The sequence below is a fragment of the Ambystoma mexicanum genome, chromosome 7q (genome assembly GCF_040938575.1).
Source record: "Ambystoma mexicanum isolate Mex_15411 chromosome 7q, UKY_AmexF1_1, whole genome shotgun sequence".
Taxonomy (NCBI): Eukaryota; Metazoa; Chordata; class Amphibia; order Caudata; family Ambystomatidae; genus Ambystoma; species Ambystoma mexicanum.
In genome coordinates, this window is record NC_090941.1 from 235,348,181 (window position 1) to 235,492,359 (window position 144,179).

Below are 144,179 nucleotides of genomic sequence, written 5' to 3' on the forward strand. Positions count from 1 at the left end.
AGGCAGGTGGTTGAATTAACTTCGGGTAGAGCTTACCTGCCGCCTCTGTAATTCATCTGTTGAGATGGCACATCATCTGCTTACCATTTGTACCAAACTACAGTTTTACTATGTGAAGAGCTACTCCAGTTACCTAACTAATATTGCTTTTATTATAACCAATCATTTCTGGAGCAGCAGTCTAGGAGGAGCATCAATCATGAGTTCAGCCTCAGCCCACCATGTCCAGAAAGTTCTAAAATGAGTGTTTTATCTTGATGGTTTATTAATGTGAACGTTTTATAATAAGAGTTCATACAATCTAATGCATTTAACATTTTGTTTAGATGTTAGGATGATATAAATGACAACATTGTTATTTTGAGATGACTGTGAAATGTATTTAATGTATCTCTTTTATATTTTGATCTGAACTTGTATTATACATATATGTACTTATTTTGTAGTGCTAAAGGTTCTTGTGATGGAACCAATGCATAATAAGAAATACACACAAACCCCTCTCAAAAAAAAAAAAACTTCTGTTTTTTGGGTGAGTTGGAATTAAACATTTGAAGTGCCACAAACTCAACAACTAACACAACTTCTCTCATTTTCTCATTTGTCCTATCCTTGGGGCTGCCAACCAATTTGATTTGATTTACTCTCACTGCTATATCTATGTGTCCAAACATGTCACTTTAACTAAACTATACATTTTCAAATGTTTAATTCCAATTCACCCAACATAACTGATGTACACCATGTCACTTACAACTGTCACACCACTGCAATGTAATAGTCATTTATGCCATGCGAATCTAAATTAACTGTTACCACATCACATTGGTGTACCAATATGTCACAATACCAACAAACCTCACACCTTGAACTCTGGTCTGCTCACAAATAATTCACCTTGATTCTCACTACTAGGGTGTGTGTGCTTACAACCAAAAATGCACACTATTGCACATCATGTATACTCACCACAGTTATGAAAAAGGCCCATGTCGGGTTGAAACGTGTCGTCTTGAAGTGTGTAATTAAATCACTCAAAAAACAAGTGGCAAGACTTCTTATTTATTGTTTGAGAATTCAAGTAAACTATACAGTCAATATTATCAGTGACCCAGCACCTGGGTGATCCTGGTTGTTACCCAACCCCACTCTAACCTCACCGAGATGGAAGAGCACCATCTCTTAAGAAACCCTCACCAGCAGCAGGATCCACTATCAACAGCCATGAACCGGGCAGTGGTCTGTATATTCTAGTGCTCGACCCATTTCATTCCTATCAATATACGTTCTCTATTTTCTGAGTTCTCTCCACAGCGCTGTATTTTTGTAACATGTTTTTCTATTTAGTTAATTGCATATTGATTTGTTTGATTACACTACATGCATTTTTATAGAACCTTGAATCAGCATACTTTTATTTTGTTTTCTTTGTACTATTGCTGTTTGAGTTGCTGCTGTTATCACATGCACACTCCTCTTAAGAGCATAGCCTGCCTCAGACCATGTTACAAAAAATGCTAAGGAGGCATATCCCTTGACTGAGCCTGTCTCACTTTTATGAATGGGTTCCCTGTTAGCCACTCCTCATCCCTGTGCTCCTGTACTTGTCTAAGTTTTCCCAACATTTACATGTTAGATGCCATATAACATCTAAAAGGCACACATTAAAAAAAGGTGACACAAACTCAATTTCTTTGTGCCTAGTGTGCAATTCCATTAACTTCAAAATGAAAACATAAAGCACTCAAAGAACAACTACACCATCTATTTGGTTTCTTAAATGATGCAGAAAACAGTCAAATTCTGAATGACCTTGATGAAACTGAATTGTCACAAATCACTAAAGCACTTCCTCTTGAAAAACACTTGTAAATGATAGGATAGGTTATACGATAAGTAGAAGATAGGATATACAATATATTATTTAATGTATGTATCCAAACTACTTATTGGGTTGTGCGCAAGTGTTAGGGTGGTCAGCTATAGAAAATGGATTTGCAGAACACTTTGACATGAAGGTTCATCAGAGACCATGTACATTGTCATTAGGCACCCTGTTTCACCCTATATCCACTTTTGCACTAACAGTATTCGCAAATGGCATTTCAACATAGCACAAAAAGGATAATAAATCTTCACAGCCATTTTGAATTAAGGGCACTTTCCTCCTTTAGGTATTTTCACGTACTGTGTGGCTAATGACATGCAAACCTTCTAATATTATATGTATTTACATCATCAAAAATAATGTCACAGACAATGGGCCTCATTACGACTGTGCCAGTGCAGAAACACTGGTGCCAGTAAGCATACCGGCACTGGTGTTTCCAGACCGGCACAGTACGACTGTGCAGGCGGGTGCCATACTCCCCGCCAGGGTCAGACCCGGCGGGCTGAAGGGCACCTGTCCACTGAGTTTCATGGAATCACTGGCACGCTTATAAACGGTGCTCTGTGTTCCCCATTCCCATTGAGTCCTATTGGACTCAATGGGAATGGGGAATTACGAAATGACTGCACCTGACTTCCCGGCCGCCGGACTCGCATAGCCCGGTAGCACCGGGAAGTCAGGCACCGCTAATTCATTGCAGGTCCGGCGGCAACCTGTCGGTTTTACCAGCACGTTTACCGCCAGACCCGTAATGAGGCCCAATGACTTTACAAGGGGTGTCATCAGTCTTTGATACTTGATAGACCTTGGAAATTGCATTACAAGATGTTACCATGAACAAGCCAAGAGACAAATAACCGTGTTAAGAAATAACATATTGGTAAGTGAACCTTTAATTAGTTTTCACTGTGTTTTAAAAATAAAATAACAATATACATGATGGTTCCAGGTTCACGGTCAGTTTATATGGTTAGATCATATTTGGAAGGTATTTGGGACCAGAAACCAGATGTCCCTATGGATGGTGCAGACTGTCTTAAATGTAAGTATTTGCTTCAGCATGTGGCATTTGAATTGTTTTAGTGTAAGGTTGATGTGAACTCATTTCTTTAAACCCAGAACCATTGTGGCTGCCTCGTTCTCTAGAAGCAAGCCTTTCACACAACTTTGAAACATGTAAGATGTGAAATTTAGGAAGATGTATGGTTTAGCATCACATGCAATATTTAGAAGACATGAAATAATATAAAATGTCTGCATACCATAAGTAATAATAATAATAATAATAATAATAATAATACAACTCTCTATGTGCACTTGATTTGCACCAGCAGACTTTACAAATGTAAGTCCTTTCAGTGTGTATGTAGAAACTTTTACCATTTCCTTTTTGATCAGCCGTACAAGATCCAGATGCATACATCTTATGATGAAAAAACACTTTTAAGTAATGTTAATTTTCACACCTTACAAGCAAAATGTTTGCTTTCCTGGTACAATCACAGCCTGTGTTTCATCTACTAATAATGCCTGCTCCCTGTCCACTACGAGAACGCTACTTGTCTGTGCCCTGCACCTCAGAACCTAGATCCACCATGATGCTGCAACCTCATTCTCCATTGAAATCTGAACTACCATGACATTCCCGCCTCATCTACTATGGGTTAGTTCTCTCCCTCTGACTACCCCTACCATCTTCTGACTTTCACTCTCCTTGTCTGCTTGTTCTCCGTGTTTTTGCTCTCAGATGCATCACGTTTCAGCACCCTCCACTAACATTTGATTTCAACTGTAATTCTAAACGTAGCTGTGCCTTGCATCTTATTTTAAAAGTCAAATTTAGTTGTCCCTTGCATCTTATTTTGAAAGTCACATTTTAGCTGTGCCTTGCATTTTTTTTTTGAAAGTCAAATTTAGCTGTGCCTTGTATCTTATTTTGAAAGTCAAATTTAGCCTTGCCTTGCATTTCTATTTTGAAAGTCAAATTTAGCTGTGCCTTGCATTTTGTTTTAGGTTTAAACTAGCTGTGCTCTTGTGCAGACTTGCTGTGCCCTCTGCTTATATTGAATACTTCTATGTAACTTGCTGGCCCAGTGACTGCTTCATAGCGCTGTGCCTGTTCTTCCCATCCCTCTGCTCCTCTCTCTACTCACCGATGGCACTTTCTGTTTCTCCTTTCTACTCCAACTCCATCAACTATCCCTCTCTTCCCACTAAGTCTGGTAGGAAGAAATTTAAAAAGGACATCCCAGGCCTCCCCATCGCTGACATTTATTCCAGTGCTTCCTCCAGATAGACCCTCACTGACATCCTCTTTGTCGTTCCCTCGCAAGATCTATGGACTCTTCATATGATCTCTGTGCTCTGCCCTGTCTCCTCCTCTCCCATTAATGGTTGCACCCATTAGGAAGCCCTCATGGCCCCCTTCGACTCCTCTAAGGTCACCATTAATGTCTAGTTAAATGGCACCGTCATAGTCCAAGGCCCTCAGGCCAATCTCCTCCTCTATGATAGGTGCGTCCCTCGCATCATCAATTTCCTTTTATCTCCTGCTGCCCACCCCACCCTTGGCCACCTTGCCCTCTCCTCCCTCCTATTTTGCCCCACCTTGGGCTCCTTCCTCAACTCTGCAGGGTGTATCTCTGATCTGTACCCTTCCCGGAAGGCCTTTAAGGCTGGCAACCTTCTTCATCTTACTGAAAATGGAGAAAGGGAGAGGGTACACAGCTATGTTTTCTATAATTTTGAAAGGATTAATATGCTTGATGTCTTTTTGATTTATTGTTACTTAGTAGGGTGCAGCCCACTAAAAAGTGCCTCCGTGCTGGGCTCTCGTAATAGACTGAAGAAAAAAGGACCTAGGCTAATTAGCCATCGGCGTGGGCTGCACACCTGTAATTCCCACAAATTGTTAGATATTGTTGTCTTTTGCTTTGAAAAAATGAAAAACAATTCAAGTGATGTTTATGTTATATTCTTTAATTCACTAAGTTTTAAACTGCTAAGTGCTTGCAATTGGTTGAAAAACACCAATTCATGACTTGCTGTTTTGTAGGCAAACGAAAAACCCTATGGCTAATGCATTTTGGAAATTTTAAATTCCTTCAACCTGGCTCTGAAGAATATCTAACCATTCGTGGGAATTACAGGTGTGCGGCCCACACCGATGGCTAATTAGCCTAGGTCCTTTTTTCCTCTACCTTCTTCATCTTGCCACTCTCAATTCTCACTCTGCTGTCAAACACTCCTCGGATATTTGCCACATCCTGGAAGAACTTGACCTTGATTTCCTCTGTCTTACCGAGACATGGCTCACTGCCAGCTCTATCACAAGCTTTGACACTCTCCTCCATGATGGCTACAAGATTCTTTCCGCACCCATATCCACCCGGCCCGGAGGGGGTGTAGCCCAGATCTTTCCTGAATGGAATCCTGCCTCTATCATTCCCACACAGACATACTCCTCTTTCGAATGCCTTGTCTGCAGGCTCTCTCTCTCTCTCCTAGCAACTCTCTTACTCTGGATACTCTCTACCGGACCCCTGGTCAGATCACCTAATTTCTCTCTGAGTGAGCAGACATTTCCTACTCTCTCCTGGCCTCAACCACTAAACTCCTCCTTCTTGGTGACCTCAATATCCATTTATACTCTCCTGGTTCCTCCTCTTTACTCTTCCATGACCTCTGTGATTCCCTCTCCCTTTCTATCCTCCCCTCTGGCCCGACTCACTCTGCAGGCCACACACTCAATGTCTTGAACTCCTTTGACCTCCCTCTCTCCATCCCTCTGACCACTCCTCCCTCCTGAGTGATCACTCCCTATTCTCTTCCCAGCTCTCCCTCTCTACCCCCAGGAAAAGCCAACCCCAACACGGTCTCCTTCCTTCTCGGACATCTGGCCCATGGAGCATGTGTCAGTTGAGGCTTCACCACCACCTTCTATCCCCCGCCTCCACATCTGGCTTACTCACATCCTAACTCAGCCCTTTCTGTGCTCTACTCTTCCATTTCTGACACCTTTGATGCTCTTGTCCCTGTCATGAGGATCCATTTGAAGCCAAAGCCAAGTGCAATTTTTGGTATGACTCTGACCTAGCTACACTTAAAAGTAAGTGTAGGGTGGCTGTGAGGAAATGGAGGGCTCATCCTCTGACAAACTTGTCTGTCACCTACTCCAAAGGCAATACTGACTCTCTGTACACGTTAAGAAGAGATCCCACATCCAAGCCCATGTCTCTGTGGCATCTAACAACTCGAGCAAACTCTTTAAAATCTGCAAGGAGCTGGCCAACCCTGCTGCAGTCTCTACCTCTCTGGTCACCTCCAAGGCCCTTTGCACAGCCTTTGCCTCTCATTTCATCTCAAAAACCCAGGACATCGTGTACACCCTCCTCTCGTCACCTCCCCCTCTTCTCCCCTCACCTTCTGTAAATATTAGCCTTCCTACAGCCAGCCCCCCCACTCTCTTTCTTGTCCTTTCCTTTTTTCTCCTCTGACGAGGTCTATAGACAAGTCTGATCTATGAAAGTCTCATCAAAACAGGTCCCTCCCTGTTCTTCCAAAACCATCAGGGACCACATTGTCTCCATCTTTCCTGCCCTTACTGATTTCTACAACCACTCCTTTGCTTCAGGAGCTTTCCCCTCTGCTCTGAAGCACTCTCTTGTGCACCCTCTTCTCATGAAACCCACTGCTGACCCTTCTTGCTCAGCTAACTATCGTCCAATCTCCATCACTCCTTTTCTTGGAAAACTCCTGGAAAAGCTGGCCATCTCTCAGCTTAATCTTTACTCTGATTCTATTGGTTATGACCATAATTCTGGCTTTAGATCTGCCAGAAGCATGGAAACTGCTCTCATGAACATCCGTGAATATCTGCTCTCCAACCTTGACATTAATATCCCCTTTGTCCTCATCCTACTCGATCTCTCCCCTTTCTTTGACACAGTCAATCATAGCATCCTTCTCAACTGTCTCCATGACAACTTGGGTATCACCGATCAGGCCCTGGCCTGGCTGACCTCTTTCCTCTCTGATCGACCCTCCCAGGTCCAACTTGGGTCCTTCCTTTCATCTATCTCCCTTTCTCATTGTAGTGTTCCCCAGGCGTCTAACCTCTCACCCTGGCTTTTCAACCAATACCTTTCAACTCTCGCCCACTGCATTGTCATTTTCTGCTCCAACTTTCAGTGTCACGCTGATGACACTCAACTCATTTTCGGCCACCTCTTCTCCTTCTCTCATCTCTGATTGCCTATCTGACATTCAGGATTGATGTGCCACCAATGGTCTTTGCCTGAATGCCAGCAACAAGTAGATCTTCCTCATCAGCACACCTTCTCCCTACTTTCCTGTCACTCTCTGTCTAGCCTCCCTTGGCCCTCCTTCTACCATCACCTGCAAGGCTACGAACCTCGGGCTGATCTTTGATTCCACGCTTTCCTTCTCTGCCACATTGCTGATGTCTCTAAAAAGTCAAACTTCCTATTGCACCTCCTCAGAGTTACTCTTCCTTTCCTCTCTTTCCCCCAGAAGCTCACTGTCTCCCGATCCATGGTTCTCTCTAGGTTGGACTTTTGTAACAGCCTCTTTCTACTCTCCGCCCTTTGCAACTCACCCAGAACAGGACTGTGGGACTTGTCCTTGGTCTCAAGCCCTGGGATTGTATCTCTCCAGCCCTGAAATCTCTCCATTGGCTCCCAGTGGATGCAAGGATTACATTCAAAACCCTTTGCATTGTCCACAAGGTTTTTCGGGGCCTGGGTCCAAAATACCTTCAGCTGTCCGTCTGTAAATACCTCCCCTCTCAAGCTCTTCACTCCACTACATCTAACTCCCTCAGTGTCACTCGTTATTCAAATAAATGAGCTGGGGGCAGATCTCTGTCTTCGGCTGGGGCCTCCCTCCTCTCTGGAACAGCCTCACTGCCACTATGAAACTTGAGGAGAACCATCTCTGGTTCGCGAAGCACCCCAAGACATTCCTCTTTGCTTCTGCATTCGCCCCTCCTCTCCCCTGCTGATCTGATCTCTCTCGGCATTGTGCACCTGGCCTACCCTCTGAATTCCAGGCCCAGGTACCTGCTCACCCTGCCACCCACCGCACTGCCTCCTGGCAATATCCTGCACTGGTTTTTGTATATGTAACCATACAGTCCACCCCCCTGCACTTACCAGACTCACCCTGTCTGGTGCCTTAAAACCAGCACTTGCCACTTGCTGGTTGCACTACCACTGTTTGTTGCTTTTATCATTTATTTATTTATTATGTATTTGTTTTTCCCCTGCACAGCACTTTCCACTTCTTCCTCCATCCTTGCACTTTTCCCCTTTCCCTCTCCCATGCACTTGCACATTTTCAATGTCACTGAGCCAAGTAAGATCGTTGTTTTGTTCTCCCTTGTTCCCATCCCTTGCTGTGTCGCACTCTGAAACACTTGTAAAACATCAATATCAATAATTTCAAGGGAAGGACACACATATTTTAGTCGCTTCCCTTCTCGAATCCCAGTTGCTTCCTCCCAGCAAAACCAGGTGAATGTGTCTCTTGCACAACCTGCCCTCAGGAATTGATGGCTCCTCCTTTACCTCCTGCAACGTGACATTGGCACATGTTTTTTCACTCACTTCAAGAGATGGACACAGACTGGTATGTTACTCACCTCCCAATTTATCCAATTTATCTGCTGCTCCATCCCAGCAAAATCAAGTGAGCGTGCCTCTCCCACAGTCTGCCAGGTGTCATCCCATGATATGTTATTCACCACTCATTTCAAGAGACGGACACTGGCTAGTGTTAGCTGCAGTCCCTGTGGTGTGGTGGTTCCCAGAATCATTTCTAGAGGCGGAATTACATATTAAGGATTGGAAAATTGAGCCTGTTGAGAGGTATTTAGTCAGATGTTTTATGATGTATTCAATGCACTTGATTACATTTTTTAAATGTATTTTTGATATGATATGTGCACTTTGTGCATGTTTTATTTGTTTAATGGACTTTTGGAAATACACATGAAATGACTGACTATAACTACCCTAAAAGCACTGCAAATTATGAACACTAAATATTGTGAGCCTGAATCCATCAACAATGTCTTGCCTCTCTTGTAGGTCTCTAAGACCTATATAATGAGCTCCAACCATTCATGATATTATATGATATGATATGATATGGCCTTTATAACGCGCCTATACACAAGTGTTTCAAGGCGCGATGAGGCAAGGGAGGGGAAGGCAGTGGAAGACAGACAACGATCCTACTAGGCCATGTGTCATTCAGATCGCGCAAGTGCGTGGGTAGGGAGAAAGGGAAGAAGTGCCAGGAGAAGGGAAAGGGGAAAAGTGAGTACATGGGAAAGAAGAATAAATACGATAAATAACGGCCTGAAGGTGGCAAGTGCAAGCTAAGAGCAGACATAAGTGCGGGTAAGGGACTGATGGGATACAGAACCAGTCCCCAAGGGCAGGGGGTTGCCAAGGAGGCAGGGCAGGAGAGCAAACAGCGGGGCCTGGCCCCAAGATCAGAAAGGGTGGCCAGGTAACCAGTGCCGAATCGGCAGGGAATATCACCAGGGGAGAGAGGCAGAGAAAGCAGAAGCAAAGAGGAAGGTTTGGAGGTTCTTCCGGAACCGGAGATGGTTCTCCTCAAGTTTCATGGAGGCAGGAAGGCTGTTCCAGAGGGAGGCCCCAGCCGAGGAGAGAGATCGACCACCAACTCGTTGCTTAGAGAAGCGGCTGACCCTGAGGGAGTTGGGGGCAGATGAGCGAAGAGCCCGAGAAGGAAGGTGTTTAGGAAGAGAGAGTTGAAGGTAATGCGGTCCCAGGCCCCAGAAGGCCTTGTGGATAATGCAGAGGGTTTTTAAGTCATGTTCTTGCAATTCAGAGGAACCTTTCAATAAGTTCATCCAATGTTCGTTAAGTGTGAACCACCTAATATTTGGGTGATTTGTGTATATTGCAGGAAAGTTTCACCAGGCCTAGTCCACACCTAGAATGGATTTAATTAATATTTGCTCAGCTTGTTCATTTCATTTTTGAGGGTTTTTTCTGAATGGTGCAGGCTGCTGCCATGTTCTTCAACCTATCTAAGCCTTCAGTGAAATGAACCGATCAACAGGTATTTCCAGTAAGTTGCTAACGATTAATTGAGTTGTGTGTGCTACTGTGCCCAGCCTTGAATATTTCATGTGCATCTATCTGTATGATAACAACCAGAATAAACATTAGAAATTACTTTGGGGAAAAATTAATGCTGACATTTGTTATTGTTTTATTTTAACACAGCAAACTCTTTTAATTTGGTTACAATTGTTATCTGTGTAGTAGTAGTTTGTTATTTATATAGCAACTTTATCTCATTACGGTCACAAAAAATATAAGTTTCCAAACGTAGCACAGGTCCGTCTATTTGCCAACATTGAAACAGATGCTGGAAAGCAGACATTTATAGTACCACAATACATTCAAGCTAATAATATAATTACCTCATCATCACTCTTTCTCCTCCCAGGACCTGATTATGAAGGCAGTCGGTCTTCCCCAAAATCCCATCCCAAAAATGTTCTCTTTTGTATAGCCCTTACTTGGCATCATCTATGGTTTAAAACCCCCTACCTCTGGTTAACGTTTGCAGGTCTGTACAGCGAAATGATGAAAGCAATCAGTATGACTGTTTTTAACAGGAACATGTGGTGGCTTGTACCCACTTTTCTATAATCTGAGGCATGCCAACAATCAGCAATGTTCAGAGTCATTGAGCACTATGAGCATCTGGGACCTCATGTAAGATGATTTTGTTTACCAGGATGCTGGGCATCGTTTGGAGAGCTCTACCTTTGCCTGCGTTGAGCAGAGGTATATATATCAGGAATCTTCAGAAGCCTGGTGGTATAGATCAAAGCCTTTGCTTCTCACAGAGAGTCAATCTGTACTTCCCAAATATGTTCCTCAAAGCAATGCTGACTCACCCTTTTGTGCTTCGGAGGCAGATACATGTGTGCATTTTCACTAGTATAATGAACAAGTGCTCTAGTTGCAGCCATTGGAAGGGAGGGAATATGGTGGAAAGAGCCAAATGAGAGCACATGCAATTATTATGAGAGATCTCAGCACTGGCAGTATTTCCAGTGTGGCCCTTACTGAATCATAGTGCATTCTGTGTACGGTGCAAAAGCTCCACTCTTTCCTTGTCATGCTTGGCAGGCATATTGGTATGCAACCAGCACCCGTAATTTTCTGGTCATCGATAGGAAGGAGACCCTATGCACCTATTCCATTTTAGGTATGGGATCATGCTCTGTTTCTTGAAGGAGCCTTATGTGGAAAGTTGATCCATCCCTGGGGGTGGGCTAAGTGCGCAATTATGAATGCTTTGACTGATTCCTTCTCCCTTCCAAAGCAGAGGCCAAACAAAGCAAGGGCCAGGGTTGTAGCAGGTGTCCCCATAAGATAGGCACCACCGCACATGATGTGCATGTGTCAACAAGGTTGTCATTTAGTCCTTCCTCCCTGACTCAAGCTTTCACTCGAGGACAACTGGCTCCCCCATGGAGGTCTACCTGCTCCTCCCCAAACGTTGTCCAGAAACTTGAAGGTGATGTGCCCATAATACCAGGGGGGCTACCACTCAGCCTTTCCAACACCGACCATCCTAATCCACTTGAGTAAGGCAAGAACCATATTCCACCAGACTAGCCACGTATTAGCCTGTTCCCCATTGTACTGAGGCACTTGAAGTAAGCAGCCCAGGGCTACCAACTCAACCTGTCTAACAGTATCTACCTACCCACTCAACACTATCCGACAACTTGAGTTAGGCAAGAAGGCCATGCACCCAGGGTTACCACCTCAACCTGTCCTAAAATCTTGGAGAAAGGAAGGCACCACAGGGCTACTTACTTGGACCATCTAACACCATTGAGTGTGGTAAGAGCCCCATGTCGCTCATGGTACCATATGAGCCAGTCCAAGATGACCAGAGGGCTACCCACTTAATCTGCCCCACACTACCGTCATGCAAGTGAGGTGTTGCAACTGATTTTTTATCTTTATGTTTAGTAATTGTGACGCTTACACATTTAAAAAAATGTGTTTCAAAGTGCCCACAGGGCAAATGGGAGGGAAAAGGGAACAAAAGTAAATGACATAACAATGATGAAAAAAGACAGAGGCGGTGCTCATAGGCCTTCTGGACACTCGGAATGTGCAAGTGGAGAGAGAGAGAAGGGACAGGGGAAGGGGGGAAGTGCTAGAGGTTCCAAAGAGGAGAAAGTGCCAGAGAGTCAGTTGCAGGGCAACAGGTAAGTGCCTGGCAGAGACCAATTGGTAGGGAGTGGCCACCTGCCAGTCTAATATGTGCAGACCTGTGAGACAGCACAGGCCAGTGGGTGCCCAAAGGCAAGTGCAGGGGGAGGGTGGAGGCTCAAGTGATTGGACGGAAGGTCAGGACCCAGAAGGTCACATAAGGGACAAGCCCACCAATCTCAGAGACTGTGGGGATTAGCACGTGAGGGAGACGGGGAAGGAGGAGGAGAAGAGGAAAGTCTTGAGGAGCTTGCAGAATTGGAGGAGATCCAGCTCAGAGGAAGGGGGAGGCTGTTCCAGAGGAGGAAGCCAGCAGAGGAAATAGATTGGCCACCTGCTTGCTGCTTAGGGAAGTGTTTGACATGCAGAGAGTTGGAGCTGTGAGATCGAGAGATCTGGAGGGAGAGTATTTGGTGCAATGATGTTGTAAATAGCATGGTCGCCGGCCCAAGAAAGCCTTATGGATGATGCAGAGGGATTTGAATTGATCCTTGCAGCAGCTGGGTGCGAGCAGAGTGATTTTAGGGCTGAGAGTTACGGTCCCAAGGCTTGATACCAAGGAAAAGTCTTGCAGCCCTATTCTGGATTAGCAGGAGGGGGTGGAGAGAGGGAGAGGGTAGCTTAAGGAAGAGGCTATTGCAGAGTTCCAGTCAGGGAGTACCAGAGCTCTAGAGACATTGAGCTTCTGGAGAAAAGGGAGGAAAGGGAGGATACCTCTGAGGGCCTACCTGGCAAGATCCAAAATGTGAGGAAGGAAAGAGAGAGAGGAATTAGAAGATGACTCCAAGGTTTCTGGCTTTGGAGGAAGGAGAGGAGGGAGAGCCCATAGAGGGTGGACAGAGTAAAGGGAGGAAAGAAGGAGCAGAAGTACCAATAAGAAGAATCCCAGTCTTGCTGGCACTGAGCCAGAGATCATTAGAGGCACACCAGAACTGGATAGCAGATAGGCAGTCCAGAATAGTAGAGGAAGTAGAAAGAGGTTCAGAGGGAAGTTTGAAGAAGAGTTGGGTGTCATCTGCATAACACTGGAAGTGCAGGGTGAATGTGGAGATAAGGTGAGCAATCAGGGCGAGATAGATGTTACAGATCCAGGGTGAGAGGTTAGAGCCCTGGGGAATGCCACAAGTGGAGATAGGGGTGGGAGTGGAAAAAGAACCCAAGATAACCTGGGAGGAATGGTCAATGAGGAAGGAGGTCAGCCAGTCCAGTGCCCGCTCCAAGATACCAAGGGTATCATGGAACCTTTTTATGAGGATGGTGTGGTTGACCGTATCAAAAGCCTTGGAGAGATCGAGTAGAATGGGAACAGTGGGTGAGTTAGTCAAGAGATGCAAGCAGTTCTTCATAGGTGTTCAGGAGAGCAGTTTCCATGCCTCTGGATGCTCAGAACATTTGTGACTGTTCAGGTCTGTACATAGAAAGGTACTGGCGGGCTGCACAGCCTCATGTTTTGCGGCCCTGTTAATCTGGGTTTTGTAACTGCCCTGAAACGATGCAGCACCAACCAAGAATGCCGCCTTGCCATTCCAACTTGATGCAAGACACTACATACAAACTTGGAGGAAGCTTGAGGTGGGAGAGCACTCTGTGTGCATGCCTGAAAATTGAGATGGGGCTAGATTACACCTGTTGCAGTCTGCAGAACTGTTTTATTCAATACTTGTGACTCCTTGTTTTTGTAACTCAATTTTTTTTTACTTCCACCCAGTCTTCCTACATTATGGACACCTTTGCTTTGCACCATTGCTTACTGTTTCACTGTTTCACTGTAAAGCAAAACTCCCAACTGTAGGTATCCCCCTTGAACTATGTCATTGAAAGAAAAAACAAAAACAAAAAAGACGTAACAAGACAATACACAATAGGACATGTTCTCACCACAAGCAATCATTTGTTACTGTAGCTATCGTGAACCCCCACAAATGTTGCTTCCCCGGGTGGGGCATCCCCAGCAGAGAAACAGGTAAACCTTTTAACTCTACTGCCGTGTATCTCACGGTTGTATACGAATCGTTTGTTTTACAACTGCTCGAATAACAATTGACCTTTTCACAATTGACTGAATTGTGAAGGTCAATTGTACCATATATGTGGGGGGAACCCCCCACAACCCCCCACCCAATGCCAAACCCCCCAAAACCCATATATATATATATATATATAACCAAACCGAGATAGATAGATAGATAGATATATATATATATATATATATATATATATATATATATATATATATATATATATATATATATTCATATACATATATATATATATATATTCGATCAATTGTGAAAAGGTCAATTGTGACCCTTTAAATTCGGTCAATTGTTCAAACAAACAATTTGGGTAATACCTATCTCACGACCCCAGACTACAACAATTCCATAACCCTGAGCCCTCAACCTAGCGTCTGAATGGGCTGTTGCCTCCATCTCACACCATTGGTATTATTGGTTCCGTATTTTATGTCAAGGTGCATTTTCCCACTACTGTGAGTTTTGAATCTAGGTTGCTTTTCTCACTATTGTTTTTTTTAAACATAGGTGCATTTTCTCGCTACTGTGCTTTTTTATCTAGGTGCTTTTTCGACTACAATATATTTTAAATCTAGGTGCATTTTCCCACTACTGTGAGTCTGAATCCAGGTGCATTTTCCCAGTGCTGTGCATTCTAAAACCACTCAGAATGTTTGATTAGATGGATTGCCGGGGGTAGGAAAAGTTTTGAATCTAGTTAGATTTTTGGTGTAGGAAATGTTCTCTATTCAGATGGATTTTGGGGGTAGGAGATGTCAGAGGAATGTGTCATACCTATATTGTTTGTGAGGGATTGGAATTGTGTTACACTTAGATATGTCCGTGAGGTAGGAAATGTGTTATAGTTTTCTATGAAAGACAAGCATTGAGTTACACTAAGATGGATTTTTAGAGGAAATGTGTTACTCTTGAAGAATTGTTAAGTTTATGCCATGCTGGCATTAGAAGAAAGAAACAGTGTAGTTTTAGTAGGCTCATTTCTCTTGAAGAGCTTAAGCTGGCACCTGTTTGTCCAGTGTGCACATTAAAGTGATCTGGGAATTGCAATGTGTGCTGTACCCATGAGGTTAGCTTCCTTGTACAACTTAGATCTGTGCTGGTAATCCATCCATAACCCTTGAAGATCCTGCCTCAGCCTTGGTAACCTGATATCACAGTTATTAGACGACTGTTAGGAGCGTACATAGAACCAGGAAGATATCAAGTAAGACTATAAAGGACGCCTGCCCATGGTGCCTAGAGAACCCTACTATCCTAAATCCTATGGTTGTTGCATACTAGATATATACTAGGTCAGTCAGTCTATTGCACTTTTCCACAGACTTTCAGAGGACACAGTGGCCTCAAAGATAAGCTCCATCGGTGCTCTTGGTACGTATAAATGCACCAGTTTGGTGGACATTCTGTTGCAGGCACAGCCATCCATCGACTCATAGTAGAATGCAGCTACGACCTATGACAAAATTCTGCCTAGCTGGACACACAATTTTAAAGCCTACTTACACCAGACTATGCCTTAACACCCTGGCATCAGTATGAAGCAAAGACCTATGGCAAATCCGGGCACGCTGAATACATACCGAGTCTCTAGCAATCTCCTGCCCTCTTTCTGCCCCCATACACCTGCCTGATCTTCGTGGGTTGTTTCAATCAGAGCCTGGTCAGTCCGCTAAGTCTTATCCTGGCCAAATGCACACACGTATTTTAATCCTACTCAGTGATCTTCAACACTCTGGACTTTGGTCCAGCGAGGGCATACCCACATACCAGATCTTTGAGACTATAATAATGGTAAAAGGTGTTATATAAATGACAATTACAATACAATACAATGGAGGGAGTACTATAGGCCACTCCATTATATTTTTAGAGCCTGCCAGTCTGCATACAAACTCCTTGGTAGAAGAAATAGATGGAGTTCCTTTTTACCTTCTGTGAAGGAATGTTATCTGTGCTGCTGTGTCAGCCCAGCTTTTTAATTTGTTCTGTGTAAAATGATGCTGGTTTCTCTTGCTCAGAAAATGAGCCATGGTAATTAGACATCACTTTCTAAGTTCTCCATGCTGAAAACGTACAGTACACATCTATTCTCTTTGCTGGACCCTGTCTACTGATACCCCAGGAACTGCCATGTGTTTTGGCAACATGACAGCCCAAGAGTAGCATGAGCATTCCTGAAAACATCCTACTGTAATCCAAATTCTTCCAATAGCCCCGGGCTGCCCTTAATAGTGAGCACCCACAACTGAAATCATATACAGCATTGTAACTCGGGGGGGGGGGGACTGTTGGTGGTGTGTTTGCTCAATACAAAAACAAATATTTGGCGTGATATAGTAGTTGATAAGGAAAGGAAATACTATGCATTTCCAATACCATATAATGTAATATTATTATCATTGTTACTATGAGTCCTACCGTTGTTAGAGCTTTTGTGTATCACCATTTGGGATGAGGTTCATCCACACAAGGGTGCTAGACCAAAGACTTGAGGGATCCCTTTGTTCTCTGCCTGGGAAGACTTGACACCTCCCCAAAGGAACATAACATACCCCCAGAATATAGGGTGGGAGTTAGTGAATGAAAGGACGCTGTACCAGCACAATCGGGTAGTCTCACCAGGCAGATATTGAGTAGATTTGCTTTATAAGGCAGTAATGGGAGGGGTGGAGTATAGAGGAGCTTAGTAAGGCCTGGTCCAAGCCCTGACTAGGTCGAAACACGTGTCTGGGGTTGCTGTTGGTACTCTTGTTCAAAGGAGAATTGCCTAGCATTTTTTTGCTGGACTGCCCCTAGTCAGGACAATGACTGATATGCAGGGATATTTCTCCTCTGTAAAAGGGACAGTGAGCTAAAGACTTGGTTGAGACTCTCCCGGGGGCCATTCACCCAAGAACAGGTCAATGGGCCGTGTTCGTGCAGGTAGAGGTACTTGACATTATCCACCTGTCCTTCTTAATCCCCCTGGATACTTAATCTCACACTGAACTCTGCAACTCACCTGAATTGTGTCCCTTTGTCCACATATTGTTGTCCTTCAACTGCTTCCTGTGGTCTGCCCCAGAACTGTTTGGTGCTATATTTCCAATATACATACTGGGACTTGTACAGCTGTCCCAGGGGTCATTCTCTGCCGATTGCATAAGTAGCTTTTTTTTTTCATTGGGAAGAAAGATTCAGTGGTGATGTGTTCCTCCAATGTCAGTTGGTGACTGGATATGAGATTCTTGTAACCAAGGATTCATGATCTCAGCAGTCATGCTCCATGGGGGGCTTCCAAGCTTGGATCCCGTAGGTTTAGTCAACTTTTGACAAAACGCAATACTCTGCCTCTCCTGACATTTGACCATGTTGTGACGCAGACCTCCCACTGTCCCTTGCATGTCAATCTAGACCCCCGTTTTCCAGCTGAACGTGTCACCATCTCGTACAGTTTCCTGTCAGGGTTCACTAATTTATGTATCATGTTTTTGAATTGAGCCTAAAAGAGTTTTGCAGGACATGATGTGTATGTCATTCCAGGTTTGGCCGTTATCTGTTTTATTTGGTGTACTTCACAATTGAGGATAGTGCAGAGGGATGCGGGAGTAATGCTTTGAATGCGTACCCATACTCTTCATTATTACTAGTCCTACTCCATCGTGGAGCTTTCTTTTCTAATGGCTGTCAATATTACAATGCATCTGCATAGCCCATATAGATCGATGAGGACAAATAGAAAGGTAGGGCACCAGGGGCCAGATTGCAGAAACGTTGCACCGTATTCACACTCTGGCAAAGTGTGCCCTAGTGCAAAAAGTCATAGAGGCAAATTAGACAATATATGCACAGTGATAAGTGCACTTTTTTATAGTGTAAGCACTAGAGCAACAATGTCCTTAGTGCAACAGAAACATGCAGATTCAATGCATTTTGAAACTAGGGTAACTTTTTCCTAATGCTAATACGGTGCAATTGTACACTTGCACCAGTGCAATATTTCGGTATCCTGGTTCCGTATATGAAACTGGGTTTGCAGGGGTTAATACATATCTGAACGATACCGTTGTTTCTCTAAGGATCGGGAAAACGATATCAGCAGATATATTTCTTTGACACCGGGACACCAACTTGGCTATAATTAATTAAACATAGGTACTTATTACATTCACGAGAAGCCATGGGCACTGGCATAGAATTACAATGCAGAGAAATATCAAATTCCTGGCAATTATGTAGTTCAATTGGTATTAACTGCAGCAGCAATTACAGCATGGCAAATTATCTTGCTATTCACGGAAAGCCAGTATGTGACTATGAGGCAATGTGTTACACTAAAACGTCAATTGAATAAACATAAATACCGAACAATAGCTCTGCATACATTATTTCGTGGAGTGTTGTTTAATTTGCATACATTACTGCGCAGAAATGACCTTTTCAAGAAGCGATTTCCTACTCGCTGGTTAACTTGAAGTTATTTTTGAACGAAGTACTCTTGGAGTTGGAAAACAAATGCATACTAAGCAGACCTGACTCCTCTCTGGAAGCTTTATTAAATCTGCATGGATTCGCCCTCTGATCCTGCCACCCAGCTATAATACTCCACTAGTGAGAATAATGAGTAAACACCTCCCAGAGCAAAGCAGGCTCTTTTGGAGAGGGTGTGAGAATAATGCAGATTCTCGCGCTGGCCCTTCTGCAGTCACTGTGAAGGCTAGCTACCACCCAATCGTTCCAAGCGAGCTGGCACTGGGTTTACATAGATTTCACTTGTGTTTGATATTCCAATCATCTTCTCAGATGCTGGCTGATGTACACAACTTCATGCATTAATTAGTGGAGACGCTACACGGGTCACGGCTACACATTAGTTGTCATCAATATTTGTGTTGTAAAAAAGTATGGCCTTATTTCAACCAGTTGAGTGGGGGCCTGGTGGAGGGTGCCCCTGGTGGCTGGGGGGTGAGGGTGAAGGGAGACATGAGTTGGACATGAGTGGGGGCCTGGTGGAGGCTGCCCCTGCACTGCTGGGGGGTGGGGGTGATGGTAGACATGAATGGGGGACTGGTGGAGGGTGATCCTGGTGGCTGGGGGGTGGGGGTGGTGGGAGACATGAGTGGGGGCCTGGTGGAGGGTGCCCCTGGTGGCTGGGGGGTGGGGGTGCAGGGAGACATGAGTTGGACATGAGTGGGGGCCTGGTGGAGGGTGCCCCTGCACTGCTGGGGGTGGGGTGATAGGGGACATGAGTGGGGGCCTGGTGGAGGCTTCCCCTGGATGCTGGGGGTGGGGGTGATAGGGGACATGAGTGGGGGCCTGGTGGAGGGTGCCCCTGGTGGCTGGGGGGTGGGGATGGTGGGAGACATGAGTGGGGGCCTGCTGGAGGCTGCCCCTGTGGGCTGGGGGATGGTGGTAGACGTGAGTGGGGGTCTGGTGGAGGCTGCCCCTGCACTGCTGGGGGGTGGGGGTGAAGGGAGACATGAGTGGGGGCCTGATGGAGGCTGCCCCTGCACTGCTGGGGGATGGTGGTGGTGGGAGACATGAGTGGGGGCCTGGTGGAGGCTGCCCCTGGATGATGGGGGGTGGGGGTGATAGGGGACATGAGTGTGGGCCTGGTGGAGGCTGCCCCTGAATGCTGGGGGGTGGGTGTAATAGGGGACATGAGTGGGGGCCTGATGGAGGCTGCCCCTGCACTGCTGGGGGGTGGGAGTGGTGGGAGACATGAGTGGAGGCCTGGTGGAGGCTGCCCCTGCACTGCTGGGGGGTGGGGGTGATGGTAGACATGAGTGGGGGCCTGGTGGAGGGTGCCCCTGGTGGCTGGGGGGTGGGGGTGGTGGGAGACATGAGTGGGGGCCTGGTGGAGGCTGCCCCTGCACTGCTGGGGGGTGGGGGTGCAGGGAGACATGAGTTGGACATGAGTGGGGGCCTGGTGGAGGCTGCCCCTGCACTGCTGGGGGGTGGGGGTGATGGTAGACATGAGTGGGGGCCTGGTGGAAGGTGCCCCTGGTGGCTGGGGGGTGGGGGTGGTGGGAGACATGAGTGGGGGCCTGGTGGAGGCTGCCCCTGCACTGCTGGGGGTGGGGGTGATAGGGGGCATGAGTGGGGGCCTGGTGGAGGCTGCCCCTGGATGCTGGGGGGTGGGGGTGATATGGGACATGAGTGGGGGCCTGGTGGAGGGTGCCCCTGGTGGCTGGGGGGTGGGGGTGGTGGGAGACATGAGTGGGGGCCTGGTGGAGGCTGCCCCTGGTGGCTGGGGGGTGGGGGTGCAGGGAGACATGAGTTGGACATGAGTGGGGGCCTGGTGGAGGGTGCCCCTGCACTGCTGGGGGGTGGGGGTGGTGGGAGGCATGAGTGGGTGCCTGGTGGAGGGTGCCCCTGGGGGGGTGGGGGGTGGGGTGCAGGGAGACATGAGTTGGACATGAGTGGGGGCCTGGTGGAGGGTGCCCCTGCACTGCTGGGGGGTGGGGGTGGTAGGAGACATGAGTGGGGGCCTGGTGGAGGCTGCCCCTGCACTGCTGGGGGGTGGGGGTGATGGTAGACATGAGTGGGGGCCTGGTGGAGGGTGCCCCTGGTGGCTGGGGGGTGGTGGTGGTGGGAGACATGAGTGGGGGCCTAGTGGAGGCTGCCCCTGGGGCCTGGGGGGTGGGGGTGGTGGTAGACATGAGTGGGGGCCTGGTGGAGGCTGCCCCTGCACTGCTGGGGGGTGGGGGTGATGGGAGACATGAGTGGGGCCTGGTGGAGGCTGCCCCTGCACTGCTGGGGGCTGGGGGTGGTGGGAGACATGAGTGGGGGCCTGGTGGAGGCTGCCCCTGGATGCTGGGGGGTGGGGGTGATAGGGGACATGAGTGGGGGCCTGGTGGAGGCTGCCCCTGGATGCTGGGGGGTGGGGGTGATAGGGGACATGAGTGGGGCCTGCAGGAGAGTGCCCCTGGTGGGTGGGGGGAGGGGGTGGTGGGAGACATGAGTGGGGGCCTGGTGGAGGCTGCCCCTGCACTGCTGGGGTGTGGGGGTGATAGGGGACATGAGTGGGGGCCTGGTGGAGGCTGCCCCTGGATGCTGGGGGGGTGGGGGCGATAGGGGACATGAGTGGGGGCCTGGTGGAGGGTGCCCCTGGTGGCTCGGGGTGGGGGTGGTGGGAGACATGAGTGGGGGCCTGGTGGAGGCTGCCCCTGGTGGCTGGGGGGTGGGGGTGCAGGGAGACATGAGTTGGACATGAGTAGGGGCCTGGTGGAGGGTGCCCCTGCACTGCTGGGGGGTGGGGGTGATGGTAGACATGAGTGGGGGCCTGGTGGAGGGTGCCCCTGGTGGCTGGGGGGTGGGGGTGGTGGGAGACATGAGTGGGGGTCTGGTGGAGGCTGCCCCTGCACTGCTGGGGGGTGGGGGTGATAGGGGACATGAGTGGGGGTCTGGTGGAGGCTGCCCCTGGATGCTTGGGGGTGCGGGTGATAGGGGACATGAGTGGGGGCCTGGTGGAGGGTGCCCCTGGTGGCTGGGGAGTGGGGGTGGTGGGAGACATGAGTGGGGGCCTGCTGGAGGCTGCCCCTGGTGGCTGGGGGGTAGGGGTGCAGGGAGACATGAGTTGGACATGAGTGGGGGCCTGGTGGAGGGTGCCCCTGCACTGCTGGGGGGTGGGGGTGGTGGGAGACATGAGTGGGTGCCTGGTGGAGGGTGCCCCTGGTGGCTGGGGGTGGGGGTGATGGTAGACATGAGTGGGGGCCTGGTGGAGGGTGCCCCTGGTGGCTGGGGGTGGGGGTGGTGGGAGACATGAGTGGGGGCCTGGTGGAGGGTGCCCCTGGTGGCTGGGGGTGGTGGGAGACATGAGTGGGGGCCTGGTGGAGGCTGCCCCTAGTGGCTGGGGGGTGGAGGTGGTGGTAGACATGAGTGGGGGCCTGGTGGAGGCTGTCCCTGCACTGCTGGGTGGTGGGGGTGGTGGGAGACATGAGTGGGGGCCTGGTGGAGGCTGCCCCTGCACTGCTGGGGGGGTGGGGTGGTGGGAGACATGAGTGGGGGCCTGGTGGAGGCTGCCCCTGCACTGCTGGGGGGTGGGGGTGGTGGGAGACATGAGTGGGGGCCTGTTGGAGGCTGCCCCTGCACTGCTGGGGGGTGGGGGTGCAGGGAGACATGAGTTGGACATGAGTGGGGGCCTGGTGGAGGCTGCCCCTGCACTGCTGGGGGGTGGGAGACATGAGTGGGTGCCTGGTGGAGGGTGCACCTGGTGGCTGGGGGGTGGGGGTGCAGGGAGACATGAGTTGGACATGAGTGGGGGCCTGGTGGAGGATGCCCCTGCACTGCTGGGGGTGGGGGTGGTGGGAGACATACGTGGGGGCCTGGTGGAGGCTGCCCCTGCACTGCTGGGGGGTGGGGATGATGGTAGACATGGGTGGAGGCCTGGTGGAGGGTGCCCCTGGTGGCTTGGGGGTGGGGGTGATAGGGGACATGAGTGGGGGCCTGGTGGAGGGTGCCCCTGGTGGGTAGGGGGTGGGGGTGGTGGGAGACATGAGTGGGGGCCTGGTGAAGGCTGCCCCTGGATGCTGGGGGGTGGGGGCAATAGGGGACATGAATGGGGGCCTGGTGGAAGGTGCCACTGGTGGCTGGGGGTTGGGGGGGTGGGAGACATGAGTGGGGGCCTGGTGGAGGCTGCCCCTGGTGGCTGGGGGGTGGGGGTGCAGGGAGACATGAGTTGGACATGAGTGGGGGCCTGGTGGAGGGTGCCCCTGCACTGCTGGGGGGTGGGGGTGATGGTAGACATGAGTGGGGGCCTGGGGGAGGGTGCCCCTGGTGGCTGGGGGGTGGGGATGGTGGGAGACATGAGCGGGGGCCTGGTGGAGGCTGCCCCTGCACTGCTCGGGGGTGGGGGTGATAGGGGACATGAGTGGGGGCCTGGTGGAGGCTGCCCCTGGGTGCTGGGGGGTGGGGGTGATAGGGGACATGAGTGGGGGCCTGGTGGAGGCTGCCCCTGGTGGCTGGGGGGTGGGGGTGGTGGGAGACATGAGTGGGGGCCTGGTAGAGGCTGCCCCTGGTGGCTGGGGGGTGGGGGTGCAGGGAGACATGAGTTGGACATGAGTGGGGGCCTGGTGGAGGGTGCCTCTGCACTGCTCGGGTGTGGGGGTGGTGGGAGACATGAGTGGGTGCCTGGTGGAGGGTGCCCCTGGTGGCAGGGGGGTGGGGGTGCAGGGAGACATGAGTTGGACATGAGTGGGGGCCTGGTGGAGGGTGCCCCTGCACTGCTGGGGGTGGGGGTGGTGGGAGACATGAGTGGGGCCTGGTGGAGGCTGCCCCTGCACTGCTGGGGGGTGGGGGTGATGGTAGACATGAGTGGGGGCCTGGTGGAGGGTGCCCCTGGTGGCTGGGGGGTGGTGGTGGTGGGAGACATGAGTGGGGCCTGGTGGAGGCTGCCCCTGCACGGCTGGGGGGTGAGGGTGGTGGGAGACATGAGTGGGGGCCTGGTGGAGGGTGCCCCTGGTGGCTGGGGGTGGTGGTGGTGGGAGACATGAGTGGGGGCCTGGTGGAGGCTGCCCCTGGTGGCTGGGGGGTGGGGGGGTGGTAGACATGAGTGGGGGCCTGGTGGAGGCTGCCCCTGCACTGCTGGGGGGTGGGGGTGATGGGAGACATGAGTGGGGGCCTGGAGGAGGCTGTCCCTGCACTGCTAGGGGGTGGGGGTGATGGTAGACATGAGTGGGGGCCTGGTGGAGGGTGCCCCTGGTGGCTGTGGGGTGGGGGTGATGGGAGACATGAGTGGGGGCCTGGTGGAGGCTGCCCCTGCACTGCTGGGGGGTGGGGGTGCAGGGAGACATGAGTTGGACATGACTGGGGGCCTGGTGGAGGCTGCCCCTGCACTGCTGGGGGGTGGGGGTGATGGTAGACATGAGTGGGGGCCTGGTGGAGGGTGCCCCTGGTGGCTGGGGGGTGGGGGTGGTGGGAGACATGAGTGGGGGCCTGGTGGAGGCTGCCCCTGCACTGGTGGGGGGTGGGGTCATAGGGGACATGAGTGGGTGCCTGGTGGATGCTACCCCTGGATACTGGTGGGTGGGGGTGATAGGGGCCATGAGTAGGGGCCTGGTGGAGGGTGCCCCTGGTGGCTGGGGGGTGGGGGTGGTGGGAGACATGAGTGGGGGCCTGGTGGAGGCTGCCCCTGGTGGCTGGGGGGTGGGGGTGCAGGGTGACATGAGTTGGACATGAGTGGGGGCCTGGTGGAGGATGCCCCTGCACTGCTGGGGGGTGGGGGTGGTGGGAGACATGAGTGGGTGCCTGGTGGAGGGTGCCCCTGGTGGCTGGGGGGTGGGGGTGCACGGAGACATGAGTTGGACATGAATGGGGGCCTCGTGGAGGGTGCCCCTGCACTGCTGGGGGGTGGGGGTGGTGGGAGACATGAGTGGGGGCCTGGTGGAGGCTGCCCCTGCACTGCTGTGGGGTGGGGGTGATGGTAGACATGAGCGGGGGCCTGGTGGAGGGTGCCCCTGGTGGCTGGGGGGTGTGGGTGTTGGGAGACATGAGTGGGGGCCTGGTGGAGGCTGCCCCGGCACTGTTGGGGGTTGGGGGTGATGGGAGACATGAGTGGGGGCCTGGTGGAAGCTGCCCCTGCACTGCTGGGGGGTGGGGGTGGTGGGAGACATGAGTGGGGACCTGGTGGAGGCTGCCCCTGCACTGCTGGGGGGTGGGGGTGGTGGGAGACATGAGTGGGGGCCTGGTGGAGGCTTTCCATGCACTGCTGGGGGGTGGGGGTGATGGGAGACATGAGTGGGGCCGGGTGGAGGCTGCCCCTGCACTGCTGGGGGGTGGGGGTGGTGGGAGACATGAGTGGGGGCCTGGTGGAGGCTGCCCCTGCACTGCTGGGGGGTGGGGGTGCAGGGAGACATGAGTTGGACATGAGTGGGGGCCTGGTGGAGGGTGCCCCTGGTGGCTGGGGGGTGGTGGTGGTGGGAGACATGAGTGGGGGCCTGGTGGAGGCTGCCCCTGGTGGCTGGGGGGTGGGGGGGTGGTAGACATGAGTGGGGGCCTGGTGGAGGCTGCCCCTGCACTGCTGGGGGGTGGGGGTGATGGGAGACATGAGTGGGGGCCTGGAGGAGGCTGTCCCTGCACTGCTAGGGGGTGGGGGTGATGGTAGACATGAGTGGGGGCCTGGTGGAGGGTGCCCCTGGTGGCTGTGGGGTGGGGGTGATGGGAGACATGACTGGGGGCCTGGTGGAGGCTGCCCCTGCACTGCTGGGGGGTGGGGGTGCAGGGAGACATGAGTTGGACATGACTGGGGGCCTGGTGGAGGCTGCCCCTGCACTGCTGGGGGGTGGGGGTGATGGTAGACATGAGTGGGGGCCTGGTGGAGGCTGCCCCTGCACTGCTGGGGGGTGGGGTGATAGGGGACATGAGTGGGGGCCTGGTGGATGCTGCCCCTGGATACTGGTGGGTGGGGGTGATAGGGGCCATGAGTGGGGGCCTGGTGGAGGGTGCCCCTGGTGGCTGGGGGGTGGGGGTGGTGGGAGACATGAGTGGGGGCCTGGTGGAGGCTGCCCCTGGTGGCTGGGGGGTGGGGGTGCAGGGTGACATGAGTTGGACATGAGTGGGGGCCTGGTGGAGGATGCCCCTGCACTGCTGGGTGGTGGGGGTGGTGGGAGACATGAGTGGGTGCCTGGTGGAGGGTGCCCCTGGTGGCTGGGGGGTGGGGGTGCACGGAGACATGAGTTGGACATGAATGGGGGCCTCGTGGAGGGTGCCCCTGCACTGCTGGGGGGTGGGGGTGGTGGGAGACATGAGTGGGGGCCTGGTGGAGGCTGCCCCTGCACTGCTGTGGGGTGGGGGTGATGGTAGACATGAGCGGGGGCCTGGTGGAGGGTGCCCCTGGTGGCTGGGGGGTGTGGGTGGTGGGAGACATGAGTGGGGTCCTGGTGGAGGCTGCCCCTGGTGACTGGGGGGTGGGGGTGTTGGGAGACATGAGTGGGGGCCTGGTGGAGGCTGCCCCTGCACTGTTGGGGGTTGGGGGTGATGGGAGACATGAGTGGGGGCCTGGTGGAAGCTGCCCCTGCACTGCTGGGGGGTGGGGGTGGTGGGAGACATGAGTGGGGACCTGGTGGAGGCTGCCCCTGCACTGCTGGGGGGTGGGGGTGGTGGGAGACATGAGTGGGGGCCTGGTGGAGGCTTTCCATGCACTGCTGGGGGGTGGGGGTGATGGGAGACATGAGTGGGGCTGGGTGGAGGCTGCCCCTGCACTGCTGGGGGGTGGGGGTGGTGGGAGACATGAGTGGGGGCCTGGTGGAGGCTGCCCCTGCACTGCTGGGGGGTGGGGGTGCAGGGAGACATGAGTTGGACATGAGTGGGGGCCTGGTGGAGGCTGCCCCTGGTGGCTGGGGGGTGGGGGTGGTGCGAGACATGAGTGGGGTCCTGGTGGAGGCTGCCCCTGGTGGCTGGGGGTGCAGGGGACATGCGTTGGTGGGCAGTAGTGCAAGGTGACATGTGGGTTGGCTGGGGGGCATGTCCATGGTGGATGAGGTGCCTGTGGGACATGTGCAGGGTAGGCCCCTGTGGTGTGGGCCACCAGCAGGGGCCGTGGAGGGTGTAGAGGGAACAACTGGGAGGACCCACACGTGCATTTCACGCGTGGTGCTCCCCGCGCACCCCTGGAATACACGTACCCTGATGGAATTGTGTGTGATACTTCCTGTGCACCCCTGAAATACACGTACCCTGCTGCTTTTGCGTGTGATACTTCCCGCGCACCCCTGGAATACACGTACCCTGATGGAATCACGTGTGATACTTCCCGCGCACCCCTGAAATACACGTACCCTACTGCTTTTGCGTGTGATACTTCCCGCGCACCCCTGAAATACACATACCCTGCTGCTTTTGCGTGTGATACTTCCCACGCACCCCTGGAATACACGTACCCTGCTGTTTTTGCATGTGATACTTCCCACGCACCCCTGGAATACACGTACCCTGCTGTTTTTGCGTGTGATACTTCCCGCGCATCCCTGGAATACACGTGCCCTTATGGAATCGCGTGTGTTACTTCCCACGCACCCCTGATGTACACGTACCCAGGACAATCGCGTGTGGGACTTCCCGCGAACCACTGAAATACACGTTCCCCGCTTGGCGTTTGCTGTTTGCCAGCCCTGTGAACTGGTCCAGGGTTAGCACAGCCCTTTGCGATGATTTGGGGATTTTGAAGGCTTTTCCTTGCGCGAGGGCGTTCTTGGGGGCGTAACTGGCGCTGCTGCAGGGTCGCTGCGCCACTCTGCGCCACGGCTGGTTTCGGAGGCTAAAATCCATGAATACGCTGTGCGATGAAAAGGATTTTTTCGCACGCGGCTGGCGCAGTGTATCGCACGGGGACACTGTGCGCCAGCCGCGTGCGCCATTTTTGTGCGAATTTCTATGAATTACCCTGTAAGTGAAAATGCCAATTTACATGGTGTGATATGGTGATTCACGTCTCATTATATTGGTTTCACCCGTGTCTAAAGTATACGTACTGCAAATAAAGAAATATTGGAGCAGGGTCTATGGTAAACAAGGCATGTGTAATGATTGTAATATGAGGGGCAACATTTGGGTACTTCTAAGTGGCCAGCATGGCGGGAAATAGCATTACTGCATCTCTTATTATTGCAACGCTACATCATTTCTAGATACATTGCCTGCAGCGTGACTGACCAGACCCAGTTGGACTGCACTTGGCAGCAACCTTATATCAGTATCCTGCTAAAATATCACGTCCAATTACAAATGTGATGGCAAATATACAGGTAGAATGAATGTGTTTGCTTAGTGTGTTGAATGCATTGTGGTAACAAACAAGGCCCTATGCACACTATAATATTGCGGCAATGAACCAAAAATACTCGGAATCTGAAGCTGAACACATCACTTGCCTGAAGGCTGTATTTGTGTATTCATTATGTCTAGACTGCGTCACTTAGAGTTGTATAATTCCGCATAAAACCTTTGCATTAGCACAGTCTCTATAACCCATTCATGGATGAATTGAGTTCTGGTAAGAATGGGGGAAAAGCACAGACCTGATCGACATTTATGTTGTAGCTTTATAACTTGAGTAGAAATGTTGGATAATGGCCCACCTCTAAATTGTAGGCAAAGGCCAAGGTAAAGCCCATTTACCATTTTCAAAAGTGACAATTACACATTCCAAGGTCTACAAAGCAATTAACACATAAGAGCTGATTTTACAGAATATCGTAATTTGACAGCAGGCAACTGATACGTTTGCAGTCAGGCGTAGTCAGGTCCCACCAACACATTTTCATCATTTGCATGGCGAGTGTACTCCGCCTTTTGAGTAGCACATCGGCACTCTGACGTGCAAATGAGTAAACACTGCCTACCATGCGTGCACGGTAGGTAGCATTTACATGTAATTGTAAATCCTGCCTGCATTTAATTCTACACGCTGGCAGGTAGCATGTACAAATGCATCCCTATTGAGTCTGCCTGCTTTATGCTAGCGTCCATAGTGATCTGCAGCGTTTGCGCTGGCATCAGAATGGATGAAAAGAGCAGGAGGCCCCGGATCAGCAGGTTAGTGGGGGCATGGGATGTGATGGGGGTTGGGAGGAGTATGAGCTACAAGGGCATTGGGAATAAGGATCAGAAAAATTGCTAACCCAGGGAAAGGGTACAGGTGGCTGTGTGAATGTGGGCCGACACTGACAGTTTTTGATTGCATTTCCATCCACCTGATTGGCTGAGCATGAGCACCCCTCTGCAGGTGCAAATATTACATATTAACCATATTCAGAGACCTGTGATTGACTGTAAGGAAGTCAATAAGGAGTTGAATATTTTAATATATACCAGAAAACCTTAAGAAAAGGTAACCGGTTTCTTAAGATCTGCTGCTGGTTGAATTAATGTATTTATTGTGTTGCTTGCAAAGCGCTTTTGTCCAAAGTGCACTCCATAATAAAAATAACACGCCAAAGACATGAATAAATTATCAAAACACCATATAATCTTAAATCACAGTGGAATATAACACTTTTGATTCGGGGCGCTTTTGATTTGGTGCTTAGAGAAAGACTGTGGAGAAAATTGCTGTTTTGGAACATCCCACTTGACCTCCTCAAAATGCTGATGCTTCTTTACACCGATACTGCTGTAAGGATAAGTTTGGATGCAGAAGGAAACCTATCAGCCTCAGTAGCGATTTGTCGCAGAGTCAAGCAGGGATGCATATTCACTGTTACCCTTTTTAATCTCTACCTTTTTGAGGTGGGACTTCAGTTTGTTAGCCCGGCGGCAATATGCCCTATAAGGGTGGGTCAGCATTTCACGAGTTTGCTTGCTGATGCCCATGACTTTGTCTTGCTAGATAACACCCTCGTGGGCTCCCTAGCTTGATAGTCGCCCTAGAAAAATATGCTGAGGAGAATGGAATGTCATAAACATTGACAGAAGCAAAACCATGACATGTGTTCTGCCCGCTAAGAAGACATGCAGCCTGGGTTGTTCTTTGAACGGTTTGAGCCTGGAAAATGGTACTAGCTACAAGTATTTAGGTATCCATTTTCAAAACAACCTAAAGTGGGATATGCATTGGTTGGAGACCAAAGCGAGGTGTGATAAAGCCGTCAATATGAGTAAACCGTTTGTCGGTAAACAAAGCGCAATGTCACTTGAAACAATATTATTGCTGTCCCACACCAAACTACGCTCGATTATGTTTTATAGAGTAGAAATGTGGGCGAGGCAAGCTCTGGAGCCTCCTCAAGCGATATGAAGTGGTTACCCTGCAGCGACTCTTGTGCTTGCCACCATCACTCCCTGTGGAGTGCATATATCTGGAGTTTCACATTACTGGAATAGTTTTAGACACAACGGCGAAGACAATTATGTTTTCTGACAAACTGTTCAAATCTGAGCCTGAAACAATGATAGGTACCTTTGTATATGCGTTTTGTGCAATTGCCAATTATCAGAAAATGGGCAGTTTGGGGAATATGCTAGCCACATGTATAAATTGGCAAGAACGTAGCTGTGGGTGGTCGCCTAATGGTGCAGTGCATGCGATAAAGCCCAAACTCAAAGCAAAACTATCAGAATTTAATAAGGAACAGAACTTGGTCAATCTCTTATCTGGTAATCACAGCACTGAATCATGCGGGTATATTTCTCGCTGTGAACTTAAAGCATCCTATATAGTGGCATATCCCAAAAGTGCGATCATAAAGCAATATTTACAATGGAAAATTAACATAGTGTGGCATTAATGACCCAAAGTGCCCAGCTTGGTATAGTATGTCAGGATCGATATTGTAGGCTCCGTGGCTCAGATGAATTAGAAAGTCTTGAACACGTATTATTAGGTTGTGAAAGCCTAGTGACTTTGAGACTTAGCTATCTAAAAGCATACAACAATAATGCCAATTTGGAAGATCTAAAACCTCTCTGGGCTAAGTTTCTAAATGGCTGCAATGATAATTTGATATTGTATCTAGTTCTATTGTATTGGAAGTGTGTGGAAATTATTGTTATTATTATGATAATGTATGAATCCCTGTATATTTTTGAGGTACTGATTTAAGATGGTTTTATCTTTTTTAGTGTGTGTGGTTTACATTGATTTTATGGTATTATTGTGACTATGTTGCACTTTTTAATTGTGACAGATTGAATGCTCAGGAACTAATGTACTCACAACCTACCTAATATCCAAAAAGCATGCAATGTTGATGTAATTGTAATGTATTGTGTACATGTATGATTTTATATGTTGTATATACAAATCCATGCAGCTGATGGTATATTAAATAAATAAATAAATACATATAACTCATTACTTGTTGTTTGAATAATTAACTCTTCTGTGGGAATAGCTGTGCATAAACCATTCCATGCAACAGAGATAGAAACTCACACATTGTGAAGGCACCTAAAGAAATAGAAATGGTTCTGTGAAATCCATGACAATAATTTACAGGATATGTACCAGGATGTAAGAGGACTACTTTAGACAAGCAGACATTCTGAAGGAGAGATTTTAGCAATTATGAGTACCGGGTACACACGTCGTGGTTGTCTGTTTTTTTTTAATCTTCAAAGGGACAGTGATAAACAAATTTATGCGCAGACATTTTTCAAAATATCTGCTGCAATTAAAGTTGGTTAATAATTATTGGCCTCTAATTGCATCTTTAGAATTATCCAGACCGAAAAACATGTTTGTCTTAAAAAGAAGCCACTATTCAAGTAAAATTGTTGAAGTATTTGGAAGTTCACAAAGTAGATGGTCACAGTAGTATAACATCAATTTAAATGGCACATAGGACATTATTGTAAGAATATAATCTACATGATTTTGTGTCCATGAGTTGGCATGCATTGACATGACCAGATTCATTCGAAAACAGCCTTAGCATCCTTGGTCAATCACTTTACGATCGAGAGAAATACCTTCGTATTTGGGTTGTTCAGGAAAACTATCCATCCTGAAGAAATAGGAAATCTCAAAGATATATGTTCGAAAAAAAACCCAAAAAAAACCAAGAAATAGATCAGTTCCATATCTTGCGTTACAGGACACACAAAGATTGGCTGAATGAATAATTAGATTGACCTTTATTATTGATCACACGAATAATATGATATTCCATGTAATATATTCCAATACCTGCATAGGTATGCAATACATCAAAGAAATTGGTGCCCTTGGTATCACTGTTTAAAAATCTAGGCAAATTATTAGAAGCTTAATTTTCATTAAAGTGTACCGCTTTTAATGGGTATATAAACTTTTATTTTTTTAATGAAGTCTTTATGCAAATGAGGAACATTTCAATTGAATATTATATAATCAGCACCTGGGATATGTCTCTACAGGGTAGTTCTGCTTATGTACAAAGATTGAGATTGGAACACAGTGATTATGAGTGAAAATCCTAAAATGGTGTGACACATGAAGGCATGCACTGAGGTGATCACGCTATTACTTATGCATCTGAGGGCACACCTATAATTAGGATTTAAGATGGTTCTGAAGAGCTGACTGTGTTGAGGTGAAAGGGAGAACTGCAAGGTTAGTACATTTTACTCCATGTATATGAACATATTGCTTTCAAATAAAGATGGGGAATAAAATCACTCTACAAGAAAGTTTATGACACGTTTTCTTCATACGAGTTAGCGGGAGCTATTTTTTTAATACCTTCGTCATGTTTTTAAAGGTGGATGGTTGACCCATATGGCACCGAGTGCAATAGAACATTTGAATGTAATCCCTAAAGTGGATTATTTGGCATAAAGGAATGAGTAACTACAAGTAAAATATCAAGAATATCCTGCTTGTTAAAATGAGAGCACCTTTATAGTTGGCCCAAAATGTGAGGCCATTTGGATGAGATCTAATTGTAAAGTTATTGTCCTTATACTTTATTTTTGAAGAACACAATATCAATATCTTCTAGAGTAGGTAACATGTTTGGAGTATTTCTTCCAGTAACTTAAATTATTTTCTGTGATACCAGTGGTGATGTTATGGCTTCCTTTGATGAGACTACACTAACCATGTGTTATATTATCCTTAAACCTAATATTTAATAACTGGAGGGATATCCCCTTTTGAAGTGAATGTTGGACCATTGATATAGAGAACATATGCTGTCATACCTGTTAGAGAATGAGACTTGTGCTGCAACACTTATTATGTTTATTTAAGAAATAATTGTATAGGGTGTATGTAAAAGTGGTAAAAATGTCTAATAAATATTTTGGTTGGACATAGTTACGTGTGTAATACTTGTTGAAAAAAGGATAGCCTATTGTATAGGTTCTTGTGTTTGAATTGTATCTTTCTTTGTATTTGTATAACATTGATTTGATGCTCATAGAAATGACTTATATAAAAAGAAAATCCACCACTGAAAATCCCGAAGAAGGCTTGGTCATGACATTAGAGGCACTGCAGTAGCAGCTATAGGAGTTGATGGGTTAAAGGGTGCTTTGAATTACAGGGGCCTATTAGTTTGTCATGCACATGTAGTTTTACATGTAGTTTTAGTGTGAGATTGGGCTTTATACAGAAATCCAGAAAGACAGAAATGCAGACATATGCAAGGCATTTGTTGCCAATGCAACCGGCGCACATATGATGGAAATTGCACAGAGTTCAGAAATGCAAAGCACATTATTAAAATTGTTTTATTTCAGGATGGTATTTCAAATGAATGATTTGCACTAAACCTCATAAGTAACATACAGTGACATAATTAATCAAACCCTAGTAACATGCCCCATTTCCATAACATTTAGTGCAAATTAGTCCTTATGGAAATAACCTGAATGGAACTTTGAAATGCATGAGGCTCTGTTTCAATGGAAAAATAAACGTGCAAGCTAGATTCATGCCGGGTGATGAAAATATGAAATTTCGCTCTGCTGAAAAGAACTATTGTAGAGTCAGGAAGCGAAGGAAGCGAAAGGAAGAGGTTTAACATGTGTTGTTCAGCAATGAAAACACTGAGCAGATTGGATGATGTCGGTGGATCTAGATAGGAGGTATTCTCTTTGAGTGGCAGGAAGGAGTAATAAAAGGATATGAGTGGGTGTAGCTGTGTCAGACATCCTCGAATGCTGGGCTGAGACGAGCTGGCAAGCAGGCATCCTGGGACACTGTGCTGAGAGGAACAGTGACTTGCAGGACAGAGTCCAGTGCTGGCAGGTTTGCTGGTGCCATGGCGTCCTTATCTGTAGGTGAGCAGACTGAGGCAGATATCCCACGTGCAGTTGAGACAGAAATATTGCCACTTCTGGGTAAATATAGGTCAAAAGTGAGAGGGTTTGAGTGCATGTCGATCAGTTAGTCAGAGAAATAAGTCATGTCATTGTAGGTGCTGCCAATGTTAAAACTGCATGCAATTTCGAATTTACATGAATGTCTTTGTAGTTTTGTTCACTTGTTTCACAATGCCTAATTCTTGCAAATGTCTTCACTTCCAAGGTCGGATCGGTAAGACTGGTCACAGCTCATTCTATTCTTTAAATGTGCCATTGCTCATTGTAATACATTTGCGCTGAGAAATCTGTCCAAGTGCACGATAATAAATGTTTCCAAGAGAGATAACTGCTGTGAACTATCTAGTTAGAGAGTGAATGAATGTGTAATGTTTCAATGTGTTGTTTATGATTTTGCAAGTCAGCCACAAGGGGATACTGCAGCATTGTGAATAAAATGCTGTGAGGGGAGAAAACATTAGTTACCCTCTGGAGTGTACCAAGTCCAGTATTTTGTAGAGGAAGTACCCTGGTAATACACAGTTATTAGGCTGTATTCTGAAGTTAGACTCACAAATGTAAAAAGAAACACCCCAACAAATTACCACAAGAGATACTACCCTTATAAAATACCACAAAATGATGTCTAAACCCATAATATATCCCACATATTTGGTTCATTGGCCATTGGGAACTTTCAAACAATTACTGGGCGTGGCATTGAATTATAAGCATAGCAATACTGTGCACCTTTTATTGAATTACTGCTGTGAAGTGGTGAAATACTGTGTGGTCAATTGTCTCAAACAATAGTGTCACCATGTCCCAAATTGAGGCTGATTTTTCAGAACTGCCCATGCAGTTTGGATTTCAGAAAATTTGACAATATGGAAGGACAGGATTTGCACAGAAGTAGAGAAAGAGGCAGTTGAAGACATATTTGAGGGAGGGAGCATTGTGCAAGTTTGCCTCATGAGGCTGTTCAGAACACCAGACCGCAAGGAGGAGAAAAATTGGATTATCAGATTATGTGCAAAGTTATGGTTTTTGTTACACAGATCTTTAAAATTGCAGGGAAATGACACAGAAGTAATTAGCAAGTTACAGTGAAGCTTGGATAATGAGTGTGATTAGCTCAAAGCAGAACTAGAACAGAAAGGGCCAGACACAGAATTGCAATCTAAATGCAGAAATATGGCTACGCAATTGGCCCAGAAAGAAAAACAATGTACTGAGAGTGAGCAAGAATTACTACACTTAAAACGGATGTTAGATTCAATAAGACAAGACAAGGATGTTGTCATTTAAGAAGTGCAAACTCTTAGAGAACCTAATATGGAAAAAGACAAAGAATTCCATGCTGTGGAACAGAAGATAGTTAAATTGATGGAAGAGAATGACAATAGGGACAGTGCATTTAATCAATGTCAAGCACAGATAAGTGAGTTGCAAGCAATAATTTCTAGGATCAGGGATGATAATTCTGATCTATGTCAAGAGGCAGAATGACTTCATGGACAGTGCAAGAATTTAGAACAGCAAATATTCAGTCTAAAACCTCAGGAAACACGACAAGGCACTACATTCAATGAAATTAAAATCAATCACAGCTCTGTCCTAGGGAACAATGCAACAACAGCTGTTCCTGTGCCCAGACCTGGTTTTAGCCCATTGGTTGGGTATGAATCACCAACAAATAATTACAATCATTCTTGCCCACAAGAGAATAGAAATGAGTGACAAAATGACACACACCAGAATGCAACATGTATTCCTATCAAGATCATGAAGTCTATCAAAACTTTGATTAATCCATTCAAAAAGGGAGGTGATTGTTGCATTGAAGACCATTTAGAAACAGTTCACAATATATTTCAAGACCTCCAAATACCTAGGGAACAATATTGACAGTAATTTCACCTAACGCTTGATTCAGCAGCTGTTATTGTCATTTGGGGTCTCAATAATCAACAGGACCTTATCAGTCCATACAAGAACCAAAAAAGCAGCATATACTACGACTGCAAAGCCAGATATGTCCCCTCGCCAGTTCCTCCAAGATTTAAAAAAGAGTTGTATCCCAGTTAATTTGTGAATTTGACAGGGAAAAATCACTAGAATGGATAATAGAACAGGGGACCAAACTGTATGAACTGAAACATGGTCAGAGAGGGTGAGGGCCTAAGAGTACGAGACAAAATCAACATTTAAAGGACCCACACGAGCCATTATGGAGGTCAAATCTGTAAAAATGCTGCTTGAATCAGCCCAAACTCAGGCAAGAAACGGGGTATGCCTCCACAGAGGACATCACCCCAAACTCCTATGTTCCAATCAGGTTTATCCTAGCAATAGGGAGTCTTACATTAACCCGAGATAATTGGGTAAATCCCCCAGGGTGGGATTGCGCCCTTATATGTCAGGTCTAAATAATAATCAAAATCAAATGTACAATGGCCCATACCAGACTCTGGAGGCTTAGAGTAGATTTGACCCTAATACGATGGTGTATATTCACCAAGAAAGACCAAGATTTGTGGATAGATTCATTGAAAATGGAAACCAGTATAGGGGAAAATTCCCACCAAATGAAAGACAAAATAGGAATGATGTCCCTCTTCAATATAACCTATCGCCACACACAGTCGTCCATGATAAAAGGATGGTCACTCCGTTTTCTCCACCTCCTATGTCACATGAATTCAGAAGTAACACAAATAGAAATCAATCTCCTGAGAGGTACCAGATATGTCTAATCAGGGTGAATTCAATCAGTACCGGCCCAGGTCACAAAGAGAGGAATGCAGAGACATGGACAGGTTTCAATGTTTGGAGGCCCAGGTCAAAATGTTGTCTGAACAAATAGGAAAGTTCTGTACAGTTCAAAAACAACAGTCAAGTGAAGCTGAAGAATGTCATAGGAGTGATCTGACAATAAGTGACTATTTAATGGCCTTTCCCCTGTTGAAAACACAGAGGCCCATGAATTACCTTTGAATACCAGCTCTGAATGTGTCCACTGACTCAAAAACAAGAACACAAACAAATGAAAGTAGGACATGGAATTTCAACACACACAAAAAAGCAGCGTGGTTCAATCTTGAGTTGAACAAGACTATTGAGTTGTGTGAAAATGAAGAACAAAAAGGGTAAAATGAACAAGAAGAACCCAAAATACAGAGAAACAGATTTAAAAAGAGCATCCAATGTGAAAATAAAACACAAGACGAAGAGTTACGATCAATAGTTAGAATATCCTGCCTTGATAATCAGAATACTGTTGAGCTCCATACAGAGAAAACAGTAGCTCAAAAGGAGGGTGCAAGTCAATCACCTGAGGAGTATTTTGAACTACAAATATTCCAAGAGACAGAAAGGACAGGCACCATGCAAAACACGGATATGTATCATGTGTCAGAGGTTGACAGGCTGCTATATGACACTTGTGAAAATATTCAGTCAAAAGGTTGCTGTGTGAACACTAGTAGTCCCAAGTTAGAGTGACAGTCATTGACTACTCTCCAAATGGGGTCTGAGCCCAGGAGGATAAACAAAGAAATTCAAAATAAAGTCAGCAACAAGGAGGGAACCTGTCATTTCATATGCTCATTTGCCTAGCAACGAGTTAAAAAGAGCTAAGGAAAGTAAATCCTGAAATCAGCAAAAAATCACACTTTTTGTGTGTGTTATAAGAGGTTGAAGACAGGTACTATGCTCCTATTACTATTGAAGAAAAATGTAATGTGTTTGCAATGATTGAGATGGGTGCTGAAGCCACAATAATGTCAAAAGAATTAGTGAAAAGTATCAATGAAGGGAGATCCCCAGAAAACCACAGACAGGTGAGACACAATTAAGGCCCTGTGCACAATTTCAATGGTGAAGAGATACCCATCGAAGGTGTCTACTGAAGTTGACATAAAGATAGGGAAGCATCGGATGAGACAGGAAGTGTTGATCACATCCATCAATGAAATACCCTTTCTCATAGGGAAGAATTGCCTGAAGAAGTTGTCGCCCCTCATTGATGGGGTAAATGGGATATTGCGGTCCATAGCCAAAAAGAAATTGAGGCCTAAGAAAATAATGACACAAAACAACAGTGTAAAACAATGCCATACTGTTGCTAAATCAGAAAGTGCAGTGGAAGTGTATCTTCAGAATGGCTGTGTGCCTAGCATCACTGTCATTCTCATGTGTCACAGTGAAATGCGAGGAGAAAAATAGAAGCAGCGTTTGGAGATTTATTTGGACCCCAAGAAAAAATGGCAAACAGAAATAGATGAAAACACATTGCGTGTTTATCTAAATGAAGAAAAATGCAAGCCAAATGTCACTCCAGAGATAAATACAGAAAAGAAAATGTAAACCCTTTCAGAAATACTCATGGGAGATGGCCAGCCATGGATTCCTAGCCAGGTGAATGGGCATCCTGATATAATAGAAGTCACGTTAGCACTTGAAAATGAAAGAGGTTTCATTAATGAAAAGGTACTGCAGCAAATAATTGACAATGAAGAGATCCTACCGTTCATAATAAAGGTTCAGCACATTTTTTGGCCTAGATGATCCAGAATCAGGGCAAAGAATTGTAGAAAGATGCATGGTAAAAATTACAATTGGTCCTAAGAATATTCATCACAATGTGTGGATTGTGAGTGGGACACAAAACACATTTTATTTGGGAAATTATATCATGCACAGCAAGTGTATGGTATTGGACTTTCTAAATCAAAAGGTTTGGCCTATGTTGGGAGGGGCCGCACCTGAATTTGAAGACAAAAGACAAGCTTATCATTGCACTCAGATGGCACTGTATGCAGTTGAACTGCAGGTGAAAAAGGACGTCCCCATTTCCGCATTCACCAGACAAGATACAATAGCATTAGAGTACAGAAAGGGACAACAGATAAAGGATTCTGATGCATTTGTATGCCTAAATAATCCATGAGGCAGCAAGGACTAGAATGTGAATATACACCACTGATAAGGATTGTGGATGGACCCTTTCAAATCATGGTGGACAATAAAGGGTGCCAAGACATTCAATTGGAAGATAATTCAGCGATGGGCATGGCAATACAGTAGTTTTACAACAGTTCAGATTTCAGTAATGCACTGATTGGGAACATCCTTGAAAGCTATGTAACTGCACAGGTTGAGTTGCCAGAATTCTTGGATTCTAAGCCTAAAGTAATATTTACATTTCAGTCTCTGTATTCTTATGAGTCAAGTGAAATGGTAGAAGAGCCAATTCAGGGTGCAGATGATTGCACAAATGATGAATAAAAGGACCAATTAAGAAAAATATTCATGGAATTCAAACAGGTTTTTGGTAATGATGCATATGATTGTGGGTTAACAGATGTACATGTTGCCACATTACCAGAAGGACATGGTAGGGAGCCAGTATTTGTACAACAATATAGGTTACCCCAGGCATGTTTGGAATCACTAGCTGAAATAATCAAAAATTTAGAATCTAGAGGAATTATTAGGCCTATTCATAGCACATCAAATACCCCTATATTAGGTGTGTTTAAGCCGAATGGCCAATGGTGCATGTGTGCAGATCTATGAGAACTAAACAAAAAGGTACCTGTTTCAAGGTGACCCCTTCCATTTATTGATCCGGGTCTCGCCTGGGTTCATGAGTCAAAGGTTTTCAGCACATTAAACTTCACAGCTGGATACTGGTGTGTACCACTGGCTGAAGATATTCAAAATGTTTTGTATTTTCTTTTGACAAGTCACCATCTGCTTGGTCTAGGACACCTTTTGGGTATGTCAATAGTGGGAGTGAGTTTGGGATATTCCTGAGCAAGCCACTCCCGGATGCAGCTGAAAGGGGGACAATAGTTTATGTGGATGTTGTACTAATCAAAAATGAAAATCTGAAAAGCCACTTCAATGAGATTAGACATGTGCTTAGCCAGCTACAGAAGGCTGGGGCAAAAGTATCTTTGTAGAAAGCACAATGGTGAAAAAAGAAGCTGAACTTCCTAGGTCATGAAGTGACCTAGAATGGGTTAAACCCGCAAAAGAAGAAAGTGGAGGCAATACACAAACTAATAGATCCCACTAATCTGAAAGGAGTAAAGAGTTTGTTAGGATTGACAGGCTACAACAGGAAATGTATTGAGAATTATTCAGAAATTACACATCCTTTAACAAGATTACTGACGCAGAGTGTACCCTGGAAATGGGAAAAGGAACAAAATGAGGCAGTAGCCAGGTTAAAAGAGTGTCTCATGAAGGTGCCATGTCTGGCATATCCAACAAAGGACCAGGATTTAATTGTAGAAATAGGGTTCACTGATCAATGCATGTAAGCTGTCTTATGTCAAAACATGATGTGAATAACAACATTATTGCATATGCTAGCAAAGCATTGTCACAGGTAGAGGGCAAGTTTAGTTAATGTGAAAAAAGCACTTCTGACCACTGTCTGAGTGTTACAACATCTCTGCCCCATAATTCAAGGGGATAGGGTAATTATTGAAACACATCACCAACCTCTGCAGTTTCTGAAAAGTAAGAGGATCACATCAGGGGAGTTGGCCCAGTCAAGAATTACTTCCTGAACATTAGGGATTTATTGTTGAAGTGAAATATGGACAGAATAAAAAGAGCCTTGGTGCCCAAGGGCCAGCGGAATTGCATGATTGTGCAGCCGTAGGCACACCTGATAATACAGAACAAGAATGAAGTGTGAATGAATGAGAGAAATCCTCACACAAGGCATTCAATGAAGAGACATGTAAGGATTTACCAACTGTGTAGGTAGATTGATATGCATACCATGTAGAAAATAAGGCAGAAAAAGAATTTCTAGCAAGAATAGGAAATACATGGTTTAAAGGGGACAACATTCGAAGGTAAGCACGCGGAGAGGTCCTAGAAATAGTGAAGTGGCAGAATTGGCCGCTTTTTACAAGGCCATCTCTATAGCAGTGGAAACACAAACTCAAAGAAATAGTTCTAGTAACTGATTCTCATTATGCACGAAATAGCTTCATGGAATATTTACCTGGCTGGAAGGCAAAAGGCATGCTCAACTATAACAAAAAAACCACGTAAAAATGGCAAGGTGATTCAAGCAATAGACAAACTTCTGTCAGAAAATGATTTAATAATACATTGGAGAAAAATTCGTGGTCATTTGAAAATGCCAGGTCAGTTATCCAAAATTTGAGCTGTAATAGGGGAGTTATTTCTTATTGAACACCTGCTTAGTGAAATACAGGTAGGTGCGATAACATGCTCCAAAACTCCAAAAGCAGTTTAGCAACCTGTGGTGCAATGGAGTTTTGATACTGCAGATCAGGACCTGATCAGAGTGCAAAAGGAAGACATGATTGTAGCCCTATTTTATTACCATTTGTCAGACGCAGTGCGAAATCCTCTGACTGAAGAGGATTGCAAAGGGAAAGAGGAAGTGAGGATGTTACTAAAAAACTAAAAAAAATAATTACAGGATGGGCTGCTGATTAGAGATTCTGAGACAGGCAAAAGACAATGGGTAGTGCCCTTGTAATTCAGGGGTTGATGTTACATGACACCCACAACGCCATAACTAAAGGACACAGAGGTTCACAAAAAAATTGGGGAATTTTAAAATATTACGCTTATTTGCCCCACATGTCCCAAGATGTTGTACTACAACAGAGGGTGCCTAGTATGTGCACAGTTTCAACCTACGTCACCTACTCATAAAGCATCATTAATGAAAAGGGGCTTGACACTCCCACGGTTTGATTTACAAATTGTCAGGCCTGTAAAAAGATAAGCAAGGGGAAACAGGTATTTGCTAACAGTAACTTGTCTAATGTCTAAATGGGTGGAGTGCATTCCAGCCCCAGATTGCAGTGTGCAAACGGCTGCCACATTGCTTGTACATCATATTTTTTCAAGATTTGGTTTACCTAAAAGGATAGAGTCAGATGGTGGAAGTCATTTCACTAGTGCATTAATGACCAAGATATGCCAAATTTTGGGCGTGAAGAGAAAACTACACATTCCTTTCAGGCCCTCCTCTTCATGGGGAGTGGAAGGGTGTAACAAGTCAATAGTGGATATGTTAAAGACATTTGTAGCTGAATCAGGTTCTAGTTGGGATTTACGACTTCCATTGGTACTAATGGCTATCAGGTTGATGCTTGCTAAATCAACAAATCTTAGCCCTCATAAAATATTGACAGGAAGAAAAATGGTGCTGCCACAACACTTACTTTTCCAAACAAATGAGCAGGTTCTTGCAAATGCATCCACAATTCATGCATATGTGAAAGAGAATGCCAGGTGGGGGTTTCCCATGCATCATTCCAGGAAGGCAATCAAGAACTAGCCCCAGAATCGCACTGGAAGGACTTGAGCGATGGACGGGTATCTTGCATGGATGAACTATAGGATGGACCACCCATGGTAAAGGTAACAATTGAGAAGGTTCAGTAAGCACATGATGTGTGGGTAGATTTGTCATACTAATAAACCTAGAAGAGCCTATAAGTAGCCTGTGCTCCTCTAGTTTCAATTAATTGAAACATAGACTGTCGCTGTCACTAAACGTTTTAGCACAGTGACATAAATTGACAGAAGTAGCCAATACCTGATCAGGCACACATATAACAAATCACCACCAAATCTGCTAGGTACATATACCGCACCACACTGGTGGACAATGTCTACAGGCATGCCTACCCACACACATGATATGATATGATATGATAAGTCATTTATAATGTGCCTAAACACAAGTGTTTCTAGGCGCAACAAGTCAAGGAGGAGGGACAGAAGGAGGAAAAAACAAGGATTTTACTTGCCCTTGTGTCATTCAGATCATGTAAGTGCAGGAAGGAGGAAGGGGAGAAGTGCCTGGGGGTGCAGGAGAAGTACAGACAACTCAATAAGTGCTGCTGGAGTGTAGCTGATAAGTGCAGAGTGACAAGGGACTGCATGGTTGCAGATAGGGACCCTTAAGTGCTGGGGTAGCCAGGAGACAGTGTGGGGGCAACTGGACATGCAAGAGCCTGGGCCCGAATTTCAGTGGGTGGACAAGTGAGAGGAAGAGAGAAAGCGGAAGCAAAATGGAAGGTCTTGAATAGCTTCAGAACCAGAGATGGTTCCGCTAAAGTTTGAGAGAGGCAGGAAGGCTGTTCCAGAGGGACGCCTGAGCTGACGAAAGAGATCTGCCTTTCACTCTCTGCTTGGAGAAGTGTATGACCCTCAGAGAGTTGGAGGTGGAAGAGCAGAGGACTCGAGAAGGCAGAAGTTTAGGAAGAGAAAGTTGGAGGTAGTGCAGTCCCGGGCCCCAGAAAGCCTTTTGGATGATGCAAAGGGGCTTGAACTTGATCCTTGCAGCCACAGGGAGCCAGTGGAGAGATAGATTTCAGAGCAGGAAAGATACAATCCATGGGCTTGAGACCACGGACAAGTCTCACAGTCCTGTTCTGGATAGGTTGTAAAGGTGAACAAGTAGAGACAGGAAGGTTTAGAAAGAGGCTGTTGCAATAATCCAGCCTAGAGAGGACCAGAACACTGGAGACAGTGAGCTTCTGGGGAAAAGTGAGAAAGGCAGAACACCTCTGAGGTGGTTCCGTTAATAATTTGACTTCTTAGAGACATCAGAGATGTGAGGAGAGAAGAAGAGTGTGGAGTCAAAGATGATACCAAGATTCTTAGCCTCACAGGAAGGAGCAGAAAGAAGGCCAAGGGTGGATGGCCAGAGAGAGAGAGGAAAGGAGGGAGCAGGTGTCCCAATGAGGAGGATCTCACTCTTACTGGCATTAAGGCACAGATCATTGGCGGCACACCATTCCTGAATTAGACCAGACAGTCTGGTATGAGAGAAGAAACAGTGGTGGCTGAGGGGAGCCTTAAGGAGAGCTGGGTGTCATCCGCATAACATTGAAAGTTAAAGAAGAATGTAGATATGCAGTGGGCAAGACGTGCCAGATAGTGATTGAAAAGCCAGTGAGAAAGGTTAGACCCCTGGGGAACACCACAAGTACAGAGAGAGATAGAAGAGAGGAAAGACCCAAGCAAGGGCAGAATACAGCAAGGACTATGACAAATTTGATTTTGCTGGTCACATCATTCTCCACCAACTTACACCAGACCACGCCTCAACACCTTCTGACATTAGTATGCAGCAAAGACCTATGACAAATTTGGAAACACTGCATAACTAGCGAGTCCCTAGCACTCTGCCTGGCTCCTTTCAGCACCAATCCATATGCCTGACCTCATGGCTCATTCTCTACCAGCTCCTGACCAGCCCTGCTAAGCCTTATTTGACCAAATGCACACACACAGTCTAAATTTACCATGTGACATGGAACACTCTTGACTTCTTTCTCCAAGAGCATTCTCACTACCAGCACATTGAGGCTATAATAATGTTGAAAGGCACTATATAAATGGCAACTACAATACAATACAATTTTACTGTTGTTTTAGTGTGTGTTTCATTTTTGTATATATTTCGAATGATATATGAAAAGGCATGTATAACGCGCCTGTACACAAGTGTTTCTAGGGGCAAATTATTATAATTTGTATTGTGGATATATTTGGAATAGTTCTATGTACCTAAAATCGCATTATATAAGATTAAAAAAATAAAATGAAACAAGTGAAAACATTGTATTATCAATTGAGGATTTTCAGGAAAATCTGAGCGCAACTTGAACCCATAGAATTTCTAATAGGTTTGTCCCAAGCAATCTTTGCAGGGTTTTCTAGAGGTTCAATAGAAGAGATACTAATTTACATCTGAATAATGACAGGCGAGTAGAAACTCTGAGCAGTCAGTGGTTTGCAGTTGAAGTCTTAGCAGCAGCTCAGCCTTGTTAGGGAATGGATTAGTTGGACAGCTATTTTAGAGTAGACATACATTTGTAATAGAAGCTTGATAGAGTTAGGCAACCCTCTTGTTTTTTGAAGGGTTTAGGGGTACCTGATTCATGCATTTAGTAGAATTAAGAGAAGGCCAGACCACTGCGAACACGACATGCATTAATGAGGAATAGGAGAAGGCCATACCACTGCTAAACAACATGCAAGGTTTAGGATAAGTCCAAAGCCCTTAAAAACTCAAGTACTCTTATGGAGGGGTAGCGTTGAATTAAATGAACATGTCTGAATCACTGCAGGTACCAGAACTTGGTTGGGGTTGGGTAAGTCTTGGGCAAGAAATGTATATGCTGTTCAAATTTCACCTGCTGCTGCAGTAGCTGTTTGAATTGGATTAAAATAATAGGATTGTTAAAACACACATTTCTGAGAGTTAAGTTGTTTAAAAAATAGTTGAAAATGCACCACTTGTGGAACATTTCAACAAAATTCATCAAACATGTTTAAATGGACAGTGCTCAAAAACATATGGATCATTCAGTAATACGATTGAACAGAAACTGTTCAAAAGAGAACATGAACATATTTATCTCACTAAAATCTGGCAGACAGGGTTATTTGAAGAGATTGAATGGCACAAAATCAAGGCAATTCGATTAAAACAATAGAGAACTCTCTGCCTTCCCACTGCAGAAATGATCAAATATCACACATGTATATTTATTGATTATCTAGCGATTATCAATGAAATCCACGTGGCACGGAAATTCCCCAAAGTCCAATAAAGTATGAAGTGAAAAGTAATAACCATATAAATTAGATTTTTCAGTAATGTTTCACACTATTGACTCCAGGTGTACGCTTCTAAGATTTTGCACTAGTTTCTTGGAAACAATACTGATACAGTAACATGCTCCAATATGGTGCAGGTTTAATAACAATGTCGAGTAGAAGATCACACGACCTCACATACTACATGGTTTATGCCAAAATGAGGTCACCAAAGATGGTGCCTTGCTACCGCATAGCCAATGATACAGTTAACTTGAAAGATATGCTGCCTTGCAGGAAGAATTCGATTAGAACAATAATATATATGCAAATAGGTTGATCTTGGGAAATTAAAGAATTCCCTTCAAGGTTTGCTAATGTTTAAATACCATTTATCACTCGGTGTACAGAGGGATGAATCATTAAAGACAGGTGAAAATGGATGGCTTTATACAATGGACAATGGACAATTATGCTACCCTCAAAATGATGTTTTGTCCACTTTTAAGAGTCCTCCTTCTGGTAAACGAAACAACTTTGTAATGTAATTATCAGCATTGAATATAATGTTTTTAGACAATACAGAACTGTTAGAGTTCTGCATTACACTCTAGGCAACCTTAGCTGTGACTAACATAATGTATGGGTTGACCACAGAAAGACAAATTGCACTAGTTTGTTGAAAAGACACGAAATAGTGGATGGATTGATATCGGTGAAAGTAATTTATCATGGCACTATGTTACCATAACAATAACTTTCTGAATACTGATTAATGAGGAGCCCCTACCTCATTGAAACTGATGTTTTGTTTGTAATTTGCAGACTAGATACATCCTTTTGGAATGAGATACATGTTTTCGGAATGGGCATATGAAAAGTCTAACCATCATTAATAAGAATCAGAAGATTTGTGCTCCTGAGGAATGTTCTAAATTCCAGTAAAAAGATCAGAAACATGTCATGTAGAGCTGATTTCTGCATATTATATAGTGAAATGTAATGTACAACAAGCATATGGCAGATGAATATGAGTTATATGGATATGGTGAAGGACACAATTTATAAACAAATGTATTAAGGATATATCGTTACACTTAAGTCGTGACGACATTGGTGTTCAATGGAAGATTTAAGAAAGAGATTGTTTGAATTTTGAGTACGGTTTCACTGTGTTAAAATGCTAAATGTAAATGCGTGTTTTAAACCAGACAAAAACATTCTTTTCTGAACAAACAAACTGGAATAATTGTATACCATTACACTTTGCACAGATGTCTAGTCAGAATATAATTAGTTTTGACCAACAACCGAGAATATTCAGACAAACACACTTTTATTCGTTTTAAAATCTTCAAGTCTTAAAACAATTAATACATGTAAACAGGAGGCCCAAAAGCAAATGACTATCTATACACAAAAATATCAAATACAGCTGAGTACATTATTATAAAAATTATTCCTTTGAGAGGGAGTACATGGAGAATTATAAGTAAATTAATACAAATCAAACATATTTCATTAAACGCTCTCAATTCAAGGCGAAGGGTGATTGTGTATATGGATAATATTGATTGGCTTAAAGTTACCCAGCCTTGGGAATATGAAATAAGGTAACCTCCATAGAGCAATACTTCTTAATGATATTGCTTTTGGGCTACTGGGAAGTTGACGCAGTAATGGCCAAGGAGAGCAAATGCTTGCAGCCTCAGGCACTTAGATGTCATTAACCATAATACCAGAGCCATCTTTTGAAATCCTGTTTTTCAACAACCATTTCGTGAAAATGCAACACACTGTCCTAAATACCACATGAGGCAGCAAACATCTCTTAAGTACCTGATAGCAAACATTGCATGTTGAATACCTGCGTTATTCACGATAGGTTGCAGGTGCATTCCCCTCATGCTATGAGTTTTTTTGCATATTAATAGAAAGTGCATAATGCTTTCTGGATGGGAACCACGCATCGGGCAGAGGTCAGAGAACCTCGTCTGCCATCTCTTGGTCATACAGGCCAGGGCAGGACTTTAAGCCTAAATCGAACATAGAGAGATGTCTCCGTTGGCGAGAGAATAGTGTCCAAGAAACCCTTGAAGCCTAATTCCCTTATTTATTCTAGGTATTTCACTCAGAATGTCACCTTTATGGCATTGACTATCAGCTCGTCTAGCATTAGCCTATTTGCCTTAATTATCAAAATGTTCAGGTTCCATAAATGGGGCATATGTGGTTTATTCCAGATATCTGGCATATCCAGTTGAAAAAGGCATGTCTTTACATGTACCAGACATTTTAGGTGTTTCCCCCCTTCAGAATTCACGACATGGGACAAGGCATTCCTATATTTCCCCAGCCCCTCTCCATTCCAGATCCCGGCACAGTGACTTCTGCAGTAGCCAGAGCTGGCAACTGGATTGTGCAAACCTAACATCCCTATAGTGGCAAATGTTGGACATTGCTTGTTCAGAGTCTAGCATGCTGGTTAGCCTATACTCTACATCTCTATGAGTGGTGCTGCCACTGGTGCCTCTGATTAAATTCAAACTAACCAACACAGTACATGACCATGAACTGTTTTCTAATGCATAAACAGGTCAACTGGCTATGAATCTGCTCTCAATATTCCAACAGTATCCACTCATTGTTGGTGTAAAGGTGAAGAACGAATATCTGCTGCCATTTATTCTGGACCAACAGTTTAACATCAAGGTGGCAACTTATAAAACATATGTGCAGAATAAGAACATCACATTGGTTGTCATTCACAAGAGGACATGCTAACCATGGGTAAGAAGCACTAAAGACACGTTTGATAGCCTTTTTAGAGCAAGGGAAGAGAGTGAAATGTCAGAGATCAACAGCCCAGTGCGGACAACTGTAAAGAAATTGACTTGAGAGTGCACACTCATTCTCCAGAATAAATAGCACTATTTTAAGCAACATCAAGGCAAGTTTTCAGTGAGGCATAACAGGCATAACATTGCTCATCCCAAATCTGGCTCTCTATATGCATAGGGTTATCCATAAGAATCTAGTGGGCATACTGCAGACCAGATTTTTGATGACTTTGTTCTTGAAAAATGCAATTCCCAGTTGGCAAGCTGTCAGTGTGGACATCTGTACTTAGCTGTAGAAATCATAAACTACCCCCTGGCTAGTGTGTTGTGTGACTATTTTAGTACTGTTCAACCTATTGCTTTAGACGGCATGTGGCCACTCATTAACACGATCATGAGAAAGCTTAGTTTCATAAAAAATGAATTATGTCCTTATCATTAGAAGCTACCGCAGGGGAAAACACCAGTCACATTGCATGAAAGACCACAAAACAAATTCTCCAGATGATGAAGATGTACCAAGCCCTCTGGAGCCACCTGCCTTGAACTTAGATCAATCCTATTTGACCTTTCCTCCCTCCACTATCAGCTTTCGCACTCTGCCAGGCTCTCTCTTGAATTGTCTGACCCCTTGCACTGGCGCAATCTCAATGTCACCTGGCCTAGTAGGGTTGCTGTCTGTCTTCCCTCTGTTTCCCCTCCCTTGCCTCGTCGCACTTTGAAAAACTTGTGTATAGGCGCGTTATAAATGCCATACCATATCATATCTAGTTCACTCTCCTCCTCTGACCTCTCAATTCACCCCTCTGCATCTGATCACTTAATTGTTCACTTTAATGTCTCGGTCCCTCCACCTTCTACTCCTCATTTCTGATCTTCAATCCCTAAGTGGAAATTCAGGCAGGACTCTCTTGTCCCTTACCATGATGATGTGATAAACTCTCTCCTATATTTTTCCCCTATTCATGTCTCTTCCAACGACTCTGCTTTCTCTCAATGTCACTATGCAATTATGACTCCATTTGACCAACATTTTCATGGTCGCACATTCACACCTTCCCGTCAACTTACTAAGCCTTGGATTATCTCTGAAATTCAGACTATACAAACAAACTGACGTTGTGTCATTGACACTGGCTTACAAAAAATCCCTTGCTACCCTAACTTCTACGTTGATCTGTACCATATTCTCCTACTTCACAAATCTAATCTCTTCCCTTCGCAATCACCCCAGCAAACTTGCTCCTGCCATAGAATCTTTGCTCAAACTGCTGGAGCAAATTTCCATTGCCTCCTCCCTTTCTGCTAATGAATTTGCTCACTACTTTTGCTCTAAAATCTCCAAATTCGAAGCATTCTCAAAGTTTTCCTCTCTCTCCATCAGCAGCACTACTTCTGTCCAACCCATCTCCCTCCTACCTCTTCTACACTCGGCTACTTCTCCCCTAACTCTGAAATTGAATTAGCACCTATCCTTTGCAGTGTCAAATTATCTTACACTTCTACCAACCTCTTTTCTCCCCAAATGGTGACATACTTAATCTCAATCACTTTCCCTTATCTCTCCGAGCACTTTAACCTCTCTCTCTCTCTCTCTCTCTGATGGACTCCTCCCTGCCTCCTTAAAATCTGCAATTGTCTTATTCCTATTGGAAATACACTCTGCTGAACATAAAATTCCAGCAAATAATCTCTCCTTCTCAGTTATGCAGGTGGTTTTCGATCGGATCACTAAGTACCTTGAGGATAATGGCCTTGGAGATCAACTTCAATCTGCCTTGCATATTAAACACTCTACCCTGTCTGCACTCATACATGCCTTTCATTTTCTCTCTAATGATCCCCAATCCAAACTCTCTTCTATACTCATCCTTTTTTACCTTTCTGCTGCTTTTGATACTGTCAACCATTCATCTCCCCTGCTTGCTCTACAGGACCTTGTATTTCAAGAATCTTCTCTTGCCGGGATTGAATACGACCTGGAAGGTTGATACTTTAAAATCGCTTGGAACTCGTAAACCTCTGATCCACCCTTCTCCCTGTCAATATCCCCTAAGGATCAGTCATGGACCTTGGTTTTTCACACTCTATACCACTGCCATAGGAAGATTTAGCTCATCCTCTGGCTTTCACCGTCATGTTTTTGCTGATGATACTAACATATGTTTCTCCTTTCCCTCCACACCAGCCATCTCGGAACAGATTAGTAACTGTCTGACACAAATGTGTCGGCTCTCCACTGCTCCAAAAATGGTTCACACCTTTCTCCCAGCTTCCAATACCATCCTTCCAAACCCATCTCCTATTTGCTTCCTGCCTTACCTTCTTGGTACCTCACCCAAGGTTCATAATCTTGGGGTCCTCTTTGATAGCAACCCACTAGGGCATCACTACCTGCTCGTTTTAACCTCCTCAAGATCTGAAAATTTCATCCTCTTCTTAATGACAGAAAATTGGACTACTGCTCAAGCCTACTTTTTGGCTTGCCTCTCAACTTCTTGGCCCTCTAAACAAAGTCCTCATCTTTGCTACTTGCACTCTCTACAACCTACCCAGTTCTTCTGCTACTGCTACCTACCGACAACATGCAGTTTGGCTCTCCATCCACAACCACTCTCTTTTCAAGTACCTTCTCCAAGGTTACAAAGCTGTCAATGTTATTGATCCCCAGGACCTGTATGATTGTATCTATGTTTACTCACCAACTCGTTTCTTCCAATCTGCTAATCTTCCTCTGCATGCAACCTCACTGTCCCATACCCTCCCAGCTCCTCCTCTCACTTTCACCTGTTTTCTTGTATACATTTTGTTTCTGTTTGCTTTGTTTTGTCCCTGGTACATATCCTAATTGTGTTCAAGCTCATAAACTGGCTCACTGCTTGTTCCCATCTTTATGCTATTATACAGACAGCCTTTGTGGGAATGCTTCCGCCATTTGTAAATGCATTATTTTAGGTGATTTCTGATGAAGACTGACATCCCTTTCCTTCAAATAAATATAAATATGAATACATCTGTGAGACTGCTACAGGCACGCAAATAAAGCAGAATTAGGCATTTTTGCAGAGATGTAGATTGATTTTAGTGATTAAATGTATAGGAAAAGTAGATATTTATTTGTCTAATCATTCTAAATGTATCTGGCTCTACCAGCACAGCCTCCCTCAGAGACTGAAGGTGAGACCTCAATTTATCTGTCTTTACCAACCAGCAGAGTCAATAATGCCTTTTTCTACATTCTCCTAGTTCACCAAGTCCTCCCTTTCATTGCCCTCTTGCCCCGACATCTAAAAGAGGGTAGCATGGTCCCGCAAGCAAGTCTTTCTCCATGGATCAATGGAAAGAGATAAGAAAATGCATACAGTATGTGCTCAGATTCCTCATTGCATTGTCTTGACTGTGCTGCCCACATGGGCCACCACTCAGAATGTTACCACCTAAGGGGGCTGTGATGCTAATGGTGAGAAAGTAGTCCTGCTAATCAATGGTGCCACTGAGCTCCTTTAACAAAATATATTTAAAAAGCCTAAAGTTATTGATCATAAAAGAGTTGCCAACTTCACTCGTGGCCCATGAACTGTTTTGTGGCAAAGGCTCCATATTACATGGCCTACCTTTTCCTGACAGTAGAATTTGTAGTGATGTCATGGTTGGTGGATGTCCTCTGACCAGACTTCATCCTCTTGAGGAAAGCCGTTAAACACATTACACCCTCTGCATAGTCAGGCAATGGTGCAGTGGCTCCAGTCCCCATGTCCTAAAACACCTGATTGGGGGACATCTTTGACCACTCCATCTGGTGCTCTTCAGTCTCCTCTGTCTTGATTGTAAGGATATGATGCATATCAGAACCGAAACATCACCCCAAATGTGGTCTAAAGTGCCACATGGGTAGTGGCAGGATTTATGGTATCGGGAGGATAGATCAGGGGCAACGTGCTTGCCTTGGAAGCAAGATGGCATGGAGAAACACAGGTTCGATCCTCAGGTCCGCGCTTAGAAACTTCTGCATATTAAGCGTGTTATAAATAACCTATCATATCCTATCATGGTGTTGTACCCGAAAGAAGCCTCTGTAGTGATGTGGATCTTTGCAAAAGAAACCACTACCCCTGAGCACCTGACAGGCTTTTCATTTGACATCCATATTGTCATAGGTCTACCTCTAGAGTAACTAGGAACGAATGTGTATTACACTTGTCTGTTTGATAAACTTTAAGGGACAGCCAGATTATGTGTTTGAAGGTATTACACACCAGTAAAGCCTTAATACTAATTTACTGTAAATGCAATCAGTAATTACCGTGAGTCAAGGGAGGTCTGCATGATTCCTAGTCATGCAGATCATACCGTTATTTCCCATTTTAGAGCTGCATAGGACTCCTTGCGGGTCCAGCAACTACCACTGGTAATTTCTGCATGCAGTCATTCTTAAGTATGGCATTGAAATCTGCCAAACAAAAAAAAGGTGGAAAAAATAAAGCTCATAATTTCATCAGAGTTGGAAAAAATGTAATAACGGCAATAACTGTGTGTTTTACTACTACCTCCAAACTAGTATTCATGCCCTTGTTGTATTCACAGTTTCATCACTAAACCCACAAGTATCTGCATGTGTAATATAGTGTCGTTTATATTCATAAATAGAAACTCAATAAGAATGATCTCACACTCTTCTTTATCATGTATGTACTTTGTCTTTCATGTATTCACATTGTATGGAAATGAAACATAGTCCAACCCATTAGATGGCAGGCTGTGAAGTCTTGTGGAATAATCTGGAACCCTCCAACTATTCCCTATAAGCGATTTAGTTTGCAAATGGCTTGCAACACTGTTGTAAACCATGACTGAATGGCTTAAAAAACATAACACACTTTAAAGCATTATGTTTACTGTGGTTTACGTATATTCAAAACATATTAAAAGTAACATTTGCATCTTTGTTATCACTTTACCAACAGACAATATACTCATCAATATGTTGCGTAAACACCAAATAAACATCATGTTTGCAAATGGTTTGCAACATTGCGTAAACCTTTCCCCAAGCCGCTTCAAGATCTACATCTGTTCTTACACCCCACTGTTTCTATTTGGTTGTATTTATGTCTCTTGCCCTGACCTGCATTTCCCCCTTCCGTCGCTGTCCCTGTGTTTTTTTACCATTGTTGCAAGCATGTGCAGAAAACACCTCACCGACCGATTCCCCAGCCCAATAAACTTCCACTGTGGCAATACGCTTGTCTGGAAAAAGGAGATTGAAAAATGATAATTTACACCTGATGACAGAGTCGGGAAGGAAGGAAGGAAGGAAGGAAGGAAGGAAGGAAGGAAGGAAGGAAGGAAGGAAGGAAGGAAGGAAGGAAGGAAGGAAGGAAGGAAGGAAGGAAGGAAGGAAGGAAGGAAGGAAGGAAGGAAGGAAGGAAGGAAGGAAGGAAGGAAGGAAGGAAGGAAGGAAGGAAGGAAGGAAGGAAGGAAGGAAGGAAGGAAGGAAGGAAGGAAGGAAGGAAGGAAGGAAGGAAGGAAGGAAGGAAGGGAGGGAGGGAGGGAGGGAGGGAGGGAGGGAGGGAGGGAGGGAGGGAGGGAGGGAGGGAGGGAGGGAGGGAGGGAGGGAGGGAGGGAGGGGAAGGAAGGAAGGAAAGGAAGGAAGGAACTGTGTGCAGTTTGTACAATTGTACTCTACTGGTGACTTCAGAATGTATTAACATTGATCCACATGAGTAAATCGCACAATAGAAAAATGTCCTACACTGCATAATGATACTTGAGAATGCAATAAAACGTTGATGTTCAAAATCACGCATAATGAAACTGTCTCTTAAAACTGATTTAGATGTCCTCAACATTAAGCAGCAGACTTTATAGCTCTCTGACGTAATATTTCTCCTCCATCTATCAATAGCACAATTACAATTTGAGCATTAGTTTAAACAATGCAATACAGTGCATGCTATGCAGCACGCTTTGTTGAATATATCTGAAGAAAGCGAGTTAAATACATGTTCTTCTCTGCTGAGCGTGCTTTGGTTTTGTGCCGTGTGCGTGCGCATGTGTGCGTGTGCGTGAGAGAGATTCATGAGGCTTGGAATTTGAGTATAGGTTTTAGCCAAAGTCATTGGAAGAGCCGTGGAGAAGGACAGACAGTACGTGAGAGGAGACTGCATCTTTTAAATTAATGTAACTCTGTAACTTAACAACAGACCTTAGAGTATTCACGGATAATAGCATATTTGTTATTGTAAACATGTCCGCAAGATATATTAAAACTCTAATCCATATACAGGTCAACAGGGGAAAGAAACACTCAACATCATCCATAAAGAAAATGAAAGAATTACAGGCTGCAATCGTACTTCCAGGCAAGTGCCAACATGGGGAATGTCATAACATGTGCCAGGTGGGCAGACGTTGAAGTGTAAAAACAAAAGCAGCCCAACTGTGACCTTGACAGAGGTGCATGCTGCCTGAAGCTTGTGAAGTGGGAGAATGGAAGAACAGGCTCCCGCCAATCCCCTCTCGCGCTTGGCCTAGAGGATCACGGCCTAGACACTCGCCACGAGAGGAGTTTGCCTATCTACCAGACGACCAAATACCCTGGTACAGGAACATACGGATGTGCCCACCCACCTGCCCAGCAGCCCGACCTGCCCATGCCGACACCTGCAGCATAGATCAACTCGACTAAACCAACCCATCGTTAGAGATGCCATGACGACCTAGCCAACGGTCAGCACGCCTGTGCAAAACATACACACCGGACACTCCCACACCAATCCACACAAAGAACATACTCAGTGCTATGACGTAGGCGACGGACACACCCACGGGCGTGCATCTTTATTATTTTCCACATAGGCTCTCAAAATGCAGAAACGCAAGACGCATAATGAACTTATCTAAAAAGGCTTGCTCACGCTTCTTTTAAAACCATGTACCATAATGAAGAATATAACGAAGACACGATACTGGGGATAGAGCAATATGATACCGTAACCTAAAGCGCAGTGCACCAACGGTTCCACCTATGCACCAGGCCCAAGTAGGCCGCAAGCAAAAGCTTCCATGAACATTGAATGAGCAAGAGCTCGGTTGCTGACCCTGCAGAATGAGCCCGGCGAAAGCACACAGCCAAGGTTACAATGTTGCATTCTCGCACGCCGCAAGCCGACGTCAAGGTCGCACCTGCAAACTAAACCAGGCACACAGTGGAAAAAACAATATTAATTGTGCAGAATTCTGCCTCAAACACGGTCCCACCTCACGTGACAAAGCCAGACCTGACAGGATGCCAAGCCCAGGAGGAAGGAGACGCCTGAATCCCACGTTTCAAGACACAGGCAGATACAATTAAAAGACTCAATGGACATCTGCGACAGTGGGAGTAGTCGGCCTTCCAGCATATGAATAAATCCTCACATTGTCTGCACCTACCCATAGTGAAACATTGTTGCAAATGACAGGTACATCGCGAGCTGGGAACAGCGATGGTCCCAGACTGGGAGGCTCGCGAGCGGACCAATCAGAACATGGGGCTCTTATCACTGACGCCATTAATATTGACCAATCCTCAGGGGTCTTCATGTAGCAATTTTCATGTATCAAATTGAAGGGACAACCCAAGTATATCACCTGACTAACCCTCAACCACTAACACCGTTCTCTATACGTATGCTATACTAACCCTACCACTCGAGTAACCAATCCAGAGTGGAGATAGGTTTTTTGCTAAACTTTCTAAGGTGACGCAAGTAGCGCGTCATACTAAGGTAAAAAGGGCCTGCAAGCCCCACGATTGAGTGTGTGTCAGGACAGACGCGTACGATCCTTGACCCATCCCTGCCGTTTTGTCTAATAAACAGCAGAATCACCTTGCTTCTTGCGTGTGTCTCATACTCTATCTCTTTTGGGATATACGGGAGGAGTTGGGGCCTGCCTGCCCGGAGGTCTGCGGACGGCCCGGCCGACCCCGGCAGAATTTCCCCCCGACAAGTTGGAGGCACTGCTGAGATCTGTTTAAGATCTGCTTTTATTTTTATTTTTCCAGGTACTCCCGTTGCGAGGAGGCCCGGCGGCGCGGTCCCCTCTGCCGCTGCCCCCTTCTGAGGACTACAGGACCATCACGGAACTGCGAGAAGACAGGACAGCGCAATCCGGATATTGGCCTTCGGGAGCCGGTTGAGAAGTATCCCGCCCGCGGTTGGCGAGTGTCCAGACGTGGTCCAGACGAGGGGAGGTGGCGAGCCGCTTGGAGGGGTGCACGCAGTCGAGCGGCCCCGCATCAAGAGAACTTGGTGAGCATGCCACGCACAACAAGCAATGTGAAATTGTGAGGGAGGGGGGAGGAATTAAATACGGGAGGTGGGAGGTGTTGCACAGATGCGCGGCGAAGGTTTGACAATTTAGTGTTGGCAATGAAATGAATGGTAGCCGAACGAGTGCGAGAGCAGTCGGCTACGTTACACGAGAGAGGGGGGCGGAGCACGAAAACATCACGTGCGGCCGCTCGTAGACACTGATTGGCCTAGGTCGCGACTACGTGTAAGGGTGTGTGCGTGTGGTTTCCTACGATTTGGCATTTATTGATCAATGAGTAGATGAGGATCCCTATTGTTCGAGCAAGAAACTCGATAGGTAGATGACGTTTCCCTGTAGGCGGTAGCTAGCTAGTTGCCCAATACGGAAGATAATTGGCTGGTTAAGCCCTCCTGTCGAGGGGCATATCACACGCGAGGCGACGCAGCGTGCGCAGTCCGATTATATTATTGATTACCTTGTTCCAGGCGAGACAGGAAGACAGTGGTGGGGTTAACGGGGGTAGATTGCAAGTGTATTAAGAACTTATCAGTAGTTTTGAAGAAATCGGTGACGTCACCAGTAGGGCTTTCATATGATATCCCGAGCACAAGGCATCTTTCTTTCTGAGAGTGGTGGGGAAGAGAATTGTGGTAAGGGAGTGGAAACGGAGATAAACGGTAATGAGTTGATCGGGGGAAGGCGAAACGGGGGACGTGGCTGCGCACGGAGAACGCCGGCCACGGCAAGTGTAGACGAGGGAGGAGGAGCAAATGAAAATAGGACGGCTATATAAGAACGTCACAAGGGGTACGCAGCCGCAGGGGGCTACGTGCGCCTCGGCCGCAGGGGGCCGTAAGGGTGTTCTGTAAAGGAAGAAAAGAAAGAAAAGAATATACAAATGTAAATACTATATTTTAATAATTTTCCTCAGCGGACTATCGCAAGTCCCCAAACTCACGGGGCCAGGCAAAGGTATAAGGCTGTGTATCGTAAGTGTTAGTAAGATAATAGCTACCAGATAGGGGAAAGATAACAAGTGGAGCGCTACTATGTCATACGGGGCAGGATCGGGAGGGTGGGGGAACACCCTCACTACCCCACTACAACACATATGTAAAACACTGTCACCCCATAGGGAGAAACTGATCAAGTATAGCATAGAATGGACACAGGGGACGGACAACAAAATGATAACACCATGGCCGCCTAATGGTAGCTTCGATCCATATACCCAACATTCACTATTAAACCATCTGCATAACACATACAAGGGGAAGAAGTTGACACACCACGTGGAGGTGTTTAACTTATGGAGGATGTTCCAAGGGTACCGACGAGGACCAAATGGTATGTTCACTGTGGGGGAAACACCGGAAGAAAAAGAGATTAAGAAGGAAGGAGAGAATGGGTAAAAGGAGAGTGAAGGCCCAAAGAACACGGGGAACGGACAAGAGGTAGGAGAAAAGAATAATAACTCAAAAGAAAATGAAATAAAAAAGGAACAGGGTGACAATATACCCCTAGCGAAGGTAGTGAAAACAGAGGGAGGGGGGTTGTACCCTTTAAGAGAACTAGGAGAAATAGAAAGAGAACAGTTAAGGGCGGCTGAGGGGTATTCGAACCCGGCATACAGCCCGCCACCATATGCAGCTCATAGGAAGATGCCAGCAGGGGAGGGGAGGACTGGAGAAGAGCAAACTGCAGAAATAGGACATGATGAGTGGATAGCTGCGCAGATACTATTAAAGTTACGAGGTTCATTAACGGGAGAGGAGAAGGAGGTAGTAAGGAAAGTGGACGAGGATAATACCAGGGAGAGTGAAATGAAAGGGGAAGAGCTGTTACGACAAAAGGAAGAGATTTTGGAGGAGCGACTAGCAGACTTAAGGAATGAGCAGAATGAACTGATCAAACAGCTCGAGAGGGAGGAAAGAGAGAGGGCGAGGGCAAGGAAGGAAGGTAAGAACGAGTTGGAAAAAATAAGGGAACGACCTGAGGAGCAAAGGAGAGAAGCCGAAAGGGTAAAAGCAGCAGCAGAAAGGGTATCAAGAGCAGTACTGCGAGAGAGGAAAAAGGAAGAAGAAGAGAAAGAAAAAGAAATGGCAATGTGGAAGAAGAGATTACTATCAGAAACGACTAGGAAATACGAAGAAGGGAGGGTGATAGAGAGTATATTAGAACGGGAGAGGGTGAGATGGGAAAGGAAGAAAGAGGATGAAAGGATATTGGAAAAGATGAGTAGTGAAGTAATGGAGGAATTAAAAAGGAAAAGGGAGGAAATTGGTAGAGAGATGGAGGAGAGAAATGAAGGGGAAAGAGAAGATAGGAGAGGGGAGAGTGAAGTAAGGAGGTATGTATATAGAGACACAGAAGTAGCAACAACGTCAGCGCAAAGGGGAGCGGTTGGTAAAGAAGAAAAGGGAGAACCGGACCTAATAGACTTAAAAACGGTAACGATCAAGGGGAAAAAGACAGAGTGGGGGCCGCCATTTACAAACGACTTTTGTAGTGAGGAAGAAGAAGGAATGGAGAAGGAAGGAAGAAATAGTGAAAGGGAAAGCCTAGATAAACTATACACCACCCGGACCAATACAGACTCACCATGGATTCGTAGGAGAAAGGATGAACTGAGAGAAGTGAGGAGGAAGAGCAAGGAATAGCGGAAAGACAGACACATGAACCCACACCGTCACCATCCCACCCTACATGCTCAACCACCTCATGCCCATTACGTACAACCAAATTCGCGCCCTTTACAAACGAATTGACACCCTATGCAGGTAGGCTTAGAGACCTCCCTAGACGCAGGCAGGAAGGATGAATACACACGCCCACACTAAATACAGGAAATGATGAAAGAAGGGGAAAAGATGGAGAAGAAAGAGTTACGAGCAGGGGAAATACGGACGAAATTGACGATGTAGGAGAGACGGAAGAAGAGAAGGGGTGTGGGGACTCGATTTTATGGAACCCAAGGGGTAAAACGAGACACAATGTAATGCCACTTCTGGAGAGGGGAGGGGTTAGACCACAATACGTCCCTTGGAAGCATGCAGACAAAGAAAATATAAAGTGCAGGCTCCCATCATTAAGCGGAGGTGCGGGTAAATGGATATATGAAATGGAAAAACACACCGCAGGACAGAAACTGGCAGTGGGAGATGTAAAGGGCCTTCTAATATCAATATTAGGGGATGCAGCGGATGACATTTGGAAGAGAGCGGGGTTCACTGGAGTAACAATAACAAACACGTCGCACGATGGGGCACCATTTGCAAATTGCAGACATGCACTATGGCAGGCACTGAGGGTACAGTACCCAGACACATCAGACATAGGAGCAATTACCTCACGCAAGATGCGTGAGAACGAAGATCCTGTTGATTATATCCAGGAAATACAAGAGAAGTGGCGCATGGAAACTAGAGAACAATGGGACAAAACACCAGCAATATTCTATCATATACTAGTACAAGGGCTCCCAGAAGGAGTTCAGAAACAACTGAAGAAAGTAGTGGGAATGGAAGCAAAAGCATGGCCAGAAATACAACTGACAATAGTGCACCATTGTAGGACATGGCAAGGAAAAATGAAACAAAAGGAAGAGGACAGGAAAACGGAAGAGGCTAAACTAGTACAGAAAAAACTTACTAAATACACAATGGAAGGGTCACTAATAACTACACCTACAACAATGACCCAAAGCCCCACACAAGTAGTGGCTGCACAAGATCCCTCCCAAGTACCATCCTCACAGACTATACCACAACAGGTGCCGCCACTCCAACCATACACGACCAACATGGGAGGAGGATACTCAATGCCAGGAGCTGGGTATTATAATTACAACAGGGGAAGAGGAGGAATAATGAGAGGGAGAGGATACGGATATAACACACGACAGCAGGTGGGAGGACTTAGAAATTCCTACCCCACCGGGCAACCAGTATACCAGGACAACACAGGAAGCTTTCCATGGCAGAGTAGGGAACCACCGGTGTGTTGGAGTTGTGGATTAGTAGGGCACATGTCACGCACGTGTAGAGTAAGACCAGGAACACCATCATGGGGCGAACAGGGACAACTAAGGCCAACACAGGAGCAGCAGGGCATACAGCAACAGCAGACGTTGCAACAGGGAAATGAACAGCAACAACTAGTAACACAACAACAGCCACAGACATATTCACTGCCACAATAACAGGTAGCGATAACACAACAACCCCAAGCACAACAAACACAACTGGGTAGGGTGACGGTCCTGGGACATAACCCTTACACAGGAAATGGTCAATCGTAGTACCCTCAATAGGACAGCCCACAGACGGCCTTGGTGTGTCCCATCCTGTCAGTAACACCTAATAGTGCGGAGGAACCGCGCATAGAGGTAACGATAGGTGACAAAAAATTATCATTCCTTGTTGACACCGGGGCAACCCGGTCTTGCATAAGGGAAGGTAAATTTAAGATGTCAGGCGAAGCCATGAACACCCAAGGATTCTCTGGGGCTAGAGGGTTGGTTCCCTTTACCGATAACATTCCCTTATCAATAGGGGATTACGACATGTCAGTCCCACTTTTATATTCTAGTGCCTCACCAGTAAATATACTGGGGAGAGACATCATGAACAGGTTGAATATGACGATCTCCTTTACGGAGGACGGCATAATTTGATCTACTCCAGGAATTAACATGCTCACAGCACGACAGATTATGCAAGCATACTGCGGACAGACAGCGATTAGGGCTGAGCCAGTAGATGGTGAACTATTCCAGTACGGGACAGACATGGCATTTGCATGGGTGCCAGGGATAGAAGGAAAGTTCTGGAGGAGGCCAGCAGCCTATTTGTTCAGACCAGAAACACCAGCCAATGAACCAGAGGGAAAGGTGATTTCAGTGAACATAGAGAGCATTATAGCAACAGCTGATTACATTGCGGTGCATGCCCAAGACAGAGAAGGAAGAGCATGGAGGGCAGTGATAGCACTAGCAGAGGGATGTAGACTCACCCAGGTGTCAGATGAGGAGCTGTTCTCAGAAGAAAAGGAGGAAGGTGAAATGGTGTTTATGATGAGTGTGGAAATATGGCTAAGAGTGGCGTACAAACAAGTGGCACAGAAAATTGCAATGGCACTTGAGGCAGCCACATCCACCCCAGTTCCCTTCTTTAAGGAGGATATGGCAAAAGTACCCACGTCATTATGGACTACCAGCCCCTATGACGTGGCGTGCATAAAAAGTATAGGGGGAGTAAGGATAAAATTGAAAAAAGGTGCAATACTCCCCAGAGTGAAACAGTACCCACTATCAAAAGAGGCAGATGAGGGTATATATGAAACAATAACGGCCCTTATAAATAATGGCATATTGGTCCCCTCAGAATCACCATGTAACACGGCAGTATACCCAGTGCGCAAGGCTAAAGGGGGGTCTTGGTGCTTCATACAGGACCTCAGGCCCTTAAACAACATAGTGGAAGCAGAATACCCCATAGCCGCAAACCCAGCCACAATATTGTGTGGCATTCCAGCAGAAGCATCACGATTTACAGTGATCGACCTTAAAAATGCTTTTTTCTCAGTACCATTGCACCCAGACTCACAAGATCTGACAAGCTTTACTTACAGAAACACAAAGTGGAAACACACCAGATTGCCACAAGGGTACTGCGAATCACCCTCAATATTCAACAGAGTAATACAGATGGATTTGGGTAACATTGAAGTAGAAAGCACAGTGTTGCAGTATGTCGACGACATAATAATTTGCAGCACAAACGAAAGAACATGCAGAGAGGACTCATTAAAGATGCTGACAATATTGGCTGAAAAAGGGTACAAGGTAGACATGGAAAAGTTACAGTACTGTCAGGAACAGGTAATTTACATTGGTCAGCTGATATCCCAACATGGAAGAAAGATTGCACCGCAAAGAGCACAGGCCATTTCAAAAACGGCAGTGCCACAAACAGTGAGGGAACTGCAGCAATTCCTAGGTTTGTGTAACTACTGTAGAGCATTGGTATTTGATTACAGCTCATACATAAGACCCCTGCTTGAGGCGTTAAAGGAAGCTAACAAAGGGGAGAAAAAGTTGGGATGGACAATGGAAATGAAGGAGCTTTTTGATGAACTAAAAGATGCGATATCAACTGCTCCAGTACTGGCAACCCCAGACTATGAGCGACAATTCTTTATATTTTCACATTGCGACTCAGCAGTAATGAAAGCAGTGTTGGCTCAAAAAACAAGCATGGGCTACCAGCCAGTTGCGTTTTACAGCGGCCACTTAGATCCTGTGATGTTAGGTCATTTCCCTTGCGAACAAGGTCTCGCCGCAGCTGCTTTTGCGGTAGAGAAAGTGTCAGCAATCACCATGTGGTGCCCAACCACGCTATTTGTGGAACATGCACTATTTGCTATATTGAATAAACCTAAGTCCACCCTAACCACGCAGAGGGCATCAGGCTATGAGATCATCTTATCTAGAGCTGAACTATCAATTGTTAGATGTAGCACGGTCAACCCTGCAAGGTTCTTAGCAGAAGTAATTGAGGAAGGAGATTATGCACACGATTGTACACAAATCACTGAAATGTACTCATGTACTAGAAAGGTTGAAGAGAACGCACTAGAGGGTGGTGAGCTACTGTTCAGTGATGGGTCATCAACAATTGACCAAAGGGATGGCATAAGGAGGACTGGGGCAGCAGTGGTAAAAATGATGGAGGTACCGGTGTGTGTGGCAATGAAATCTGTACAACTACCACAGCATTACTCTGCCCAAGCAGCGGAGTTGGTCGCACTGATCTTGGCGTTGAAGGAAAGCTTTGACAAACGAGTGACCATATATTCTGACAGCGCATATGTTACGTCCACTGTCCACTCAGGGCTGTCGAAATGGAGAAGAAGAGGGTTTAGGAGAGCTGACGGCACTCCAGTGCAACATGCTCTCTTATTGGCTGAACTAATTGAAGTCATAAATGACCCCCAAGAATTAGCTTTGGTCAAATGTACCGCACACACTAACGGTGAAGACCACATTTCGAGAGGGAATGCAGCAGCAGACGCACATGCGAAGTATGCTGCATATTTTGATGAGATATGGAACCCCCCAGAGTCAGAGAGAGGGAGAGGGAGGGGAATGGCTAAGGAGATGTTGATAAGAGAAGGGTACACCCATCTCCCAGACACACAGATAATGTAGCTACAAGCGGCTGCACCAATGGCAGAAAAAGAAACATAGGAAAAAAATAGAGGATGCACAATGTCACCAACTGACACACTATGGCGCCAGGGTAACACTGGAAAGATTGTAATGCCACTGGCACTATTGAACACCGCCCTGAGCCAACTACACCACCCAGCCCACACAGGCAAGGAAGTAATTGCAGCACGAATTAGAGAAGATTGGTTCTGCCCCGAGTTAAATTCCCATGTGTCAAATTTTATCAGTAATTGTCTGACATGCCAACAGTTCACGGCCGGTCACACGCTGAAGGTGATAAAAGGTACTATACCCCGGCCAGAAGGACCCTTCCGACATCTCCATATTGACTATGTTGATATGATCAACGTATGTCAAGGAAATAGGTATGTGATTGTAGTAGTATGCCCATTCTCGAGGTGGATTGAAGCAGGGCCCTGTTCACACCCAGATGCATTCAGATCAGCTAAATTCCTAGTGAGGGAGGTCTTCCCCAGGTGGGGAGTGTGCGAGGTACTGCGGTCAGATAATGGCCCACATTTCGCAAACAAAATGTTCCAGCACATCACTTCCTTGCTGAACATCAAACATAAATTTGCATGTGCATACCACCCACAGGCCAACGGTATATGCGAACGCCTGAATGGCCTACTAAAGGAGGCAATTGCAAAAATACAGCAAAAAACAAAGAAGAGTTGGTTGTATTGCCTTCCGCTAGCCCTATTTGAGCTAAGGAATAGACCAGGTTCCGACCACCACCTCACCCCTCACGAGGTGATTACCGGACGTCAAATGCGCCTTCCCCTAACGCCAACATCAAGAGCATTCACCGATCACGAGAATACTGCAACTGTTCTTGGTGATGAAATGTACCAATATGTGTCTTCTTTGATTACTAGTGTAGTGTTTGTGTCTCAACAGCTTGAGCTCACGCGGGGCAGGTCTAACAGCGATCAACGAGAAGACGCGGACAAAGAACTGGAAAAGGAAAGACTGTGCAAAGTTGCTAAAGGTGACCACGTACTACTCCGCAATTTCAACAGAAAGTGGAACAACCCACGCTTCACTGGCCCTCATCTGGTAGAGGAGGTATCAACAAGAGCAGTAAAGCTACAAGACAAACGTGCCTGGACTCACCTACATGACGTAAAGATCTACAAACTCCAGACCCGCCCCAGCGCCACCGACAGGGCCACTGGAAGAACAACAACAGCATCGCCAACGGAGGAAGGGACTTCTACCACAACTAACGGCCAAAGTGTCCCCATACCCTGTCACCCCCCAGATTCCCCAGAGACAACTACCAGAAAAGAAAGGGGTGATCCCCATACCGCCCACCCCATGGTCACACGATCAAAGAGTAAAGAGACTTCCGCCAGTTGAGCCCAAACCCTCTGCCCATTGACCCCCTACCCACTGCAGTAATAACTGAACTGAAGGACATTGTCTTGCACATATACACATGTAAACACTTGAATGTTCTCTTTCTTTTCTCTCGCACATGCAGGTACAGCGTATTATTGTACTGCTAAGAAAGTAGATAAATAACAAATTCACTGCCCAGGAGTAGATGGTACCCTCAGATGATAACTACCCAGAAGAATTGTCACACCAATTTGTATATGAAGTAAAAAGGCCAACGTACCTGAAAAGAAGGAGGGTACGTGTCTACTACACAGCATTCCTCTTGGCCATAGAACATTCAATGCCCCACCTCCAACCATACTTGCCTGTCCTAAGAGATAGATCGCTTAGATTGGCGTGGGAACAGCTCTTCACCTGGGCACTGAATGACTATCTGGTAGGGAGAGCTTAAAAACAACAACTAACACTAATAACAAGCATTTTGAGAATTTTCAGGCGGGCAACTTTAACGTCGCAAGAATAAGCTGCCGGACTGCAGCAAGGTAAGAGCAAAATGCCGGTGAAATTAGCCTCTGTAATAAAGTTGATAGGGATTTTAATGATCACCGGGTTCTTGGCTGCCTCTGTATGGCAGTACAGTTATGCTATCAATATTATTGCTGTACCCAAACCTAATGCACCCCCACCCCTAGCTGCAACAGGTGTTACGTCAGGTGGTACTAGTAAAATCGCACACAAGGGTAATAGAGTTAAACGCAGCACATGCTCAGATAATAAAGGTATTGACAACTACATACAAGATTCAGCACACATCTCAAACAACATATGGTACCAACAGATGACCCACATAGGTAAGCAGACAACAGAAGACAGCTGCTACGTTTGCTCATTGATCCCATACGCCATGAGCGCTTCTCGAACATTTGTTGCCATGGAAATAGATGAAAAGATAGCACGATGTATAATATACCTGGCACTGTTCCAGACGAAAGGAATATTTCAAGGGACAGTGGTGCAACTGGTGTGGAAAACACGAGATAAATATCCATATGAAAACAACTTCCTCAAGACTTATTTGAGTTACCACAAGAGCAGTTTACATGCTGAAGCATTCAGATACATAACAAGTGGTCCTGAAAAAGGAGAAACAAAGAAAGTAACACTACAGTACCTACCATGTGATTGGTACGCCACTGAAGTTCCTGGTAAACAAGGATGTTTGGAAAGACCACTGGTGACAATAACAGGGAAGGTGTACATGGACAACAAATGGGACATAGGAGTGGTTGGCAGCAACATGGTAACAAGAGAAAATATTTCAACTATTGATGGACACAACCATAGGTGTTGGATGACTTGGGTCAAGTACGTACCCATGCTCACGTGGATAGAGAAGGATGAAGACCCAATAACAATACTGCCGCTAACTGCGCCTAAGGTATGCTACCAACATAAAGGAGAGGTGGACGTAGGACACAACACCAACTGTGCAAGCGTGATGGAGTTACCTGAGCGGGGAGCAGGAACAGCAGTAATAATGGACCATTACTGGGCCTGTGGAGAAAAGGCATACCACACACTGCCCCCTCTGTGGAATGGTATATGCACAATGGTGCACATTAATGTACCATCACTAGTGGTACCCCAGAAACATGTCAATGTGGCGAACTTCCCCAAAATGGATGAAGGGAACAAGAGGAAGAAGAGATCTGTACAACCTCAGAAGGGGCCAGAGAACAAAACCAACGGCAATAATACTGTCCTGAATAGAAAGAAAAGACAAGGAGAACCTCTGACAGGAAATTACCTATGGGGAAGGTCGGAAACAGCACTCACTTCAATTCCGCCAGAACACAGACTATTCAGCAGAGCAGCAATGTTCTTCTCCTCAATAATACATCCAGGACTGCAGGCTTACGCAAACGCAAAGTGGCTCCAGATAACTCGATGGGAACTAATGATGACTATTAATTCTACAGTAAATGGATTCAACGCAATAAAAGAGGAACTGCGAGCTGTGAGGATGGTAGCACTTCAGAACAGATATGTACTGGACCTCCTCACAGCAATGGAAGGAGGAGTTTGCGCAAAGATAGGACAATCATGCTGCACATTCATCCCTGCCAACGATGCTGACAATGGTACACTGACAGAAGCAGTTTCACAATTGGCCCAGATGCACTCCAAAATGATGGATGAAAGTAAAGGTGTGAAAAAGGATGAGAGCTGGTTTTCAATATTATGGTCATGGATGCCATCTTGGCTGTCAGACGGACTGAAGATTATAGTTGGATGTACTATTTTGGCTGGAGCTACACTGATCATAATAAGATTTTGGAAGGCCCGGAAAGCACGCACCACAGATGAGATGATTGAAATGGTTGGTATGCTCCCCTTGATGCCAACAGATGACGGCCAACACACAGGCACAATCATAAAAGAGAGAGAGAAGTTGCGCAACCAGATAATCACCAACCACCTGGACCCACCATCTGTGAAGCTCGAAAACCCAAGAAACCCAAGGAGCTACATAGGGAAATGGGCATACTGCACTCCTGGAGGAACCTGTGCATATATGTATTGGTCATTTGAAGACCATGATAACCACTATGGACATTTGGGAGGAATAACTAAAATATGGAGAGTGAGAGGAGATAAAGAAAAGGATATGTTTGTGGTCGACAAGTCGACCAGAGGGGGGACTGAAGTGGGAGAATGGAAGAACAGGCTCCCGCCAATCCCCTCTCGCGCTTGGCCTAGAGGATCACGGCCTAGACACCCGCCACGAGAGGAGTTTGCCTATCTACCAGACGACCAAATACCCTGGTACAGGAACATACGGATGTGCCCACCCACCTGCCCAGCAGCCCGACCTGCCCATGCCGACACCTGCGGCATAGATCAACTCGACTAAACCAACCCATCGTTAGAGATGCCATGACGACCTAGCCAACGATCAGCACGCCTGTGCAAAACATACACACCGGACACTCCCACACCAATCCACCCGAAGAACATACTCAGTGCTATGACGTAGGCGACAGACACACCCACGGACGTGCATCTTTATTATTTTCCACATAGGCTCTCAAAATGCAGAAACGCAAGACGCATAATGAACTTATCTAAAAAGGCTTGCTCACGCTTCTTCTAAAACCATGTACCATAATGAAGAATATAACGAAGACACGATACTGGGGATAGAGCAATATGATACTGTAACCTAAAGCGCAGTGCACCAACGGTTCCACCTATGCACCAGGCCCAAGTAGGCCGCAAGCAAAAGCTTCCATGAACATTGAATGAGCAAGAGCTCGGTTGCTGACCCTGCAGAATGAGCCCGGCGAAAGCACACAGCCAAGGGTACAATGTTGCAATCTCGCACGCCGCAAGCCGACGTCAAGGTCGCACCTGCAAACTAAACCAGGCACACAGTGGAAAAAACAATATTAATTGTGCAGTATTCTGCCTCAAACACGGTCCCACCTCACGTGACAAAGCCAAACCTGACAGGATGCCAAGCCCAGGAGGAAGGAGACGCCTGAATCCCACGTTTCAAGACACAGGCAGATACAATTAAAAGACTCAATGGACATCTGCGACAGTGGGAGTAGTCGGCCTTCCAGCATATGAATAAATCCTCACATTGTCTGCACCTACCCATAGTGAAACATTGTTGCAAATGACAGGTACACCGCGAGCTGGGAACAGCGATGGTCCCAGACTGGGAGGCTTGCGAGCGGACCAATCAGAACATGAGGCTCTTATCACTGACGCCATTAATATTGACCAATCCTCAGGGGTCTTCATGTAGAAATTTTCATGTATCAAATTGAAGGGACAACCCAAGTATATCACCTGACTAACCCTCAACCACTAACACCGTTCTCTATACGTATGCTATACTAACCCTACCACTCGAGTAACCAATCCAGAGTGGAGATAGGTTTTTTGCTAAACTTTCTAAGGTGACGCAAGTAGCGTGTCATACTAAGGTAAAAAGGGCCTGCGAGCCCCACGATTGAGTGTGTGTCAGGACAGACGCGTACGATCCTTGACCCATCCCTGCCGTTTTGTCTAATAAACAGCAGAATCACCTTGCTTCTTGCGTGTGTCTCATACTCTATCTCTTTTGGGATATACGGGAGGAGTTGCGGCCTCCCTGCCCGGAGGTCTGCGGACGGCCCGGCCGACCCCGGCAGAATTTCCCCCCGACAAGTGGCTCAACACATGTTCAAGTTTTAGTGATAGCAAGTAGATTGCAATTGGGTGGCATAGGAAACAAATGGCGTCTTCCATGATAGCTTGAGGAGGTGAGGAGGCCATTTTGATGTTTCATTCATAGTCATGCCTACTATAACATTTGAATATGGTGTATACCAGTTTGACACATCTTCATGTTTTGATAATTCAAGCATGAGGAAAACCAGTGACCTCTAATTATCCGCAAACTTCTAACTTTGTACAGTGCGCCTCTTCTTCTGTAAAGGTTCTAGATTGTTTAGAGGTTGTTGATAATACCCCCAAACTGAACCAGGATTATGTGTGTTCATGTGAACAATAAAAGCACATTGTTTTCTTAACAAGGAAAATCGGGCAAACATTAATGCAAAAAGAATACCCCGATCCACAGAATATTCTATTTCTTTTGGTCACCAAAGTTCTGCCTAGGATTTTACCAGAAACGAAATACATGCACGTTCGTATGAGTATTTCATTCTCCACTTGTGCAGCACACTTCCTAAAAAGCACTTCCTAACCTGAGGTTATACACTGTTTTACTGCTTAGCAGCTCAGCAGGAGCCCACGTGAAGTGATTAGCTCCAAGAGCTAATCAATTAAAATGAAGAGGTATGCTTAAATTTCAAAAACAAACAAATTGATCCAGAACTGTGATATTTGTTCTAAAAAGCTGCACAGAAGTAAAGGTAGTGGAACTAAGTTTGACGTCTACATGTGTCTGGAAGCATCAAACATACTTGCAGGGTTGTTGTCCAGTAGAAGGGTATCAATCCATTGCCTTTGTTGAGAAATGTTTTGTTGTGTTGTCTATTACTGGAAAAGGTCCAGAGTGCAGTGTGTTCAAGTGCTGTGAGGTATGCCAGGGGTGGCAACGAGCTTTCTTGGTTGTGGCAAGATGTGCATTCATGGAAAAGGTATTTCACCTTTTCGACCCACATGCTTTATTTTAGTTGCATCTCCCTTGTCATTATCGGTCACATTGCATTGTTTACAATGTTTGCTTGCATCTTAATGTATTTGCAACTCGTGGTTGTGTCATGTTATGTTCATGCAAATAAAAATAATCATTTGTCTAGCTTATTTGATGTGGCTCAAAGAACTGGTGTTCCTGTCTTTATCTGCAAATATATTCAAGGAATATTGATGTTGGATGTATGAGTCATAGAATTCAAGAGTATATTCTACTTGAGGCAATTGGCATGAGATTTGGCAAGGAATGCGAGGTCCCTGTGGATATCTGGGAGTATCTTCTTTCCGCGATCTCCTTTTGTAGTCTAATGAACGTAGCTTATATTTTTCTGATTACTGTTAGAAACATGCTTCTAAAAGGTGAACAATTTTCTTTACTGAAGTCAAACAATGATACAACCCCCTGTAGGACCCAGAAATACCATAGTCACTGAAGAAATGCAGCACCATCAATACTTTCTTCATCACTACAGTGACACATTTAGATAACAGATTGATGCATATACGATTTTCACACCTTTTGATAGAAATTCCCCCTTGCATATCCCAACCCTGGACTGCCTTCACCCTCTTACCCACACGGCTCTCAACAAAACTCTTTCCACAATAAAGCCACCCTCTTAAAGTGAAAACACTCTTACTTCTATCATTTTTCAAATCACAGGGCCTGCCCTCACTACTCTCCTCCAAATAGTTAATTCTCTATAAATCAGAGTAACTTTCGAAGCTGCGTAATACTCGGCTGACATGCACACTCCTTAAAAAAAGCCCACCATGAACCTGAAGTGGGAGAATGGAAGACCAGGCTCCCGTCCTTCACCTCTCGCGCTTGGCCTAGAGGGTCACGGCCCAGACACCCGCCGCGGGAAGAGTTTGTCCATTTACCAGACGACCAGGTACCCTGGTACAGGAACATACGGATGTGTCCACCTGCCTGCCCAGCAGCCCGCACTGGCCATGCCGACACCTGCGGCTCGGATCAGCTAGACTAAAAACCACACGTCGTTAGAGATGCCATGACGACCTAGACAACGGGAAGCACATCTGTACAAGTATACACACTTAACATTTCCACACCAATTTACACGAAGAACATACTCAGTGCTCTGACGTAGGCGACAGGCATATTCACGGACGTGCATCTTTATTATTTTTACATAGGCTTTCAGAATGCAGAAACGCAAGATGCATCATGAACTCATCTATAACGCTTGCTCACGCTTCCCTTGAAACCCGTTACCACCATGAGAGGTATAATGGAAACACGATACTGGTCATGGAAATGTATGCTACTATAATCTAAAGCACCTATGCACCAAACAGACTACTTAAGCACCAGGCCCGAGTAGGCCTCAAACAAGAGCTCCCGTGGACATTAACAAAGCAAGAGTCAGGTTGCTGATCCTGCAGAAAGAACCCGATGGAGCAACCAGCCAAGGTCGCAATGTTACAAGCCCACATCCAAGAACAAATCATCAAAGGCACGATGTTGCAACCTCGTACTCCGCGTACCAACGTTAAAGTCATATCTACAAATTAAACCAGACACACAGTGGAAAAACAATATTAATTGTGCAGAATTCTGCCTCAAACACGGTCCCGCCTCACGTGACCAAGCCGAATCTGACGAGATGCCAAAACCCAGGAGAGAAAAGGCGTCTGGGTCCCTCACTACAAGACACAGGCCGAGACACTTGAAAGGCTCAATGGACACCTGCTACAGTGGGAGCGGTCAGCGGGAGCGATCAGCCTTCCACCTATGAATAAATCCTCACATTGTCTGCACGTACCCATATTGAAACATTGTTGCAAACACAGGTACACCGAGAGCTGGGAACAACGGTGGTCCCAGGCTGGGGAGCTCACGGATGCACCAATCAGAACATGGGGCTCTTATCTCAGACGTCAGTAACATTAGCCAATCCTCAGGAGCCTTCATGTAACAATTCTTATGTATCCAATTATAGGGACAACCCAGATATACCACCTGACTACACCTTGTCCACTAATATCATTCTCTATATGTGTACTATACTAACCCTACCACTCGAGCAACCAATTAAGAGTGGCGATAGGTTTTTTGTTAACTTTCTGAAGTGACGCAAGTAGCGCGTCATAATGCAGTAAAAAGGGCCTGCGAGCCCCACGATTATGTGTGTGTCAGGGCGGACGCGTACGCTCCTTGACCCATCCCTGCCGTTTTGTATAAATAAACAGCAGAGTCGCCTTGCTCCTTGTGTGCGTCTCATACTCTATCTCATCTGGGATATATGGGAGGAGTTGGGGCCTCCCTGCCCGGAGGTCTGCGGACGGCCCGGCCGACCCCGGCAGAATTTCCCCCCCGACAAGTTGGAGGCACTGCTGAGATCTGTTTAAGATCAACTTTTATTTTTAGTTTTTCCAGGCACTCCCGTTGCGAGGAGGCCCGGCGGCGCGGCCCCCTCTGCCGTTGCCCCCTTCTGAGGACTACAGGACCATCGCGGAGCCGCGAGAAGACCGGACAGCGCAATCCGGATATTGGCCCTCGGGAGCCGGTTGAGAAGTATCCCGCCCGCGGTCGGCGAGTGTCCAGACGTGGTCCAGACGAGGGGAGGTGGCGAGCCGCTTGGAGGGTGCACGCAGTCGAGCGGCCCTGCATCGAGAGAACTTGGTGAGCATGACACGCACAACAAGCAATGCGAAATTGTGAGGGAGGGGGAGGAAGTAAATAAGGGAGGGGGGAGGTATTGTAGAAATGTGCAGCGAAGGTCTAACTGAGTGTTGCTAATGGAATGAATGATAGGAAAACGAGTGCGAGAACAGTGGGCTAACGTTACGCGAAAGAGGGGGGCGGGGCACGAAAACATCACGTGCAGCCGCTCGTAACAGTCAGCTAACGTTACGCGAAAGAGGGGGGCGGGGCACGAAAACATCACGTGCAGCCGCTCGTAAGACCCTGATGGTTTAAATTGCGACTAAGTGTGAGGGTGGGTGTGTGTGGTTTCCTACGACTTGACATTTATTGATCAATGAGTAGATGAGGTTCCCTATTGTTCGAGCAAGAAACTCGATAGGTAGATGACGTTTCCCTGTGGGCGGTAGCTAGTTACATAGTTGCCCAAAACGGAAGATAATTGGCTGGTTAAGCCCTCCTGTTAAGGGGCGTATCACACGCGAGGCGACGCAGCGTGCGCAGTCCGGTTATATTATTGATGAGATTACCTTGTTCCAGGAGAGACAGGAAGACAGCTGTAGGGTTAGCGGGGTAGATTGCAAGTGTATTTTGAACTTAAAAAACATAACAAGAATATACCAGTAGCTCGAAGAAATCGGTGACGTCACCAGTAGGGATTTAATAGGATATCGCGAGCACAAGGAATTTTGGGTTTGAGAGTGGTGGGGAAGAGAAGCATGATAAAGGAGCTGGTACGGAGATAAACTATAAACCAGTGGATCGAAAACAAGGGGAAAGGGGCGTGGCTGCGCACGGAGAACGCCGGCCATGGCAAGTGTAAACGGGGGAGGAGAACGGAGAAACAGGACGACTGTATAAGATCATCGTAAGGGGTACGCAGCCGCAGGGGGCTGAGTGCGCTTCGGCCGCAGGGGGCCGTAGGGGAAGGAATATAATATAACATCATATTTATTATTATTGCATAATTTGTCAAAAGGATTGTCGAAAGTCCCCACATTTGCGGGGCGAGGTAAGCAATACAAGGTTGTATATCGTAAACTGCTAGTAAGGGGAAGGGTAACAAGGGGAGTGAATTTATGTCATACGGGAGAGGGTCGGGAGGGTGGGGGAACACCCTCACTACCCCACTACAGCACATATGCACCACACTGCCACCACATAGGGAGAAGTTAATTAAGTACAGCATAGAGTGGACCCAGGGGACAGATAACAAAATGTTAACACCATGGCCGCCTAATGGTAGTTTCGATCCATATGCCCAACATTCACTACTGAACCATCTGCACAATACATACAAGGGGAAGAAGTTGGCAAACCATGTGGAGGTGTTTAACTTATGGAGGATGTTCCAGGGGTCTCGACCAGGACCAAATGGAATGTTCACTATGGGGGAAACACCGGAAGAAAAGGAGATTAAGAAAGAAGGAACGGGTGGGGAAAAGGAGTGCGAAAGCACAAAGAATACGGGGAACGAAAGACAGGGAGGAGAAAAGATTGATAAATCAGACGACATAAAAAAGGAACCGAGCAATGGGATACCCATAACACCAGGAGTGAAAACAGAGGGAGGAGGGTTGTACCCTTTAAGAGAATTAGGAGAAATAGCAGGACAGTTAAGGGCGGCTGAAGGATACTCAAACCCGGCATACAGCCCTCCACCATATGTGGCTCATGGGAAGATACCAATGGGGGACAGGAGGATTAGAGAAGAGCAGACTGTAGAGATAGGAAACGATGAGTGGATAGCTGCACAGATATTGTTGAAATTACGAGGCTCACTAACTGGAGAAGAAAGGGAGGTGGTAAGGAGAACAAACGAGGATAGTGCCAGAGAGAGTGAAATGAGGTGAGAGGAGCTACTACGGCAGAAGGAAGAGATTTTGGAGGAAAGATTAGCAGAACTAAGGGATGAGCAGAATGAACTGATCAAACAACTTGAGCGTGAGGAAAGAGAGAGAGTGAGGAAAAGGAAAGAAGGTAAGGACGAATTGGAAAAATTAAGGGAACGAAGTGAGGAACAAAAGAGAGAAGCTGAAAGGGTAAAAGGAGCAGCAGATAGGGTATCAAGAGTAGTGCTGAGAGAGAAGAAGAAGGAAGAAGAAGAAAAGGAAAAAGAAATGGAAATATGGAGGAGGAGGATAATATCAGAGGCAACTAAGAAATATGAAGAGGGGAAGGTAATAGAGAGTATAGTAGAAAGAGAAAGGGTGAAATGGGAAAGGAAGAAAGAGGATGAAAGGATATTGGAACAGATGAGCAACAAAGTAATGGAGGAGTTGAAAAGGAAAAGGGAGGAAAATAGTAGGGAAATGGAGGAGAGGAGTGAAGGAGGAAGAGAAGAGAGGGGTTGGGAGAGTGAAAGATGGGGAGATGTATATAAAAGTAGAGAGGTAGCAACAACATCAGCACAAAGGGGAACAGTTGGTAACAACGGAAAGGGAGAAAGAGACCTAATAGACTTAAAAACAGTAACAATGAAAGGAAAAAAGGCAGAGTGGGGGGTGCCATTTATGAATGATTTTTGTAGTGAGGAGGAAGGAGGAGTGGAGAAGGATGGAAGGAAGAGTGAAAGGGAAAGCTTAGATAAACTATACCTTACTAGAACAAACATAGATTCGCCCTGGATGAGTAGAAGATGGGAGGAGCTGGAGAGAAGTAAGGAGGAAGTGAAAAGAATAGGGGAAACACAAACCAATGAAACCACGCCACCCACATCACCATCGCACCCTCCCACGTCACGCCCTACATGTTCAACTACCGCGCGCTCTCTGCACAGAATAAAGCTCGCGCCCTTCATGAATGAACTTACACCGTATGCATGTCGGCTTAGCGACCTCCCTAGTCGCAGGCAAGACAGACAAATAAACATACCCATATTGAACACAGGAAATGATGAAAAAAGGGGAAAGGAAGAAGAGGGAGGTAGGAGCAGAGGTAGTAAGGAAGAATTTGGAGTAGTAAAAGAAATGGGGGAAGAGGAGGGGTGTGAAGACTCAACATTATGGAGCGTAAAGGGTGACACAAGACAGAATTTAATGCCACTGCTGGAGAGAGGAGGGGTTAGACCACAGTATGTACCTTGGAAACATACGGATAAGGAAAATATAAAATGTAGGCTCCCATCACTAAGTGGAGGTGCTGGTAAGTGGATATATGAAATGGAAAAACACACCGCAGGACAGAAACTAGCAGTAGGAGATGTGAAGGGCCTGTTAATATCAATATTAAGGGATAGAGCGGATGACATTTGGAAAAGAGCGGGATTCCATGGGGTAACAATAACGAACACATCGCATGATGGGGCACCATTTGCAAACTGCAGACATGCGCTATGGCAGGCACTGAGAGTGCAGTACCCAGACACATCAGACATAGGAGCCATTACTTCCCGTAAGATGGGTGAAAATGAGGATCCTGTTGATTATATCCAGGATGTTCAAGAGAAGTGGCGCATGGAAACTAGAGAACAATGGGACAAAACACCAGCCATATTTTATCATATACTAGTACAAGGGCTCCCAGAAGGAGTTCAAAAACAACTAAAGAAAGTAGTAGGGATGGAAGCAAAACCATGGCCAGAAATACAACTGACTATAGTACATCACTGCAGAACATGGCAAGGAAAAATGAAACAAAAGGAAGAGGATAGGAAAACAGAAGAGGCCAAATTAGTACAGAAAAAACTTACTAAATACACAATGGAAGGGGCACTAATAACTACGCCCACACCAATGGCCCAAAGCCCAACGCAAGTAGTGGCTGCACAAGATCCCGCACAAATAACGCCTCCACAAGGTGTAATACAGCAAGTGCCGCCTCTGCAATTACACGCACCAAACATGGGAGGAGGGTACCCAATGCAAGGAACTGGGTATTATAGTTATAACCGGGGGAGAGGAGGGTTTATGAGGGGGAGAGGATATGGATATAATACCCAACAACAGGCTGGGGGACTAAGAAATAACTACCCCACAGGGCAACCCGTATACCAGGACAACACAGGGAGCTTCCCATGGCAAAACAGGGAACCACCCGTGTGTTGGAGCTGCGGACTATTGGGACACATGTCACGTACATGTAGGGTCAGGCCAGGAACACCAGCATGGAATGAACAAGCACAACCCAGGACATTACAAGAACAGCAGGGCATACAACAACAGCAGACGTCACAAAAGGGGAGTGACCCACAACAACAAACAACACAACAGCCACAAACCTATTCACTGCCACAACAACAAATAACACAGTACCTGCCACCGCCACAACAACAAGTAGCGTTAATACAACCACCACCCCAAAATGAACGAACACAATTGGGTGGGGTGACGGTGTTGGGGCACAACCCTTACACAGGGAACGGCCAATCATTGTACCCCCAATAGGCCAGCCCACAGACGGCCTTGGTGTGTCCCATCCTGTCAGTAACACCTAATAGTGCGGAGGAACCACGCATAGAGGTAACGATAGGTGACAAAAAATTATCATTTCTTGTTGACACCGGGGCAACCCGGTCTTGCATAAGGGAAGGTAAATTTAAGATGTCAGGCGAAGCCATGAACACCCAAGGATTTTCTGGGGCTAAAGGGTTGGTTCCGTTTACTGATAATGTTCCCTTATCTATTGGAGATTATGATCTGTTAGTTCCACTCTTGTATTATAGTGCCTCACCAGTAAATATACTGGGGAGGGACATAATGAACAGGTTGAACATGACGATCTCCTTTACAGAGGATGGCATAATTTGCTCTACTCCAGGGATTAACATGCTCGCAGCACGACAGATTTTGCAAGCATACTGTGGACAGACAGCGATTAGGGCGGAGCCAGTAGATGGCGAGATATTCCAATATGGCACTGACATGGCATTTGCATGGATGCCAGGGATAGAAGGGAAAATATGGAGGAGACCAGCAGCCTATCTATTCCGACCAGAAACACCAGGTAATGAACTAGAAGGGAAGGTGTTTGTAGTGGACATTGAGAGCATTATTGCAACAGCTGATTATGTTGCTGTGCACGCCCAAGATAAAGAAGGGAGAGCATGGAGGGCGGTGATAGCACTAGCAGAAGGATGTAGGCTGACCCAGGTGTCAGATGAAGAGCTGTTCTCAGAAGAAAAGGAAGAAAATGAAATGGTGTTCATGATGAGTGTAGAAATATGGCTAAGAGTGGCTCACAAACAAGTAGCACAGAAAATTGCAATGGCACTTGAGGCACCCGCAGGCACCCCAGTGCCATTTTTTAAGGAGGATATGTCAAAGGTGCCCAAATCATTATGGACTATTAGCCCTTATGACGTGGGATGCATAAAAAGCATAGGGGGTGTAAGGATAAAATTGAAAAAAGGTGCGATACTACCAAGAGTTAAACAGTACCCATTGTCAAAAGAGGCAGATGAGGGCATATTTGAAACCATAACGGCCCTTATAAACAATGGCATATTGGTCCCCTCAGAATCACCATGTAACACAGCTGTGTACCCGGTGCGCAAGGCTAAAGGGGGGTCTTGGCGCTTCATACAGGACCTCAGACCCTTGAACAACATAGTAGAAGCAGAGTATCCAGTAACAGCAAACCCGGCCACAATATTGTGTGGCATTCCAGCAGAAGCATCACGATTTACAGTGATTGACCTTAAAAATGCTTTCTTCTCAATACCATTACACCCAGACTCACAAGATTTGACAAGCTTCACTTACCGAAATACAAAGTGGAAACATACCAGATTACCACAGGGGTATTGTGAATCACCCTTAATTTTCAATAGAGTAATACAGATGGATTTGGGTAACGTTGAGGTGGAAAGCACAGTGTTACAGTATGTGGATGACATAATAATTTGCAGTACAAACGAAAGTAAATGTAGAGAGGACTCCTTAAAAATGTTGACGATACTGGCAGAAAAGGGGTACAAGGTAGACACGGAAAAGATACAATACTGTCAGGAACAGGTACTTTACATTGGTCAACTGATATCCCAACATGGAAGAAGGATTGCACCACAAAGAGCACAGGCCATCTCAAGCACTCCCGTGCCACAGACTGTGAGAGAACTGCAGCAATTTCTGGGGCTGTGCAACTACTGTAGAGCATGGGTATTTGATTACAGCTCATACATAGGACCCCTGCTTGAGGGTTTGAAGGAAGCAAATAAAGGGGAGAAAAAGTTGGGATGGACTATGGAAATGAGGGAGGCATTTGACGAACTAAAAGACGCGATATCAACTGCTCCAGTACTTGCATCCCCAGACTATGAGCGGCGCTTCTTTATATTTTCACATTGCGACTCAGCAGTGATGAAAGCAGTATTGGCCCAAAAAACTAGCATGGGCTATAAACCAGTAGCATTTTACAGCGGTCACTTAGACCCTATAATGTTAGGCCACTTCTCTTGTGAACAAGGTCTTGCTGCAGCTGCTTTTGCAGTAGAAAAAGCATCAGCAATAACTATGGGGTGTCCAACTACACTATTTGTGGAACATGCACTATTTGCGATATTGAATAAACCTAAGTCCACGTTAACGACACAGAGGGCATCAGGTTATGAGATTATTTTGTCTAAAGCTGAACTGGCAATTGTTAGATGTAGCACGGTTAACCCTGCAAGGTTCCTAGCAGAAGTAATTGAAGAGGGAGATTACGCCCACGACTGCACCCAAGTAACTGAAATATACTCATGTACTAGGAAAGTTGAAGAAAACGCACTAGAGGGAGGTGAGCTTTTGTTTATTGATGGGTCATCAACTATTGATCAAGGAGATGGGATACGAAGGACTGGGGCAGCAGTAGTAAAAATGATGGAGGCGCCGGTGTGTGTGGCTATGAAGTGTGTACAATTACCACAGCACTACTCTGCTCAAGCGGCGGAACTCGTTGCACTAATATTGGCATTAAAGGAAAGTTTTAATAAAAGAGTAACTATATATTCCGACAGTGCATATGTTACATCCACTGTCCACTCAGGGCTATCAAAATGGAGAAGGAGAGGGTTTAGGAGAGCTGATGGCACTCCAGTACAACATGCCCTCTTGTTGGCTGAACTAATTGAAGTAATAAACGACCCCCAAGAACTAGCCCTAGTAAAATGCACCGCACACACCAATGGAGAAGACTACGTTTCAAAAGGAAATGCAGCAGCAGACGCACATGCGAAATATGCTGCATATTTTGGTGAGATATGGAACCCCACAGACTCACAGAGAGGGAGAGGGAGGGGAATAGCGAGGGAAATGTTAATAAGAGAAGGGTACACCCATCTCCCAGCAACACAGATTATGGAGCTACAAGCGGCTGCACCAATGGCCAAAAAAGAAGTATGGGTGAAAAGAGGATGCACAATGTCACCAACCGACGCACTATGGCGCCAGGGTGGCACTGGGAAAGTTGTAATACCGTTGGCACTGTTAAATACCGCCTTGAGCCAATTACATCACCCTGCCCATACAGGCAAGGAAATAATTGCAGCACGAATTAGAGAAGATTGGTTTTGTCCCGAGTTAACCTCCCATGTGTCAAATTTTATCAGCAATTGCCTCACATGTCAACAGTTTACGGCCGGTCATACTCTAAAAGTGATAAGAGGTACAATACCCCGGCCAGAAGGACCTTTTCGGCACCTTCACATTGACTATGTTGATATGATCAACATCTGTCAAGGCAATAGGTATATGATTGTAGTAGTATGTCCATTTTCTAGGTGGATTGAAGCAGGGCCCTGTTCACACCCTGATGCGTTTAGAGCAGCCAAATTCATAGTAAGGGAGGTCTTCCCCAGGTGGGGAGTGTGCGAGGTGTTAAGATCAGACAACGGCCCACATTTCGCAAATGAAATGTTCCAGCATATTACATCCCTGCTGAACATTAAACACAAATTTGCATGTGCATACCACCCACAGGCTAATGGTGTATGTGAACGCCTGAATGGCCTGTTGAAGGAGGCAATTGCTAAAATACAACAAACAACAAAGAAAAGTTGGTTGTATTGCCTTCCGTTAGCATTGTTTGAACTTAGAAACAGGCCAGGGTCCGACCACCACCTCACCCCTCACGAAGTGGTTACTGGACATCAAATGCGCCTTCCCCTAACACCAACGTCAAGGGCATTCACCGATAACGAAAGTTCAGCGAATGTGTTAGGAGATGAAATGTATCAATATGTGTCTTCTTTGATTACTAGTGTCGTGTTTGTGTCTCAACAGCTCGAGCGCACACGGGGCGGGTCTACCAGCAATCAAGAAAAAGGCGAAAGTACGGAATTGGGAAAGGAGAACTCGTGCAAACTTGCCAAAGGTGACCACGTACTACTTCGCAATTTCAATAGAAGGTGGCACGAGAAGAGGTTCACTGGCCCCCATCTGGTAGAGGACGTATCAACAAGAGCAGTAAAACTAAAGGATAAGCGTGCCTGGAACCACCTACATGACGTAAAGATCTACAAACTGCAGACCCGCCCCAGCGCCAACGACAGGTCCGTTGGACGAACAGCAACAACATCGCCGACAGCGGAAGAAAGTTCCACCATAGACAACGACCCAATTGTTCCCTCGGAGACGATAACTGACGAAGAAAGGGGTGATCCCCATACTGCCCACCCCATGGTCACGCGCTCAAAGAGTAAAAATACTTCCGCCATCTGAGCGCAAACCCCCCCCCATTGACTCCTAAGTACAGTTGTAACTAAAACTAAAGGACATTGCTTGCACCAATACACATGTAAACACGTGAATGTTCTTTTTTTCTCTCGCACATACAGGAACTGCGTAATATTGTATTGTTAAGAAAAGCTAATTAACAAGTTCAGTGTACAGGCGTAGATGGTGCTGCCAGACGATAACTACCCAGAAGAATTGTCACACCAATTTGTATACGAAATAAAGAGGCCAACATACCTAAAAAGGAGAAGGGTACGTGTGTACTACACAGCCTTCCTCCTGGCCATAGAATATTACATGCCCCACCTCCGCCCATACTTGCCGGTCCTAAGAGACCCATCACTTAGAGTAGCGTGGGAGCAGCTCTTCGCCTGGGCACTGAATGACCACTTGATAGGGAGAGCTTAAAGGAAACAAAACTAACATTTAATAACGAGCACTTTTGAGAATTTTTAGGCGGGCAACTGTAACGTCGCAAGAATAAGCTGCCAGGACCGCAGCAAGGTAAGAGCAAAATGCCGGTGAAATTAGCATATGTAATAAAAATAATAGGGATTTTTATGATCACCGGGTTCTTGGCTGCCTCTGTCTGGCAGTACAGCTATGCTATTGATTTTATTGCTGCACCCAAACTTAATATACCCCCGTCCCCTGCTGCAACAGGTGTTACGTCAGGTGGTAATCGTAATTTTGCACCCAAGCAAAATAGAGTTAAACGCAGCACGTACTCAGACAATAAAGGTATTGATAATTATGTACAAGATTCAGCACACGTCACAAACAACATATGGTACCAACACATGACCCGCATTGGTAAGCAGACAACTGAGGATAGCTGTTACGTTTGCTCATTAATACCATACGCCATGAGCGCTTCACGAACATTTGTTGCCACAGAAATAGATGAAAAAACAGCACAGTGCATAATATATTTGGCCCTGTTCCAAACGAAAGGAAGATTTCAAGGAACAGTAGTGCACATGACATGGAAAACACGAGACTCATACCCATATGAAAACAACTTCCTCAAGACCTATCTGAGTTATCACAAGACCAGTTTACATGCTGAAGCATTCAGGTACATAACAAGTGGCCCTGCAAAAGGAGAAACAAAGAAGGTAACACTGCAGTACCTACCATGTGATTGGTACGCAACTGAAGTTCCGGGTAAACAAGGATGCTGGGAGAGGCCGCTACTGACGATAACAGGAAAGGTGTTCCTGGGCAACAGCTGGGAGATAGGAGTGATTGGCAGCAACATGGTAACAAAAGAAACTATCTCAACTATCGAGACACACAATCATCGATGTTGGACGACGTGGATCAAGTATGTACCAATGCTCACGTGGGTAGAAGAAGATGAAGACCCGATAACTATACTACCATTGACTGCGCCTAAAGTATGCTACCAGCATAAAGGAGAGGTGGACGTAGGATATAACACCAATTGTGCAAGCGTGATGGAGTTGCCTGAGGGGGGAGCGGGAACAGCAGTAATAATGGACCATTATTGGGCCTGTGGGGAAAAGGCATATCATACACTGCCTCCCCTGTGGAATGGTGTGTGCACAATGGTACACGTCAATGTACCATCACTAGTGGTACCTAAGAAGCATGTCGATGTGGCGAAATTTCCTAAAATGGATGAAGGGGATAAGAGAAGAAAGAGATCTGCACCACTTCAGAAGGAGCAAGGAAACAGGACCAACAGCAATGATACTGTCCTAAACAGGAGAAAAAGACAAGGAGAGCCATTGACAGGAAATTACCTGTGGGGAAGGTCGGAAACGGAACTAACATCAATACCGCCAGAACATAGACTATTCAGCAGAGCAGCAATGTTCTTCTCCTCAATAATACATCCGGGACTGCAGGCATACGCAAACGCAAAATGGCTCCAAATAACAAGGTGGGAACTAATGATGACCATCAATTCAACAGTAAATGGGTTCAACGCAATTAAAGAGGAGCTGCGAGCTGTAAGGATGGTAGCACTCCAGAACAGATATGTATTGGACCTTCTCACAGCAATGGAAGGAGGAGTATGTGCAAAAATAGGACAATCTTGCTGCACGTTCATACCTGCCAACGATGCTGACAATGGTACACTGACAGAAGCAGTTTCACAATTGGCCCAGATGCACTCCAAAATGATGGACGAAAGTAACGGTGTAAACAAGGATAAGAGCTGGTTTTCACTATTATGGTCATGGATGCCATCTTGGCTGTCAGATGGACTGAAAATAATAGTGGGATGTGCTATTTTGGCTGGAGCTACCCTGATCATAATTAGATTTTGGAAGGCCCGGAAAGCACGCACGACTGACGAGTTGCTGGAAATGGTGGGAATGCACCCCTTAATGCCAGCGGATGACGGCCAGCATACAGGTGTGATAATACAAGAAAGGGAGAAGTTGCGCACCCAAATCATCACCAATCATCTAGACCCACCATCAGTGAAGATTGAGAACCCAAGGAACCCCAGGAGCTACATAGGAAGATGGGTATACTGTACTCCTGGAGGAACATGTGAATACATGTATTGGTCATTTGAAGATCATGTAAACCATTATGGACATCTCGGAGGGATAACTAAGATATGGAGGGTAAGAGGAGATAACGAGAAGGATATGTTTGTGGTCGACAAGTCGACCAGAGGGGGGACTGAAGTGGGAGAATGGAGGACCAGGCTCCCGTCCTTCACCTCTCGCGCTTGGCCTAGAGGGTCACGGCCCATACACCCGCCGCGGGAAGAGTTTGTCCATTTACCAGACGACCAGGTACCCTGGTACAGGAACATACGGATGTGTCCACCTGCCTGCCCAGCAGCCCGCACTGGCCATGCCGACACCTGCGGCTCGGATCAGCTAGACTAAAAACCACACGTCGTTAGAGATACCATGACGACCTAGACAAAGGGAAGCACATCTGTACAAGTATACACACTTAACATTTCCACACCAATTTACACGAAGAACATACTCAGTGCTCTGACGTAGGCGACAGGCATATTCACGGACGTGCATCTTTATTATTTTTACATAGGCTTTCAGAATGCAGAAACGCAAGATGCATCATGAACTCATCTATAACGCTTGCTCATGCTTCCCTTGAAACCCGTTACCACCATGAGAGGTATAATGGAAACACGATACTGGTCATGGAAATGTATGCTACTATAATCTAAAGCACCTATGCACCAAACAGACTACTTAAGCACCAGGCCCGAGTAGGCCTCAAACAAGAGCTCCCGTGGACATTAACAAAGCAAGAGTCAGGTTGCTGATCCTGCAGAAAGAACCCGATGGAGCAACCAGCCAAGGTCGCAATGTTACAAGCCCACATCCAAGAACAAATCATCAAAGGCACGATGTTGCAACCTCGTACTCCGCGTACCAACGTTAAAGTCATATCTACAAATTAAACCAGACACACAGTGGAAAAGCAATATTAATTGTGCAGAATTCTGCCTCAAACACGGTCCCGCCTCACGTGACCAAGCCGAATCTGACGAGATGCTAAAACCCAGGAGAGAAAAGGCGTCTGGGTCCCTCACTACGAGACACAGGCCGAGACACTTGAAAGGCTCAATGGACACCTGCTACAGTGGGAGCGGTCAGCGGGAGCGATCAGCCTTCCACCTATGAATAAATCCTCACATTGTCTGCACGTACCCATATTGAAACATTGTTGCAAACACAGGTACACCGAGAGCTGGGAACAACGGTGGTCCCAGGCTGGGGAGCTCACGGATGCACCAATCAGAACATGGGGCTCTTATCTCAGACGTCAGTAACATTAGCCAATCCTCAGGAGCCTTCATGTAACAATTCTTATGTATCCAATTATAGGGACAACCCAGATATACCACCTGACTACACCTTGTCCACTAATATCATTCTCTATATGTGTACTATACTAACCCTACCACTCGAGCAACCAATTAAGAGTGGCGATAGGTTTTTTGTTAACTTTCTGAAGTGACGCAAGTAGCGCGTCATAATGCAGTAAAAAGGGCCTGCGAGCCCCACGATTATGTGTGTGTCAGGGCGGACGCGTACGCTCCTTGACCCATCCCTGCCGTTTTGTATAAATAAACAGCAGAGTCGCCTTGCTCCTTGTGTGCGTCTCATACTCTATCTCATCTGGGATATACGGGAGGAGTTGGGGCCTCCCTGCCCGGAGGTCTGCGGACGGCCCGGCCGACCCCGGCAGAATTTCCCCCCCGACAAACCCATAAGACCTTTTAAAATGTCATATCATCATCAGCCTCCCATATATCAATAAAATCAATGAGAAGGCAGTAGCCAAGCAACTCAATGAGGAGAACAGAAACCATGGCTTGTTCCGGGATTACCAACCTGGATCCCAGCCCAAATGCAGTACAGAAACAGTTTTTATCCAGGTGATTGAGAATGCTTTCCAGATCGTGGAAACAGTGTTGTCTAACCTCCTGGTCCTTCTGCACGTTTCTGCCACCTTCAATATAGTCAACAACCACTCCCTAACCAGCCTCCTTGCTCAAAGAATCATTTCTTTACGTATGCTTCTCAATTGGTCCTCCTCTTACCTATCAGACAGACACCAAGTCATTGAGATACACAGCTTTGGAATAGATGACTTCCCCAGGGCCCAGTTCCCTCAACACCTTTGCATAGACCCACCAGATTAACTTCTTGATGATCAAACAACTTTCTACACCATGACACAGACAATAACAAGATATAACTCAAAGCGAACTGCTCCCTCAACATCAAATACTTCCGGAAATATCTTGCCACAATTCAAATATGGATGATAATCATAAGCGTAAAGCTCAACCCAAACAAAATGGGATATGCTCTTCGCAGTCACCCATTCAAATAGGAAACCATTCAACGATGACCACATCTCTTTCTTGCAAAATATTAAAAAGAAAGGGGGCCTCATTACAACCCAGGCGGTAAGTTCCCTACTTTACCACCATGGTGTAAACTCTGTTTACACCATGGTGGATGGCGGATTTACCGCCCCATTCCAAGGTGAGTGGGCGGTAAATCCCCATTCCCCATTTACCCTTCCCCATTCCCATTTTTGCCCCATAGGGCATAATGGGAGTGGGGAAGGCGCTAATTACGGTGCCGTAATTAGCACCAAGGCGGGTTAGCGCCTTGCATTTTAACGCCTGCTAAAAGCAGGCGTTAAAATGGTAATCAGGCGTTAAGGGTTAACGGCGCCGACGGCGCCGTTAAACCCTTAACGCCTGTGTTGTAATGAGGCCCCGGGTCTCACGGATTTGTATCAGCTGACACAGCTCCTGAAGTTCAAGGCCCTACTCCCACCACATGTCTCATGGACCCTCATGCAGCCCATTACAATTGCTCACATTAGTGAGGAACTTCCCTTCATGCTGATCTCCCTGCAATGCAACTGGTCCTGCTGAAGTCAGTCCATTATGCTTTGGCATGTCTTATGGAAAGTTCCAATACACTGAGCACAACAGCTGCATTTTGTGTGACCTATCATGGGTCCCTAATCCCACCAACATTCCTTTCAAAATCATCTGCTTCACATACCAAATAAGAACCACCCCAATGCATGCCTACTTCCAAACCTACCACCACTGGCAGAACAAAATCCTCCAGGGGCGAGGTCATTGCAAGGCTAGAATTAAAACTGGCAAGGAGAAGGAAGACCAGGAAGCAGTCCTTCTAATGGTATGGCCCAGTATATTCAATACCTTCCTAGTAGTGATCAGGACTGCCCCAACACGCCAGGACCTTTAGGTAGGGTAGGGTAGGGTAGGGATTTAGGGAATCTGTTGGTGTGAGTTAGTTTCCACTGTCCCCAGAGTACCACTGCTCCACAATTGTCTTGTAGCTCTACCCTTCGTGTTTTCTCTAACACTTGAACACAGCCCTGCAATTGTTGTCACAGGTACAGTTAGATGTTGTCTTTATCAGTACTGTCAGATTCAGGATTTAATCATAGCAGAAAGAGTTTTGCAAATTATACTTAAAGGTAAAGATTCAGGCATCAATGTAATGGTAAAGGATATCAAATAATTGTATGGCTCCCGGAAGCAATAGTAAACACAAAAGGGATACTTTTACAGGAAAGACATATTACATGCAGGCGTCAACCAAGATATGCTGTTTAATCCTCTACATCCAATTTTCAACTTTTCAAGGCAGAGTGGAATACTGAAAAATAAACCTAGGCAAAATCACTTTGCATTTTAGTTTTACCCTCCTCTTCAAAAAATTAAACACGTGCTTTATCTTTACACTTTGCAGACAGTGTTTGCCAATGGATTCCTAAAGGAATCCCCTGCTCTTTAGCAGACAATAAATGGGGGCAGATTCCTTAGGAATTTATGTGTTTTTACACCTGCATGAAATTCTCATGCAGGCACAGAATCAGGTGCATTTCCAAGCCGGAGGAGTGAAGCACGGTGAAGATATTTACACTGTTTCTTGCCCCGTCTCTGCATTGGAAGCACACAAAAACTGGCTACAGTAGGACATGAATGCATAAAGGCAAGACATTAGGGTGTCCAAACCATACAATAGAAAATGACCTTGAACATGTATTTCTGTGCATAATAGTTCTCTAAAAGATGGGCACCAACATATTCCAAAGCCACCCCGTGAAATGCATCTTCTACCAATGGTCCGTCCCATCGGTTATCCCTCATAAACATCAGCGCTACTCTTTCCATCATGCTTGTGTACCACGCTTCAGGCACTGAAGACCGCAAAGACAACACGTGCCCCCCTCTGTGGCTCTTTCAAACTAACTCACATCCAGAACAGACTGACGCAAATAAAACCTATGGCTTTTTCTCATTTCTCATACAGTTGGAACCCTTTTCCCAAATCTTGAGTAAAACCCAAAAAAAGTCTGGTGCATGCTCCACCTACTGCAGAAAACCAAGATTCACCCCGGTAGTAAACTTCAGAACAGTCATCCAGGCCCTAATCCTGTTCCACAAGCAGAGGGAGTGGGGGGGGCATTCTACTTCCTGGCCCCAAATAACTCTTTTCAGTAGCCCATCCTGTCACAGGACTGAACCAACTTGATCATATCATCCCGATACTCAAAGCCCTATACTGTGTGTCCACCAAGCCTCATCCAAAAATGTACCCATCACATACAAAGAATGAAGAACAATGTTGGAGTTCATTTTAAAAGAGCTTTTATTTTGGTGTCAGGGAGCTGTTATGTTAGCAGTGCAACGTAAACGGCTCCCGGCTCCCTGCTGCCAAATGCTGGTCATTTGCATGGCGGAGCGCAAAAGTGCAAGGCACAAGGCGGTGTGTACTCTGGCTTTTGCCATCCACCTTTTTACTCCACTGTGCAAATGAAGTAAACATTGAGTACCATGTACGCATGGCAGGCAGCAATTACAATGGATCCCTAGAGGGTCTGCCTGCTTTTTCCTGGTGCATAAAGCAGGCAGCCCCCGTAGGGATCCCCAGCATTTGCACCCACAGGAAAATGCATGCCGGAGGATTTGTATGGTGCAGAGGAAGGGAGCAGCGGAAATGGCAAGTTGCATTCTGCTCTTCCTTTCCACCATGCAAATCCAGGAAAAGTAGGCCTAATATTAATACAAGACAATCAAGCATTACTGTCTTACATTAACATTATGCCCGGTCGGAAATGAGGCCCATAGACTTCCTACATCACCAGAAACATTAACATTCTCAAACTAAAGTATTAGTGATGCACAAAGGAAGGAACCAGAAAACAGGCCATCTCCTGCAACGTACCTAGAATAACATAGCAATGTTCATTCGATTTGCTCCATCTCATCTGCACTTCATTAAGTAACTGAAAACCCTGTCCTTCAAGAAACATATTTTCAGCCACTGGCCCACTGAGAGAACCTGTTAACCATCTGACACGCTCTCCTTCCTTGGCTTTCAGAGATCTTCTCCCTGTGGAATCCATGCTTTTGTTCTACAGAGATCTCATGCATGTCAGTGAGCCGTGCGCTGCATACATTCCGCCCATACATAAACACACATAACACAGCTCAAATTAAATGCACTCTGGGCACACATTTGACTTCTAGAGAGATTTTCAATTACGTACACATTGAAATCCTTGTGATTCTATCTATAGCTCAGTTTTAGGACTGGCAAGGAATAATTCATCCTCCTTTAATCTTCCTCCCCCATAAACGTGACTCCTACAAACCAGAGGAACATGTATACTTTTAAAATCAAGTAATGGCTATTATCTGAAGCTCAGAGCAAATACGAAGAAATGAATAGCATGAAACGTTGATGGGCCTTGTAAGACAGTTATCATCATGATATGTGTTCCCGGGTTATAGCTACAAATTAATGGCTATCAGGACATTGTAAATTGGACACGCATACTGAAAGATGCATATTGTATCAATGAGTACACACTGTGCGAATGAGAAGTGACCACTGAATACTGTTTGGTGCTAAACGTGTTCTAACATGTGTAATGAAGCAGCCAGGACTTAAGCAAGAATGCAGATTTAAACACAAATCTAGAAGGCCCTTGGTTGCCTTGCAACATAACTTTGATCTTCAGAAGAGTAGCGTTATGCAGATTAGCACAATCAGTGCCCAGAAACAATATTTAAAGTACTTGTTTTCTGCCTATGTGTTTACGTTCTAAGGCCTTTTACATGGTCCTTGGGAAGCAGTGCTCGGGGGTTCTTGGGATACATATTCCTCTCTTGTTTCGTTAACTGTCTGGACTAATTGCCAAGATTCCCTAGCAATTCTGGCACGATAGTAAGGTTATAATTGAAAGCTGCTCAAAAATAAGAAATGTCAGGGAAACATAGATAGCACATTACATTAGAAGCAGCTCACCAGTTAATAAATATGGTACATTTAAATGTACATTATACTAGGAAAAAGCTCAACAGCATCTCTGTTTGAGCTGGCAGTGAATTGAATTTAATATCACCTAAAGGCTGCTGCTTGTTTTACAAAGACTATAGTTATTCTGAATTATATTAATTTGATATGGTTTTTGGAATACTAATACCGAATTACAGTGTTATTTGATTTTCTGCCTTTTTGCTTTCTAGGGGAATCCAGAAAAAAAAAACAGCCAGCCAAGGTCCCAATTCATTTATATGGCACTCTGCCACTCACATGCCATTATAATCTAGAGTGGGGTGCCTGACAGGGATTTTGGGGAATGCTTTACCTCCTGTTTCTTTATTCCCTGACATAAAAGAGCAGTCTCTATGCCTTCTGTAAGTCCTGTTTAAGTCCATCATTATACACTCTTTAATCCTGAGCCCACCTATTCAGACACTATTTGAACTACCCACCTTGTCACCTGTTAGGACAGGTTGACCTTTTGCAAACTTATTCCAGCATGTGGATGGGCTTGTCCAAGCAATGTGGCATTAAACATATGTCTGTGATCTTTTATTCTTTTGCCACATGTGGATGACCAGCATATAGACAATGTAAGGTCCTTTCTAGAATGGGATTGCCATGGTTATCATTCGTCTGATATTAGTTTTCATCCTTGGACTACAAATGTTCTTCCACGTTCGTTGTATCTGTGTGAAGCATCAAAGTTCGCTGTTTGTGTGGGAATGTTATAACTCCTTTATTTATCCAAATAAACTACACACATTTAACGACTACATTTATTCCAGCACTCCTAGCGATGTACTGGCGCGCTTGTGGGGCGATAAAGGCGATAAAGGCCAAACAGGCTTTGCATCAGCGCTTCTGGGCAATGCTGCATGGGCATCCCACAAGCGAGGCAGGGTAACTGCTGTTACCATCGGCAGCTGGAAGAGGGGCAGCCCCAACCCCCCGCGCCTGCTCCTCTCCTTCCTCCCAGCTACGGAGACACGCAGTCTCGGCAGCACAAAAGCCACGGAAGGGTAAGGTGCGAACAGTCATCGCACCCTTCCTCCAAACAGCAAGGTGCTAAAGCGCCACAAGGAAACAACCATCAGGCAGGGCCCAGGTTCAAAGATCTGCCCTCAACAGGGGGTCAGACAGTCAGCTATCCGGCCGGGGGCTGCGACAACAGCGGCTCCATCACATACACAACAAAGACCCAGGGCCTCCCGGGGTCCTATAAATGAGAGCAGCATGCTCAGAGTAAACACAATCTGTTTGTGGACCCTGAACGGGGACCCAAGCAAACAGGATGTTCACTGTTTACTTAGTGTCTTCCAAATCTTCTTGCTTCTTTAGCAATTCTTGAAGTTCGCTGTACATCGCAGTATCTTTTTCCTTCCCGAACATTGTACTGTTCAAAGCATTTGCAATACAGCTTTAACGAAGGAAGAAGCGGCAACCGAACCACCAGCGCGGACGATGTCAATTTCAACATTTTCGGCATAGAACGAAAAGCGAGCGGCGAGCGTGTCCGAAAACAAAGCAAACAAAGACGCGTGCCGTGGAATCATCCCCAAAACCAGTGCGAACGAGGGAGAAGCTGCACACGAACAAGCACGGCGCGGACCACGTACGATTCAACACTTTTAAGGTGAGCCACCGCGCTGGGGCTATGAGGGAGGATAAATGGACATTTATGTCCGGAAGTTTTGATTACAATGGACCGGAACCCCCGCGTTATAAGGCAGACGGGGCAAGATAACACAAGGCAGTTTTAAACTCGGGCAGAGTCACAAGCCAGCTTGGGACCTTGTCTTTGCTTTACAACCCCACAGAGCTAGCAAACACAGTTCCAAGTGCGGGGGGGCCCAAAGACTGCAGATTTAAAATAATTTCTGTAATATTGCAGGGCGACCTCACAGCAAAACCAATTTAAATCAAACCTGGGAGCTGCCCAATTTTCTGAACCCAGGCAAGAAGGCACCAGTCAACAGTTATCCAGCACGGGCAAAAAATAGAACAGGTGCAAAGAACTTGCTGATAACAACGGTTTAACTCCTTGATAAAACCCCTTTTTTCTTTTTCCTATAGCAGGCATAGAAAAACATGGGGCCCAAACGGAAAACACGGGCACCCCCAACACCGGCGCAGAAGCCCAAATCTCCAAAACTGCTAGCAGCCATTGAAGCGGCAGAGCACTACGGATGGGCATGGATTAGAGAAAACATGTACAGCCTACCCAGGGAAGGAATTACCAGCCCACCCAGCCAGGAGGAGTTTTCTGCACCATTAAAAAGTAGAAAAATATCCGAAGGCCCCAGAAAAGGTACCAAAAAATTGTCAGAACTATGCGAGAATGTAGCGGAATTACAGCATCTAATGGTAGAAATAAGGGGGAAGCAGACACCGCCCACAAGGGAACCTGGGGCCTCAAACCCCACCATCGCAATATAACCTACAATAACGGTTGTCAACCCACCCGTAACACCACCTATAGCAATCACGCCACAACAAACACAGCAGTTGCCAATAGCCCCTACAGCTATAAATGCAACAGCCTCCACAACTCCAGCAACTGATCCAGCAGGTGCCCTAAAAGCTTGGACAACCCCATGCACAGACAACACGGGCGCGACAGGGACACTCGGCAGCAATACAACTGACATTGTAACAATTTGTAATGCACAATTAGACCAGAAAATGAAATCCTTACAAACAGAGATATTAAATAGATACAAAAGACGCTTTCAGAGACCCCAAAAAAATAGAAGAAAAAGCTATTGCCAGAAACGCCCAGATCGAACAAAACTCGGACAACTGGTTACAGGCTTTTGCCATCTTAGCAACAATATACGAAGAAAAATTCCCTTTGGATGGCAGGAAGATCTGGGCATACGTTGATAAAATAAGGGAAGTAAAAGTAACACAGAGGGGGAAGACATGGCTTGCATAAGACATTAGATTTAGGAGGAGCATGTCAGAAAAGCCGGTCATTGAGTGGGATGAAGTCCAGAACGATTTATATACCCTCAACACCGAACCTCCCCAGGAAGAAGATACCATGCAGTCTTCTTCCAAAAATATAAAAAAGTCCCAAGTAAGCAAATCCCATGACAATGATAAATCCAAAAAAGGGGAGAAGCCCTTTTGGAGGAACCAGCCTTGGGCGGCGAAAAATAATGCCCAAGGACAGAACAAACAGCAGGCTGTCAAATCCAACATCCCATGCAGAAACTTTGGGAAAAAACCAGTGTACATGGGGCAAAGAATGCTGGCACAAACACGCCTGCACAAACTGCAATGGCGACCATGCAGCAAGCAACTGCACCAGACTACCAGCCAAGAAAGAATGATATCCCAGTTTTAGGACCAGGACTAACGCCCATCAACCCGGGCAATTTTAGGGACGCCCTAAACAGCTACCCTGACAAGGAAACCAGCAGGATAATATTGAAAGGTTTCACCGAAGGGTTTTTCATCCCATTTAAGGGCACTGGGTCACAACACATCCCGATGAACCTAAAGTCAGCCAGGGACAACCCCCAGATAGTAGAAACCAAAATCAAGAAAGAACTGCAACTTGGAAGGGTAGCAGGTCCCTGGGATTTCATGCCTTTAAAAGACTATTTAATATCTCCACTAGGCCTGGTCCCCAAAAAAGAACCTGGAAAAATGAGACTAATTCATCACCTCTCCAACCCAAAAGGCCAGTCTTTAAACAACGGCATCCCACACACAGAATCCGCGGTATCTTACATGCATTTTCAAGAGGCGGTAAGGCTCATACAAGAGTGCGTCAAACACGCTGATGGCCAAACTGGACATCGAATCTGCTTTCAGACTCTTGCTAGTCCATCCAGAGTCACAGCAGTGGTTAGGTTTCACCTTTAACAACAAATTCTATGTAGATAAATGCCTCCCCATGGGGTGCGCAGTATCCTGTGCACGATTTGAACAATTAAGTTCCTTTTTTCAATGGGCTTTCCTAAAACAGAGACCAGGTTCAAAAATAGTGCACTACCTAGACGATTTCATGGTCATAGGGCCACCAAATTTCGAGGAATGCGGCCGGGCTTTAGCAAAACTCTAGCACATGGCCGCACAGTGGGGAGTTCCCCTAGCGAGGGAAAAAACCACCAAAACAGACACAAACATAATTTTTCTGGGCATCGAAATAGATACAGCAAAGGGACTCTGCAGAATCCCCAAAACAAAAATATCAGAACTCCTGGCAAAAATACAAAACCTGATAATGAGAGAGAAGGGGACCGTAAAGGAAATACAATCCTTGGCAGGCAGCCTCAATTTCGCATCCAAAATAATACCTCAAGGAAGGATATTTGCCAGAAGCCTGGAGTTCAAAATGAAATCACTCACCAAACCACACTTGCATATCCGGCTAGGCAGAGAGGTGAAACAAGACCTGGAAACATGGGGAAAATTCCTCAGAGATTTCAACAGGGTTTTACTTTGGCGAACACCTCTAAATACCCGGTCAAACAGGGCCCTATACACCGACGCAGCTGGGAGCAAGGGGTTTGGAGCCATACTAGACTCCGAATGGGTGGCAGGACACTGGCCCAATTCATGGCAAACAGCAGGGTGGACAAGAAACATCACCCTACTAGAAATATTCCCCATCTGGCTAACATTACACATCTGGGGCAGGCACTAGCGAATATGGAACTTTTGATCTGGTGCGATAACATGGCTGTAGTGGGCTCCATAAACAGAAGGTCTACAAAATGCCGTCTAGTACTAAAAGGACTACGCGCCATTACCACAGTCACACTACAAGTAAACGTTGTACTCAAAGCGAAGCACATTTCAGGGGCAGATAATAACATTGCTGATGCCTTATCTCGTTTCCAGTGGACAAGATTCTGAGAGCTAGCGCCGCACGCCCAAGAACAGATGACACCAATACCAGCAGAATGCTGGACAATAATGGGAAGACAAGAATAACGGCATCAACACTAACGCCAGAGAGCACAGGCCGGTTGCCCAATGAAAACCAGGCACCTCTAAAACGGGTGCCAACACATTGGCATCAACGCCAGCACCAGAGAGTGCAGGCTGGGATGACCAATACAAAGCAGGCTCCTCTAAAACGGGTGCCAACAACACATTGGCATCAACGCCTGCGCCAGAGAGCCCAGGCCGGGATGCCCAACAAGAATCAGGCACATCAACAACGGGTGCCAACAACCTCACAGGCTTCCTAACAGAGATGGCAAAGAGGGCGGTGGCAAGCACCACTGCAAAACAGTACAGTAAGTGTTTGCAAATAGTATTTATGGCCACAGGTGTAAACCACGTAGAACTTATAACGATTAAAGATATAGAACTATTTTTAAAATGGGCCTGGGAACAAGGTTTCAAAAGGGATTGGGCAAAAAGACACCTGGTGGCATTTCATGCTTTACAAAAATTAGAGGCGATTCAGGCCCCAACCCAGAACGCCCTCATATGTTACGCAATGAAGGGATGGGGCAGAATAGAGGGTCCACAAGTGGACACCCGCCGACCCCTTGACTTCAGCAAACTTGTGCAGATAGCAAGCCATTTGGAAGCCATATGTTGGCACCCATACGAGATAACGTTATTTAAAACAGCTTTTTTCCTAGCCTACTTCGGGGCTTTCCGGGTGGGGGAACTCATCGCTTCCAGCACCAAGGCCACAAACAGCCTAGGTGTCATGGAAATCAGGGTGAGGCAAGAGAGTGTTAACATAGAAATGCAACAGTCGAAAACGGGTGCGAAAAGAACCATCAATATTTGTTGCATCGACGAGGCAACAAACTGCCCAGTTTGTATCACCAACCTCTATTACGCGCAACGACCCAAAGTAGGGGAGAGCTTTTTAATCCACAAGGATACGTCGGCCCTAAGCCGCTACCAGTTTAAAGGAGTGCTGATAAAAGCAATCAGCAGAGCAGGGTGGGATCCCAAACAATTCGGTACTCACTGCTTCAGGATAGGTGCCACCACTGCAGCATGGCAAGGAGGTTTAGCACCACAACTACTAAAAAACATAGGGGGATGGAAGTCAGACTGTTATAAAAGATATATCAGACCAAAATTGATATAGCCTTCCACCCTAAAATTTTCTTTCTTTTCCCCTCCTCCCACCACCACAGAAACAACAGGTGAATCGAGGACCACACTACGATCAGCATGGATATTTGGCCACTCTTTCGTTTTCAGGACAGGCAGATGGGCTGAAGAGACTAAAGTAGGGTCACCGTTCAGAAACACCATTACTTCATGGTGGGGATACAGAGGCCTACGCTGGGCTGACGTCCACGAAACACTAGCAGAACTGGTGGCATACAGGGACCCCCCAGAATTCCTGATCATCCATCTAGGGGGCAACAATCTAGTTAACACAGCTAGACGCATCCTATGCGAAGAAATCTGCTCCTCCCTAGCAGGCATTTCACACAACTGGAGGGGGACGGAAATATACTTATCAGCCATCTTACCAAGAAAGATATGGCTAGGGGCCAACTGCTACAAATCTATAGACATGTCTAGAAGAAAACTGAACAGGACGATAGAAAGATTCTGTATGACAAGAGGACTGGGTTTCATAAAACACCCAGCCATTACACTAGGCAACGCAGACTTTTTTCTCCATGACGGCACCCATCTGTCTAACCAGGGCATGGAGCATTTCTTTCGGGAAATCAATACAACATTTGCTCACAGGGGCTGTCTCTAGGGCATACTCTTGGGGGAACACGGTCAGCCGGGAACCTGCCCGTGTGTGGCAGCACGGATCCGAGGGGGTAACCTCAGGACCCGGTGCGCAAAAGTATGATACCATCATGATATGTGATATTGTTATTGTGATAACCCATATCTGTACAATAAAATCCTACGACCTTTTTATTGCCAACACTTGAAACAAGTTGTGAGCCTATCATTATGGGTGAGGGTTTGGGGTTCGGACATTACTAATGCATGCATATGGGTTCAGCAGTTATGGGCTGGTCGACGGTCTGCTTAAGCAGACCCTTTCGTTTCCTTAGTCAGTAGTTAGCCACTCCTGCTGGTGCGCTGGTCAGAGCGGCCTGGACCTCTCACCCCAACTTGGATACACAGTAAATTTGATAATATTATTCACACACTTAACCTGCAATGTACAAGGAAAATATATTCCTGTGACACTTTGTTACAAGTGAGGGATAGCTTGGGATTTCTCCGGCTACGCACCCTAAACAAACTCAGAGGGCTGGCCATTGTAAAACACAAGAAGCCCTGCATCACTCAAAAACGGCATGGGACATACCCCCTCCTATAAATTGCAGGGTGCTTTGATCAATGCCAGGGCCACAATAAAAAATGCTTTGGCTCTGCATGATTTAATTAGGTCATGCAACCTAGGCTGCCTTTCTATTACAGAAACTTGGTTCCAGGCTGATTCTGTTTCCCAGTTTCACTTATTGGTACCATCTGGGTTTTTAATAAAATTTGAAAATAGAGACACTAAGAGAGGTGGTGAGGTGGCAATGATTTTGAAATCGACCTGTACCATAAGCAATTTTCAGGGTTTGCAATGGGACAATGATGTTCAGCCACTTGCCTGCACCTTCTCTACCTCAGCTAAAGACTCCATGTGGGTGCATTTCTGCTATCGACTTCCAGGCTTCCAAAGCATTACATTTCCCTAAACTGCTGATCTTGGGCAAACTTAATGTGTGGTGCAATGATCCTATTAACATAGACAGGCTACGATTGAGCGAGATACTAACAGCCCACGACCTATCTCTGCTGAGCTCATCTGCCCCGCACAATCTGGGACACTGTATAGATAATGTTCTATCTAGGGGGTTGAATATCCGCCATGGGGGAAATATAGCAATTACCTGGTCAGACCACTTTATGGTGACTTTCTATATTCTGCTTGACTCAGCATGCCCATCGACAGACCCATTACCTAAATCGGTTTTATAACGCAGCAAGAAGGCACTATATGCAATAACAGGATCACATCTAACTGCTGAATTCTTGCTGCTGTCCTCAGTGAAGGACTGTGAAAAAATGTATCAGCTCAACACATCAATACCAAGGAAATACTGTGATGCAAGAGCACCTTTGAAAGTAAATAATCCAAAAAACATAAAAATAATACCTGGTTTACAGACTCCTTAAAGGAATTAAAGAAGAACTACCAAAAGAAAAAATAAACATATGGCTAAAACGTAAAGATACATTCTCCCACTGGAATGCCAAAGAAGCACTGGCAAACTATAAACAGGGAATTATCTCAGCCAAATATCTGTTCCTTCAAGAGCAGATGGATTCCTCTAAGAACAGGTCAAAGGAACTATTTGCCTTCATTAGGAGCCTGATGTCACCGGCCTGCATATTGTCTGGGCTCCCGCCGTCTCATGCTCTGGCAAATGAATATGAGTTTTTTTTAATGAAAACATAAACCTTTTATGCAGCAACTGGATTCTCAATATTACACTGCTGTGGTCTTTAATCTACTCCACAACTCTCAGAGAAGGGTTATTCATCCAATCCCCTCTTTTTCCTTTTTCCTGGTTAACCTCATGGTGATTGAAGACTTGATCTCACAACTTAAACCCACAAAACACGACTATGACCCAATCCCAGCATATCTGGCACTAGCACATGCCTCCTATTTTAGCGGTTTCATAACAGAATTTGTGAATGCTTCCTTAGCGCAGGGAGTTGTACCCCAAGATCTGAAGAAATCTGTTCTCACACCCCTGTTAAAAAGAAATCTACTTTCAAACATCAAGACCTGTTACACTATCACCCAATTTCAGGTCTACCATGGACTGCTTAAGTCCTGCAACAAAATGTCACCACACAGCTGCAGAGTCATTTAGAGGAACATTCCATTCTTGGCACCTTTCAATCTGGCTTCAGGCCTGGTCATGGCACTGAGATGGCACTGCTGGAAATGTGGGATAATATCTTGAGGGCAGCTGATGAGGGGGATCTGAGTATGGTAATTATGCTGGATCTGTTGGCAGCCTTTGACACGGTCGTCTTTGAGCTACTACTGACTAGACTTCTTGGAGTCGCCCAGGTGTCAGAGGCTGCCTTGAAATGGTTCTCCTCCTTCCTGAAATACCGGGCCCAAGTAGTCAAGCTGGGAGGTTAGTATTCTAAAGCTCTACCAGAATTATGTGGAGTTCCACAGAGATCCTTACTGTCACCAATACTGTTTAACATCTGCCACAGGACAGTGATGGATATCTTCTCCGGGTTTAATCTGAAATACCACTCATATGCAGACGACACACAAATATATGTCAGACTAAAATCAGCACCAGAAGCAACAGAGCGTGACTTGGCCTGTGCTGAAGCCATAAAAGACTAGATAGTAGAAAGTAGGCTCCAGTTAAACCCTATTAAAACAGAGGTCCTAGTATTTGGACCAAAGCACCTTCCTAGCAAATACCATGTGTCTACCCCCTGTCCTGCCATTGTTGGTTCTGCTACATCCTTTCCCCACAAAATTAAGAACTTAGGCAGTATCTGGCAAGCATCTCTGGCCAGTAATGCTCATGATTCGGAAGTAGTCAAATCTGTTTACTTCCAGATTAGACTCCTGAAACCTATTCGTCCCCTGGTTTCAACAATACTGTGCTACGATTGTAGGTACTATGGTAAACTCAAGATTGCACTATTGCGGCACACCACTACTCGGAGCTCCGGATTGTAAACTGCAAAGGCCCCATATTGGTCAGAATGCGACTTTCCACTTGGTGTACAATCTCCCAAAGAGAGTTTCCATCTCCAAGTACCGTAGAAAACTGCACTGGCTTCCATTATGGCAAATAATTGAATTTTGATTACTATGCCTGATCTTTAGGTGTGTCCAGGGAACTGAAAAAAAATGCTTTGATATCAAGAATCAATATCTATCAGCAAGTACATACTGTATGTTACACTGGTAAAAATCTTCTGGTGGTCCGCTCATCTAAATTCCTCTCTTGAGGAGACCAATGCTCTTCCATTAGGGGCCACTAACCCTGGAACGCCCTTGCAGCAGAACTGCAGAATATGTCATCTATCATACCTCTTCGGAAAACAAAACTGAAAAATAACCTGTTCCAGTGATCATTTGGGTTCTGTGACTGTGCCTCGATGTGAGCAAGGGATCTTAATAGCAGTGCCTAGATGCAGAATACTGTTTGGTTCCTAAAGGATGTGCTCACTATAAATCCCTAATCTAATCTAATACAAGCTAAAGGGTGGTTATGGATAACAAGTCATTATTGTTGTCTACTTTGCTTTTTCTGTATTTCACTGATAAGACCTATATTTGGTATGTGAGCTTGCAATCAAAGTCTTGTCAGAGGATGATAAAAATAGTGATAGGAAAATAGGATTGTTCCACATGAAATTTGTATAAAATGTTCTCACTGCAGTCAGCATTTTGCCTCCTTACCGCAATGTTCTCTAGTCTAGCCAGCACATGTTCTCCTGGCATCCCACTTCTGGACAATTTGTCATTGTATCTACCATTCTGTCCTCTTTGACTTGTGAAATACCACCATCAGAATGTCCCTTTCCTCTTGTGTGCAGTATTGGGATAGCCCTTTCATGGATATGATGGTCTCCTAATTTATTATCACAAGCTCTTCTTGGTTGACAGCTTTGTTGTCCTAGCATTTTATCTGATGTTTCAATAGCATTTCTGTTACATAGCGTTCATTCCTATCTGTTTCTCCATGCACATATATTTTCAGGGACGAGGGGGTGGAATATGATGCACATATAAGATGAACCTTGCTCAATCTGTCGACAGATCAAGTAGAAGACACACATCACCTTTTAGATCAGACCAACCAGCCTGAGATGGAGGCCAACAATGTGTCAAGAAATGCACCCAACTTAACAAACTGCCATAAAGAAACTTATATGATGTTCAACATCATGGGGACACACTTTGTATTTCACCTATACTAGCTATACTTCAACATACAAGAGGGAAAAAGGAACTTTTATTGAATGACTTTGATAGACACAGATAGTCAAATCATATGTTATTGTATTACAGTTGTCAGAGTTCTTTGTCATGCCAGAATGGTGTATTGATAGTACAGGTGTGAGAAAATCAAACATGGGTTAAATGCAAATTACCCATACTTTGGAAAAAGACAAGTCTAAAGTTTTTGTTTTCCCAAAGCTGAATGGTGGCTAATAGCTTGCAGCTGTAATCCAAGAGGTTGATCCAAAAAAGAAACCTGCTATGCTACAGTCTTCATGTGATAAGTAGGTAGTTGCAAAGTTACTAATTGCACTAGTTTAAAAAACATATATATGTATTTGGGAAGTCAAAAGCCCAATTTAAATTCTAATACTCAAATCCGAATGCTTGGAGGATTTACAGACTGTGAACAGTTGCATATATGATAACAAGATTGCATTAATCTAAGAAACCACATATGACTATGCTATCCCAACCTTCACACCAGGAAACACAGAAGGGCCAGTGTCCACAGTCCATGCTACTGTGCATTAGATTATTTTATCTGGAAAGCACCACTGCACTGTACACCCATGGTCACACAACCACAACTCTTTCCTTCATATGGCTTACTCTACTATCTATCCATCATATGCCTCCTTCTCCAAACTGTTCTCTCTCTACCATTCTCTTGGTACCTTCACATGCTCCCAGGAAACATCCCACCACTCCTCTTTCTCGTTTCCTTCCTTTCACTCTACATCCACCATACATCTCCCAAATGACAATGTAAATATTCTTCTCATTCACACCATAATTCCAACCTCAACAAATCCAGTCATCTCACATGAGTGCTCGCCTGAGTATGACAGCCACAACCGTCTATACATTTCTGCTATCCTACCCTACTCACACTCAGCTTCTGGAATGCCAATAATTCTGCAATTAAACTTACTTTCATAATAACCTCAATCAGAATGTGCATTTTTCCTCTTCATACTTCCAGTCTGGCAGCCATGCATACTGAGTCATCCACCTTCTCCCACTCCACATGACTTGACTTATTTGAGAGGCTGTTCTGTTGGTCTGAGGATTAGCAAGGACACCCCATCAGCTTTCCTCCCTATAACTGTACTGATCAACTGTTGCTGACTTGACACCCTTAATCTCTTTCTTTCTTATCCTGATATACTGCTTGTGACTCTCCCAGCTATTGTGCCTGTAGTTAACTGTCACTAATCTGACTAAGAATCAATAACGTTTGCAGGGTGCACACTTTACAACTACTCGTTTTACAATCTACAAATGTGTCCTTCCAGTTATGAAACAAAATTGCTAGATCATAACTTCCTATACTTCTCATGTCAATATTCCATTCCATCAGTTGACCCCTCTCCCTCTGATCGCTTAATTATCCAACTTCATAATGCCTCAACTACGGGTCAATGTTCTCATTTGCCTTTGCCAGAAATGGGGGCATATCCAATAGCATGCTTAGTAGTCAGCTGAATATTAAATAGTCATTCAAGTAGTCAGCTAAAGCCAAATATTAAGCCAATTATTTTTTTATTTAATAAATCATGCTCCAAAGCACAATTTTGTGTCACAGGTTTCTTTTACTTCTCTTATTTTTGGTCAATAGATCATTGTTAACTCAAACAAAGCAACACACACAAAATAAAACTCATATTACTAAAAAGCAAGGGCCGTATGCATAAAATGATTATGTATATGCAAAACCAGTGCTACTCAAGTTCCACGCTACATAAATACAAAGTACTATGTTGCCATGAACAAAGCAGACACTGCAATTTGCAATAGCCATGTTAAATTGCAAGCATCGCAATCTTTTTGTGTTGCAAGGTACCTTAGGTGGAGAAATTAGTTTAGAAACATCTGTGTAGCTCACATAGTAAAGTATAAGTGGTTTCTGCCTGCTTCTGCAGTACAAAAATCAAGAGGAGATAAGCAGTGATTGGACTTCATCTCCTACTCGTTTCAAAGAGAGGACTCACTTTCCTAGAGCGGCCAAAAGGTTTGTAGCCAGGGGAATCACACATAGCAAACCCTGATATGTGACTGAATCTGCAAAAGTCCTACGGGCTCTCGAAAGGCACTTGACTGTTTGGCAGTCAATTGCTCCAAATCTTTAGACACTTACCCACCTCCTCCACACCACTCTAGGTGATGCAAAGAGCCATGGATATTTGTCTATCTCACCCATTATTCACCCTTCCCTTCCACAACTCCATCAGATATGGTGTTCTCTGTTTCTCACTCTCAACACAGAAAAGAGCTATTGTCTCTTTCATCTTTAATGTTGAGGGCAAAGTGGCCTATAATATTATTCCAAAAAATCCCCAATAAGCAGGTTCTTCCAAGAGACCAATTTGATATGGGAAATATTGGCTGAATTTTGCATTGCATGACATGTAATTGAACCGTCCCCTGTCCTATTGACCTGGAATAGGCAGCCTGAATGAGAGACATCGGATTTTCAAACATCTTCCCCTCCTACAAATTTTACCACAAGAGCTTAACTGTTGAACGATGTCTGATACAAACAATCCTCATTCTTATATTTCTGTACTTTCTCTGGTAGACTGGCCCACAAGGGAATTGCCGGGATTTCCCAACATGAGGCTCTTCTTAGAGGCATTTTAGGCAGGAGACTGTCAGTCTGCCTGACATATTACTGGTCTTCTCTACCAGTTATGAAATCTTCACATTTCTCCATAGGTATTTCCCATAAAACAACATCCTAACCTTTCACCTAACCTCCGAACTGCTTGACTGCAATACAGAAAAAAGGTGCCTTTGGTCAAAAATGTAACCAGGGATGCTTTCAGATAATGTTTAATTGCTTACTATTTTGCAACTTTAATTCCATATTTGCCATATGAGTGGTAACGTTGCATTCAAATGAGAAGACAAAGTGCCTCATCAGTAGTAGGTGTGGTAAAAATGTGTTGGTAATAACGTCACTGCTGCATTACCGCACTGCCCAATAACAAGTTTTAGTGGAAAGTTAGAGGATTCGCCTCCAGCTCTGCGCTGAAGGGGAATGCGCTGACTTTCCACCCATTTTCGGCACAATTACTGTTTTCAGACCATGGACACATATCGTTAACCCAATATGGTGCCCATTTAAACATTTTTTGACATACCTCCTATTTTGGGTTAGTTCAATCAGCACTTTTGCACTGTCTCTGTGAACATTAGGCGGCTATCGGATTAGTCCAGACATGTCGATGGACATTGAATCTTTAAGTGGGTTATTTGACCAGAACGATATGTCACTTTTCTTTTACTTTCTTTGTGGGCATTTTTACAAAATCAGCTCGATGGATTAACACCAAACCTATGAAATTGTGTTCCCATCCAGCAGTTCAGGCTGTAGGTGCAGGTACAATATATTTCCCATCCAAGTTACTCTGTTTTTGCAAAACTTGGGACACTCCCATAAATGTTGCCCCCCCATACTCCCATTGACAAACTGTACCTACCTTTCCACAATAATTCAGAGTCGAGTCTTTATTTTTTTGGAAAGTGATTTGCCAATTCACAAATTGGCACCAAATGTATAAGCCACCGAAAAAGTGTTTTACAGGAAAGCCAACGTAATCATAGCTGCATGGTCGCTATCACTGACACTGTGAAATATATATATTTTTTTATAGTCCATTGATGTCCACAGATGAAATCCTTTGGACAAAGAAAGCGACAAAAATGCAAGAGGATGTTCAACATTCAGTAATATCTATCTGTCACCATAGAAACACATTAAAACATTTTTAAAAACAAACATATAAACACATACATACTTTTATAGAAACTCATTATATTATTACATTCATAATCCTTTATTAATTCATTCATTCATTTTGGCATTTGTATAGCACCTTTTACCATAATTATGGTCCCCAAGCGCTGTTGGTTGAACACCCTCGGAGGGACCAGAGTCCAGAATTTGGAGAATTGTGATTTGCTATTACGCATGTGTGCATTTCAGCCAATTAAAGTTAAGTGAGGACGGCCAAGACCTTGTTAGGTACAGCAGAGGTATACAAAGAACTAAAGGGGGAGGATTGTGTTTAAGCAGATAGTTATGTGGGATGCTTTAGTTCGCATTCATACATTGGCAGAGGTGTTGTGCAATAGTGTGTGTGTTCTATGTGTGTGCAGGGTGTGTAGAATGACCCTGTGCCTTCTCCTAGATTGTAAAGGTGCAGAGTGCGAAAGGATAAATTAGTTAGCTGTACAAATAACAATGTGTACATCCTGTGTTCGATCTAAGTACATGGAGCCGTGCTATGTTTTGCAGACAATCTAAGTGCTGAATGAATGCATAATAAACACCGAGGATCTTGAAGTGGGAAATTGCCATTCCTAGTTCCTTCTACTGCAAACAAGGTCCCCATGTCATGATTATCTGCGGCAGCACGGCCCGCTCTCATATGCTTTAGGGATACTTGCATTGCCGACTACAAGGAAGGGAACCGAAGCGACGGAAAGTCCTCCTCTCGGAAGATCAAAGTTATAATTCTTAAGGTGTCATTTAAATATAATGCATTGCACACCCTCCAAGCCCATATGCGAGCAATACCCGGCCACTGTCAGGATTCTTTCAGGTGCAAGTTACTTTATATATAGCATTCCATTCCATATTTTTTATATAAATGTCTACAGGGCATGTAGGCACTTGCCAGTGAGCTGTAAACTATTCCCGACTTGGTGCCAATTGCTGTAGTCCTGTGACCCACTGTTTATTTGATCATTGTTGAACATTTTACTGATGGACAATGCAAATGGACACCATGAAATGTAATGATACATTTGAATATACTATTGAACACATATAGCTTTATACATATGTATAAATAGCACTACATCACAACATAAATGTTGCCATAAAAAAATGCAGATTTTATGTACTTTATTCCTTTCTTTAGTTTTGTTTTTTGTCTACAGGACAACAGTGAGCAAACTTAGAAGATGCCTCTTTGTGTACACATTTGCTTTACAAAGATCTTAGCTGTGATTAATGACCTAGCCAGGCACAGGTGTCATTGTCGATGATCCCTTTGTGCATGTTTAATTCAATCCACACTAACGTTGACAGCACGGATAGAGGTATGACAATGACTCCAGCTTCATGACACAGTGAGCTAGAGGGACTCATTTGCAGAACCATGCTTTCTGGGCCATGCCACCGCTCCTTGTGCAATTTTGTTGAACGCCCATCCAGCATTTCCTGTGCTTCTTCCTCTGATACTTTGTTTTAATAAAACAAGACCTACATGTTAAATATTAGATCTAAGTAAAGCATGAGCACCATTCAAGCAAGGGGCACACCGGATACTGGAGGAGAGCACATGAAAGGCAAATGGCCCATTACTCGCTCCCCTGTGTGGAAGTGCTTATTCTTCCCTGGACTTGGCACATTGATGTACATTGATATACTGAACCCATCCACTTCCTTCACCTTAACATCTGGTAATACAAATGATTCCTGCTCTCACTGGAGCCTCCATTCAAGAGGCTGCAAATCCATGCCCGGCATCTATTAAAAAAAGAACATGACAATCCCTGCCATAACCCCAATGTTACTCCAAGCTTTTTGCCCTCCTTTTTCCGGTACCTGCAGTTGTATTTCCTTGCTGATACAAACTTTAAAAAATAGAAAAAGAGGTTCTGGTCCGGCACTTGCATGAACAAAATGAAAGGGTCTGCTCAAGCTACACATGCCTCCTTTCACATTTCCCACACATCAGTAAAATGAACAGGAAAGGTCACATTACAAATATACCACCATATTTACTCAGAATTCGATTACACTTTTCATTTGAAGGTAGAGAACAGGGCAGAAATGATATCTCACATAGGTTTTCGCTCTCCACATGAAAAAAAAGGAACTTGCATTACAGGCAACATGTGCTTTTCGCGTTGAATTAAATGCTATTTATTTTCTAGTAATCAATTGTAAAGGCTACCTGCAATTGTACGAAACGAGACAATGTTGCATTTTTCCATACACACATACTAGAAAATTAAGCATTGCAGGCAGAATTGCCTGAATTATTCTCCTAACTGTTCAAGTACATTCAGAACTCATTAACATGCATGGATAATTCCTTGAAGAGAAGCACAAACAGTAGTGTTCCATAAGACAGTACTTTATACTTTTTCTTAACTGCATGCCTCCAACCATATTGTGACATGTGTTTTTTATTTTTTTATTACTATGATTATTAAGAACATAGAAAAACGTGTTGCTCATATTGATGCAATCCTAATAAAAAAGTATGACCAGCTTGGAAATTACCTTCTTTTGCTCTGGCGTCCTCTTGTGGCTGTGGTAAAGACGGACAGCATGATTATATGTATTTGCACTGTGTGAAAAATGTATTGAGTGTCCAAGTGCCTGATGTCTAACAAGGTACCATTGGGAGGATGGAGTGATGAGATGTACTGGAACATGTTGCAATTGCAATTTTTCCAGCATGTGCATATAGTAGTTTACACTGTAAATAAGCAAAATGGTTATTAATCATCGTATTATGGTTATGTGCAGGTCAAAGACTTTTTTTTTGTTATATGTTGTAGCTGATTTTGTTTCTAAATGGATTATTCAGATTGAAATGTGAAAAAATGCATCTGAGTTTTAAAATATGGAAGGGGATATGAAAGGAATTTTAATGAATACAGAAATCTTGTGCATACTTGTATAGCCATTGGTATGTGGATTTTATTTTTAGAATGTCAAGTGATAACATGCTCTAATGCTTGTAAGAATTCAGCTCTTTTAACCATTTGCATAAAATGGGATTGGTCATCTCCTCCCAAAAAGAATATATAACTGGTTCCAATTATCCACACACAACAATAACCTACAGAATCCAAATAGAATCCAAATAATAATCGTCATGTACATATACACTGAATCTATCTGTATATAAAAGATAAAATGTGTGTGTGGGTTTGTGGTTTTGTGGCTTTGTGTATGTTACCTATACTATTCCATACCGGTTCACCAATCTGCACCGTCACCTGTAAGAACGCTCCAGACATTACTGGCTATACAACATCTGGATACCCCACCCCTTTCCCTGGATTTCAGCAAAAGTGAAAATGTGTGTGTAGTTGTGTGGCTTCCCTTATGTTCCCTATACAATTACACATTGTTTCACCAATCTTCCCCAAATGTTGCACAGTCACCTGTTAGAACCCTCCAGAGATTACTGGTTACACAACATCTGGAGACCTCCCCCCCTTTCCACGAATTTCAGCAAAAGTGAACATTTGGGTATTGGTTTGTGGCTTTGTGTATGTTCCCTATACAATTCCACACCGTTTCACCAATCTGCACCACATTTTGCACAGTCACCTGTTAGGTCCCTATGGACATTACTGGCTACATGACATCTGGATATCCCAGCCCCTTCACCGGATTTCAGCGAAAATGAAAATTTAAATGTGGGTTTGTGGGGTTGTGGCTTGATATGATATGATATGATATGGCATTTGTAACGTGGCTATACACAAGTGTTTTGTGTATGTTCTCTACATAGTTCCACACAGTTTCACCAGTCTACACCATATTTTGCACAGTCATCTGCTAGGACCCTCTAGACATTACTTGCCACATGACATTTGGGCACCCCAGCCCTTTCCCTGGATTTCAGCAAAAGTGAAAATATGTGTGTGTGTGTGTGTGTGTGGCTTCGCTTATGTTCCCTGTAAAGTGCCACACCATTTCACCAATCTGCACCACATTTTGCACAGTCACCTATAAGGAACATTGTAAGCGAGGTATGGTATCAAATTAAGACAGACACAAGTCATCACAGTTCAAGGGTGTTTAATAAACTGTAAAAAAGGTGAGATAAACGTCTAATTTACATCTAAATCTAAGATGGGAGCAAGCTACGACCATCAAATAATACTAATACAGTACTAGTACAGTATAGTCCAATAAAAGCAGTGGTCGAAGTGTACAAAAAACAGTAGTGGAACTATGTTCCCTGCTGGCCTGCCCCCGCTACCCACAAACCCCATTGCTGCACCCCCTCAGACACACAATTCAAACCCCCAAACAAACACACCTACTGTTGATGGGAATGTTCAGTGCTGTGCAATGAAGTGCAAGCTTCAACTTCTTCCTACACTTTTATTTTTAAACTAAACCATTCCAGAACGGTTTCTTTTTAAAATAAAAGTATAAGAACAGTGAAGCTTCAAAATAAAAAGTATAGGTGCACCGCTCGCGACCGCTGCCGCCCTCTTCGACCTCTGAATAAAAGGGCCTATACAAAAAAAAAAAAATCTCTAATCCTTGCAGCTGTGCTAAAAAAGAGTGTGGGATAATGCTCACAAGAAAAGAAAGAAGTGTTCACATTTCCCTTTTCATTATGCATTTAAAATAAAGCATATGCTTACATATAATTAAAATAATGAATTTATCCATTTCTCTTTAGAACTTCCACAAACTGCTACACAATATATAGGAATGGTATTTCAAACCCTGTCATTAACTTCTATCAGTCACCACTTGTATTTTTCTAATTTCTTGTATGCCATTTCTTTTATTAATTTCAACATTTAAATAAAGAGTATTTGACACATTACATAGTACCAATACAAACATATGCATATGGTGAAAACAGTTCAATCCCTATATACAGAATCACATCTCACCTCTTGACCTGTCTAACATATGACCAAAATACCAGGGACCTTGTTAATATGGACACGATGCATGCATACATTGAATTTCCCTTTTCGTACCATTTAAAATTGCAAGAATGAGGCACGTTTTTACATTTCAAACTGTTCAATGCCTTTAGAAATTCAGCGTACTAAAAAAATAAAAAATACTGCCCTATAGTATTTAGAACTATCTACCACTTATAAACACAATTCATAAACTGGTCACTTATATAAAGTACAAAGTCTGCAATATATTTCACTTCAACTTCACATTTAAATTAATAAACATGTACCAGAATCCTGAATCAACCAGGCATGCAATTTCAAGTACAGAAATCTATTTATTTAACAGGTTCTAAGTGCATCATTTAAATAATTTACACCAGAGGAGTCACCTAGCACATAATAAAGCCTGATTTACGAACCGATAACTCTATAAAAAGCTTGTGCAATGCAGCAAAAGGGAATATACCACCTAAGAATTCCTGATAATGGGTTACCTTGATCTCCTTACCAGTCAGTATCTAATGTGTACATAGCAGAACAATGAGCAAGGAATTCATCCTCTACAGTAATCATTTCCAAGTGGTCATGTGCAACAGACGTGAAATAAATGAAGTAAACAGAGAAGGATTAAACACGAGATCCTAGAGATGGTCAGAGCCTATACTCTGCACTGTCTGCCTTTAATGATATGAGATGATCCTAGAGATGGTCAGAGCCTATACTCTGCACTGTCTGCCTTTAATGATATGAGATGATCAGAGCCTATACTCTGCGCTGTCTGCCTTTAATGATATGAGATGATCCTAGAGATGGTCAGAGCCTATACTCTGCACTGTCTGCCTTTAATGATATGAGATGATCCTAGAGATGGTCAGAGCCTATACTCTGCACTGTCTGCCTTTAATGATATGAGATGATATGATATATCATTTATAACGCGCTTCATTCCCAGAGGTTTGCAAGCGCAGACACGTGGATCGAACCTGTGTTGCTCCGTGTCAACTTGCTTCCAAGGCTAATAGAGAAAAACATGCTCTGAAGAATGTAACAATATGCCTTTATTTATTTAGACAACTGAAAAGTGTAGCATTGAAGACGTGATCACAATAGGAACATTTCCCCCACTAGCTCGTCCAGTGAAAATGATTGTATTGCAATCTCTATATCTTGGTACAAACTGCTCAACAAACATGCTAACCTTTCTCCACAGTTTACTGCTTTTGAAAAAAAAAAAAAAACGTAATTTTTCCGACAAACAGCTTATTGCTTCTAAATGCTGTGACTATGCACAAAAGTGGACTGCACCTAGGAAAACCAGAAGTCAATCCTCCGTGGAACTTTAATCCTCATAGCTGAATTCATAAAATGTTCAAATGAGTGTATGTGTTTAGGTTTTCATATACTTTACTGATGGGGTATGTTCTGCAAAAAACCCTCAAATAAGTCTAGTGTACATGAGTTCATTATTCAAGAAGTATGTATGTTTTCATTGCAGACACGTGCAAAGTATGAACATATATGCTTATTTGTATGTCCCCACAATCCTGTTTGATCGAAGTCAAAGCAGCCAAAAGCGCATTTTTGCTAGTGTTGCCTTCTTCCATTTCTCATAGAGGTACTACTGAAGAGTTCAATACCAGGCTTGCCACCTGCGAATGATAATGTTGCTTATTTGTTAACGTTCACCAGTCCTAGAAAGTAACAAAGGTCGCTTTAGTGTGTGTATAATCCCAGGGCTCAGATGTATTATCAGCATTCATTTTAAAACTCATCCGGAAATCAGAGTCCTTTTGCTTTGCAAAGCCTATAATGCTATGGCAGCACTGGACCAATAGCCCGAGAGCTGCAAAGCGGTGGTTATTGGAGACCTTTTGCACAACCCTTGGTGAGGTCTAACCGTCTAACCTAATGGCATAACCGTGTTTCACCCAATTATAAAGACCAGGCTCTTCAATGAGAGCAGTAGCAGAGCTGTCAAGCTTACATTCAGTTGGGAGCAAGGTTACCATGATTCATAATAATCACCACAAAAGAATAAACCTCAGTGCTATACAGAAAAATAAACACTTGTACACAAGGTCACACATGTAACATCTCTGTTTGGAAAAAGAAGTGGAACATAGCACAAAGTAGAGCATAATGTAGCTATAAAAACAGAAAATGGCCTATGTCACTCTTTTACCCCATACCCGGTGGCAAACACAATACATATAGGAGTTGATTCTGAAAAGCTAAAACCTGCCATTAAACATGGCTTCTGTTTACTAAAACAACGGTAAAATATCTAGGTATGATTAATTCCTGGAATGATTCTAACAAGTTTTCTTTTATTTTCTATTGAGAACTGATGTAAAATTAGACCGGTTTTTGAAGAATGTTTCTTATCACTCTTCAGGAGGCATGCTCCTGACACTACTGTAGCAGTGGGCTGGCAAGTGGGCTGGCAAGCGCATTTCCTTTGCAAACACGTTTGCGTGCTGTTGCAAACCTGCATTGCTGCACACCTCACTCAATGCACCGCAGTAAGCCAACCCTGCTATCTCTTTCACTTTCTGTACCATTCACGCCTTCTATTAGTTCAACTCGTTCGTACCAACAACATTGTCGTACTATTTGCTAAACTTTGACTCTTCCCCCGACACGGCCCATTTGAAGTCACATCTTCGCAAATACACAGTAACATTAACTTCAACCTACCTATAATCGGTAATAGCGTAATCTTGGTATTACTATCCTTCCGTGTCTGCGATCTTTCCATTGCTGTTGCCCCATGATAGTGCGTCTCAGCCAACCTACCCTGCGGTACAGAGCTGTTACCACTCTGTATTGTGAATGCATAACTGCCTGCTTGTTAACAACACAGCCCAGCCGTATGTTTTATGAAACCCAAGCATACATTCGAAACAGCCTATTTTTCATTGTTTACCAGTCTAACACTGTTACACTGAACTAGCTATTTTCTAGTATATGTATTCACCAGCCATCTGCTGAGCACCTAAACTAGCTCATCTTTCTTTCGTATGCCTACCGACCCAATGTCTAATTAAGCAATATAACCAGAGCGTCGGGGGCATTACCAGAGTCGGTAATGCCCCCGACGCAAGGGTTATATTGCTATTAGTACCCTGGCCCGCAAACATTGCGTGACCGGGGCACTAAAAGCTTATTTTTTGAGAAAAAAATATAAGAAAATGACCAACCCCATGGTCATTGGTCATGGAGTCCGTTTTCCCTTTCCATGGCGGCCATCGGGAGCGGACGCGCTGGGAACACAACTGTTCCCAGCGCGTCCGCTCCCAAAAAAGGATCAAAAAGAAGGTAAGTGGGGTTGGGAGGGTGGGAGTGGGATGGGGGGTGGAAAAAAAAAATGTACCCGCGTCCCCGGCGAGCGACGAGGGAAGCCTCCAGCCTTGTGAAGGCGCGGACCGGGGGTGGCCCCACTCCGAGTCTCCACATGGCTGGAGGCTTCCCTCATCCCCCGTCAGGGACGCAGGAACAAGAAGGTAAGTTGGGGGTGGCAGTGGGAGGGAAGGGAATAAAGAAAAAAAAAAGACTTACCCGAGTCCCCGGCAGGAAGCGAAGGCAGCCTCTCAGCCGCGGGGAGGCTCGGAGCGAGGATGGCCCCGATTCGAAGCCTCCTCATTGGCTGAGGGGCTGCCAAACCCCTGCCGGGAACAATGGCCGTGGAATCCCAGCTGAGGGATTCCCGGCCGGGTAACGACCCGGCGAGAGCCAATCAGAATGCGTTGTGCATTCTCCTTGGTCCCGCCGTTTACTAATATTGATTCAGCTTACCTGCATGGTACTAATTCTACCAAATTAGCTTAGCTATATGTATGCATCAGCCATCTGTAGAGAAGTCGAACTAGCCTACTTTTTTGTGATTCCTATTGACCCAATGTTTATCATTAGATCAGCCTACCTACACTGAGTACTCGATCTTACAAGATCATTTACATCTTGCCATCTTAACTAGAATGATGTTGCTAATTTTGATAACGCAGCAAGTTACTGAATGAAACACGCTGATCCCCAGGTGTCCATTCCGCGCTAACTCCAGCTATTACTCACCATGCCTATGGTGCCGTACAATATTTATACATCCATGTATGACAACCCGCGCACCTGCATCTGCCAGGCTCTTACCGGGTCTATATTACCGTGATTTATACGCATGGCTCTATTTGTATTATCTTTAATATTGCATCCAACCTTAGTGTATTACATGTTATTTGTTGCCAGTGTCCCTAGTGTACTACATGCCACCTATTGCCACTGACCTGGCGGTATTATATGATACTGGTTGCCAGTAGCCTTAATGTATCACATGCTACCTGTTGGCACTGACCTGGCTGTACTATCTGATACCTGTTGCCACTAGCCTTAGTTTATTATTTGCTATCTGTCACCACTAGGCCTACTGTATTACATGCTACTCACTGCCACTGACCTGGTTGTATTATGTGATACCTGTTACCACTAGCCTTAGTGTATTATGTGCTACCGGCTGCCACTAGTCTCGGAGTACTATTTGCTATCTGTTGCTGTCAGCCTTGGTGTACCACATGCTACCTGTTTCCACTTACCCCAGGGTATCATATGTGACCTGTTGCTGTTAGGGAGAATTCTCCAGATTGGCTAATTTCCCTTACCTACTGAGTCCCTCAGCAGCTTTGCTGATGTAAGGGGTCCACACTGTCTCCTTAGCCTTCTCCCCAGAGGAAGAAGTACCTATGGCAAGTGGAAACTTTCGCCTACTGGCTGATGATGCCATGAGAGTCTCAGCTAGTGTTTCTTTAGTGTCACTGTGATTGTGGGAACAACAGCATTTAGATGTCTATTATGTCATCGCAGATAATACTAAAGAGTATTATAAAGATAGTGTTCTTGTGAATGGCCAGGAGAATCCTGCCATTAGAGACACTGGATCCATCATAACTGTGGTTGATTAATCATTTTTCAAGGTGGAGGATGTTGCTATGGCACCCAAATGCCTAACCAAGTTAGCTGGAGGCCCTGCACAAATGCTTCCCCAGTTACCAGCTCTCATCCAGTGTAACAATATGACTGTCAAGTTACCTGTTAGTGTGCAGAGTGAAGTGCCTCGGAGAGTCCGGTTGGGTAATGACCTGAAAACTCTTGGAGTTGTGTCTAGTACCCCCAGGCCTCCCAGTAAAAAGAAACAGGAGCTCACTAGGCTTGCAAGCGAGAGGACCTTGAGAGGCTCTCCAGGGGAGGAGATAGAGGAAGACATCACCCCCACTCCACAGGAGTTGATCATTGCTATTTCTGGAAAGAAAGAGGCAAAGGGGAAACCCAAGACCTCCAAGGAAAAGACAGATAGCACCCCGTGGTACCAACAAGGACATCCCAAGATTGTTCAAAGTCTCACCTGTGACTCCTTCACCTGCTGGGGCAGAGTGTGAGGTACAACCCTGTGTGGTTGATCCAGTTTCTGAAGAGTCAGATCTGCAGGAAGACATTGTTTTAATTGGAGATCTAAACCCTGTGGACCATCCTGATCTGCAGTCTTTACTGGCAGAAGGTGGACCCAACAGAACAGACTTCAGCAAAGGACAAAGCGAGTGTTCTACTCTTGAAGGTCTTCGCCTACAGGCAGATTCTTAGCTCGATGGGCAAGGGCCTGGGAAGCACAGGTTGCACTGGGAAGATGGCCTCTTCTACAGTGAACCGACTAGGTCTATCCCTGGGGACTGCAAAAAACGTGTAGTGCCCCTAGCAAACAGACTCCAGTTCCTACAGTTGGTCCATGAGATACCTTTGGCTGGTCATTTGAGCTTCAAACGGCCAAGGAAAGGCTCTCCTTATACTTCTACTGGCCTAACATGGGTTCAGAAGTTGACAAATTCTTTAGGAGCTGTCACACTTGTCAAACCTCAGGAAAGAGTGGAGCCAAGAACGTGGCACCCCTGATGCCTCTCCCAGTGGTGGGAGATACTTTTTAGAGGGTGGGCATTGACATTGTTGGTCCTCTTGGCCCTCCCACATCTTTGGGGAACAGGATTATCCTGGTTGTAGTAGACCATGCTACTAGGTACCCTGAAGCAATACCTATGAGGACTGTTAAGGCTCAGGCTGTGACTAAGGCTGTACTTTGTATTTTTATCAGAGTAAGGTTTCCTAAGGAAGTGATATCCGACAGGGGATCCAATTTTATGTCCCACTACATACAAGCCATGTGGAAAAACTGTTGTGTCACTTACAAGTTCTCTACAGCCTACCATCCACAGACAAATGGATTGGAAGAGAGGTTTAATTCCACTATGAAGAGCATGATAGGTGCTTTAGAGGAACCCCTTAAATGAAAGTGGGACCTTCTACTGTCATGCCTGCTATTTGCTTATAGAGAAGTCCCTCAGGAGGGAGTTGGGTGCAGTCCATTAAACTTCTCTATGGCCATCCAGACAGAGGCTCCTTGGCCCTGATTAAGGAGGGGTTGGAGAGTGCTCCTTCCCCCAAGCCAGTCAGAGTGACTTACTATGTGATAGGTCTCCGGAGGAGAATGTCACACATGATGGCAGAAGCTAGTGATAACTTAAAAGTAGGCCAGGCTAAGGACAAACATTGGCATGACCAGAAGGCCAGCATGGTTGAGTTTACTCAAGACAAGCGTGTACTAGTTATGGTGCCAACAAGGCAGAGGGCCTTGCAGGACAAATGGATAGGACCCTTTAAGGTTGTGGGCAAAGTTGGAGAGGTGAACTATTTGGTGGATTTAGGCAGACCTAAGGAGGCTTCCAGAGTCTTTCACGCCAACCGTTTGAAGGCATATGTCTTGAGACCAGAAGTGGGAGCTTTGCTTCTAGCTTCATCTCAGGAAGAGGAGGAGAGTGAACCTCTACCTGGCTTCCTCAGAGGCCAACCTTTAGACGAGAACATACAAGGAGTCAATCTCTCTTCTCAACTGACATCTGAGCAACAGGAGGAGTGCAAAGTTATGTTAAACCAGTTTGCCTCCCTGTTTTCACTTTCACCAGGCCTGACCCATTGGGGCCAGCATGATATTCTCACTGGTGACTGTTTACTTGTGAAAATCAGAGGTTACAGAATGTCAGAACATGTGAGACCCCACATCAAAGGAGAGGTCAACAAGATGCTTGATCTCGGGGTTATAGAGCCCTCTACCAGTCCATGGTCTAGTCCAGTTGTTCTAGTACCAAAGGCAGGATCCAACAAATTGAGATTGTGTGTGGACTATAGAGCTCTAAATGCAGTCACTAAGACTGATGCCCATCCTTTGCCAAGGACAGATGAACTGGTGGACAAACTGGGTGCAGCCAAGTACCTCAGTACATTTGATCTAACGTCAGGCTATTGGCAAATAGTCCTGACAGACCATGCCAAGGAGAAAACTGCATTCAACCCCAGCAGGCCTCTAACAGTTAAAGGTCATGCCTTGTGGATTAAAGAATGCAACTGCTACATTCCAAAGGATGGTCAATAAGGTTCTGAATGGAATGGAGGACTTCTGCATGGCATACGTGGATGACATTGCAGTGTTCAGCCCTACTTGGAAAGAACATGCTGATCACCTAGCATATGTTTTGTAGGCTCTCGAGCAGGCCCATCTGACCATAAAGGCAAGCAAATGTCAAATTGTTCAGAGCAAAGTGGTCTACCTTGGTCATGAGATAGGAGAAGGTGAAATAAGGCCATTGCCTAGCAAAGTACAAGCTGTAAAAAACTGGGCCACCCCTACTACTCAAACCCGAGTGAGAGCCTTCCTAGGTCTCACTGGGTACTACAGGAATTTCATAGAGAAATATGGGTCCATAGCTTCTCACTTGAATGTGATCCAGGGACGACATTTCACCAAAATGCCAGGGGTAGCGGAAGTGACATCACACGACCCTTGACCCTCTGATGACATCACAGGAAGTAATGTAATTTGACCCCACCCCGAAATGATATCACGGGAAGTGATGGAACACAACCTTTCACCCGTTGACAAAACAGGAAGTGGCATCACATAGCATTGTACACTATGAAAAATATGGTTACGATATCACTATAGTATGATGTACATTTCACACAAGAATGGATCGCCATATGCATTGTTCAGATCAGTGTGTATAGGCCCATATTACCAAATTACTGTGAATGCAAACAGACATCCATGACCAAATGATAATGATGTGTTATTATATAGCACTTACGCGTAAGCGCTTCATATAGAAACAATATACTCCCAATATCACCCAACCTGTCTTGGTACTCATTTATCGACCTCAGAAGGATGAAAGGCTGGGATGAGGTGTTTAAGAACACACTAAATCAGTGACTCGCCCCCTGAAGTGTGCCTGAAATAAACCTTTAATGAGTCTAGCAATTATTGTATAGAATTCCAGAAAGACACATTATTGGGTATTCCTATACTTTCTTATTTAGGGTCACTGCTGAAAGTGTTTGACTTGTGGCACTCCTGTTCTTTTTTTCTTCTTTTTTTTAAGGGGCCTGAACAAGAAAGCCAGCCATTCCAGAAGTAAAGAGCCACATGGTGCTGGCCACAGCCCAAGAGCTTGCATTAAAAAAATAAAAAAGATTTTTATTTTTTAGAGGTCAAAGTGAGACCACAGAGGGCGCAAGGGAGACCTCAGAGGTCGCAGTTGTGACCTCTGGCGACGCCTAAATGACGTCCCTGATACCTGCTGCGGGACCTCTAAAAATGTTTAGATAGAATAAGGAGTGCACTCAAGCCTTTGAAAACCTGAAGAAAGCCATTTCTCAAGCTCCAGTCCTAAGAGTTCCTGATTATCACCAACCCTTCATTGTGCAGACAGGTGCCTCCAATACAGGTATAGGTGCAGTCCTTAGTCAACTGGATGAGAAAGGTAGGGAGCACCCCATTTGCTTCATCAGTAGGAAACTGAAGGAACCAAAAACAAGGTGGGCAACCATAGAGCGTGAATTGTTTGCCATTGTGTGGTCTTTGAAGAAGTTTAGACCATACTTGTATGGATCTACTTTTGTGATTCAGAAAGACCACTAACGCTTGAGATGGTTAATGCAAATTAAAGGGGAAAACCCAAAACTCTGAAGATGGTCAATCTACCTGCAAGGGTTTGATTTCACCATTGAGCACAGGTCAGGATGTCACCACCAAAATGCTGATGGTCTCTCTAGGATGTTTATAACCGACTAGAGTGAAGAGATTCATCCAGGAGTGTATTAAATCCTCCTGTCCCTTAGCCTGGGGGTGGGGGGGCGAGTGTTAGGGAGAATTCTCCAGAATGGCTAATTTCCCTTACCTACTGAGTCCCTCAGCAGCTTTGCTGCATTTCTAGGATTTATTGTTTCCACCTGGTAAGAGTGTTTTGCTGTGTGTGTTTAACATGTTTGTGTTCATAGACTGTGGAGCCTCAGCTAGTCCATAGGCATCATCTTTTTACTGTGTGTTACACAGCACCTTCAGTGCAGTGACATGGGGTTGTCTTTTTCAGACTTCCCACTTTAAACTCCATTTTCTGGGACTGACTACTGTCTCCCGGAACATGTAAAGTTGCCATTGACTTTATTAGATATTTTAAATCCACAGACCTAGTACAAACTATCTTATATAGAGTTCTGGAAAGGGTTAATAGTTATCCCTTTTTGTCTGTTTCTCATGGAACATTATTTTGTTCCCTTTTCATTAAGATTTGGCTGGTGGCAGTGGTATCTACCTTATTTTTCCTACCATGGTTATTTTAAATAGACTTGGTATCGTTTTCGGCTATCTTAGTAGCCTCGAAGTTAAACCGGCTGGACCGCATTTACTATTATATGGTTCTGGCTGGGTTTATTCACCATTTCTTTTTGTAAAAGTCTTTCTCGTGTTTTACTCTGCGCGCCAAACCAAGTTTGGTTCCTTAGTTCACCGTCCTTTGGCAAGCTTCTGCACAGAAGCCCTCCTTAGGCACCTGAATGTCTGAGGGTGACAGGATGTGAGGAACGAGTTTGAGCCTCCCTGCACAGGGTCTCCTTGGAGACCCATGACACACTCTCTGAGATTGGCTGTGGTGACTGTCCTGCCGGGACAGCCACCCTGCTGTGTGATTGACAGCCAGGCTATGTGAAATGGGGAACACTGCATAAAAAGCAGATCTCTGGGACTGAGAAGGCAGAGTCACTACTGGATTGAGAGAACCGAAGAGAAGCTGACAGAAGAGGACCTCTACCACGACTGAACCTCCCGGTGAAGCCCTGCTGCGGGTCAGAATCTCCAAACTTCGACGACAGGGAAGATCTGCAAGGAATCTTCTCCCCTTGAGCTGGTGGGAACACCAGTTCACCAAACTGCAAGCCGGGCCTCCCTCCTCTGATCGAATTTGCTGTGCACAGCTACAGCGAGCCGGATAGCCAGGAGGATAGGACCCTGCTTGGGTGTTAAGGAGCGCACCTTTTATTCAGTGCTTTGCTCTGCTTCTGGTTTCTTCCCTAGGCAGTGCAGGACCCTCCAGTCTTCCCACTTCATGTCAGTCCGATAGTCGCTTCAGGAACTGTGAGCCTGCAGGACCTGCCAGGAACTTCTGCCACAGCTACAGCCTTCGACTCCATTTAAGTTACTGTTCAAATCCGGTCGTTCGTTCTGTCCGACCGCGGTAAAAGTGCTCGAAATCTTTTGCCAATCCGAGGGCTTGTCCTGCTCTATTCTTTAAAGTAACTTTTCGTGTGACCAACTTCGTTCTGAACTCTTGGTAAAGACTTAACCGTGAACTACTCTGAACTGTGTGATCCTCTGCAAAGACTTTGGTCCATTAACTTTGGCCCACGCCTCTTGATTTGATTTCCTCACTGTAGTTACTTTTTCTAGATTGCCCTGTTTACTTACTTGTTGGTGCTGCTCAACTTTTGTCTAACTTTGTCTTTCCCTCCCTTTTTAAATTACTGGAGTGCCATTTTGTTCACACTTCATTTTGAGCTTAACTTGTCCAGATTCTATTGGATGTGGTGTTGTGTATTAACATTGTGATTTTTTCAACTGTTTGATAATAGTAAAATGTTTTATAACTGATGTGTAAATAAATGTATATTCTTTTACTCAGAAACCTTGAGTCAGTGTTTGTTTGAACCATAGCAATTGCTGTCCTTTGTGTAACTATTGACACTGCTCACTTTACTGTTGAGATAAGTCTGGCTCCTCAGCCATCGCTACCACTTTACTGTGTAGTACATGCTTGTACCAAAGGTGAATTTGAACTGTCACTTGTAGTCTTAATTGTGTGTGGTGTGGTGTTCCCAAAGGGTACTGCATATGATTCTCCCTAACAGTTTCTACTTACTTTAGTGACATATATACTACCTCCTTGCTCTACCTTCCACTCCAAGTACCACAGAAACAATGTATATCTACCTAGCCCATCACTTCTAGACTACTGTTCATAATGTATTGGTTCCTTTTCACACTTTGCATCCCATTCCTACCACTCACTATATCCACTAGCATTAAGCCTCCTGCCTTCAATCACCACACATTGCTTACACCTAAAATACAGCCTTTCGCTGCATGCCCCTCCTACACCTTTAACTCAACCTTGTCCCACCTGATCCACCATGCATTAACCGTACCAACCTCCACTCAGTACTTACATATTATTGGCCGTTCTTGCTCCATGACCTGCTCCAACCCATATCTGAACTCACCTGCCTTATGGCTGGAACATTTCGTTATCAAGCCCATGCCCAATTTACCCTGCGCTCTCCACCTCAGGAACCTCAGATTAGGCTCAAGATTCTGCCATAAAAATTAACATCCACACTACCGTGCAATTACTAAACCCCATTTGGCCCAGTGCCACCCACACCAATATCTGATCCCATTGTTACCACATTGCCAAATCCCATAGACGTCCCAATTCTCCTTCTTGATAGTCCTAACCTTACAAAAGAAATCATGATCAAAAGGGCCCTCGTCAATGCTAGATCCCTCCTAGCTCATGCACATGACATTGTCAACTTTATTGTAATTCAAGACCTAGACTTCCTAGCCATTACTGAAACTTGGCTTCAAACTGCAGCCGGACCCTCCTTGTTCTTGGCCATCCCTGACAACTACGCCATAACTAGATGCAACAGGAATTCCAACCACTCTAAAGCTGGGTGTGTTGCCTTCATTTTCAAAAGATCGCTTGAACTCAGGCCCATCTCTAATCAGCAGATCCCATTGGCTGAACTATTATCAGTATAATTGCTGATATCACCTAATCAAACTGCCACTATTCATCTTATCTACCGACCACCAGGACCTATTACTACCTTCACTGATGACATACATCTCTTCTCGCAGATAACACCAAACTCAAGTCCCAAATATTACTACTGGAGGACCTTAATCTGGGATTCCAAGACCTGAACTATCCTAAAGCCCTTTATCTTCCCAGTACTTTAACAGATTTAGGATTCTCCCATCATATCCATGCACCTACGCATAACAAAGGTAGAACCCTTGATTGGCTTTCTGATCTGAACTGTAGCATCAACTCGGTGTCGATCACCCAGTGCATGTGGTCAGATCATCACAAAATTACCTTTTCCATTAAATCCAGTCACCAAAGACCTAAACAAAATATTGCCCCATCTACCAGCACCAGAAACAAGAAGGACATTACAAAAGAGAAACTGCTCCCTCTCATCCTTCCCTTCCTCAAGAAAGTATCATCTTCCTGCTCAGACCTCACCGTACTAGTATATACAGAAACTTATAACCAAACTATCCAAAAAGTCCTAAACATCATAGCCCTACTGAAATTGCGGAAACCTAAACCCTGAGCTCATCTTAATGTGTGGTTCAGACCACACCTGAGACATTTACGCAAAGCAAAAAGAAACGCTGAGGAGCGTTGGAAAAGTCACCATACGGATACTTACAAAAGTTCCCTAATCTTAGCCTCCTCCAATTACAAAGAAGCAATATTCCTTGCAAAAAAGATACATACAATAAGCACATCATTCAGGCAGAATCTAACACTAAAGAGCTCTTCAAGATCCTAAAAGAACTTGAATCTCCCACAGCCTCTCTTGACAATTGCAATTCCGTACTAATATCCAAAAAGCCCTCCATGATAAAATATCCACACTCCAAAACAAAATCAACGCCAAAAAATGCAGTCTTAACTCAGGTTCAATACCTAACTCCTACCTTAACAAAACACCACAAATGACACTCTCCTTCAAACCCTTCTGCTTTACACCTCTTTCTATTGCAGAGGTGGAAAACATTATAAAAAAAACTGAAAACATTGAATTGTCAAGGCGATTCCTGTCCCGCCCCCATCATCAAGGAAGCTGCACATGACCATGCCCCTTTCATCACTACCTTTATTAATGCCTCTTTCAAATATGGCATAGTCTCTGACAACCTGAAGGATGCCAGGGTCATCCCACTTATAGAAAAAACACCTTAGACCCAAGTAACCCACCCACTGCAGACCTATTACCACGGTTACCTTCTTATTGAAAATCTTGGACTGCGCTTCATACTTTTAAATTCAGGAATACCTAGAAAATAATAAACTCCTTGGCCTCCGACAATCTGGATTCCGACCAAGGCACAGAACTGAAACTGCCCTGATTGACCTCAAATTACAAATTGAAGGCTTAAACGGCAACGGTGAGATGGCCTTCCTACTTTTGTTAGACTCATCGGCAGCATTTGATTTGGTCAACCACCAAATTCTCGGCCACCTCCTTAAAAATGCTGCCCACTTTTCTGATGAAGCTACTTCTTGGATCAGATCTTTTCTGGCAAACAGAACGATGCGTGTCTTTTCCCCTTCTGCATCTGCCAAACCCTCTCCAGTCCGGAGTGGGTTCCCGCAAGGGTCCTGTGTCTCGCCCACACTGCACAATGTATTCACGAAGCCTCTCTATGATATTCTTGAACATTCTGGGTGTCACCTATACCAATTATGCTGATGACACCCAGATACTCATCCCTACACTGGTGACTATGCGACCGACTCAAAACACTCATTGATGTTTGCTTAGTTATCCAGGCTTTGATGGCACATCATGGGCTTTGCTTAAATGGCAAAAAAACAGAGCTACTTATTCTAGGCTCACACCACAGACTCAATAAACTGGATCCAGCCTTCAAATCATTTGTCATTGATGGCAATACTATCAAGGTATCCAACAATATGAAAACTTTAGGTATTTATCTGGATTATACCTTATCCGTCACAAGACAAACTAACGCTGTTGTCTCAGCATCAGCCTATACATGCAAACTTATCACTGCATGCAGACCTTTCCTCACCACTGCCAACTGTATCTTCTTGGCCAGAATTCCTATTATTGCAAAATCGACTACTGTAATTCCCCTTATCTAGGGACTAGCCAAAGGGGTATTGTACAAAAAAGTCGCCCTCATTTGTGCGCACCCGCAGTCACTGCGACTTTGGAGGAGTACAAAATGATGGTGACAATTACTGCACCCAAGCAGAGTGGGAGTTGCAGGGGTGTCCCCCGCTCTTCCTGGGTGCAGTAATGGAGGTCTGGGGTTGCGGGGGTGTCCCCTGCTTACCATTTCGGAAAGCGGGGGACACGTAAGAAACAAAAGAAAAAAAGAAAAGCACCCTGCGGCGTCATCTCCTCAACCCACGTTAGTGGGGAGAGCTGACACTGCAGGCATCGCAGAGTACAGGCGGCACACTTCTGCATGTGCCGCCCTAAAGGTAAGTGGAGTGGGGGGGTTGGGAGGGGTAATTCAGGCCAGGGCCGCGCCATAACTGGTGTCGGCATTTTGGCCGTCGCAGTTACGGGCGGCGCAGTGATCACATAGATCTGCCAAAGGAACATTTACAAGCTGCAGGTAACGCAGAAGAATGCCCATCAGAGCTATTCTTTACATTCCCAGGAAATTTCACATTTCCGACACCAGGCGCAGCTTACACTGGCTCCCTGTTGCTCACATAATATCTCTCAAAACCCTTGCGCTCACCCAAAAGTGGGAGTCTAATTTGGCCCCTGCTTACCTAGCCAACAGTTTCTTCCACCACTCCTCATCCCAACCGTTGAGATCAGCCCAATCCCACACCTTATCCACGCCCAGATTTAAGCTGCAAAAAGCAGGCGGGTCTAGCTTCGCAGTCCTCGCTGCCAAATTATGGAATATACTTCCCAACTCACTCAGAGCTGAACCGTCCTACCACTCATTCAAGAGTAAGGCTACCATCTGGCTCTTTGTACAGGACCATGCTCCCACACGCGTCTAACTTGTATCACCATGTAAATTTACTGCATTCAATTTGTATCCTACTGTAAATTGGTGCACTATATGCACATCTATTCTCTAATTATCTTTACACTCTCTCGCAACCTTATCTATAACAATGTTGTACTGTGTGAAATTTCTTACATGTATTCTGTATTCCTGTATATTTGTAAATTTCAGCCTGTATACAGGGAGGCAATTGCCACCCTGCACTATTTGCACTGCTTGTTTTCTGTAATCATGTATCCCTGAAGAAATGAGCCAAGATGCCATTGGGCCGGGTGCGCAATACAAATAAAATAAATAGAAATACAAATACAAACAGCCTTGATATCGTGCTGTGTGCCGCCGGCCATTTTTGAATCAGGCGAATCAGATGGCGGTGAGGAGGGAGAGCCGTTGGACAGATTAAAGGCTCGAAATGAGCAGTAGTGCCTCAAAACCAGGCATAATTAAGGTGCCCTCATCTAACAATGCTATCAGCTGCACTGGGGGTGAAATGGATGATGAAAGGGGGACATTCTGGCATCAGATCTCGGGATGTTGCAGCTTGACACTCCTGCATCAGCTGAGCACATGGGGAAGGGGCACCTGCCTTCTTTACTTCGGTCAATGCTGTGGCAGAAACGAAGTGCAAACAAGGGGCCTCATTACACATTAGGCGGTAAGGGTTTACCTGTACCGGTAAGGGCACCGGTATCAGTAAACCCTTACCGCCTTACTACGAGTTCCCTTTGCGGGACCCTGGAGCTAATTACGGTACCGCAATTTGCGGTACCGTAATTAGCACCTTCCCCATTCCCATTATGCCCTATGGGGGCAAACATGGGAATGGGGAAGTGCCTTGGTGAATGGGGAATTACCGCCCCCGCTCACTTTAGAGTAGGGCGGTAATTCCGCCATCCACTAAGGCGGACATGGTAAAATACCGGCGGCAACCATGGCGCTAATAGCGCCATGGTTATCGCCTACCGTGTAATTAGGCCCAAGGCCTTTTTCTTCTGCCTTCTTTGCCAGGCCGAATTCGGCCTGCCGGTGCAGCGGATTGGTCAGGTTAAAGGCTGGGTTGCTAGGCAACCATACAAACAACCTCAATATGGTGCCGTGTGTCGCTAGCCATTCTTGAATCAGGCAAATCAGATGGTGGCGAGCAGGGAGAGGCATCAGATAGATTACAGGCTCAAAATGAGCAGTAGTGCCTCAAAACTAGGCATAATTAAGGTGCCCTCACCTAACAATGCTATCAGCTGCACTGGGGGTGAAATAGATGATGAAAGGGGTAAATCCTGACGTCAGATCTCGGGATGCTGCAGCTTGACGTTCATGCGTCTGCTGAGCACATGGGGATGGGGATCCTGCCCTCTTCGCTTCGGTCGATGCGGTGGCAGAAACATTGCGCAGAGAATGCCTTTTTCTCCAGCCTTCTTCGTCTGGCTGGCTTCCACCTGCCGGCGTAGCAGATTGGTCAGGTTAAAGGCTGGGTTGCTAAGCAACCATACAAACAGCCTCGATATGGTGCTGTGTGCCGCCGGTCATTTTTGAATCAGGCTAATCAGACGGCGGCGAGGAGGAAGAGTAGTCAGAGAGATTAAAGTCTGGAAATGAGCAGTAGTGCCTGAAAACCAGGTGTAATTAAGGTGCCCTCATCTAACAATGCTAGCAGCTGCACTGGGGGTGAAATAGATGATGAAAGGGGGAATTCCTTGTGTCTATCTTGGGATGGTGCAGCTAGACATCCTGCATCAGCTGAGCACATGGGGAAGGGGCTCCTGCCCTCTTCACTTCAATCGATGCTGTGGCAGAAACGAAGTGCAGACAAGGCCTTTTTCTTCGGCCTTCTTTGCCTGGCCTGCTTCTGCCTGCCGGTGCAGCAGATTGGTCAGGTTAAAGGCTAGGTTGCTAGGCAACCATACAAACAGCCTCGATATGGTGCTCTGTGCCGCCGGGCATTTTTGAATCAAGCAAATCTTATCTCTTCTTTCTTCTCTCTTCTCACTTGAAGCTCTCTTCTCCTTTTGCAATGGCACAACCTATACCACCTCCTGCCTTTAAGGTCATCTGACCCATTTTGGATGACCTTGTCTCGGGAGGATAACTCAGGGGCAACATGCTTGCCTTGGAAGCAAGACGACACGGAGCACCACAGGATCGTTCCCCAGGTCCGCGCTTAGAAACCTCTCGGTATTAAGAACATTATAAATATCCTATCATATCATATCATATTATGAAAAGAGTGTCAGTGGCTGACTTTGCCTCCACCTACCCTCCTCATTCTACTCCTGTGGCTGACTCCCACCCTGATACAGCCCTTGCTAATGTTCCATCTCCAACACTCTTGACATTCTTGCCCCTGTCATGAGGGTCTGACTGAAGCCTGCCAAAAAGGGCAACTCTTGGTCTGACTCTGATCTGGTTGCCCCTAAACACAAGTGCAGAGCAGTGGATCGGAAATGGTGATCTTCAGGTACACCCTCTGACAAACTGGCCTGCTGCCTTCTTCAAAGGCAATATAGACTCTGCATCCACTACAAGAAAATAATCTACATTCAAGCCTGCATCTGACAACACGGCCACACCTTTTAAAGTCTGCAGAGAGCTGGCCAACCTTACTGCAGCCACTTCCTCTACTGCACCCACGAGACCCTTTGCTCAGCCCTGGCTGCACATTTCACCACCAAAACACAGGGCGCCCTATCCTGACTCACTTCCGCTCCCCCTCCTGCACCAACATATCTAGGGCCCCTTTTGGCTGCCGTCACCCTTCCCCCTCTTCTTTCCTCTCTCACCCCAGTCACACCTGATGACAATGCTAGACAAGTCTGGTCTATGAAAACCTCTTCCAAACATGTGGACCCTTGCCCCTCCAAATCCATCAAGGACAATATTGACTTTCTCGCCCCAGCCTTGGCTGACCTCTGCAACCTCTCCTTTGCCACTGGTGTATTCCACTCTCCTCTCAAGCACTCTTTTGAGCATCCTCTGCTCAAAAAAACCTTTGCCGACCCGTTCATTCCGGAAAACTATTGCTCGATCTCCATGTTGGCTATCACTTAACTTACACTCCATACTGAATCTGTTGGTTGTCTCCATGACCATCTGTCTGGTTTTAGAGCATCCAGAGGCACAGAAACTGCTCTTCTGAACAGCCGTGATGCACCTGGTGAGACATTGTGGTTATGAGATTTAAAATTTATGGGCATCATCACGACTGTGCCGGTCCAGTAACAACAGTGCCAGTACGCCTACCGGCAACATTGTTACCGGACCGGCACAATCTGACCTAGCGGGCGGAATGGCACCCGCACGCAGAGTTTCATAGAAGCATCGGCACCTTAAATAACAGTGCCGGAGCTTCCGTGGTCCCCATTCCCATTGAATCCACTGGGACTCAAATGGGAATGGGGATTTACATTTACCGGCACCTGACTTCCCGCAGCGCCAGGGTTGTATTCCCCCAGTGTTTCTGGCAAGCCAGGCGCCGGTAAATATTGCAAGTACAGCGGCAACCTGTCGGTTTTACCAGCACTGTTACCGCCGGACTCTTGACCCCTGAAGTGACCTTGCAGGTTTTGCATATATAATACTCATCGAAGGCCTGGGCATACTTATATCATTGGCAGCATAGGAGATGCCTATACTAAGTCATTCAAAGAAAAGGAGTTCTCATCGTCATCCAAATGATACCTTGAGCAGTACATATCAATAGTGAATCTTTGCGAAACGTGAATAAAATATATTTGAAAAAATATATATATTCAAAGGAAGGTTAGGACTCTGTTGAAGATGACTTACTTTTCTGGGTTTTATTGTATTGAAATGAAAAGTGTATTTAGATGGTTAGTCTCCATATTAAAGCATTTTTCCTGGCTGGGTTCCCTCTATTAGCAGACAATGGAAAATACCGCCAGAAGCTGGCTCAAGCTTGCCAATTATTTTTGATGTACTGCCTTTTAAGCATGAAACTCCACCTGCCATTCTGAATAAATGTAGTATATAATAGCCTGCAAAGAAATATAATTTTGGAGATGGCACGGAATGACTAGTTGTCAAGGACTATTATGGAAGTAATTCAGGATGTCATTCGTGAATGGTAGGGATAAAGTCAAGATCCAATTTCATTACAAAGATTTATATGTGCTGCTGCGCTGAGTTTTCTGCACGTAACCATATGATGCTTAGGAAGGCTAACTTGATTTGCTTGATTTCTTAAACTAGGTCACATATCTTATAATGCCAACTCTGGCTAATTCTGCGTGTCACTCGCCAGATGTCGAGTTCCTTCTAACATCCACGGTTGAATCTAATAGTTTACTGTTCTAAAAATGTCGGCGAGATTCGTTTTAGTTTCCAGAAGATGTCTGCGGAGATAAAGCAACAGAGGTCTGAATGTAACAGAACTCTCCCAGCTATCAAATGTGGTGGTATATTGAGAGTTTAATTTCTTCCCGGAAATAACATTCAATGATCGAAAAAATATTACAACCTAAGTATGCAATAAATACAGGGGCCGGTTTCTGGCACAGTACATTCAGTGTGTGTAAACGCTGGATTGGGGGCATTTCTGCGTGATGATGTTTTTAAGCTAAACAAGAGCAACATACTCTATAGAGCCTCACATAACAGAGCGTATTATTTTAAAGTCAATCGATATATTATTTCCCTGTTAAATGTGATTAATTTGGCAGTACGATTGCAGATAGAAGGTTTGGTTTCACATTTAACTGAATTAACAGAATTGCATGTTTTCTTTTGGTAAGAGAGGGAGAAAGAAGCATTAGAGAAGGCAAAATCTGCATTGTGTAAGAACCAACACCATCAAATTACATATCATAACATAAAATAGTTTAACAAAATGTAGGGCCCGATTCATGGAATTTGTGCACGGCTCAAAGTGACTTTGCACTGCTCAAAAGTGACTTTGCCCTCCCAACACAAACCCTGATTCATGGAATTGTGCAAAGGGTATTTTTGCAGTACTAACCACTTGCACTGACTTTGCACTGCAAAAATACACTTTGTTCAGTTCCATGAATCAGGGTTTGTGTCAGCAGGGCAAAGTCACTTTCAGCAGTGCAAAGACACTTTGAACCGTGCAAATATTCCTTGAAGCGGGCCCTTAGTGTAGCCAAACAAAAGCATGCATACAAAGGCACAGTATACGTACCATCTTTACATTGTCTAAATCGTATTGAGGATGAGTATCGCTGAAGATTAGTGTAATGCCTTAATGCATTTTTCACTTTGATTATGTATTCATTAGGACTTGTGGCTTTAATTAGAAGTAGTGCTTCCAACAGGCCTCCAAAGCACAAAGGGACTCCTTATGAATTAGACAGGAAAAGACAGTGAACATTTTTCTGGACAGAATAACTGTTGCCACCATGAGGTCTGATGAATTTAGCTCCAAATTACGAGTCACGTGTGTGCACCCCAACAATAGGCAATAAAGGTAATTCCATCCAGCAGAATTAGTGCAAAAAGCAGTAACATCTCAAATTCTGTGACTTGTTGACAGCATTAGGGTTACCACTGGAAAAATGAAGACATTTCCAAGTAGTAATTCCACCGGCAGAAATATCGGGAGCAAATAAATGGAAAGCTGCACAGTGTGTACATTTAAAAATCCAATCCACTTGAAATCACACTTTTGAAATGCCATCTGAAGTGTATAGACAGACACAACATGTGAGGAGTCAAATCCAAAGCCCAGGTTCCAGCAATGCAGCTTAGAAGACCAACATTCCCAGAGGCAGAGCTCACTGTAGTTGCAGGTCAGGTGATGTCCCATGCAGATAATCTCCATGGGGCACAGAACAGGAAGACCATGCACGAGAGGATCCTTTACATATAGAGCAACATATGTGGCAAGGGGGTGGCCATGGGCATGGTGCCACAGAACTATGTGGACCTGTGAAATAGGTGGCATTTCCAGAAAGCCAGGGTATGCACACTAGTAGCTCACCACCACAAGGAGAGAGAAGCTACCACAGGAGGTACCGAAAAACCTCTGCAACTTACACTTTGGGAAAAGTGATTAAGCAGCATACTTCACATGGTGTGCCTGAAGGGCGAAGGAGTGGGAAAGGTTGGAGCAGGCAGCAATGAAGGCCCCCGTACGTACATTAATGGCCGTTAGGCACTTGACCCTCCCACCGTAATTAAATGTCATCGAACACACTCATAGTCACCCTGCAGCCAATGTGCATGCATAATGAACACATCCAACACAATCAGTCTGTATGGTAGGATGCACAGTTGATGTATCTTGGAAAAATGTCCCAGGATAGAGATGTGGGAGGCCCTTAATGTAGGATATTTGTCACCAACAGTCAACAGCAAGTATCCTGGAGTGACAGTGTATCACAAATTCACAAATGCCATCATTAGACACTATTGGTGGTTGCCACCACACACATGTTTCCACAGCACATGTCTGCCAAAGAACCTCCCCACAAAAAAACACACAAGGCAAATCCAACAAATACAGGACATTCAGAGAATGACCTTGCCACACACACATTGCCATTGCACAAACAGATTACATGTCTAAGACAGCATTGGCAAAAAGCCCTGTATATGTACAGTAGATCTCCAAAATGTAGCAGTCACATTATGACTGGTACAGCCACACATGACAGGTGAAAGGATAACTCATATGGCTAACAATATTTATCCATGTGTAGATGGGCAACTATGAGCATGGACAAAATAAAAGGACCATAAGAACACACAGCAGCCAGGCTACAAATCCCCAAAACCTTCTGCACAAAAAACATCAAACCAGTCACCTGTGGCACTATCTGTCTTTGAGGTTTAGTGCCTTACCAGAATGGCATGTATATAACCTATTTCAAAATGCACCAAAGTGTTGCACACCCAACAGCAATAGTACATATGAAATCATACCATGTGCCATGTGTCCTAAGACGCACAAGACCACTATCTCTGCTGAGTCTTTGATTCAACGCCAAAACCACCTCTAATACAAGGGAGACTGTCAGCCAACTGCATAAGGGCAGCAACACCTCTCAAGCCCATCTCACAGCATCTGTGCAAGGCACCACTGAACACACACCTGCGGCTTCATGGGTGATCCTCTTCCCAGTTGACTTCTCTCCACTTACTGGCATCTCACCTCTGCACGCCAGTCCTTCCCTCTTATCCTCTGCCTTTGCACTGCAGTGGCACCATTGTCATGACATGGACACACCTTCAGAGGATGATGCCGCTGCACGTGCACAGGCTTTTGGATCTGGGTTAAGGCACTGACATGACCTGCTCCCCCCAGTCCCGCAACAGACCCTGCATGCTGTTTGGGAGAGGCTCACATAAATGGAGCAGCAGCAGGAGCAGATGAAACGGTATTAAGTGAAATTGTGTATATTTTGTTTTCTCGAAAAAAAGATCGATTTAGAAAGATTGCACTGTGACCAATGTTTTTCTAAATCGAACTGTTAGCCCTTGTGACGCACACGAGTGCGCCGACTGTCAGGTGAATGAATGACTGCCTGTGTGTGTGTGCGTGTGTGTGTGAGAATAGGAATGTTTGAGAAGAGGAGGGGCAGGGGAAAATTACACTGGATGTGTGTTTGTGTGTGTATGTGGTGAAGGAGTGGGGGAACGGGGTAGCAAGGAGGAAAGGGGGGCCTAGGGGGCAGAACCCCCTAATTATTATTTTTTTTTTAAATCGCGTTTTTTAGCTTTTTGAGGGCTGCTCATAAACGAATGAAATAAATAGGTACGTTTTATGTGCACCCTTCAAAAAGCAGAGGCAACACATAGAAACCAATGAAACTCATTACCAAAGAACAACTGAGCCACTCCCAGGCAATGCAAGAAACCATGCAGTAGGCCTCCATGATGGTAGAAACTGCCTTGGATAGTTTTTGTCATTATGAAGCAGATCACATTTCTAGCATTGAACTCATTAGCCAAAATATGCAGAGTTTGGCTGAGAACATGTTAACCACCAAAGAAAATGCCACACTTCAAATAACTCTCACCATCCAGCACATCCAGGGTTTGAAGAGGTCAGTATTGTGACTGCTCCTCAAACAGAGAGATCCATGCCAAGTGCACCACCAAGGTGCTCTCAGTGGCACATCCCCCATTCCACCACTTCATCCTCTGATGGTGCCAAGAGAAAGAATAAGTAGAGACCTTCATATGGCTACCTGCACATCAGGAATTTGTGGGGAAGGCAGGGGCTTGTGAGTGAGGATGTGGGGAGGGCAGAGATGTTGTCAATAAGTGTGTGGGAGGATGGGAGTTTTGGGGTGAGATTGCGGGAGTGCAGTTGTGCTGAGGATGAGTGAGTGTGTGGTAAGGGTAGGAGTGTTGGTAATGATGGGATTTAGTGTCAGTGTTAGCTGTCATTTTAGCAAAAAGTAACAGTACAGTTTCAAATTCATATATGGGTGCAATTAGAAAATAGCTGTCCTTAGATCATATGCATGCTTCCCTCACATTGATCCCTAAGTGGCCTGTTGTCACCTGCACCTTCTTCATCCTCAGAAGCAGGTGTTGGTTTGTCCCCATATGAAGGTAGCTGAATAATTTCCCATACACAACGTGTAGGATAGCCCAGAAAACAATGTTGCCCACGTTTACAGGGTTGTACATGAGTGCCCCATCTGTCTGATTGAGGCACCTGAACCTTACCTTCAACAGCCAAACTCTACACGTAATACAGGTCCTGATCCTCAAGTGTGCCTCATTATTAAAGGCAACATCCTGTGGTGTGCCAGGGTTCCTACTCACAGGTGGCATCAACCATTTTAACTGCTGATAGCCAGAGTCATCTACAACAGGAAGAAAGGAAAGTGCTGAATGTGGCTGTTGTGTGTCGAAGTGCTCATCACCATTACTATTGTGCTGGTGTCCTTTGTGTGTTGAAAAGTGTTTGCGGATTCCCTCCCCCTACCACACTTGGGGTGGCTTGGCTTTTGAGTGAGCCTTCACAGAAGAGTGCAATGTATCCTACATTATGGTTGCTGCAGTTACCACTGTTTAGAAATCACCCAAAGAGGTACACATATGGGTATGGTGATTTCCCATTTTCAAGCCTGTCTCCCTGGATTGGCTGAAATAGCTTGTAGGATGTGACAAGGCTCTTGATTAATGGAAGCAATGGGTTGGCTACTTTAATGCATACCTGGCTATCCTACTATGTTGTTCACTCAGGTTCATTCCCTATGCCAATACATTGTAAGTTTGACGACTTACCCAAAATCCAGGTATGATAGCTCTGTGGTTGTTCATGTATCCTGGCAGGGTGGATTTTCCCTTGAGGACTATGGCATCATGGCCGGCACCCAGAAATGGCACAGGAGTGGCTGATGGTGAGATCAGTAACACAAGTCTTGCACATGTTCAAAGAATGAACATGTGCAAGATGTCATCCATTGATGTAATTTAATGAGTCATCCAATGATAATGATGATAATGATAATGAATCATCCAAATTGAATAGTAAATAATCAATCATGGAAACATACCAGTCAACAGAAATACGTAGTGTGTGACAACTAACACTGACACGTGTTTCAACCCGAATGCAGGTATTTTTCAAGGCTGTTAGATATACAAAATCAATGACCAATTTTTAATAAAACATAAACAATCAAACCCAAGAATTACCCAAAACTTGAGTCCAAGAAAGAACATATACATCGCTGTGTTAACAAACATTCACATTAAATAAATGGAGTCACCACAATTTATAAAGCAGGACATATTAAGTAATCATATCAAGAGGGTTTTCATTTAGATTATATCAAAAGGTTTGAGGAGCAAGAGAAGAACAGAGCTACATACAATTAGATACTTGTCATTCTTCACATACACTAAAATAATACAATGTTAGTTTGACTCAAGAAAGAACGCCTGGAATTCACTCATTCTGCCCCGTAAACATTAAATATAATTTAGTCGCATCCCGGTTTGTGAAGTACTAATCTATAAACAAGCACATACACAGACTGTTCTAGTATGTTTCTTACCAAGGGCGAGTATGAGGCTCCCATACAGCTAAAGTGCATGAAATACAGCACATTCTGATGAAGGTAATGGGGAATCTACAATAGCAATGTAGAAACAGGGAGAAAGAACAGAGAACGAGCGGGTATGGCTATAACTTATGCTATGTTAATAACCACACCATGGAACATTAAAGGATCACAAATGTAATTGAGAAACAATAGCATCAGTCAAGTTTAAGGGAAATCGAGATTCCCCGTCTATGGACCTTTCAGTATTCTAGAAGATTTGATATGGCTGTTCCGATACACTGGCTCTATTGCTGGGGGGCTTAATGCCACATGTGTACAGTCCAGTGTTGCTATCAAATTGGGGATGTGGGCTATCATGTAGAACTGTGCCTTTGCTGCATGCACCTAGGCCTGGGTAGTGAGCAGGGCGATCTGCTGGCGCTGATGTCTCATGAGCACATTCACTACTTGCTCCACCACTTTGGAGAAGTTAGACTGGGACATGCCAAGCAGCATTCCAACACATCACGTGGTACCAAAGTGCAGAACAGACCAGATTCAGCAGGGTTATGATTTCAGGGGTATTCAGTAACAATGGTCAAAACAACTAGCTGCATGATGAGGTCATTAATTAAACTGGCCCACATTTGCCAAAAAGTGGCCCACTTTGACCCACAAAACTGGCCCACACTAGCATTTTGTGTTTTGGGTTCGGACATTGCCCTGTTGCCATATAGGCCAGTGCGAGCCTGGAGCTCCACAGCTGCCCAGCTGTGTTTGTGCTCGATAAAAAAAATAAAAACCCATACATATATTCATGAATATATAGATATGTTGCGAACGTTTTAGATATGTTATGAAATATGTGAAATGTGATTTTTTAAATTATATATTAATTCAAAGGATGAATAACTGCATATTTGTTGAATATATGCATGCTATGGGGGCTTCTCATAAAGCATCAACATCTTCTTTATTCACCATAGCAGTAAGGAACAAAAGGGTTGATTGGACGGTGGACTTTAATTAATTTTGCAATACATCAGTCAAGAATTCAGGAGCCACTTTTTGCAGGTTAAAGCTTTATCTCAGAGTATTGTTTCTTCTCACCCTCCCAGTTATTTCTCCCAGGATGGGGACAGTGTCTGTGAACAGGGGTGCCACCGATTTCCAATAATATTCCCTGTAGACATACTGGGATTGATGGATTTGTATGTGATGTTCTTGCTAGAGATAGTTAATCCAGGCCAATATGGAAGCAGGGCCTTCTTTTGTGGAAGTGGTACAGGGACTTGTAGGACCCTCTGACCAGGAGGAGGGCCAGTCTCTGGCCAAGAAGGCTATGCTAAACACATTCTAGATGTTTGCCCTGCACCGGTTGATGTAAGAGATATCCGCTCAACAGTACGACATTTTCTGGGGCAAGATGATGAAGATGATGAGGATGACAATGACATTGATTAACCTGTAAGGCTTACAAAGGATGGTCTTGACCTATATGATAATGTGGTGTTGGCTGATGATGAATTGGGCTCTTTGAGCATCCTAGAATCCCTGGGTTTAGGTATGTTTATTTCACACTCACATTCCACAGTGTCAGGACAACTGGAAACTTTTGCAAACTGTATGAACACCTTAATGAGGCTAACAATAGATAGATATAGTAGACATAGTAGACATAGTCCCCACGCCCACTGCACCACTGCAATCTATGGTAAAACTGGTAGGTGTATGTATCTTTCTCCATATATGGCATGGGCCAATCCAAAAGGTTGGATATGGCATTGTACTTGGGATCCTCTCTTGAATATGACAGGCCTATCAATGAAAATTCTCAATTCAGCAGAGATATTTAGGATACTCTTTAGATCCCATTGAAATCTGTAAACAGTCACAATGGACTATGTTATTTTAGCAGATGCCAATCTCTAATTTTGCTTGAACAGAAATACCCACTTGCTCAAGATTATTTCTAAATTAAGCTGATTATGTGTGACATGCTCCCATCTATTTGGTGAAGGTTGTTACAATGGCTTTGGAAAACAAATTAGCTCTTTTGACTACATCGAGATAGTGTAGGGCTCACTTAGAAAAAATATTTAGTTTCTGTGATCTGCTTCATAATGAAGTGATCCAGTCATCTGTTGTTGGTAGATCAGTCCTCCCTTCCAGAGAGAGAGCGTAAATTAACAGGATGTTTAGCAGCCAATACTTCCTTTTTCTTCTTAAGCAGGTCTTTCATTTGGAGGGAGTGGCTTCAGGGCAAACAGAGGCTGAGGAAACTTTATCCAATACAGGCGATTCTGTTTAACTCATTTCTTTGGAGGGTAGACTGCAGTTTTGTTTTCAAAACCGGTAGTCTTTTTCTCATGACCCTTTGGTTTTTGAGATGGCACAAGGGCTCTTTCTTCAAAGGCAGAAGAAAATGTCTGAGTTTTCATCTCTTCCCTTCAGTCTACCCTCTTCCACATAATTTTTCCAAGAAGGCCTGTTGCAGACCATTGAGGACCAGGTGTGTGAGGATTATTATTAACTTGGATAATGACCTTGTCAGGATTCAATATGTTGGCATGCAGGTGCAACGTCCCAAATGTGGAAGGAAGTTCAGGGTGTGCAAATTCTGTTTGCATCAACAGCTGGTTAGTTTAGTGTCAGTTTGTTAATCATGTGTATTAGCATTTTTGTTTATGTGTTAATTGCACTTACTTTTGACACATTTTAGAAAGCATTACATGGTGAAATGAAAGGCAACAAAAGATAGTGTACCTCATTATATGTTTGGTGGTATCCCTCCGGTAAATCTGGTGCGATACCACTGACAGTATTATTGTTAGCAGCACTTGGTCTGGTGGAATTGCCACCAAATTACAAGTGCCAGTAAGGGTGGTAATTACCCATTGCATGGAGTCCCACAGGACTCCTTGGGGGAATATGCATGTATTACCAGCACTGGTAATATTGGTGCCGATAATAATGGCAGTGTTTTCCAGTAAGTGACCTGACTTACCTCCAGCTCTGAGCTGGAGGTAAATCAGGCCCCCTATCAGCAAATTCGGAGTTGGCTGGTGTGGTAACATGCCAGGAAACGGAATTACTGTCACGTTAAAACAGGGCGGGCCAATGCATACAGAGGCCCATGGTTCCTTACATTTAGCAAGCATCACTGAATCAGATTATGTCTTTGTTGCAGTGGAGGGAATTAGATTGTGACACTGTTAAATTAGAACAAGCTTTTGTTAGTGTGGAGTATATGACTGATGTGCCAGTGCAATCATTAAGTAGGGTAGATAATCTTTTTCATTAGCAAAAGGGTCATTGACCACATTAGCCAAAGCATTGCCACCTTGAACTAGGTCTAGCTAGAGTTTGCATCTCTCTGTCAGTAGGAAGTGCTAAATTGCATTTCTGAGCTTCTGTCCTGGCATTTAATTTGTATTTATTCCTGCACCCCCCCCCAGCGAGTGTTCAGATGACCAAGGTCTTGGAGGAAGGGTGAAGCGCCACACAAAGATTGGTTACTGTTGCAAGACTTTGCTGTTCATAGATGCTTCATGCTGGAGATAGGTAACACTAAGCTCCCAACATTAGATAAATCTAATTGCAGTGACGGACATGTTTTGGTGTGAACAAGGTCCAGAGGCAAGACATAGCTCGGGTGGTGAACAAGGTTGTGGTTATACTGCCCCCGTTGAGAAGTAGATATGTTATGATATGATGTAAGTAATTTACAATGCACCTGTACGCAAGTGTTTCTAGGCACGACAAGACAAGGAGGGGGAAACATAAAGAGGACAAACAATGATCTTACTAGGCCTTTGGTCATTCAGATCAGTGTGGGGAAGAGGGGAGGGGAGAAATGTCAAGGGGGGTGAGGGGTGAAAAGAAGTGCAGGTGACTCAATAAGGGCTTCCAAAGGGTGGATCTTAATTGCATAGAGAAGGGACAGTAGGGTTACAGATACCCCCCCGTAAGTTATGAGGGAGCCCGTAGGCAGTGCTAGGACGTAATAGAACCATTGGAACTGCAGCTAGCAGGCTAAATAGAGCAAATACATCTGGAAAATAAGTCCTCAAGAGCAGTCCCTTGGCTGCATTTTAATGAAGCCACCTGGTTCGCTAGAGAGAGTGTGGATGATGTGTGCTAGGAAGCAAAATGTTTCAAGAAGGGAGTGGCATGAGGTGTTGCCAAATGTACAACTGCAAGGCACTCGGAGTGCCACCAGAGTGGCTGATATGTCTGGACGCCCAGGCCGGTGGATTTCCTGAAGCTTTGTTCACACAGATGACGGATTGCACGTATTCCATTTTCAGTACACAGGACTTTAAAATATATTATTTACTGTTCACTGGCGCTAAGCCAGGCCCCCTTGTTGGTGCCTTTCTCTACTTAGGCAAAGGGAGGTGCGCACCCTTGTGCGCGCACCCTGCAGTGCCACCAGCATGCCTGATACATCTGGACACCCTGGTCAGTGGATTTCCTGAAGCTTTGATCACACGGCCGACAAATTGCTCTTATTCCATTTTCAGTACACAGGACTTTAAAGTATGTGGTATTAATACCAGAAAGGATATTTCCTGAAGCTTTGTTCACACGGCAGAAGAATCGCTCTTATTCCATTTTAAGTACACAGGACTTTAAAATATGTGGTATTAATACCATGCAGGATATCAAAGGCAACTAATTCCATTTGTGTTTGAGACGTATCTCTTTATATTTGTAAATATACAGTTTACTGTTCATCGGCACAAAGCCTTGCCCCTTTGCTGGTGCCTTTCTCAACTTAGGCACAGAGCTGCGCACACCCGCACGAGCGCACCCGGAGTGCCACCAAAGTGCCTAATAAGCCTGGATGCCCTGGCCAGAGGATTTCCTGAAGCTTCGTTCACACGGCCTACAGATTGCACTTATTCCATTTTCATTACACAGGACTTTAAAGTACATGATATTAATACCATAAAGGACATTTAAGGCAACTCATTTCCATGTGTGTTTGACAAGTATCTCTTTATATTTGTAGATATACTGTTAACTGTTCACCAGAGCAAAGCTATGCCTCCTTTCTGGTGCCTTTCTCTACTTAGGCACAAGGTAGTGCGCACTCGCGCGTCGACACCCGGAGTGCCACCAGAGTGCCGTTTAGCCTGTTGGCCTTGGGCCTGGGCTTGAGGTGCTTTAGTTTATTTTGAATTTCACTGAAATTTGCTGGCATGCCCTAAAACACTGTGGTATAAATTACTAATTGAGTTTTATTCATTCATAAGAGCGCAACATCTATATTTTCTGTGCTGTTATATTCTTTAAAATGAAGTAAAAAATCTCCTGCATGAAAATAGACATAAGGCTTCATTACAACCCTGGCGGAAAAGGTTACACAGGCAGGGCTCCTGCCGGAGCTGCATTTTTTCCAGCCCCTGGCAATGGGGACGTACAGGGCCATTCCGACCTTGGCAGACCCTGTATGTCCCCATTGCCAGGGGCCGGAATCCATTGCTCCCCATTCCCATTTGAACACCATAGGGCTCAAAGGGAATGGGGAGGTCGGATGCACCAGTGTTTATAACGGTGCCGGTGCATCCAACATGCTGTGCTCGCGGGTGCCTTTATGCCCGCCAGGTCCAGGAATGATGTTACTGGCAAGCTTACTGGTAGCGTAGTTCCTGGACCTGAAAACTTGTAATGAGTCCCATTGTGCTTGTTCCTGCTCACTTACCCACACGTAGGACCAGCATATCAAGGGCCGCGCCGATGCCGCTTCCTGTGTTCCTGAAAATGATCCCAATTTGCTGAATTGGGCCCAAATGTGCTCTAATATTATTAAGAATTCCTCAATACTGTCCCTTAACATTAACACTGTCGCAGGTCTAGATTCATCTCAACCACTTTTTGGTGAAGAACGCAACAACAAAGTGGATAGGAACAAGCAAAAAGGGGAAGTTGGGGAAGTATCTGAAAGACCCATAAGGGGACATACCTTGGAGCGTTCCTTTTTGGACACACCACCGATTTTCCTATCAGGGAAAATCTCCTTACTTGGTCTCTCGGAACATCTTGATGTAAATGACGGTTATATAGATACTCGACTACACAATGAAAAAGATAAAAATGTCATGTTCCCCAAGGGTACAGTGGAACTTGCTCTCCTATTTGGGTTATTTAAAGAGGAAATCTTGGTAGAAATGAGAGTGCAGACATTAACAATGAGTGAAGTATTGAAGGCTTTGGCCGACGTTCCAGGGAATCTTTACAAGCTCATGGGTAAAACTGATTAATGTAATACAATCAATACAAATCAAAAAGTAACTACAGATGTAGGGACTCTGATGAAAAATGTGCTTGAAAATGCTGAAACCTCTGGCATAGTTGACTCATATATTGTATTCAATTCAGCAGTCCTTCCTTTTCCTCCTTTTGATCCTACTAAGTTTACTTTAAAAATTTCCAAAAAACATGAAAAAAACAAGCGCAAATTAACATTGGCTCAAAGCGCAATCAACAAGACATGGGATACACACTGGCCTACAAATGCTGATACTCCTCTAACGAGGGTGGGTCAGCCTGATACTGTGCAACAGAAAGAAAGTGAAACAATGCTGTCATCTTTGAAAGGCCATGGCACATACAATTTCTGGTTGCTAATTAACAGTTCTTAGGTGACCCAGGTACAGTTAGTGATAAATCCAATACCTGCATATATCTGGGTTGACCACTTTCAAAATGTATATAAAGGATTTAACCTACATACTTCCTATGGACAGTTTGCACAAGTGGCTTTGGATCAGAACAACCTAATGAAGACACTGTCATCCCTTACAGCAGGGACAGGCAAATGGATCTACTCCATAGCAGAATAAACAGCCAGGATCACTTTAGCTGCAGGGGACATGAAGGGTTTGTTTGCTGTGCTACTAGGCGAGCAAATAGAGGAGACAAGGAGGAAGGCGGAATACCCAGTGATATGAGTGTACATTGATTCCCACGATGGTGCACCATTTAACAACTGTCAAGCACATATATGAAAATCATTTAGGGACACATATCCTGACACACCTGACATACATTCCATCATGGCCCGAACAATGATGGCAGAGGAATACCCTGCACTTTAGATTCAACAGATTCAGGAGTTGTGAATATTAGAGACAGGAGAAGGATGAGACAAGAATATTGCTGTCTTTTATCACATTTTGCAGAGGGTTCTCCCAGAGTAAGTGCAAAATGATTCAGATAAAGTAGTTGGTATTGAGGTGAAAGGATGACCTGAGATACAGGCACACATAGTGCATTTGTGTAGAAGAAGGCAATAATAGGACAGATAGCGGAACACGCAAAAGCAGCAGAAAGCTAAATTGGTCCAGAAAAATTCAGGTAAATTCAGCAGGAAAGAGGCTGTAATTTCCAAACCAAAAGAAGGGCAGCAGGTACAGAACGCCCAGCAGGAATTATTATTATTATTATTATTATTATTATTATTATTATTATTATTATTATTATGCTTTTTTTTTTTTATTGAGCACAGAGAATCTTCGAGAAGCAACAGAGCACTTTACAGAGGTATACAACAATACAGATGTATAAGGGAGCCTTTTTCAGAGTTAACAACAGAACAAACATACAGAGGGTATGGGCTACAGAGGGGCAGAGAGGAGGGGCACAGCTGTAAAGGGTGGTGGGGAGGAGGAGAGAGGCAGGTGGCATCTAGCAAGTCAGATGGCTCAGGGGGCCAAGTAACGGCCTGGGTGTGGAGGAGGAGCCAAGGGCCAGGAGAGGGCAGATGGGAAACAGGATGTTTCCAGAGGGGAAGGAGCAATTGCCAGAGTGTCAGAAGGAGTGCACGGATGAAATGAGAACCATGTTTGGAGGACGGTACTGGTCTTGTGCGAAGACAGGACATTCTGTATGAGAATGCAGGAGAAGGACACCTCTTTCTTATAACAACTGTAGTGGCCCCGCATTTCCACTCACCTACCACCCACCATCTGAAATACAGACCCCATCCCCAGGCTCCATGCACATGGTTTCATGCAATCAGAGCTGATCCAGTACACAGCAATATATCCATAGACACAAATGTAGCAGCCACCTATGCCGACCCCTTACAGCAATGGCTTAAAAATCCCCTACCATGAGGCACATTAACACATTACAAAAACAAAGAGGTGATGGCTGGAAGGTTTAGGATGAATCCTAACCACTGGCATTGCTCTGGGCAACCCTCCAGACCATTGTTCTTCGTCTGCCAAGCCATTACAGAATGGGAAAGACCATATGAAAATAAGGCTTGGTCACACCCCAAAAGGGGCAGTCCAGCCCAAACTGCTAGGTCACATCTCTTCTGCACGAGACCACAAGCATCTCCAAACATGTTTCGGCTGAAGAAAGCCATTGAGAGATTTGTCTAATGAACAGTTGTTCAAGGATGCCCACAACACAGGAGAGATGGTGTTTAAACTTGCATACTCTGTCAGATAACATTAGAGAACATCAAACTACCACACACACCAGGCTCATTGCTAAGATATTACCATCACACTTGGAGAGAGATCTGGAGAAATTGCCCAGTCACTTGTGGACAACCAACACCCATGATGTAGGATTATTGAGGAGTGTAGGCTGTTTGCATCAGGCTAAAACAAGCACAGTGTTACCCTGAGTGAGACA